Genomic DNA, 144,179 nt, shown 5'->3' on the forward strand with positions numbered 1-144,179 from the left:
TCATACAAATTGTCAAATTTTATTGTATCGGAAAAAACCGCTGCCAATTCTTTGGCACGTAGCTTCCTTTAACATTATGTACCGCTTTAATATCTGAATTGTTTTACTTCATATATAATTCTATAAAGTTTTTGTAATTCTTCGTTTGATAGATAAAATTATTCCGAATCAATTATATATACATAATCAACAAACAGTGCAGTTTTCAATTATGCAAAGTATAAAGGGTGAGAAAAAAAATAACTTGATTATTGCCTTTTTACTCCAGTTATCGCGACACATAGAAAAACGACTTTTTTCAGTTTTTGGTGGTTTTCTCAGGATCTGCCCCATGAAATGGCTCAAAATTAAAGTGGAGTATAGTCCTAATAACTTTCAAAGGTCATTTTTTTTTTAGAAAGATTCAACTTTTAGTTATCGAGTTAATACAATTTCAAAAAATTGCGGTTTATGGTGTATAATAAAAAAACGAGGAACGAAAATATAAATTTTTCGCCGTAAAAAGATAGGTAATTTTATTCTCTTTCAGGTATATATTAAGAAATTTACTTTTCTCAACATTTCCAATAACTTTATTAGAAAAAACTAAAAACTCACAACTAAAAAATCGCTTTAAAAAAATGTGTCCACAAAAAGTAAAAACAGACTTTTTTCTACTATCTACTAGTCAAAACAAAGAAAATGAGACTTGGTAGGTTAAAATCCACTGAGTAGAAGCTGAGATGCAGGCGTACACGAACGAACGCACACACACACACATCCATCTGTACGGACATTTTCCAAAAACACCATTTTTCGACTAAAGATGTATCAAATACACTTCCACATGTTTTTACACAAACTCTAAAAATTACTATTACTAATTAATACTTCAAATTTTTACCTCATTTTTTCCCTTGCAGAAATATTTTTGGCTTCTATAAATATAATGAAATTTTATAAAACAATAAAAAAGAGTAAAAACATATGATCATGCATAAACTTCTTTTAATTGTATATGCCCTATAAATTGTTTGAATTTTTTATTTACATAATTCGTAATATATAAGCATTAAAATTATTTATTTTTTAAAAAGTTTTTTACTCTTAGTTGCATGATCCAAAAATAAACTGAAGGAAGCAAAACTCGTAATAAAATAGCAATTTTTTGTGTAAAAGTAGCTATTGTGATTTCTTTATCTTCTCTTAGCATGGCTTTTAATACTTTAATTGCTATGTACTTAGGCGAGTAACCATTTTTTGTTGTTTTATCCATTACTAAAAATGATTAATAAATGAAAACACTTATCAATTAATAAAAAAAAATTGAATACACAATACTAACTTCCATATTGTTGTCCATTACTTGTTAATGCATTCAGCGATAAAGCTGTATGAATGTAACCAGGGTTCACAATAGTCATTTTAATATTTTTCGTAGAAAGTTCAGCTCTTGCTGAATCACACCAAGCTTGTAAAGCATGTTTTGAAGCTGCATATGCTGATCGAAACGGAATAGCTACCTTGCCTTGGATACTACTGGTATACACAATATAACCAAAATTTTGTTTAACCATCCATGGTAAAACAGCTATAAAAAAATGTTTTTTGTACATTTATAAGAACAATTTATATTTTTGTCATAGTATACAACCATAAGAAATAATTAAAATAGTATATTGTATTCGCAATATTATGTAAATAGCACTCTCAACAGGCAAAGTTAGAACCTTTGAAACATTTTAGCTAGTCGGCGCGAGTGCAGGGTAGTGCGTCGTTGGCTCAGTGGTTAGAGCACGCACCTTGAGATCTCGGGGACGTGGGGTCGAATCCTCCTCGTAGCTTTACTTTTGTGCGAATTATTTCCCGGAAACCCCGTTACATGGCGCCCAACGTGGGGCACCAGTTGTAACGGAGCGATTCAGCAGATTCCCGTGCGGCATCTACGCGGCCGCACGAGAATCTGCTAAATCGCCCCGTTACATACTATTAATGTTTTTTACAAATAAAGCAAAGCTGGTTTGACTTGTGTCACAATATTACATACATCATAATTGGTAGTTTGAATCTTTGTGTTAGATCTAAACTACTTAAGCTTTTATTTATAGTTGTTTTTTTTTTAATTTATAGTTTTGTGTGTATTTAAGTGATTTTAATGATAAATTGCTGATTTGTGCAAAACCCACGAGAACTGGGAATAACCAGAACCAAAAGGAAAACCTTGTTATTTCGAGGAACATACTGACTACAAAAAGTTTTTTCAGTTTTTTTAATATTATTTGGATACTAAAAAACCTTGCATTAACACAGACTCAGATAACAACTCACTTTAGTGGCCAAAATAGAAAATATTCCTAGATCAAAGTACTGACGTTTGATTTCGAGTTTAAAGTTGCCATATGACATTTGTAGCTGCTAGAGTAGGGTTTTAATACTTTCAAAGCAATTCCTTTACTAAATTTAGATAATAATAGAAATCTACTAAAATATTTGTCTGCGGTGCCATGGTCTGTTACTCCAAAATGCAGAAACATATTTCCTCAAGTCCCAGATAAAGAAATTATATAAACGCAATGAATAGCTTCGAAAATTTAACCGGGTTGGTCACACAATAACGATTTCAGTCATTGCTGGCTTTTGCTGATTTTACACACAAGAGCTAACGCGTACGCACATGTTTCCGAAAGCTATTGGCTGTCCTGTCAGATCGCATACTTGCGCAAGAGGCCCCGAATTTTATTTCGCATTTCTAATCATTTTTTGCGTTATTACAACTCTCTCTTAGAATCGAACAATCGTCTCAAGTTTGATTGCGTACTTAACGTCAAAATAAGTCAAAATGCGACGTAAACTGCTTGTATGGCCTAGTTGTTTTTCTGAGACACCTTTCTTTGCTCTTAACTGCAGAGACATGCAGCTCGCATCGTTATCTGAAAGACTGCCTCCTTGATAGACCTTCTTTGCCATCCTTTGGCTACGTAATTGCATTGAAACATTAGCGAAGTGATCTTGGGTGCTGCATAACTCTGTTTTCTTACAGCGATGAGACGCTGGCATCCGCTTTTTAACAATAATATATTTACTATTTACCCATCAAAGCATATAAAGTGGATTGTGAATATCTTTGGATCAAAATTAAAAAATTTTCGTTTTTTACTAAATTTTCTTTTAATTAGTCTCTTAAGGAGTGGTGGTCTATTAGAGTGGTCCACCATTAGAGTGGTGGTCTATTAGGGGAGCTAAAGCTTCCCAAATTCGGCACGAGGTACTTTGTATTTCGAATGCAAAAAAAAAATGAAAAGTCAAGTGGCGCAGTGGCGCCACGAAGGCGAGTTTGAGAAGCAGACGAAGCCGCGGTGCCTGTGACACTATTTACTTCTATATTGGTGTTCGGATTGTTCATGATACAGAAAAAAATGCTTATCGTTACTGGTCGTGAGTTTTTGGCTTGTCAGTGTGTTTTTTGAGTTACAGCTGCCGCACTGTCACTGCACAAACTTTCTGTAAATTCGGGGTCACTGATGACGGGGCCCAGGAAGTGGATTTCGTGACTTTTTGTGCATACACGCAAATATCGTTTCACGGTAGCCAGTCGCGCTCGGTGTCTAGGTGCCAAGAGTCTTCGATGACGAGACTGTCGAAATATATTGCACACTGTAGATTTTTGTATTAACGTGTCAATATCGGTCATAAATGCGGTCTAGGGTGACCGATGACGAAGTCAGGTAGTGCGCACCGTACTTCTTGGTGCAAAAATGTTCAAATCAGTTATATTTACTGTCCAGGTACAAGCGGTTGAGAATGACGCGATCGAGGTAGTGCGTTCCATAGCTTTCATTGTCTAAGTGTAAAAACTGATTTTAGACATCAAAAGCTATGGAGCGTATCACAACAAGACCCTGTCATCGGCGACCTCATGCACCTGGATACCATACACGATAAAGCTTTGTGATACGCATGAATAAATAAGCATTTGTTATTTTATATTCACAAATACATAGCTTTAAAGAAAAAACATATCTGTACAAATAGTTTTTTGCAGCATCCTTTTTATGTCGACCAAAACTGCATATTACATCTTTTGATATGTTTTTTGAAAATGTTTTATAATAGGAATGTATATTTCTATCATTTGTCTCTGTACAAATAGTTATTCGCAGCATCCCTTTCATCTGGACCAAATCTGCAGATTAAATCTTGTGATATACATGAATACATATAGCATTCGTCTTCTCATATTCACAAATAGACGGCTTTAGAAAAAAACAGCATATTAACACAAAAAATTATTTGCAGCATCCCTTACATCTGGACCAAATCTGCAGATTACATCTTGAAATATGCATGGATACATACGTATGATAGTTATTAGTTGCACAAATAGTTATTTGCCTAATGCGCCCTTCAAACATCACCCTCGCTAGAAAAAGCCAATCTCCACCCCCCCCCCCCTGGTTGTACAATATACTATTAACACGTGCTAACTCACTTCGCTCGGGCAGTAAACTTTCACCCGCGGAAATAATCATCGACTTTACTCCCTTGTTACATCATGTACTATTATTGAAGCTAAGATAGAAATCATGCAGTTTTCAGCTAAACAGAGTATACAGGGTGAAAAACCAAATTTTTGAACTTTAATATCTTCGAAATTAACTAGCTTTGTAAACAGCACAAAGAAAGAGATTATGGTGCGGTATAATGCTAACTAAATCTAAAATTTGAATTTGATTATTGTATTTTTACTCCAGTTATCGCGTTTCATAAAAAACGACGTTTTTCAGTTTTTGGTGTTTTTCTACGGATCTACGTCATGAAATGACTCAAAATTGAAGTAGTGCATATTTCTAATGATCTTCAATAATTATGTAAACTAGCAGTAGATGCCTCGCTCGCTGACGCTCGCTCAGTTGTATTTTGATGATGATCGTATATGTATGTATACATTTTAAATATGTATATTTCATAAATACATTATGTAGGATTAAAATTTTTAATTACAGATTAATTTAATACTTTCAAAATATTGAAAAATTTTATTCTTGAACTTATTGAGGGGATAAATATATCTTTAATTCTCAAAATAGTATCTAGATTTTTAAACTATAATTGTTTTGCATTATTTTACGCAGAGAAAAATTTGACAGTAAAAATTACTATCTCGGATAATAATTTGGTAACAGACTCGGATGCTAGTAATTTTTACTATCTTTTATAGTAACTAGCTAAAAACTCGCTCGCTAACGCTCGCTCGTTCTATTTAAACATTGATTCAAGTTTTAAATATATATATATATATATATATATATATATATATAGATAGATAGATAGATATATATTCCACAAATTAATGATAATAGAAATATGAAACAAAAACAATAATAAAATAATATATCAATATTTAAATATAATTTTATTTTAAAATCAAAAGTAATTGCATTATAACATTTACATTAACATTAAAAATACTTATTATTTAAATTTATGCGATGTGATGTATTAAATATACTACCAAAGGGATTGAATTTTATTTAACAACCTTGACGAGAAAAATCACGAGATTTATCACACAGTCAATTGCGTGATAGACTGCTTGAATTGTTACGTATTGAATTACGTAACTACATAGTGTGAATTTTTACGTGAAAAATCATGTCAGAAATCATTTATAAAACTATTCACAAATCTCAAGTCATCCTCTTCTTCTATTTATATTAAAATGTGTCTGGTAGTCTCCGGCTATAACTTCACTTCATCGGGTGTCTAATTACTATAAGATAGCGAGTAGAAGAGTGCAAGCTCGGGGTCCGTCACTTTTTCATTGCACTCTTCACTCGTAACATTCTTATAAATAAATAAATAAATAAATATATATATATATATATACGCACACTCACATACATGTATACATATTTTAGTGTCGAAATATTTAAAATTATGCACAATTCTAAATGTGTCTAATACTAAAAATTACACCAATATAATTAATTTTAAAAAATGTACATTCAAATAAATATTTAATACAGTATACCGTTGAATACATTTCAATGTTAATGTGACAGTCGAATTTGAATAATAAGTATGGGCTATATGAAAAAACAAATCAATTATCTATTGATCTATTATCAAGGTGTTATAAAATATTATACTATTTTAATCAAATTTTCGTTTTGATGAAGTTTTTTTGCTATTTTGATTTGATAAATATACAATGTCATATGTGAAATGCTCACTTTCTTTCACATTATTATTATATTAAAAACAAGTAAGATTAAATATTATAAAGGAAATCAATCGATACCTTTCCTACTAGAATGTAGTGTATAATAAGTTATAGCAAATTTAACAAATTCAATAATTAATTGAATTAATAAGAATAAGGAACGACAACGTAAGGCGACGTAAACAGGAAAAAATAGTTAAACTCGAAGTAAAATCAATTAAGAAAATCAATAATAGTAGATTCGCGTAAAACAATAAGGATAAAATAGAACACCGATATGTACACACACAGTACGACACTACGGCAAGAAGCTAAGCGAGACACACCGATACGCACACATACATTGCAGTTCTACAGCGGAGGCTCAAAGCTAAGCGAGGCACACCAATATGCACGCACACCTTACGACTCCACGGCGAGAGATCAAGCGAAGCACACCGATATGCACGCACACATTGCAGTCCTACAGCGGAGGCACAAAGCTAAGCGAAGCACATCAATATGCACGCACACATCTCGGCTCCACGGTGGGAACACAGCAGACGTAAGTAGAGAGAAAAAACAAGAGGCCTACTGTACATCATGAACCGCGCATACCCGAAAGCGATGTTCGTGCAATGAAGCGAGGCCGCGAAACGTGCAACGCTATCGGCAAGTGACACATAAGTCACGCGCGCTGGAAGCTCGAGGAGCCGCCAAAGAGGACACCGCGCAAGTCGGCTCTAAATGCACAGAGGAAGCTTGTATGAGCCTGCAGATAAAGAAGGTAAATCAGAGGCGAGTTTGACAGGAGAAGAGCACGAGGGGACTCGATGTACTAGAGGAGAGGATTTTTACTCTGGTTTTCTGATTAGCCCTCTCTGCAACGTCACATGCATAAAAAGCTCCAAATTAGGCAAGAAGCTGCATCTAGGCCTCCTAATTGGCCAAACACCCACCCCGCCGAGGAGACGAAAAATCGGAGATCGCCTCTACTACGAGGGCATAAAAGAGCCCAGCAACAGGTCCTCACGTTCTCAGTCCGCTCGAAAAATCATCACCACGCGCAAGCTCTGCCGAGTTCGGTCCGGTGTATCGATATTTAGAATTATTTCGGTGTACTTGAAATCATACAACTAGAACATTTATGTTGTGGTTCTTTATTTTCGATAATTTGAAATAATTCGAAAGTTTTAGATAGTTGCGAGCGAGCGTTATTTAAATTTTGTGGCAAATTTAATAAACTGTATTAACTTTACATCGAGAGTGCACATTTAAATTGAAAGTTCCTGACCCCCGACGCCCCGTTCCAATCGAAACCATCCGCTTCGGAAGCTGAGCCAAAGCCACTAAGAGGACGTGTTGGAAGCAGAGCAGGCCCGTAGCAGAGATAAAGGAAAAGGTAAGTGATTTTAATTAAATAGGCTGCACAACTCTATCGCGCACTTCTCTCTTTCTCTCTCATAATTAGAGACTCAATTAGCCCATCATATTCGCAATAACGATATTACAATTAGAGTAACGTCCTTACCACAAATTTCTCGGAAGTTTACGGAATCAACGTTAAAGAGTTTAACTAAAATCAGTGCGTTTAACGAAAACAGTGCAATTTCGAAAGATTTTCCGGCGGCTACTGGAGGCCGTTCTATTAAACAGATCGCGAAGGTAGTCAAGCACCAACGGCGCTCAGCTTCGCGCTCTGAAGATTTGTCCTCGTCCGTGCTTATGAAAGCAAGATAACTCGTAGAGCTACTGTCCGGTGACAGCTTTCAATAGCTTAGGACATAATACATAGTTATCCACATCCATCAGTATGATTCTTTCAAAATGATTATTACAATTATTAGTTGTTTTTCAGCTAAACTTATTATTTTATTATCTATATTATTTTTTGATTGATTTTTAGCATTTAATTTTTCTTTGTGTTGGCTTGTAAAAGAGTTAATGATTGATGTTTATAATTAATAATATAATATTAATTATATCAATATATAATTTAAATTCAGCAAATTTTATTGCGTGAGTAACGTTTCTTATAATTGAAATTTAAGCAATTGTTTCGAAATAAATTTTATTTTTATAATCTTTTGATATTTGAAAAAATGATAAATTTAATGTATCATACATTCAAATAAAATGATCTCGCATTTTACTAATATTAAGGGGCACACCACCTTTGAAATTAAAATCAAAATTAGTAGTAGGGGCTATGCGGGTTCTGCGCCACTTACCATCCGATCTGGCATTTGTACCATACCGACGCCGGTAACTGTCGGTATGGCAGTTCTGCCTTATCGGCCCGCTTTCCTGTGTCATCTAGCGTCCAGCGGCACCCTGCATTTTCAGCAGCCCGCGTCCCCTGGGTAAAAAAAATCGATGATCTATAACGATTATTCCTGCCATGCCGACGTCTGTAACTCGCAGGCATAGCCAAGTCTCACTACAAACTTGATGTTTATTAAAATATTAATCACTCCGAGTCTCACTACAAACTTGATGTTTATTAAAATATTAATCACTCGAGTCTCACTACAAAACTTGATGTTTATTAAAATATTAATCATTGAATTTTTTTGCGAGGCAAGCTCCCCACTTTCACGATCACTTTTTTTATATTCACTTTATATTAATTATAAAATAACACTGTTTTATATAATATAACGAATAATTCATCAACTGAATTTGGAATGAAGAGGAGTATAGGTTAAATAAATAAAATTTGCAGGTAAGATTAATATTTAAATAAAAATTATAAAATTATTAGTATTCTTTTACAAAATGTCTTAAATTCACTAAGCTGTTTTTTTTATTCTTAAACGTCTATCAAATAAATTCAATTAGACAATTGCCTAGATATTTTAATCTAACTTCTCTTTTTTTAGTATCTTCTTTAAAATTATTGTACGCCTCTTCTTTTTCAACGAGTATAGCGTTAACTCTAGTTGGTAAGAAAACATCAAACAAAGAATCTAGCTGTAATACAATTTTCATTCCAAACCTAGTAGCAATTTTTTTCACGTCTGTAATCAAATACGATTTATTAACTTCCAAGTCTCTTAATTTCTTAGTTGGAAGGTAAATTGGATTTTTTCCAGCCTGATTTAATACATATATGGTTTTGTTGATCTCTAAAAAGAATATATAATCACTATAACTGCACATATAGAATTAAATACTTACACTTTATATAGCACAAAAGAGAATTCACTGAACACACAAAATCGAGTGTGCACACTGGCGGTCTGCAGCCGATTTTATAGGCCGAGATGAAGGTCAATCCCACCGGTTCGCGAATCTTATGCGCGCGCAGTGAAGAACACCTCCCACTCTCGCGCGAGGTTACCCGCCACCTCCTACTCACGCACTCATCCGAGGTAACTCACGGCTCCCCGCTCTCGCGTCATCCGCCACCTCCAGCGTTCGCACACGGCGAAGGCCGCGCGCCACCTCCCCCTCTTTTCGCGTGAATCAAATGCGCGCGCAATTAAGGTCGCGAATCCCTCTTTTATGTGTGCGCTAACCTTGAACTTGCGTATATAAGTTGTACGGAGCACGCCTACGCGCACACGTGATCGTGATTTGTTTATCTCATTGCAATAATTTTTGTGATGTGATTATGTGAATGAGAGTGTAGTGAAAAAATTATAAGTGACAGCATTTTTAATAAATATTATAAGATGTACGATATTGTAAAATTTTTTTAATGATACGTATGATAGAAAAAACGATTGAAAATTAAATTTTAAACTAATTGTGCAAGACATTCTGTAAAAACGGATAGTAGTGATTTTGCTGGAGCATAAATGGAACATTGTGCGCGACTCGAATTCCCTCTAAAACTCTGCGTCCACGTTCTGAACCGAAGGAAGTGTGTAGAAAGCAAGCTGGAACACCGTTAAATTTGCAACGACCATCATTTGCTGCGAATCAGAATCAACAGCAGCAGCAGCAGCTTCTGCAACAGATTCAACAGCTTCAGCAACAGCTTCAGCAGCTACAGCAACAGCAACAGCACCCGGTATTAAGATTAATGTGTATGTGTGAATGTAGTGTATGTATTAATATAATTAATAATTTAATGAATATTTTTGTATAAATTTTCTATTTCAGGTGGATGATGAAGCGGATACGCCGGATTCACCAGAAGCTGCTAATCGTGGCGGTTTTACCTATACTAACGATTCCAGTGATGAAGATAATGGTTATGCAGGGATGATTGAGCCTTTTTTTCTGCAGTAGTGTTACAATAGTTTAAAAAAAACGTTTATTTTTAGTTCATTTTTTCGGTATGTGTCATTTTGCTGCAGTGTGAATAGGGCATTGTGCGCGAGTAGGATTTCCTTAAAAACTCTAGGCAATAAAATTTTCACCCACTTGAGATTGCCGGTGGGCTAGTGTCGTGCAGCAAACGCGTACTGCAGTTGTGTGTCTACAGCGATAGAGGAAGCAGAGGAAAAGTGAAAAAAAAAAATGAGTTACGAAACAAAGAATACGTCTCCAACGATAGTTGTATCGATAGATAATACAACAATCAATCAGGAGGTAAAGAGTGGTGAAGTAATTGTGAGAGAAGTGCGACCAGATCCGAGGCGCACGAAAAAGCCGAAAACACCTTGCGATTTACCATTACCTCCGTTTGCTCGCAACTTAACAGCAAAGTTTGTTCCTTTATACGAAGACCCCGCTGTTCCAAATACAAGTGAAAGACAGGTAAAGTGTTATATTATGATTTTAATTTTAAACAATATGAGTGTATATGTCGCGGTACAAATCGTGTGTGTGAGTGCGTGCGTGCGTCTATGTGTGTGTGTTTATATGTGTGCGTGCCTGCATGTGTATGTGTGTATACGTGTTTTGTGCGTGCGTGCATCTATTTGTGTTTATATATGTGTGCGTGCCTGCGTGCGTATGTGTGTATACATGTTTTGTGCGTGCGTGCGTCTATGTGTGTGTGTATATATGCGTGCGTGCGTGCGGCTATGTGTATGTATGTGTGCGTGCGTGCGTGCCTTCTTGCGTATGTGTGTATACGTGTATATGCGTGTGTGTACATGAATGTGTGTATGTATGCGTGTGTGTATTTGTACGTGTGTATGTATGCGTGTGTGTATTTGTACGTGTGTATGTATGCGTGTGTGTATTTGTACGTGTGTACGAGTACACGCGTGTATGTGGAATTTGATTGACTTATTCATATTTTTTATGTTATAGGTGCAAGTGCTGCAGGAGCCACTTGAAGAGCCGCAGCTCGATGTACAGTCGGAGCAGAAGCTCGATCTATAGTCAGAGCTGCAGCCCGATCTAAAGTCAGAGCCGCAACTCGATGTACAGTCGGAGTAGAAGCTCGATCTACAGTCAGAGCTGCAGCCCCATCTAAAGTCAGAGCCGCAGCTAGATCTACAATCGAAGCTCGATGTACAATCAGAGTTGCAGCTGGAGCCGCGGTCGAACCTGAACTCGGAGTCGCAGCTCGATCTACATTCAGAGACGCAGCTCGATCTACAATCAGAGTTGCGGCTGGAACCGCGGTCGAAGCAGGCCCTTGAACAACATCATCAGGTATTACACATTTTCTCTTTATTATTATGTATTTATATATAGATCTGAGTATTTGGATTATTACGTTATTATTTTCTCTTTATCATCGCAAAGCTTTTCGTTTTTGTTTTTTACAGGAACAGCAGTATTCACCTACAAATGCCACCACCATGCCTTATTCACCGCAGTTTGTTCAAGTAAATAATTATATGAGTATCGATGATGAGATACTTTTCTCAACGTTTGATCTCGAATATTATAATAGAATATCAAAATCAAATCGTCAACAAAATCATCATCATCATCACAAAGGGCAATTGAAGCCATAAAAAATGATATGGCCGAATTCATAAAATTTTAAAAGAAAAGTTTATCTGTGTGTGTGTGCGTGTGTAAAGATTTAATTAAATAATTTTATAATTTTTGAAGTTGTCATTTAAGTTTATATAATTTTTCTACTAAAGTGCCATATTAATTAAATAAGTGATTTAGCATAATTTAAAATTGATATTATATAAACTTCATTATACTTTTTTTATGTTTTTATATATTAAAATTAAAAGAAATTATATATTCAAACAATCTGTTCTTATTTGTTACTATTCATAATTATTTATAATATAAAAAGCTAATCATAAAAAAATCTAATTACTGTGATCTAAAATCTAAAATCTTTGATAATTTCTTGTTGAAAATTATAATTGTTTGAAAAAGTTGATTTATTATAGATTCAAACCGTAGTTGCTAAATACTATAAATGTCTAATTATGAGTTTAAATGATATTAGTTTAGGCGCTGCATTCTTCTGCTTAGTTGGTAGCAGTCATACAGGCATACTCTTTTATGAATTCGTATCAATAACCTTGTAAGAATCCCTTTTACTAACTTCTATAATGACCTTCAATTTATCCCCACTGACTTGTTACAATAACCTTGAATTAATCCCCCACTATCATACTTTGACCTTGAATAACATGGAATATAAGGAGCGCTACAGCTTCGCAGAGTCACTTTCTTTTCTCTCGTGTACACAAAAAAGTAAATCACAACGACATTAGTTGACGAATGTGTTACTTACTTGAAGTTTTTAGAAGAAGCAGCTAATCTTCTAAAGTCTCATAATCCAAAAGAGGTATTTGATCGATGGAAAAAACATTACAAGCTTGCTCTCAAAACTTTGCGAAAAGTCTTGAATAATAGCAGTCTAACAGTGCAGCAAAACCAAAGTGTTTTACACATTACAGCAAGAGTGGAGTGTATTCGCGTGAAACTTCATACTTTAGTAGTTAAAAAAGGTGGAACACTCACACAAAGTTTGAGTCAACGTATAAAATGGATTAATTTAGATAGTGCTTTTAAAAATCGCATGCGTACAAGCGTTATTGCTAATATTGAGCATATCGATATTAGTGCATTTTTAGATGACTCATCTCAGCTTTTCACAAGACGTATAAAGAACATTATGAAAAAGTGTGGAAACGCTTTAAAAATAAATACTGTTTTATCGTGTAAGTTTAAAAAGTTAAGTGCTGCAGGTGATATAATTGAGGTGAAAAATTTTAGTACATCTAATGCAGAAATTTTCTTATCAACTTCATGTAATTTGAACTATCAAGATTCAAGAATAATTCCAGTGGTTTTTCATAATTTAAGTGGGTATGATGCTCATTTTATAATCAAAGATATATCTAATTGTTTTCCAGGCAAAGTTGATCTTCTTCCCTTAACAAAGGAAAAATATATTGCTTTTACTAAGCATATTGAAAATAGTGTGATAAAGCTCCGTTTCATCGACTCATTCCGCTTTATGGCATCATCTCTCGATCAATTAGCATCTTTTCTGAACGAGTTTAAAATACTGAAATCTGTTTTCTCAGATTTGGAGGCTAGGAAATTTCAACTTTTGACAAAAAAAGGTGTTTTTCCCTACGAATACATTAATTGTATGGAAAAACTAAATGAAACAGAGCTGCCTGCTATAGAGAAGTTTTTCAGTTCACTCACAGATTCAACAGTATCGCAAGATGATTATGCTCATGCGCAGAAAGTGTGGACAGAGTTTGAAATAACAACTCTTGGAGAATATTCAGATCTTTACACGAAAACAGACATACTACTATTAGCTGATGTTTTGGAAAATTTTTGTGATCAGTGTTTGACTGTATATGGTCTTGATCCAGCACATTATTATACAACACCTGGGATGCAATGCTTAAAATTACTGGTGTTAAATTGAAACTGATCACGGATATTGATATGTTACTTTTTATTGAGCGTGGTATCAGAGGAGGATTAAGTCAATGTTCTCATAGATATGCTAAAGCTAATCATAAATATATGAAAGAGCATTATAAATGCGATCAAGATAATGTATATCTCATATATTTAGATGCTAATAATCTTTATGGTTATGCAATGACACAATCTCTACCATATGATGCATTTGAATGGATTCAAGATTTTACAAATATAAACGTGCAAACTATAGACGATGATGCACTTGAAGGGTATATCTTGAAAGTAGATCTTAAGTATCCTAAGGACATTCACAGTATACATAATGATTTACCTTTCTGCCCAGAGCATACGAAACCTCCTGGATCCAAGCAAGAAAAACTATTAGCTACTTTGATGAATAAAAACAATTACGTTATTCATTATCGAGCTTTAAAACAGGCTTTAGCAAATGGACTTGAGCTTGTTAAAATTCATTGAGTGTTAAAGTTTAAACAATCTCAATGGTTGAAGCCTTACATAGATTTAAATAGTTCTATGAGAGCTAAAGCAAAAAATGAGTTTAAAAAAAATCTTTTTAAACTAATAAATAATGCTGTTTACGGCAAGACTATGGAGAATGTACGTAAGCATGTTCATGTAAAATTCATGACAAAGTGGGAAGGACGATATGGCGTGGAAGCTCTCATTTCAAAACCAAATTTTCATAGCAGTGCAATATTTAGTGAAAATTTAGTTGCTATAGAAATGAGATAGACTAGTGTATATGTGAATAAACCTTTATATATTGGTTTGTCAGTATTAGATATTTCAAAGACTGTTATGTACGGCGTTCATTATGATTATATGTTAAAAAAGTATGAAAATAATTGTAAGTTGTTGTACACAGACACTGATAGTTTGATTTATGCAGTAACCTGTAATAATTTGTATGAAGATATTAAATCAAATATTGAACGATTTGATACATCATATTATCCTGAAAACAATGTTTTTGGAATGCCACGTATGAATAAGAAAGTTGTAGGACTAATGAAAGATGAATGCAATGGAAATATACTTACTGAATTCATTGGATTGAGAAGTAAAATGTACAGTACACGTGTTGATAATATGGATTTTGTAAAGAAAATCAAAGGTATAAAGTCGTCAGTTGTGAAAAAAAACTATTTGTATTGATGACTATGTAGACTTTTTGCAAAATCAAAGAATTTTGAAAAGAAAGCAATCTGTTATTAGATCAAAATTACACAATGTTGAAACCATACAGCAAGAAAAAATTGCACTAAGTCCTTAGGATGATAAAAGATTCCTGATACCAGACAGCAATGAAACACTGGCTTGGGGACATTATAGAATAAAGTGAGTATAAACCTTTACAAAATCCATAATGATACATCATGTTATTAGAAATATTATGAGAAAATTTAAGTTAGTATAAATTAATTTCAGGTTATCGAGTGCTGATAATAACTCAAGCAAACAAAATAAGAATCTACGTTTTAGTGATAAAGTTTCGATTCATAATATGTGTACATGGACGTTTGCATATCAGAGTGCTCGACGTGGTGAATGGATGCAGGCTGCATGTGATCGTGAACGTTTTAGAATGAGGATTGAAAGAACGGGAGTAATTATTAATCCAGTGCTTTTAAAAAAAATCTCACAGTTTTGTTAATACTAAGCAGAAAAACATATAATGGAAAGTTATGTGTATGTATATAAATAAATAAATAAATTAAAACGAAATTAGTTATAAATGTTGTTTATTAATTTTTTCCTCATTACAAATCATTTTTACTTATCCAACTATTATGTGTATCATCGAATACTAATCATTTTACATAGTAATTATTACAGCGCTTTTTAACAACTTTTTCTATCAAATAGACATCCGGACACTTCGTTTTTTGTAGTTCTTCTTCATGAAATCCTCCAGCTATCGGTCGATTTTGATAGTCTTTCAAGAGATAAGTATATGGACTCGTATGATGTACTCGATCAACAGTAAAAATCTCAGTAGACCAGTTCGGTGTATAACCTTTCTCAAAAATCTGTTTACTTTCACTTACTCGAACTCTATCACCTTCTTTGAATTTAGCACATTTAAATAATGGATTTGGATCAACTGTGACATTTCTACGTTTAATGCCAATTGTTCGATGCTTAGTATCATTATATTGATTTAATACTTGATAAAATTTGCAACCATTTATGATTTCCATTCAAACTAAACAGTTTCCACATTCGAGTTTTAAGTGTACGATTAAAACGTTCACAGATTGAAGCTTTCAGATTGCTGTAGGTAGAGTACAAGTGTATTTTATATCGTTTCATGAGATTTTCAAATTCCTTATTATAGAATTCCTTGCCACGATCAGTTTGTAAATTTTTCGGAACGCGTCCTTGCTTCAAAATAGACAGCATTGCTGCTGCTACATCTTTTCCAGTCTTCTGCTTGATTGGAACTGCCCATGCATATTTGGAAAAAATATCAATTACTGTGAGCATATACTTATAGTTCTTATTGTCTCGAGCGTAAGGTATCATCTCGACAAGATCAGCTTGCCACGTTTCATCAATATCTCGAATATCAACTTTTCTGCGTGTATAATTACGTCGAGCAGGCTTATGCAATTCTTCCAAAACTTGATGCCGTTGATCCATAGTTTTAGAATCTTTTATAACCTTGTTTTTCAGGAAAAGAATTAGTATTAATAGAATATTTCTCAGTACACTTCTTCCAGCTATTAGAAGATTGGCTATCTTTTGTTTTCTGATTTTCAAATGTAATGTTATCAAGCTTTTTATAGCTTTGTTGTCCAGGAAAAGAGTAAGTATTCGTAGAATACTTATGTCGATCCATATTCACTTTTTTTTTATTTCAAGTAGCAGTTTGTGTATTGTCTCAATCTTAACTGTAAGTATTCTTAACTTTTCATCAATTTCGTCTCTATGCAGCTCAACTATTTCATCTAAATTAGTAATTTCACTTTTTAGTTGTGATGTTGTAGCTTGAGTAACAGTGCGTAGAGTATTTAAGTTAACAGCATCACTTAAATCCTTAGGATCTGCTACGTTGCATAATCTTTTATCTTGTAAACTATATTGACCGTCAGCAGTGAGTTTATATCCAATTCCTGGAGGACCTCGAAGGCCCTCTGAGCTATTCAAATGCCGTCCGAACAGGTCAACACTCATAGTTCAAATAGCTTGTTTTCTACTCAACTAGTCTTATTTATACTCTCATCTAAGTTAATTGATTATCAGATGTTTCAATCGATTATATTAGCTTCACGGAGTTCTTCAATTATAGACTGAATTTCATTCACATGGTTTTGATTGCCAGCTGATGTTTCAGCTATTAATAATCTCAATCGATTAACAAGTTTGTTTGGATCATCCCAGTATATACAGGGTGAGTCATTTTAATCTTTAATCTCAATTATCTCGTTGGCAAAGCATGCCAGCGAAAAAAGTTTCGGGTAAAAGTTTTAGGATTTTTCCCTGGCTATCTTATGATGACCTTGACAATGTCATTGAGCGTGACCTTCAAGGTCATTTGAAGGTCAAGTCGATTTTTTCAAATAGAAACCCCTACTTTTGGCACCAGAAATGGAAAGAGCGGGAAATTTTACGTTTGAATATGACCTTGCCTTGACCTTAAATTCAATGGTCAAGGTCATTGGTCATGCCGATAACAGTACAACTGGTTAGCTGAACTCGAATGCATTCAAGGAGAAAATGTTACCCACAAAAGTTTTCAGTTTTCTCCCCGGCTGACGAATTGTCATCTTGACCCTGTCGTTAAACAGGATCTTCAAGGGCATTTCAAGGTCAAGTTGATTTTTTGAAATGGAAACCCCTACTTTTAGCCCCATAAATGAAAAGAGAGTGACATGCGTTCAAAAATGAAAAAATTTTCAATATTTTCTAAAATTTTCGTAATTTTTTCAGTTTTCAAAAATTTTCAGTCATTCCATTATTTTGTATTAGTGTCAATTTTCAAAATTCTTGATGTAGTTAAGTCATTCCATTATTTTGTATTAGTGTCAATTTTTGAGAGTGAACTACTCTTAACAGTTATGTAGATAGCAAATTAGTGCAGAAAAGCTTAATCGTGTTTTTTACTTCTTGTAAATCGATAATTATTATTGAAAAAAATCTGTTTCCCTGTTTACTGGTCTGTGACAAATTATTTTGATTTTGATCATGGCTGATTATGGTCCCAACGAAATCGTATAATCAGTATTTGTATAACGTCTTGCAATTTTGAAGGGAGGGGGTAAACCTGAACCTTCTTTAGACGTACGTTTATTATCCTTAATGACTTACATTTTTGCAATGTAGTCGACGAATTTTTTTGAATTTGAATCACGTATTGATTCCTCTTCCTTATAATATTTCTTATGTGCACTAGTTTGTTTAACAATGTTAGCATAGTCTGATAAATCAGTTTTATTATATTAGTGGATTCGGGTTCTTTTTTAAACAATAATTCAATCAATCCGGGTCTCTTTTTATACTGTTTGATTCCCAGAATAATAAACTCATTATCGTAGGAAAAAGGAGTGTTTCCAATATAAAAATCATCAGATTTTTTACGTACACCATATATTAGATCTAATGCTTTTGTCTCACCTCTTCTTATCATCGTAATATATTTATCTATTACCAAATATTTTTATTACCTCTACTCAGTGTATTAGTATGTTTTACTGTATCTACTTTTAAGCTTTCATCGACATACACTGGTTTTTCTTCTTCTTCGTCCACTACTTCCCTTTCTTCTTGTTTTAATTCATAATCATCAATACTATCATCGCTGTTTTCTTCTTTTTTCACTATACCTTTTTTTCTTGAAACTTTACTCTGCGTTTCTGTGATATCAATCAATTTTTCAAGTGGTTCAACAATAGGTTTAAAAGTAGTATTTGCCACATGTTCAGCATCTAATTTACTTAATTTTAAACTATTATATTTTCGTTTGATAGCTTCTCGAGCTTTTTCCATCTGCTGAAGAATACCAATTTGCTCTTCAAAATTAGCCATGTTGACCTGTTAGTGTCTTACATTCAAATATTTGATCTATTTCAAATTTGTCATATTTATAATGAATTGATCAAAGCCTTTTCTATATTTTCCATTTTCCATATTACAATCTTTATTAATTACAATAAAGCTATGATTATCAGTCCAGCAAAATCCACAGAAATCTTTAAAGCGCTGAAATGACATATCCGTATTAACGTGATCATTATAAATATGCTTTAGATTCATATCATCTTGACGGAATATAATTAAAAGGTTAACATTATCACGTACAAGATGTTTAGGAACTTGAGCATATGACTGACAGAGGTAGAAAGAATCTACACACTTATGTCTACCCATGCAAAAAATGCTTTAACATTATCTTGTTTTTCACAGGCAATATCATCAAATATCATTATCGAATTCACGCTCTATTATTAACTATTCACGCTCACATACTTTTAAAATTTTATAATTTACGCGCTCAGTCCGCATTATTTCTTTTTATATATATTTACGCGCTCAGTCCGCATTATTTCTTTTTATTATATTTTTATGTGCTCAGTTCGCATTATTTTACTTTTTCGAGCACTCAATCTGCTAACCAAATATTTTCTGTAAATTAAAGATTTGTTTGGATCGGAATAAATTTAACTTCAGTGTCAAGTACGAATAATTTACTCGAGCATCTCTCCTAATTTACCCGACGCCATCCTAACTTATATTCGGTCGTCGTCATCGGAACTCTGTGTGAGTTACTACAAGGATCTATTTCTACAGTCGACGGTCTACGGATAAAAAAAAGTAAGTAATTATTTACATAAACCTGTAAAAAAAACTTTCTCTTCTTCCATTCACCACTGTGAATTAGAATCATTTTCTAACCGCTAGAAAGTAGGAGCCAAGTGTCGGTTGCCTAATAAATCAGTTTTATTACTAGTGCTGAGAACTTTAACAAAAATTCTATAGTAGTTATATTTACACTGCCGATCAGGATACTTATCCTGTTAATCACAGTGCTGAATATAAATACTCAAACCGTGAATATTTTTTCCTTTTGCATAAAACTATACTAATCTTACAAGTGACTATTCAGGACTGGTGCCTGCTTAGCAGTCACTCCAAAATTAGTCAAAATCTCTCAAATAAATCATTCAACAAGATCCCTAGTTTAGTCTCGTTTGCATAATCTTTAATAAAAATAAATTTAGCACTTTATCTGCTCTAATAACTACTCCCTGATTACACCACACGCGACAGCTCATCCTTACCTATTTACGGCAACGCAAGGGTAAAAAGGAGCGACACACTTCTTAGCAATTTTCTACCGAGAATATTTTTAAGATTAAAACGAACGGATTTGGTTCGAAAGGACTAAATTCGACGTGACATATTATAAAAATTAATAAATCAAAATATCAATAACCAAGATAATAACAATTTGATTTTGATACAAATATGTGCCTTTAATGGTAGAATTTATTAAGCATTTTAACAGATTTATTAATTGAATAAGCCTTATTAAATTATATTATTTTTAACATTTACTTTTTTATAATAATGTTATTGACCATAAATTATTTATCCTAACTATTTAAACAATATTAAATAAGTAAGCGTACAAAACTTTTTTCCTTAATATACACATATATAGTCAATAATATTAATGCGGGCTTCTTTCGATATGCTATCTAATTATTCAATATATTCTGACATTAAGATTATTATGTATTATAGTATTAACATTTTATGCATATTTCGTTGAATATGAATCACTGCGCGACTGCACAGGACCTACTGAGCCAGTATGTCCGCGAGACAGGAATCGACATAACCATCGTCTGTGAACAATACAGAGACCTGGACAAACCATCGTGGGATATGGACAGTACTGGTAAAGCGGCGATATGGGCATACGGAGACGCCACTTTCCAGTAAAAAATGACAAGACGTAATGAAGGATTCGTACGCGCTCAGGTCGCAGGCGTACACATTTACAGCTGCTATGCTTCACCCAACACGTCAATAGAACAATTCAGACAACTGTTTGACCAAATAGTAAAGAATGCTGTAGGAAGAAAACCAGCACTGATAGCAGGCGATTTCAACGCCTGGGCAGTAGAGTGGGGCAGCTAAAGGACGAACGAAAGAGGACAAGCGCTATTGGAAGCATTCGCCCTCCTTGACTTGGTCTTAGTTAACCAGGGATGTTCTTACACGTATCAAAGAGGAGACACAGGGTCCATCATATATCTCACGTTTGTCAGCAACTGCTTGATTGCCTCAGTTAGATCGTGGATGGTGAGCGATCATTGCACAAACAGTGACCACCAAGCGATAATAATGGAGATAAGAATATCAAAACAGAGATCCAACGGGAGAGCAACGACAAAAAGAGTCGGCTGGAAGACGAAAGATTATGATAAGGAGACATTCCTACTGGCTCTAGAAGAAATACAGCTCCCTATATCTGCGAATGATAAGGTCGAGCAGGTAATGGGAAATATTACCAGAGCCTGCGACGCAACAATTCCAAGGAGAACTCCCAACAATAGACGACCGCCAGTATACTGGTGGGATAAAGAAATCGACGCGGCCCGCAAAGAGTGTCATCGAACCAGAGGACGGGAACAGCGGGCTAGGAAGAAATACTACAAGACTGGTCGTGGTAAAGAAATAGTGGACGCCCTAAATAAAGCCTAATCTAGCCCGAGTTCTTCTGTTGTGGACGATCTATTGAGAAATCTGTTTCTGCATTTGGATATATATGCCGGGCATCTGCTCCGGTATGGAGAAACCATTTGTTTCGAAGAATTGGATCTAGGATGCGCTAACCTTGTTATTATTGCCACTTGGGTTGCCTCGAGGTTCTAGTGGCCATAACTTGGTGAATATTGTCCGCGGCCCATGTCGCCTGGGACAAGTCGGTCTGTCGACTGGCGTGCTTCTAAGGCTTCAGACGATCGCAATCCCGCTCTTTCCATTGAAGTACTCATATAATGTCTGAATTGTGCTTTAATTTCTTGTAAATTTTAATGATTATTTTTTTAAAAGATTATGTATTGAATAGATGCATATGTCACGTTCCGCAGAAGGTTCGCCCTCTTCACCAACGAATACGACGTCGCTTTATTATATCTATGTTTATCATGATTATTGTTTCTTATAAAATACATGCATATGTCACGTTCCGCAGAAGGTTCGCCCTCTTCACCAACGAATACGACGTCGCTTTATTATATCTATGTTTATCTGATTATTGTTTCTTAGAAAATACATTCTTATTTCCTTAGAAATATATCCAACCTCATTTAATCGGTTCAATTGCTCTTCTTCTTCTAATTCGTAAATCATTTTGTACGATTTACCATAAATTTTTACTTTTCTTAACAGACTATCTAATTCTTTAAACAATTAAGAATCACATTGTGTGTTATCTTTTAATATTAATTGTGAAGCAATTTCGTTATCTATAATATAAAGTTGACTATATTTTCGTGCTTTATTTATATTTGGATGCAAAGCATAAATATTATGATGAATTTGGCAGCATATCCTAATTACTTGTGATCCTTTGTCAAATAATTGATCATATTTTGCGCTGAAACTAGCAAATGTAAGAGCGTTATTATATGATCTTATATCCCGTTTAGAAAATTTACATGTATTATTATTAGCAGCGATTAACTGTTTCAACATATCAGGATAGTATGTATCTTCTGACAGTATGACTTTTCCACACAATAATATTGAATTATATGACGAGAATATTGAACATTTTTATCTGAAACATTCCGTTTAAATTCAAAAGCTTTGCATTACAAAATTCACAAATTGCATTCATTTTTCCTAAATAATTCTCAGTAATTGGTATTGCATCTAATAAAACATGATTTGTATCGTGCGAATTTGACATTTTTTTAAAGTTTATTTTTCCCTTTGTTTTTCATTAATTTCAGTTTTTTCTACTGCACTTCTTGTGGTGTTATTATAGGCAGAGTAATCATACACATTTCTTGTACTTTTACTGTGTGACGAGACACAAGTCTCGCACACATAAATACACATGAAGACGACCGTAATAAACATAACATGCGCAGCGAGCGAATACATACGACGCGAAATGGGCGCGCACGCGCAACATTCACAAGGCGAGTCCGCACGAAGCGAAGCGAGCGCGCGCGCGCAACAACCGCAAGGCGAGTCCGCACGAGCGCGGAGCGCGACAGCGGACGAACAGCTTAGCAACGACGCGCCAGGTGGCGCGAGCGGCGTACGCGCTCATACGTATCCGCAACGCGCGCCTTTATAAGGCGGACAGCGCAACACGGTAGGAGAGTTCTACTCGAGCTCCACTCCAGGTAGCATCGTGCGCACACGTTGCTACAGGGAACAGCGAGAGATAGATCTGCGCCGACGAAGTCGTCTCGTGAGCACGCGTGACGATTTTGTAGACGAACCGAAACCCGTATCTCCGAACCCCGAAACTCCGAATTGCCGTCATGAGCAGACGAGGCAACCCGGACCACCCGAGCGACATCGAGCCTCGTCTACGTGAGCACACGTCACGATACCCGGTGCCACCGTAAAAATCCTAACCAACAAAGACAGCCTTACGCCGACATCTCACGACTCGCTTTATCTCTGTGCGCACACAGGATAAAGAGAGAAACGAGACGAGCGACGAAGATTTGTGAAGCCGTGCACACACGACTTCATAAATCCGAGGGATAACCTCAAAATCCCGTTACACTATCCTGGCCGCTACTGTGCGCACACAGGGCGGTCGAGATTGTTGTTACGCAAGTCACCCGGATCGGTGTAGCCGTGCGCACACGACTCCACCGTACCGAATGAAATCCTAACCTTCAAACCCATCACCGATCCGCCATACCGTCACCGTACCGAAACACCGTAGCCGTAACCACCGACTCATTGTTATAGCGAAGTCGCGGAGATATTTTCGTAAATTGTTAACAGCGCTAGTTTAAACAATTCCATTTGTAAAGGCGAAATATTCTTAACCAAGCGCATAATTGATTTATGTTTCAGACGGGATTTAACAACTGATTCCCAATTACTATTATCTAATTAAGGAAATATATTTTGTTAACATTAAAAACATAAGAACAGACTCTTTTATTGCCCCTTTCCCCAAACCAGATCCTGGAACCGACTGATTGTCCAACATCCTGGGGAAAGTTGAACCGTTACAACTGCATCAACCAATAACTCTTATTCAAATGTATTTTGATTACAATAGGAGTTGCACGTGGAGAACTGTATGTTCTCGGCAAGCCATCCGGAACGTTACTGCTCGCTGCTGCGATGAACCAGCTCCGCATACCGCTCTATCCATACATACAAACAAAAACTCTCACACATTGCCGTCGAACACTATACTTCTCTTGTCATAATCTAATATCCTTTTTTAATTTACTGTTTTATTATTTTTGGTCTTACCTGCTTTTGATCATTTTTCACATCTTATTTTGTTTGTTGCAGATTTTTTTTCTGCACTCATTTGTTTATATCGCAATTTTCTGTATAAAGCTAATTTTTTTAATGTGTTTTTCTAAAAATATTTTATCTTTCGAATCATTTAATTTTTCCACATGATAACATTAATTTCTTTATTACAAGTTTGTTTTTTTTAATTAAGAAATAAGTAGTTCAATGTCATTATACATCATATTCTTCCCTGGCGGAAAAAATCACGTGATTAATCACATAATTAATCGCGTGATAAATCACTCGATTTATCACGTGATTATTTGGCGTGATTTATCACGTGATATATCACGTTTAAAATCACGTCAGAAATCACTCGTAAAATTTAAATATTTGTTTATATTGAAATAAATTGTTTATTTTCCATCTAAATGATTATAAAATAGTTGATGATATTGATAATTCATATAAATAAATCGCAATAAAATAGAAAAAAAATTTCCCTGACCAAGACTTCAACCTCTGTCCTCCACTTGACAATTCAATGTCTTACTACCTGAGCTATTTGTGCTGTTGCAAGTTTCAAACACCTAATCTAATTATACACAAAAATATAATTATATTTATCATTTTATATAGATTATATGCATACTGCATATATTAATAATAATAATAAAAACACTTTTGAAATTTCCATTATTTATCTTACTCTCCTCGCTCAGTGGAATTTGGTGATACGCGCTATTGAGATCTATGGTGGATATGTAGCGGGCCTGCTGCAATTTTCGTAATATTGCATTCAGCTGCTGCAACGAGTACGCGTCGCAGCGCATAACTGCGTTGATTTTCCTGAAGTCGACACAGAATCGATACTTCCCGTTCGCCTTCCGTACCATTACCACTGGGCTCGAGAATGGACTATGTGATGATTCTATAATTCCCGTCGCGAGCATAGTTGTCACTTGCTCATACATCTCTTCTTCTAACTTCCTCGAGACCGGAAAATATTTTTGTGTTATCGGTTTCGACGGCTGCATCTCGATCGTATGCTCTATCCCGCTCGTGCAGCCGATTTCTCTGGAGTCAGGACCAATTATCTTATCTAGGAGCGCATTAACCGCCTCTCGATTCTCCTTCGATCGCCGCCAACTCTAAATCTACGTATTTTTGATCTTCTTTAAAATACATTCTTGAAGTCGCCGGGTCTAACACGGTGTTGAAGGTTAACGTAAAGTTTACTCCGACTATGCCGTCCGTAGGAAGATCTGGGACAATTGCAACTCGTACTTCCTTCTTCAGATTGCCGACTTCGAATGGTAGCCATACGTAACCTACGATGGTAGTGTAGCTGCCGTCGGCGAGCTTCGCGCCGCAGCCGTTATTTGGCACTACTTGCCTCTTCAGTGCGCTCGCTAGCTGCAGGCCTAGTGGACCCATACACACTCGCGATACGTCACTGTCATATAATGCGCGAAATCGGAATTCTCAAACTCTCGCCTGCATCCACCAACGCTTTTCTTGTGGATTGTCTTCGTCGCACAGAGTTGCACTTATTGTTGTGCTACTCTCCCAACTTTCCAGGATTTTCTTTATCGACTCGTCTGGCTTGTCGTCGATCCTGCTAGGCTCTTCGTGCTGAGCTCCGCACTTGCCTGCGTCATCACCTTTTTCGTCGGCAGACGCTGCCAACAGGGATGAGAGCGCAGCGGACTTCTGCGCGCTCGAGTCCGTTTTCTGCGCTGCCGTCTCTTTACTGAGACCCGCTGCTGTTGCGGCGCCAAGCTTTTCTCCCGTTTTGCGCGGGGTTACGCTTGTCGTGTGCCTTTCGGCACACGCTTTTCCGGAGACCTTACTCGCGGGGCGGCTTCCGCCCCCCGCCTTCTTGCTGTTCTTGGAGGTCGTGCCGGAGTTCTGCGAGCGTGCACCGGCCTCCTCTACGCGCTCGCTTCCTCGTTTCACTCCGGGCAATTTCTTCTTATGTGGCCCTTCTCGCTGCTGTTCTGCTGCTTGTCTGGCTGGTGTTTCCCGTGGTGCAGTTTTCCTCCGCCTTTCAGTTCTTTCTTGAAGGCCCCTAACCGCTCGTCCAGCATTTTGCTGAACATCGTCGCCAGCTGTTCGTTGGAGTTGCTGGGCATCTCTACTGCCACTGCTTCGCTGTCGCTGGCTATGCTGCTGTTGGCGATCTATACGCCAGGTTGGAATATAGCGTATCTGCGGGGGCTGAAGGTGCTCTGTAGTCCTCTCCGCTAGCTGCTACCGTTTCTGCTTTCTTGTGTTTCTGTGTTGATGTAATTCAGGTCGCAGATTCTTGTGTAGAATGTCTAGCGCCTTGTCGACGGTTGGCGGCGGTTTAATCTCCTTCCTCATCCCCAAGAGGCAAGTCACATAGTCGCGCACGGGTTCGTACGCGCCCTGATATCTTTTTTCTACGTCGGCGGCTAGGCGTTGTTGTAGATGCCTGTTAGTTCCGTACCAGCGCAGTACTGCGCTACGAAAATCAACCCATCTCTGCCATTCGTGTTTATTGTTATGATACCACTCGGCTGCTAGATCCGTAAACACACAAGGCAGTGCAGCTAGTTTTTCTTTCTCTGACATCTGCGCGCTCGTCATGTTCTGCTCCAGCTGGCTCAAAAATCTCTCTATCCTTTCTGCGCTCGTGCCTGCGAATCGCATGTCCCATTTGTGCACCGTTCCGACGATATCTCTTGGTTTATTTTCTGAGGTCGCCGGGGCCTTTCTTAGCCCTCTCGCGAGAACTCCTCTGATGTTGCTATCTGACCAGACGTTTTTCGGAGTTGCAGGCGTGCTTGTCGTCGTGTCTTCGGCAAAAGTAACTCTTGCCGGCGTGTGGCTTGCTGCGCTGTTTACCTGGGTGCTGGAGGCTCTCGTGTCCCCTGCGATGCTTGTACCTGTTCGCGCAGCTCGTTCATTGAGCGTTGTAGATTTTCCAGATGCTGCATCATGCCTGGTGGCTTTGCCATCATTCTTTGCCGTCTATCCCTGTGATTGTTTCAGCCTTTTTGTTTGACTGCCTCTACTGGTATTGCTTGTTTCGGGGGTTCTACTCTCTCTTCCTCTCCAACTTCTGGTCTGTTCAACGTTCTCTGTAGTCGATCGCAACATGATGTAATCCTCGAGCACGCCTTTCAACGGGTGCGGGGCGGCCGCTCGTAGTTTGTCGATATTGCTCGCAGACTGAGCATATAAAAGTCCTGCGCATCGATACCCGTTCGGCCTTTATATCTACCGGATCCAGGTACAGTGACGGTTCGAAGTTATTCGGGCTGTATTCGCCCGTCAACCACCTCTGGACTCGTTCGACTTTGACACCTGCGTCTCCATCTCGACGCAGGTCTAAATTAACCAGTGCGGTGTGCACTCCTTCCTTCCCCAAATCTAATAGCCAGTCAGCAACCTCTCCTTCTTTATGTTCGAGCATCTTGTCGTCTTTATTCTGATGTTATCAACTGTTATAATCTATCTTCTTTAATCTGATTTTTCTTTAATTCTTGCGCGCGCTCTTACAATGCTATTTACGTCCGTCGTACACGCGCGTATTCGCAATCCCTTATTTGCGAGACTCGATTCTGCTTTCGCTCAGTTTTATATTTCGTTCGATTTTGTGCCACCGGTTACTCTTTATCCAGTTATTTCGCATAAAAAAATGAATAAAAATAAATGTACAGGTGTAGTCCCTGCAACCTTGTTCCGTTTCAGGCGATTTTGCTATAAAAAAATTTTTAATTTTAATTTTAATTTTTTTTCCGGCGGCACTGACACTCCTATTCTCATGTACAGAGATTTTTCCTATTGCTAGAATGGTAGAAAAATTCGCGAAAGCCTATCTATACGCTGCACGCACGACGGTTATATTCGTGCGAGTGTGAGGGGCCTGTTGACATTCGTTTACGGAGCGGTATCAATCCGCTTTCCGCGCGACTCCGAGCGCCGGTGCGCACGAAGTATTAGTTGCGAACCCCGCGGCGAGTATATCTATATAGTGTGGCTCGCGCGACGAGCACACCTATATAGTGTGTTCTTTAGCGGCGCGTTTCTTCGCGCGCGAGCTTGTCTCTCTCCGCGCGCTCAGCTCCCGTTCCGCGCTCGCCTTAGACCTGACTCCGGTGCGGCGCGACTCGGCTATCTCGTACTGCGTGCGCTGTACTCCGCACTCCTGTGAGCTATATACCACTCGGCTCACGCAAATCTAATGGAGAGCCGCTCTCCTACCCAAAGTCTCTCTCTCTCTCTCTCTCTCTCGCACTCACACTGTACACAATGTTCGAGCTCTGCGCTGCTCGACGACAGTTCGTACAGTGTAAACACGCTTTGTTTACGCCTGCGCCGCTTGCTTGCTGCGTCCTCTCGCCCACTATGATGTTTGCGAGCTGTTACTAGCCGCGCTTCAGATTCAAATTTTATGCCGGTGATTTTACGTTATTTTATTTAACAGTTTTTCGCGATTTCCCCGACGCCGCTGTACGCAGTTGGGCACTAGTTGTAACGGGGCCATTCGATAGCTTATCGTGCGGCCGCGAAGATGCCGCACGTTACCTCCAGGAGGTTAATTTCCCGGTCGGTGATCCTTCGGTGATGGCCAGGCGATAGCGAGCGGACATAAGTCGATGATGCAGCGCTATCACTCGTGCGTTGGCCTGTCGAATGCTCGCTACAAATGCGTGGTGCGCCCGGAGCACCACGCTTTCCTCCGCGTATCCGTGGGTAACTAGACGGCTGGGGTAATCGGGAATTGCACAAAAAAGAAACACTCGCGTATAAAGTTAATAGCAAGAAAATATATTGTCTGAATCTGAGTGAAATACAATACATGCGCGCGATTGCGAGGAGGACGCGCGCGGTTTCTCAGGCGAAGCCAGGCCGACGATTCGGTGACGGCACCGGGAATAGTTGTGGGCTGGGGTGGATCTGGAGACATCCTTCCAGGAACTCAAAGCTCAGGAACAAACTTGTACGCCGGTACGGAAAAACGGCTCGCGGAATATTGACGTTATCGGTAGCGTAGCTGTTGACACGGCCGAAGCGAAAACGAGTCTGAGCGCGCTCGCTCCTCGCGGAATATCTCCTGTCAGCGTCGCCGCTGACGTCGTCTGCTATCCTCGAAATCCTAATCGCGCGACATACGAGCGCGCGAGATCTAAAATTTTAGCGCTCGTTACAATGTACAATGTCATTGTTATCAGCATTCATTGGTATGATTCTTTCAAAACGATGAATACAATCACGTTGCTTATAGAATATTAATGAGACATCATATTTTGATTTTCATGATAATCAGTGATTGAATAATCAATTTAACTTGTCGGTAAAAATTAAAAAAATTGAAATTAGAAAGAATTAAAGCATGAAAGGCAAAAATTAAAAAACTGAAATTATTAAATTAAACAATTTCTAAAACGAAAATGTTGAATTTAAATATTAGGAAATAGAAAATAACAAGAGTTTAGAGTATTTTTGTTTTAAATTTTAAATTGAAAATTTATTCGTTTAACTATCATAGTTTTTTAATATTTTCAGTTTTAAAATTATACCTTTCATTATAAATAGATGCGTAATTTTCGAGTTTTTAATCTTTATTATTCAAAATTTGTACCCCCACCCCCTATAAGGAATTGACATTATAAAAAAAGATTTTAACATAACAATATATATTTTAACCGAGCGACGTTAGAAGCGAGGTGAATCACAATTGTTTATATTAACTTAAAGCTTACATGGATTAAACAACGATAGCCTAGACGACACACTTCTAATCAGAATAAAAATGTTAATAAACATACAATATATTAAATAATTCAGAAATCTTAAGTGGTCAAACGCCGATCACAGCTTTTATTGTGGGAAGCTCAAAGAAAAGGACCTAATAAACTGTAATACTAAACATGTTCGAACGTATAAATACGCGAACTCGTATTCTAGCATACGTTACAACATATGTATACAAAATGTATTGTGCTGATCACATCACTCCGACATAATCGGTTAAACTCATAGTTCAGCACAGTAGTGCTTAGCTGATTAAAGATTAGTCAATGATCTTAAGCAATTATTTGCTTATTAAATAATTCGAAGGCAGCAGTAATACACTTAGGTGCACTCGCCAGTAAAATTTCAGATCGGTCGCATGGTAGGCTCCAGTACACATAGACCAAACCAACAGCGAAGGAAGACAGCTCACAGTTCCATAACTTGCTGGTTCCCAAAATGATCATCAAAAAGAAAAAAAAAAGAAAATAATCAAATAATGAAACTCGTTTAGCTGTAGAAACAGCGTCATCTCGACCGTCGTTAGAAATATACTAGTCGAACTTTTTCAGTAAGAGCAGGTATTTTTAAATAAGAAACTTCTTGGTGCAGCTCGCATTATTTAAAAAAAAAAAAAGAAAATTTTGTAGAATTCAGGATCCTACATTTTAACATAAGCAAATTATACCAACAGTAAAATATGTTAAAAAAAATACATTTGATTAAGAATACATTAAAATGTATTCTTAATCAAACTAGAAGTTATGTACTAAATGAGGGAGAGAGAGAAGTAATTCATGTATACACACTTAAGGGGACAAAACACTTTTAAATTTTGAAAAAATCGATTTTTTATTGCTTATTTTGATAGGAAATTTTTCGTAGAACACGCTCCTAAAACACGTTTATGAAAAAAACGAATTTCCTGCAAAATTATAAGCAAAATACTAATACAACATTTTTATAATTTTCTCGTAAAGGCTATAGCCGGGTTACTATGGTGAAATGGCCCCCTTGGAAAATGTATATATGTTATATACCATTCGATGGGGGATAAAAAAAAACTCCCATAGCCAAATTTTTAGCTCTCTGCCTAGTGCGCATGCGCAGTAACGTCGATAAACGTGTTTTTTTGATTTTATTTTTTTCTGAAGTCCCTATAGGATAAAAATTTTTTTAAAAATTCACATTGGTGTATTTTTATGTCATGAATAACTGCAATTTTTTTGGGATTACATAACCTCAAATATCGGATCTAAAAAAATTATTAAAGTTTTCAATCGATATTTTGACCCCCTTGTTTTTGAGGTGCAACTTTTTAAGTAGACTTTTTTTGTGTACTTTTTCCCGTTCTTTACGATGGCACTAACGTTTTTTCCTTAAAAATGGTGGCACAACTCGATTTGAGCCAAAAACTGATTTTTGCCATTTTTTCACGTTTTTAGCTGGTTATGTTACAATTTAGTTACTAAAGTGACTCCTTTTGAGTAGTTTTGCATATCTTCCCATGAAAACATAATCAAATGAAATATTTTGTTCGCTCCAAGCCGTATTTTTTATATTATCTTACGTTTTCAATGATGGTCTTATCAGAATTTGAGGTAATAAAGGGTTTCTCTCTATATATAAAAAGAATATCGCCGCTGTCAGTGTCTGCTTTTCTCTTTAACCTAAAAATGCCCTCATTTGAGTGATTTAACGCCGAAAAAGGCCATTTTTGGTACCATGTAACCCAAAACTAACCTAAAAATGTCATAATGCGAGGGTTTTCACGCAAAAAAGCCTGTTTTTAGCTAAACATAGCCTTGAAATCGATCGTTTGAGGGTACTTTTGGCGTCTTGTGGTCTTAAAAAGGCCATATTTGGCTTATCTGCCTCTACTTAATTGATTATTCAAAATCTATTGACAGTAATAATTATCAGGTAAAAAGGAATTGAAGTTAAGTATGTTCAATTCGTACAAAGTATAATTTATTATCTTCATAGGCTATTTAAAATAAATTATGGAACGTATACAAGTAGCTTTTTAAAAATAACGAATGTTCACAATAGAAAAAATGATTCACTCATCATTGTCACTATCTTCATCAATACACACTTCAATTTGATCATTAAGAAACATTTTAGACAGAATTTCAGCTGGTCGTATGATTTTTGATAAATATCTTCCATGTGAATGGCAGCAATATGCGCACAACATCCTATAAGTACGGTTACCGTTAGCACAATCACAACAGTGTCTTAAGATGCTAGAATAACCAATACCATTTGGTTTATACTCAACGAAACATTTGTATTGTTTTCTGTTAATATGCCTGGATTGAACTTCAAGTTTGAGAATATTGTTAGTCTCTTTTGAATATCCAATCTTCAAATTATTATCTGCGTCAAGCATTTCCGCTAAGTAAGATATTGTCTGTTTAAGCTGATATGTTCCTGTAAACAGAATTTTCAAATCTTTTATTGTTAATTCAGGAAAGTCTGGTAAATCATCCGAAGTTATTATTTTAAATGGTAGTTTCCGACGACTCCATCTTTTGTCTGCTACTAAAACTGCTAATGTATTTTCAACATTTTTTCTAGATTGCATAGCACTAAATATTTCATCTTGCATGTCTTCATCAGAATCTAGGCGTTTGCCAAACAAGTTATTTAAGTAGCAAGAAATTTTACAATAAGATCCAGTATTTTTCACCATTTTATTATCAAGTTTGTGATCTAATAACCTATATTTTTTCTTTTGAACTCCGTGCACTGCTTCAACAACCCATCGCAGTTTTGTCGTGAATCTTGTTTCATTTGATTCTTGCGTAGAAAGTTGAGATTTTGAACCTTTGAGTGCAGGCATCAAAACAATATAACCCATATTTTCTAATTTTTGTTTAATGTCCCTGAAACCTCTATCCAGTATAAAAATGTCCCCTTGGCGAAGAAGTTTCTGTAAAATATTCTGCTTCTCTTCCAATATTTCAATCAGTATTGTAGCATCATTTTTATTTGCAAGATATGGACCTAACTGGTCAACAACATAACCATTAGTAGTACATATAGTAAATGGTTTAGTCAGAGGAACTTTTTTTTGGCCTGAATAAGATTTTCTTTGGTACTCGTTATTAGAGCTTTTTTCATGCCTTATATAAGTACCATCAGCAATCAAAATAAGTTGTTTACCAGGATGTAATTTCTTTGCCATATTAGAAGTTTGATTTTCAATCAATTCATTTCTGTCTACATTTTCTAATCCAAAGTGTTTTGGTAGTAAATCTTTTTCGAAAGATAATAATACTGATTGACAAAAACGAGATACTTGTTGTTCGCTTTCAATGTCAAATATTGTAGAGATGAGCGAGTTAGAATTCCCAGAGCGCATTTTGAATAAAAATACGACAATGGCTTGTGTCGCTGTCCTTACACAGGAATTCTTCAGAGAAGTGAGTTGATCTTTAAGATAATTAATATTTTCCCACGTTAATCCCGTAAAAACTTTCAATTTTTTTTCAGGCATGGAAAATTCAGCTACTGTATCTAATAAAGTTTCGTCTGCTTTCATTGATAATTGACTCAAAAATTGTAGTAATTCATCAATATATACCGTACTTGTAGTGGAAAAAATATTAATTTTATTTAGTTCATCTTCATAAAATCTTTTTTTAATTAAATGTGTGCAACAGCATCTATTGCCATGTGGAATAAAACACTTCATTTTACTTATTAGTCTGTTTTTGGTACCCACAAACAAAGCAATATTTATGTGCCGCAATCGTCCTTTGAATAAGTAATTCCGTGGTTGCTCGTACTTTTTGTTCCTTTATTGTGTATACAGATGATTGTGTACTTTCCTGAGATGATGAAGTGACAGTTAGCTGAGAAAATGATTCAGAAACATTTGAATCTTGAGACGAAGCAGTTGCTGGAACATTAACCTTTTTAGGTTTAGAGCTTGATATGTATTTGGCTAATCGCTTTCTACATGAATCACAAATTACATCATGGATGTAAATATCTTTATTTGATAATTGTTTAGCATATTCGATTTCAACTTCAGATTCGATTTCCTTTTCTCGACCAATTGATTTTCTAATATAAATATTACACATGGCACATCTTCGATCATCGCGTTTCCTGATGTTATCTGACTCTTCATTACTATTAGATGCCATATTTATTTAACCATTAGACAAGAAGATCACTTCTGAAATAATAAAATATAAATATTTTACAATACATTTAAAAATGCTGTTAGTTAGTTTTTAAAAATCTAAAAAAATTGTTTGCCTTTTTTTAAATTAAAAACTAGAATGAATAATAAATATTACAAAAATATTATAATCTAAGTTCTTGTATAATCCAGTTTTCTCAGTAGCTTTACATGAAAAGTAAAAAAATAATATTGCCTAGTAAAAGTGAAATAAGTTGTATTTCATTTATAAGTTTTTTAAGCAAATAATTTTTTTTTGTCATAAAAACTGTATTGAAGTGCTTGCACCTAGTGATTTTATAAAATCAACAAACCTATGAAATTATTATATTCAATTTGTTTTTTTGTAAAAATATGTTCTTGTATCTAGACATGAATAATAGTGTATTTTAAAATAAATAAATAATGTTGTTTTTAATGATGTTTCATATACGTATGTGTTTAAAGCATAGGTTAGCTTGTGTTTACTTTATTCATTTTACATTTTTTTAACTTAAAAGTTAATTGACAATTAATAAGTTCGCATCCTATTAGTTCTATTTTTCATTTTTATTATTTCTCATGTATTGTTTTTATGTAAAACCAAATATTTTTTCTCATCTCATAATAATTAACTATAGTAAAAATCACATCATATATAGTCATATGCAGATATTTATGTGCATTTTTTATTAATTTGACAGTATTTTATACATAAACAAATTAATTATTGTTCAAGACTTTCTATATTTTATCAATTTAATCATACTTGTATAATTAATATACCGCATTACATCAAAACATGCAACTCATCAATCGTCAAATCCGTTTCTAGCAAAAGTTTATTGTCATATTTTATTCAAATGTTTTTCCTTCTTAATTTTATTTAGTTAATAGTTTCAACAACTTTATGTTTAACTAATTTCTCATTTTACTTTATGTGATTAGCCTAAATTGGTTAAGTTAAATAGATAAAGACTCGTTCCCCTTACATGCATTGTACGTATATCTATATCTATAGGATTGAAAATTCATTTTTATTAATTACTTTTTTGTTAGCTTATTGATTTAAAATCTGATTGCTATTTTTGTTTTAGGATAAGATCGGATCTTTATGCGAGTACTAAAACAGTTTATAATTTAATGTTGGTTTAAACTTTTGATTTTATGCAAGAATTTAATAACGTACACAACATGTTTTTCTTATTTAGCGTATAAAAAGGTCTAATAATTATATGTTATTATTATTACATTATTATATTATTATATTATATTATTATATTATTATATCATATTATTATATTATTATATCATATTATTATATTACTATATTATCTGTCATTATTTTTGATACAATTACTCTTAATACTACAGAATTTATAATAAAAATTTTATTTTTCTACCCATTAATAAGTCTTACTCTGCATATACCGGTAAAATACAAGTGTATTTATTATAAATACATGGGAGATTTTTTATTTATCAGTAGGTTGGTTACAGTATTTTTTTCAAAACTCAAAGTGTCGGCATAAAAATAACATTTTAGATATTAATAATAGGTTTTGATTTTAAAGAAGTTATTTAACAAAATATTAATTTATTGTGTAATATGTATTAGAAATACATATAACCCTAATATCAAAGCATATAATCTGTGATGTCAAAACTTTTGAAAAACTTTGTTAAATCTTCATTTTTTTAAAAGATATGTAAAATATATAGTACTCACTTTAAATATACAAGATTGTTAGTTTTGAAGTAAACAGCAGAAAGATTTAAAGTAGCCGCGTCAGCCTTCGGTTCCAACTAACTCCAATGTATTTGAAAATAAATACTTAACTACTTTATTATTTTTTCTAGTATTGCTATCAATTATCAGTCAAAAGCCGAAATAGTAAAAAGAAAAATCGAAACAATTTTTATTTGCTAGATTTTAATTTACTTTAAAAGTTATAAACTTATACTAACAGCGTTTTCACCATTCACTTGTATTAGTATATTATGGAGAAAGTACAATTGAGTCCGTCGTCCCGTACCGACCTCGGGACATACCGTCTGAAATAAGCTGTTTTTACGGGATTGACTAATTCTGTACCGTCGATTGGGTTATCGAACAGAATTAGCCAATAATATAAAAGTGACTTATTTCAGACGGTATGTCCCGGGGTCGGTACGGGACGGGACGGGACGTATTGTACTTTCTCCCTTATATAGACAATTGTAAGAAAAAAAAAAATTAGTTTTGAAAAAAACAATGTTGGCCATTGGTTTGCGCATCGTTTAATTAATTAAGAAATCAAAATACTTTATTTGTTTATGCTCCTGATAATTCTTAATTTTATGATTGACCATTCACTACGCAGATCGTCTGCATTGCAGCCGCCGCGTCAACCGCGCGGCCAAGCATAACCTTTTATTATAAATAAAAATAAACAATAAACAAAAAAGTGCGACAGAGACAATACTTTCGACCAATCACAGAACGTTTAAAAAGAACATAACATTAGCCATCAGTTTTATAATAAGGTGATATCACAATTCTGATAAGACCATCATTGAAAACGTAAGATAATATAAAAAATACGGCTTGGAGCGAACAAAATATTTCATTTGATTATGTTTTCATGGGAAGATATGCAAAACTACTCAAAAGGAGTCACTTTAGTAACTAAATTGTAACATAACCAGCTAAAAACGTGAAAAAATGGCAAAAAAATCAGTTTTTGGCTCAAATCGAGTTGTGCCACCATTTTTAAGGAAAAAACGTTAGTGCCATCGTAAAGAACGGGAAAAAGTACACAAAAAAAGTCTACTTAAAAAGTTGCACCTCAAAAACAAGGGGGTCAAAATATCGATTGAAAACTTTAATAATTTTTTTAGATCCGATATTTGAGGTTATGTAATCCCAAAAAAATTGCAGTTATTCATGACATAAAAATACACCAATGTGAATTTTTAAAAAAATTTTTATCCTATAGGGACTTCAGAAAAAAATAAAATCAAAAAAACACGTTTATCGACGTTACTGCGCATGCGCACTAGGCAGAGAGCTAAAAATTTGGCTATGGGAGTTTTTTTTTATCCCCCATCGAATGGTATATAACATATATACATTTTCCAAGGGGGCCATTTCACCATAGTAACCCGGCTATAGCCTTTGCATAATTTTTATTTTTTGTCTAATACGACTTATAACGTAAACGTGAAAAATACAAATTACAACAGAAAGTGCAACTTGTCAAGTCAGGAGTTCGAGGATTGTATTGAACGTATTGTATGACGTACTGATATTGAACATGGTCAGTTAGATGCTGTAATCTCATGCAAAACAGTTAGCGCTAAAAATCATGTATGAGAAAATAGTAGAAGAACAGTATTAGCATTTCACGCTCTTAGCCTTGAACTCGCAGTAGCCAAAAAATCAACAAAAGTTGCAGTGAAGAAAGAAAATGCAGTTACAGAGACTGGTATTCTTCGACTGAACAATTTTAGTGGACCGCTTGATGACATTTGGAGGTTACATTGATCATTTACTTCAAAATTCAAGTTGCAAGATTCAACACAATGACAAAAAGGTAAGTACACAATTTCATCATCAGCCAGAATAAAATAACCTTTTTTACGTTTCTAAAATAAATACATGAGATATCTTTTTTGTTTACAACTGAGAAAAGCCGTACTGAGCACAGAGGTATAAGTGAATATACCACATAAATGCAGAAAATCAATGCATGCAGGTCTATGCGTGCGGAATACTGAATACTTGGTCCCAAAGGATTTGGCAAGTATTAATTTATGTTATGCTTTCAACTATAATCATAAACTTTAATGTTCATTTTCTCAAAATGTGCTTTTTACTGATTTCAGTTCACTGTTCGTAGCATTCCAAGTGAATAGGTGGTTCTTTAGAGCTGAAATTTTAGGAGCATACTTTGTACACCTGTAGTTTTAGAATTAATTATAGGGATTTTAATTTAAAAGTTTAGAAAATGTTTTATACGCAAAAAGGTGGCATAATAAGCGAAAAAAAGGGAAAAAATCCAGTGTTTTATCGTCAAATAATTTCTAAGCATTCAAATCAAAATCCATCCATTCAAACCAAAACTACAGGTGTACGAAGTATGCTCCTAAAATTTTAGTCCAAAAGAATTACTAGTTCACTTGGAATTCTACGGATAATAAGAAAATTCACAAAATATTGCACCGAGTGCTACAATGGGCAACCAGGTGGTAATTAATGTTTTAGCACGGTGAAGTTAAAGGTTTTATTACTAAATATCAGTAAAACAATTGAAATGATTTACTTTAATTTTGTAATTTTTACTCATTAATCTTTTGTTCAGGATTTAAAAGTATTGTGTCCCCTTCAGAAAATTTACGAACAACAGCACACATACATACACGCAAATTAGGAAAGTGTTTCCTTATCGGGACGATAACCTCGCGGCCATTGGGCGTGTCACGTACGCACACTAGCGTGCATACATGTATCGTAGCATTGTAACATCCAAAGTACATCACGGGATCCGAAGAACCGATCGGATGACACCTTACGCCCGCCCTATCACTGCATACCGATGTGCTATCGCGAGACTTATTGTCCTATCGCGGGCAGTTCACGACAGTCGTGTCCGGCGTGTCCGAGCCGACGAAGTGACGGTTGTATACATCTGGAGAATCGAGCAGCATGCAGTCTGTCTTAAAGAGAGCCAGAGAGAGAGAGAGAGAGAGAGAGAGAGAGAGAGATTTAAGATTTAAGATTTAAGATTTAATTGTTTTTTATTGTTGTACATTGTGTTGTACATATACAATTATAGTGTATTATAAAAAGAATAAAAATGTTGTATAAGGGTGCCAGTGCGTGTGAAGAGTGTGAAATGGAATGAAGTGAAATGAGATGAATGAGAATGTGTGTATGTTTGTGTGATGTTTATGTGTTTTCCAGATTGAAGAAGTAATTTTTAGCTGCTTGTTTAAAGTGTGATATGGATAGTGTGTTGCGAAGATGAGATGGAAGGCTATTCCAGAGGTAGGAGGCGCTGATGAAAAATGAATTCTTCAGCGTCTCCGTCTTGAAGGACGGGATGTCCAGTGGAGTCACCTTACCCCTCACAGGCTTGAGCACGACGTGGAAATCAAAATAGGCTAATAGATAAGTAGGTATTGAGGTGTTGAACATTTTTCTTAGAAAACAGGTCATGAAGTATTTCCTACGTCCAGCGGTGTTAAGCCATTGCAGCTCACGTCTGTAAGGGGAGATCGCTTCCCCTGGCCTGGGTATTGAAGTGTGATACTGCAGCCAGAGAGAGAGAGAGAGAGAGAGAGAGAGAGAGAGAGAGAGAGAAGAGAGAAGAAGAGAGAGAGAGAGAGAGAGGAGAGAGAGAGAGAGAGAGAGAGAGAGAGAGAGAGAGAGAGAGAGAAGAGAGAGAGAGAGAGAGAGAGAGAGAGAGAGAGAGAGAGAGAGAGAGAGAGAGAGAGAGAGGAGAGAGAGAGAGAGAGAGAGAGAGAGAGAGAGAGAGAGAGAGAGAGAGAGAGAGAGAGAGAGAGAGAGAGAGAGAGAGAGAGAGAGAGAGAGAGAGAGAGAGAGAGAGAGAGAGAGAGAGAGAGAGAGAGAGAGAGAGAGAGAGAGAGGAGAGAGAGAGGAGAGAGAGAGAGAAGAGAGAGAGAGAGAGAGAGAGAGAGAGAGAGTGAGAGGAGAGAGAGAGAGAGAGAGAGAGAGAGAGAGAGAGAGAGAGAGAGAGAGAGAGAGAGAGAGAAGAGAGAGAGAGAGATGAGAAGAGAGAGAGAGAGAGAGAGAGAGAGAGAGAGAGAGAGAGAGAAGAGAGAGAGAGAGAGAGAGAGAGAGAGAGAGAGAGAGAGAGAGAGAGAGAGAGAGAGAGAGAGAGAGATTAGATTAGATTAGATTAGATTTATTTGCTGTACAATGTGTTGTACAATACTTGTATATATCGATACATAATTTAAAGTTTAATTGGATTGAGGATATGTGTGTAGGTGTGCTTGAAGGTGTGTGTGTGTGTGTGTGTGTGTGTGTTTGTAGTTTTGTTTAATGATGGTGATGTATGAGACTGTATGAGAGGTAAGTGCTTGGTTTGCTATGAGGATGATTACGAATTACGAATTTTCAAGGCTAAAAAAGTATTTTTTAGCCTCGCTTTTGAAATGATTGATGGGTATGATGTCTCGTAATCGTGAGGGTAATGAATTCCAAACGTATGCGGCGATTATGTGAAATGAATTCCTCAGCGCCTCCGACGAGAAAGGAGGTATGTCTAGCGGTATCGCTTCACCCCTCACAGGACGGAGCGCGACGTGGAAGTCAAAGTAGGCAATTAAATAAGATGGTTTAGCATTGTTAAAGAGCTTTCGCAAGAAGCAGGCCGCAAAGTACTTCCTACGTCCGGCAGTGGTGAGCCATTGCAGCTCGCGCCTGTAAGGCGAGATGTGCTCGCCCTCTTAAGACCATAGATGTAACGTATACCTGTGTTAACCAGTCTTAGTAGTTTAATGTCGAGTTCTTGTGTCAAGTTGCAGTAAACCAGTGAGCAGTAGTCTATGATCGGGAATAGTAGGGCCTGGACGAGGTGTTTACGCAGACCGAGGTTCGTGCTTTTCCTGAAAAAGTATAGCCTATACATAAGAGAGTGAGCACGCCTACACATTTGTGTTACGTGTTCTTTCCAGGTTAGTTTGGAGTCAAGCACGACCCCCAGGCTGCGCACAGAAGATTCAAAATCAACCCGGGCTCCCCCTATATTGATGTACGTGTTAGCCATTGTAGGTAGAGCATTGATATAGTAGGGCGAGCCCAGGACGATCGCCTTAGTTTTGAGGACATTGAGTTTTAGGTTGTTATGCCCAGCCCAGCACCTTATCCTCTCGGCATTAGCTCTCATTCTGTCGGAACAGGAGTCAAGATCCTCGAGGTGGCACTGGGTGTAGATCTGCAGGTCATCCGCATAGATCAGATGTGCAATATCCACGTCCAGGCAGAGGCTTATGTCATTGACGTACAGTGCAAAAAGTAGAGGGCCCAGTACGGATCCTTGTGGGACTCCCGTATTGAGCGGAAGGTAAGAGGATAGTTGATTGTCGTCACCAATGACGGCCTGCCGTCTGCCCGTGAGATAAGATGCAATCCATCGGATGACCTGCTTAGAAAAGCCGAAAGAGGTTAGCTTTCTAAGGAGCTTGGCGTGACACACAGTGTCAAACGCCTTGCTAAAATCAAAAAGAAGAAGAAGTGTGACCTTCTTTTTGTCTATTCCAAGCCTGACATCATCAGTCAGCTTTATTAAGCCGGACTGTGTGCTGTGACCGGTACGAAAACCTGTCTGTAGGTCATCAAGGAAGAGCCTAGTTTCCAGGTAATGAGAAAGCTGCCTATGTACCAGCCACTCCAGCGCCTTGGATAGAAAACATAAGAGTGAGATCGGACGATAGTCAGTAGTGGATTTTGGAGAACTGACTTTGTTGAGTGCACGTACCAGTGACCTTTTCCAGTCCGAGGGGAAGCATGACTCGCTCAAGGACAGGTTAAAGATACGACATAATATGGGCGCCAGTACTGGCATGGCCTTGGAGACAACAACCTGTGGGATGCCATCAGTTCCCCTGGCCTGAGAGGTGAAATGCTGAACTGCGGCCAACACGTCCGATTCCGTAATCTCACTGCAGCTGAAGTGGACAGGATATTCCAGACTATCAAGTGATTGCAGTTGTTCGTCGACAGAAGGGGCGAGTGGATCATTGGATATCCCGCTGAAGTATCTGTTAAGATCATCTGTTGAGAAGCGAGATGGAGTGGTTTCCTTGGAGGTGGTGATTCCAAGTTTCTCGAGTTCTCTCCAGATTTCTCCTACATCTGTTATGTTTGATAGTCGTGAGTGATAGTAGTTCAGTTTGGCTTCCTCGACCTGCTTATGTGCGTTATTTACTGCTTGTGTATAAAGAAGTTGATCTCGAGGATGACGTGTCCTGCGAAATATCATGTATAGTCTGTCCCGCTCAGTCACAAGGTCTCGAAGAGCCGAGGTGAACCACGGGTGTCGTGTGGGTCCTGGCGTTACAGTCCGTAATGGGGCGAGCTGATTGATGGCGTTTGTTAGGTTGGTGTTGAGAGTGTTGATGCATGCGTCAAGGGATGATGTGTCGATTGTAGACCAGTCACATGTGTTGAGGTAGTTGTTTAGTTTTTCAGCACTGATGCCTTTGTAATTTCTATAGGAGTATGTTCTAGGTGCTTGTCGTGGAATTTGCACGTCGAGTGTAGCCGTAATGAGGTCATGTCCGTTTATGAATGGTGAGTCAGTCTTCCAGTGTGAAATTAGGCAATCCTGTTCGTCGACCAGGCAGAGGTCGAGCCATGTGTCAGAGTTTTGCTTGTGGTGCGTAGCACCATAGGGCACCGGTTTGAGGGAGTTCTCTTCTATGAGGGCCTTGATGAACTTGGCATCTTCTGAGGAGGAGAGTTGATCTGCGTTAAAATCTCCCATTATAACTTTCGTGGAGTAGTTGTGCATGTGACTATTCAGCTGTTCAATGAAATTGTTTCCTTGTAAGAAGGGCGCGTGTGGTGGCCGATACACAACCGCCACGAAAATAGGTGGGACTCCCTTCGCAGTGATCTCACAGAAGAGATACTCCGGGTAGCCTGGCTTTCCCGTCCAGATCCCGTCGGATGAAGATATTATTGTAGCAGTCAGCGTGTTGTGGATGTAGAGGGCCACTCCTCCACCGTTTCTGTTTCTGTCTCGTCTGTGTAGCGTATAGTTAGTCAGTGTGGGAATCGAGGTTACTTTATCATTGAGCCAGGTTTCTGTTACAGCTATTACGTGAAAAGTGGGACGAGCAGACAAAAAGAGTCTTATCATTTCAATGTGCCCCGTGAGAGAGTTCGCATTGAAGTGACAGACCCGCAGTCCTTCTGACAGAGTTACCTTGGAGTGTGAAGATTTCGCGATCGATGAAGTTGATGATGGTGGTTTGGGTGGAATGAGGTGTATGTATTTTAGTTGATGTTGTTGTTGTTGCTGTTGTTTGGTGGTGTCCGAGATAAAAAATTATCTAGGTGTTCCTCGGTTTCGATGACGACGGCGCGGTTGTCGTTGAGGCGGATGTAGAGCTTGCCATTCCTCACGTATGTACGACATCCTTCCCTCCTCTTGACCTCCATCCGCGCTCTGACCCTCAGCTTGTGCACCTCTGGGGGAAGGAGCGGATTGATGTTGATTAGCCACTGGTGGTCTGGAGCTGGGGCTCGCGCTTCCTCCAGTAGGTCTGCATCCAGCTCCGCTGTGTGGAGCTTGCGCTTTCTGGCCTTCGCAGCTATTATTGAGCAGGCGAGGGCATGTGACGCCAGAGTGACAGCAAGAGGTGGCATTCTGGCTGAGTTGTCAGCGGCTGTGTCCAGTCTTCCCATAACCCTCGCTCTTACTACGTCTCGTTGGAGAACTGTGGGGTCCAGCGCAGTGAGCACCGCATAAGCCAGCAGCCGCAATGAGGATTCCTCAGTGTATCGGAGCCCCGTAATCACAACGACATTGTCGTTGTTGGTGTGCTCCTGCTGCCTTTTGATGACGGATATTTCCCTGCGGAGGTGAGCCAGTTCGTTGTAGTTGCCGTCGTGAGGTGTGCCGTTACTGCTGTTGGTTGGCTGCGGGATAGCAAGATTCCTCGATGCCAGGTCTTCTAGCTTTGCCTGCAGCTCACTGATGTTTTTCTCAGCATCATTAATGCGAGAAGTAAGCTGCGGTAGGTCATCAAGGGCCTTGAGCCTCTGCTCTAGGGGAGCCAGCCTTTGCTCAATCTCGGTCATCCTCTTCGCCATCTCGTTTTGAGTCTTCAGGGATGCCTCCTGTTTCTTGCGGATGTCAGCTAGAGCCTCTAGGATATTTTTAAGGGAGCTCTCGATCGTCGATGGTGTTGTTTGACGAGCAGGAGATCCATTTCGAGATGGGGCGCGAGATTGTGGTGCAGAGCTGTAGGGCTTGGTCGTTGCCTGCTTAGATGTAGATTTAGGCCCTGCCAGCGATAGATTGAGCTGCGAGGAGTTAAGCCTTTTCTTGGCCTGCTCCCTCTCCACTTCCTCCATACAAATCGCGCCGTCGCAGGTCAGGACCGCCCTACCTCTGACCTTTGAAGATGTGAATGTAACACACTTGGAGTGGTAATGTGTGTTACATATATCACATTTCTTAGGGGCCTTGTTCTTAATGATGTTATTGCATTTTCCGCAGGTCTCGTATCCCGCATCGTCGTTTCCCGCATTCATTGTGCTCATCTCGTTGTTTCTCACCGTAGTTGGTGATCTGTCCTCTAGGTGGAGCAATGGTGAGAGAAGAGAGAGCGTTTACCGACCTTAAACTGAGTGGCGCCGCGATGGTGTTCAGTCTGCTCACTAGATGGCAACAGGTGGTCGAAACGTTGAGCGAAAGCCGTGCGGGAAAAGAGCCAAACCGTGCGAGGTGTTTTGAGGTTAGAAAATTACGGCAGATGTTCTCGGAAAAAGCAGGCAAGAGTAGAATGCAGCCTCCAGCAATTTATTAATTGGCCTGAAGGTTGCAATTAGTAGCGTGCAACACTCTATAAAAGAAGACGCCCGGAGGCAGCGTGCGGCAGTAAAAGAACGTGAAAACAGGAAATAGCAGGCAAAGCAGTTGTACTCACGTGATCGCAGCGCCAGAGCGCTGAGAGAGAGAGAGAGAGAGAGAGAGAGAGAGAGAGAGAGAGAGAGAGAGAGAGAGAGAGAGAGAGAGAGAGAGAGAGAGAGAGAGAGAGAGAGAGAGAGAGAGAGAGAGAGAGAGAGAAGAGAGAGAGAGAGAGAGAGAGAGAGAGAGAGAGAGAGAGAGAGAGAGAGAGAGAGAGAGAGAGAGAGAGAGAGAGAGAGAGAGAGAGAGAGAGAGAGAGAGAGAGGGAGAGAGAGATTAGGGCTTTGGCGGTATAAAGAGAATAGAAAACAAAAGTGAAAGATTTGACAAAGAAACGTAGAGTTTTCCTTGTGAGTACTTTCGTATCCTCGCTCGGTCCCACGCGCTGACGATCGCGGAACCTCCGCGGTAAAGAATAAATGTAGTTGTTTCTGAGAATTAGTGTTGCGCATCCAGCCGAAAGTGGGAGCTGATCGACTGGCGACTTTGTCGCAATGCATACATATATTTGTGGCTACTGTGTCTGAAAACGGTCACATTTGCCTCGCCTCGATTTTTTACATCAAGTATTGCAATATTTACACAATACTATTATTATTATCTCATCAATGGGATACGCAGATGACTTTAAATTTTGCTTTAGTTTTTCATTTATATCTACGCGTATGTATTTGTTGTCTGAATCTGTTTGTTATTTCTAAATCAGATAAGCTTCCTTAAGGGGACATGCTACAAACGCCACAGCCTGAGCACTGCGAGTAGCATCTTGATATCCTCTTTTTTGTTATTAATATCTTATGATTAATAATCGAATCAGCTTTGAATCAGAGGTTTGTAGGTATAGATTAATATGATACTCGTGACTTAAGTGATCTATAACACAACATGAATATCACCCTCACTACGGTCAGGCAATATTAGTCACGTGTATCATAATATACTACTTTTGGATAATTGCGTGTTTAATTGTGTGATTTCATAGATGATTTATGGTATGTCTAAGAATGTCAGAAAAAGTTCAATAAAATCTTGCAATCGATCGTGTGATTTTGTAATAATCGCCTAAATAATTTCATAAATAAACGAATTCTTTAGTAGAGAAATTAAACCTTATTTTAAATCTTATTAGGTAAAGAAGGTCTGTTCTGCATTCGAGATTAAGGTGGCTCAAGCGTTGGGTTGAGTATCGTATCAAGCAGAGGCATTCGTCGAATTTTAAGCTTAAACTTTATAAATTTAATATTTTTATTGCATTTAATCACTTTTGAATGATAAGTGATACATAAACATTAATTTAAAGCACAGAAAACAATTTTTATTTTTTTCCCTCTTTGGGGCAAAGTATACATTTTTTCTAGTTTACTGCTGCGAGGGAGTTGGTAACGTCGCAACTATACGACCGAATGTAAATACGCGTGGCTTCTGCAGTTCCGCGTCATGAGCGTACGTGGGTATGTAATATTCCAAGATCAAATCTGCCAAAAATGCCGTGCAACGTCAAAAAAAAACTTGTGAAACTGTTAGTATAGCCTTGACTATTTTTCTAAGTGGAAATGTCGATTGCAAACCACGTGTTACCAAAAATTAAAAAGTCATTAAAAATTTATTTGAAGAAGTAAGCAAATAAATATAACTATAAGTGACAGTTTTTGTACTAAGATTGTATGACTGCATCAAATGTTACTAAAGTAATGTTAATTTCTTGATTTATGCATCATGTTAATTTCTTAATTCATGCGTTATGTTAACTTCTTATTTTATACGTTACATTTATTGTTCCGAATAAACAAATGTTTCTGCACCTCGAAATAATTATTTACACTACTCCTTAGAATTCCTGAATGGTATTGGTAATACGTAATCTATTATACTCCGACCAACAAGGCATCTATTCAAAATTTCCACCATGTCTGTAATGCGACGTTGCCACCCTTCTCAAGCATGCACAGAAAGCGCTTTTGAACATGTTTTTACCCGGGTGAACAAACTTTTGTTCTTATTTTAACGTTTATTTGGTCAGTAACGCATATTTTTGGTGATGTCATCGCAAAGTACACTAATAGAACTACAATCTTATAGTTTATTTCGGGATCTCAATTTTCGGAGTTGAGTAATATATGCTAGATCAAGAATAGCTATCGCTCCTTACTACAAATGTTGATTTGTATAATTTTTTTCACAATATTTAAGTCAGCGACCCTAATATTTATTTTTGGATCTGAATAGAGGGACACTTCAAGAATACTTTACAATTTTTCTAGGTGTTACTTAAATTATTGAAAGTCGCTGGAGCTACCTTAATCTCTTCTAATCATCTATTATTTAATACAGCCTGAATGTAATCATTTGTTTCTGTCGTTTAGCTTCTTTTAACTATACATTTTTTACTGGAAAATTATTTACAAAGCAAATAGTATATACCTTTAGTTAAAGCAACTTGGCTAAAGTAGTTAATTAACATTACTTTAATATCAACATCAACTTTGGTGTCAATAACTTCTCCTCTATACGATATGCCAGCATTGTTTATTAATATATCTATACGACCATACATTTTTAAAACTTTAGCAACTTCCACAGGCAAAGAGTTGATTTCTGTTAAATCTAAAGGAAGAATAACAGGCACTTGGGTTGGAACAGTCTAAAATTTTATCATTTTTTTTAATATATATAGTTGGTGTTTGATAGTTATGGAATTACTTACATGATGAGTGTTTAACAATGCATCTTTTACTCTTTGCAATTCCTGTTTTCTTCTAGATATTAAAATTAACCTACAACCACAGCTATAAAACACATGGGCTAATGCTTCTCCCAATCCAGAACTTGCACCAGTTATCATAACAATCTATAATATATCGAATTTAATTGAAATATCTTTTAGAATATTATTAATTAAACGAAAAAAGTCATACCTTGCCACGAAGAATAGCTTTTCTACGTTTGTACATGATGATATCATGTAAATTATATATTAACCACGGCAGGGTAATTGGAATACCAAGAATGGTAAATAACCACCAGATAATCTGCCATCCAATAAAATTTTCGTTTTGCTTCATTTTATCTATGAAGTATGATTAGCTGAAGAAAAAAAGAATTTTACTCATTCCATTGTATAAACATATAATAATAACTAAGGATTTATAAGATTAGGAATGTGCGAGTTCTCGAAAAACTCCATCAATCAAGTCAAGAAGGAATGTTGTTTCCAAAATTTTTGAGTACCAAAAATTGCCGTTGACTATGAAAAAAACTACTTGAATTTTTCGCACTTTCAGAATCTTTGACCTACTTGAATTTTTTTAAACTAGACAAGAACGACGATTTCTTAAATGTTGCCTTTCAATATTAGTCAAGTCATTATAGCTATTTTTATGTGTGTTTGTAAATAAAAAAATATTACTGCGAGAGCAATAATTAATAAAAGTGGGAAAATTTATTTAAAGAAGCCTCAAAATCGTAAAAAAGGTTATTTTGCTCGCTTAAAGAAACCCACACATGTACAAGTTCACACACGTATGTACACACGTATGTACAGAGATTAGAGGATTGATTGCCGATGCCGTGTTAAATATGCGTGGCGAATTCGATCATGACGCCACTTGCGGCCTGCGATCGAACTATACGCATCTAGAAAAGGAGCGTAGGGGAAGTATACGCATCCAGCGGCAGTGGAGGAGAAGGGAGAGGCGCTATATATTCTTAGGTCCACCGCGTCTGACGCGGCGGAGGGAAAGTGACAAACGGCGACTGTCGAATTTGCGCATCCACACCTCGCGGTAGTTTCAACCAACGCCAAATAACTATTCGGGCATATTATTGGAGTAAAAAGGATGTTTAAACAACAACATAAGTGTAAAAAATTAGAATCTAAAACTTTTGAAAACTCATGATTGAAAACTTTAATTTTTTAGAGGGATTATGGTTAAACCGACACAAACAAGTTAAGCTTAAGCTTAAACAAAGCTAAATTAAACTAATAAGCCACCCCAGCCTCCCGATAAACATATGCTACTTTCAGTTTTCATATGCCAACGACGATCGTGGCGGCACGGTCTACGTTGTTGCTTGGTATTCTTATGCACTCGGGTTCGATTCCAAAGGCTCAGCAAATTTTTTTTTCTACTTACTGATAAAATACATAATATACAATAATAACGCAATATGCCATTCTACTTCTGCAATTATATTTCAATTTAGGTAAGTATACGGTACAGAGGGGACCTGCAATGTATAACTACCATTATTTATAGTTTTTTACGTAAAGTAAAAATACAATCTTAAATAAATTTAAATTATCTTATTAGTACGATAACCATTTATTAATTACATTGATATTAAAAAAAAAATATTAATTTGTATTCCTAAAATTCAAGAAGTTTCATTGTATACTTTTTTTTCATAAACCATTAAGAAGTAAATTATACCTATATTTATTGCAGGCCCACCGTATACTTACCTAAATTGAAATATAATTGCAGAAGCAAAATGACATATTGCATTATTATTGTATACTGTATGTTTTATCAGCAAGTAGAAAAAAAAAAGATTTGCTGGGACTCGGACTCGAACCCGAGTGCATAAGAATACCAAGCAACAACGTAGACCGCGCCGCCACAATCATCATTGATGGAAAAAAACTGAAAGTAGCATATGTTTATCGGGAGGCTGGGGTGGCTTTTTAGTTTAATTTAATTTTGTTTAAGCTTCAGCTTAATTTTTTCGTTTTAATGTAATTGTGAAAACGTTATCGTACTAATAAATAATGTAAATTTATTTAAAATTGTATTTTTTCGTTACCCATAAAACTATAAATAATTGTAGTTACACATTGCACGTCCCCTACGTACTAAAAGAATAATAATATATATTTCTTATTGTTTTTACGCATTATAAACATTTTATAAGCAAATAAAAAAAAGAAAAAAATTTGCCGCACCTCGGACTCGAACTCGAGTGCATATAAATCCTCATTGGCTCCTAAAGAAGACTAGCACGCGTTTCAGCACAACCGCAAACGTCAGCACCGAAAGCTATTTTGTAATGAAAACAAGAACGAAACGAAGGCTTTAATGAAGGATCGCACGTAAACCGAGATCGCCGCTATGACTAGCTCGGTAAGAAACGAAAACTCTCTGTCTTTCATGCGGCGAAAAGTTACTCCAAAACCGAGTTTCAAACGAAGAGAAAAACGCACAACTTTAAAGAAATGTTTAAAGAATAATTCAATTTGAATTACAGCATACCATAGTTAAAAGTTTAGGTTTGATTTTTGCAAAATCTACTATACCTGTACTAAAATGCTTTAAATAATATTTTATGCACTTTGTCTTCAACAAGTTTCAATAACTTTATTTGTAATAAGAGCAGTCGTTTTTGAGTTATTTATGAAAAACTACATTTTGACCATTATTATTTTTAATAATGAACAAAAAAAGTATTAGACAGTTGAAAAACCAAATTATTTGTAATAAGCTGCTCGATTACTACAATATACAGTTAATAAATTTTAGGGACACGATGCTGGGAGTTACATTTTTGCAAAAACTGCTTCTACACAAAAATACTGCAGATGTAATTTATGCATTTCAATATTTCAAGCAACTTCCAATCACGATGATTTTTTTGTAGGTGCAGTATTTTTTGAGATATTTTTAAAAAAGCATGAATTCGTCAAAAAAACTATTTTTTTTATCCTGATCCTCTACGTCGTTTTGAAATGCGGACACAAATCGTTCAATTTTTACGCGTATTTTTGAATAAAAATTTTCGTGTTACTCGATTATCTCTGAGAGACTTCAATCAATCGGGCTAAAAATTTGTGTGCGAACTCCCCTCAAAACAGTAAGGTGCCAAATTTATTTTAGGCTTGATCCAGCACGTATGCGCAGAATGCGGTCACCTCCAAAAAACGCTAAGAACGTTTTTTTGTAAATAAAATTCTAAGCCTACAAAAAAAGTTAAATTGAAAAGTTGTAGATATTTAAAAAATACAACTTTTTCCCATCAACATCAAATCATGAAAATGCTTATAATTCGAGTTTACAGCCTAAAATCGATTTTTTACAGCTAAAAAACCAATTATTTACCATAAAACTTTGCGGATTTACATGAAAATGTTAAATGTAAAAGTAATAAACATTTTAAAAATACAACTTTTTACCGTAGCAAACATTTTTTCAAACACTTTTTGGGATACAACATCCCTAGAAGCGATTTTTGCATACATAAATTCAATAATAACTTCGCTGCAACATGCCCCATCGGACCCAAATATTTTCATCAATTTTCCCATATTTTTAAAAGCTAAAAGTTATATTTTCGCCTTTATATACATCTATATAAAATTTAACCACTTTTTAGGCACTACCACGACGCCTAAGTGATCTCAATTATCTCTGTATAAAAATTTGAAAAGAGGCAATTTTTAAGTATTAATACCGTCAAACAACATGTTTCAGTCAGATAGTTCACATTTACAAACAAAAGATTATCATCACGAACACTGAAAAGGTATCCGCAAGCCATAAGAAATTGTTTATAGAAATTGAATCTGTTTACTAAGAGAGTGAGAGAGAGAGAATCTAGCCCAGGGTGATCTTGAGAGGCATCATCTACGTTTTTTTCAAATGCGGGTACAATTTGTTCATTTTTTGCGTGTTTTTTGAATAAAAATTTTGGTGTTACACAATTATCTCCAAGAGATTTTTATCAATCGGGCTAAAGATTTGTGTGCGAACTCCCCTCGTAATAGTATGGTGCCAAATTTATTTTGGGCTTGATCCTGCATGTATACGCAGAATGCGGTTACATCCAAAAATCGCTAAAAACGGTTATTCGGCTCTAACTCTGATTCTATGCATTCTACAGAAAAAGTTATATAGAAAAGTTGTAGATATCGAAGAAATACAACTTTTTTCTATTTACACTTAAGCGTGAAAATGCTATTAATTCGAGTTAACAGGCCAAAATCGATTTTTTTATAGCAAGAAACCAGTATTCATTATAAAACTTTGAGGCTATACATTATAGATAAAAACCTTAAGTGTAAAAGTTGTAGATATTCTAAAAACATAACTTTTTACCGTGACAAACATTTTTTCAAAAAGCTTATACATAAACAACAACCCTAGAAACGATTTTTGGTACATATAATAGAAAAACAATTTCCGTGTGACACGCACTATCTGGCCCAAAGGCTTTAATTGATTGCCTGACGCTCGTGCGAAGCGCAAGTTTCAGGCAATATCGAGGCGAGTGCGAAGCGCAAGCGTCGGTAGATCGGGCGAGTGCGCAGCGCAAAATACGAGGCGGCAAGCCACCGTAGCCGTAAAGCCGCGCGTGGCGCGCTAGTTGTTCATTCATTGTTCGTTTCATTCTTATCCTGAAAAGGAAATAGTTGTTTTCTATTAAGTAATTTTGATTGTTATTTTTAATTAAACGATATCATACTTTAATCAAAAATATTTCAGATCCCAATATTAGATCTTCTTATTCCATTTTTGTGCGCGGAGAAAGTGCGGCGAGCTTCACTCGCCGTGCATTTTGTAGTGACTTAGCTGCATTGCACGAAGTCGTCATTGCACCGACGGCTAACTTCCGTGGGCGACTCCAGCGTCATCGAGGGATAGCTGTGGCGTAATAATTTAACAGATAGAGAAACTGCTCGGTGACTCTGTGGCATCTTCGTGGCCACCGTGCACAAGCCCAGTTGCCCCGTTACATACTTGCGCCTTAACGTTGCAGGTAACGAGCAAGAGCATCCGAGTAGGTGGGCATCAAAATAAATTCGCGTAGCGAGAAGGAAGAATTAGCTCGTCTCGCGGAAGATCGAAATTTAACCCTAGCGCAAATGACTGAAGCAGAGAGGATGGCGGCTCTGCCATTCGTATTTACAGGCATAGCCGCAGAATAATGCGAGAACAACAAAGATGAGTGGCCAAGCTGGGAAGAGTTCTATACGGCGGCGACAAGATGGTACGGCACGAACAGGCGATTCCAACAACGGACGCAGAGAGAAGATACCTGTGCGCGATTTTGTGACATGCTTGGGAGGCATGATGAAAGAAATGAAGCCACAACCAAGCCTGAAAAAACAACTAGACCTCTTACATAAAAATCTTATTCCAGAACTGCAAAGGTTGACCCCTCGTATGAAATGCCACGACTGGGACAGTTCCCAAAGAAGCCGAAACAGTACTGGCTTGCGGGCAAGAGTACCGCGCGCCACCACCACTGGAGCAAACTCTACTAGCATCGCTTGCGTACGTCTTACTGACGGTACGCAAACAGCCTGGCGCCGCAGCTGCAAAGTGGTATAGACAATTACCGGCCCTGTCTAGCAAGTCGCAAGATCGCCAGGCGGCATTTTTCGATGCCCGCCGACTAGTGCCAACTTTCAAGGTTGGCGACGTTTCCAATAGGAGACACGTATTGTTGTCTGCGGCGGAAGGCATCACGGCAAAATTGGCTTTTCCGTACATAGACTTATATACGATTATGGCCCAAGTCGATTCGAATACATTCGAGATGACGGATAAAAATGAAAAAGTGCAAAAGCTAGTGTCGGCCAAAGAAATGAACATCTTTTATGGCAAAGACGACGAAGAGGGGGACGACGATGAGTCTTAATCACCGGGGGATACTTGAGAGGTAAAGGCGATGAGCAACCCACCAGAAGCGTGCGAACTCGAGTCTGAGCTCAAGCCAACGGACGTAGTGGCGGGAGAGAAGCGCGAGCGCAAGCAACGGCCTGGTAAATATGGGTCGACATCCGCGGTGGCGGAGAGAAGTGGGGGACCCGTAAACGGAGCTACCCTGAAACCCTCTCGCCGCCCGCGCGGGCGACCTCGGAAAATTGTAACGGCAAGCGCGCCCAGGACGAATTAGCAGGATGGAAAGCGTAAGCCCGGCCCATCTAAGGGCTCGACTAAAGCAAATCGGCCGAAACAGCTAAAGCCGACGGCATTATCATCCCGAAAGACGTGAGCAAGATGCCGCAACGGGCGATTATTGACATCTTCAGAATATATCACATTGACACGGGCTCGCCACGAGGAAGAATGCGCGCGGATAAAGGAGCAGTAGCGCGCCGAGTATCACCGGAAGAAGAGGGAGAAAGAGCCGAGATGCTACATCTGTGGCCACCCGGGCGTGCAGCAGTCGCATCAATGCTCGGAGCGAGTCGCACGCAAGAAGATCTTGGCAGAGATCCTACTCGACCGCAAGAAGAACTAGGGGAAAAAAGAAGATGTAGAAGAAATGATTGCTGAAGGGAATAAAGAGTACCTCGTTTCCGCTATATCCTGTGTGTTCTTAATTGACTACCTGATATCCCATTTCACTGGATCCTAGCATCTCATTCTTTCGCATGATCGCGCGATGGCGCACAGTGTACCAAATTCCGATTTTTATGGCCAAAATTCGCTCGACTAGCCAAATTGCAATCATTCTTAATGAAAAAATTTGCAAAACACTTCTACGATAATTTCCGTTCATGTAGAACTACTTATATTTGATAACGCGTTACATACCCTATAAGAAACATAGAAAAAGTTACAGCATTGGTGTGATAATCTATAAGGTGTTTAAGATCCTTTCAAGTTTCTAAAATGCCGATTAAGTGATGATGATTTATAAAATGATGATCTAAAATTTATATTTTATCAGTTTAGAGTTCAGAGACCCAAAATCAGTGAGTATATCTTCTTTTTTTTTCTTCTTACAGTTTTAGAGATTTTAGTACATTTCGATTATTACATTATTCAGTCTTATGTGTTTTCCTATTTTTCTTCTATTAAATATAAGCAGTTCTACATGGACGGAAATCATCGTACAAGTATTTTGCAATTTTTTATTGAGAATGATTGCAATTTGGCTTGTCGAGCGAATTTTGGCCACAAAAATCTGATTTTGGTACACTGTGTGGCGATACAGAGTTCTTTTCAAATTTTTATGTACTCATATAATTTTAAATAAAAGTCATAAAAGTATTAAATATTTACGAATAGAATACATAATTCAAGCATATTCAAATTTCTATGAGATAATTAATCTAAATTTTAAATTTTAAATAAAGTTAAATAAAACATAACATTATTGTAAACAGAGAAAAAAACGCGCCTTTTTATTTACCTCATGGGTGGTGTGGATAAAATAGATGTATTAATAATATATGTAACGGGGCTCGATTTCTAGGAAAAACTCGGCAATATCCGACCGGATCACAATCCTTTGTGGCGGCGGAGAACTCTCTCAACGCCTGTGATTTACCCGCGTTGCAAGGCAGATCGCTGCGAGAGCTGCTTCGCGAACGTCGTGTTCGCACGTGTGCTATCTCTCCGGACTCTCCTGTGCGGAGCTGGCTTCTCAGTTTTGCGTTGCAACCGCTTGTTGCAAGGCCCGTGGAGGCGGCGGTATTCGCGATGAGGACTTAGAGAACGGGAGAGAACAACTCGGGAAAATGAATCTAGTCCCGATTAAAATAAAATAGCAAAACCATATATTGTGCGGCCAATATTGTCTCTTTACAAATGTGCGCCGAGTCACCTCAATGTCGACTTGGCGTGGAGAGTATCTCGTGAAGCTTACGCGCGCGAACGAGAAGGCCGTTACTTGGTGCCGGTGCTACTGCTGACGCGATGCAGATGAAAGGGCTCAACCCTACTTACTCGCTGTCACCGTTCTCGGTAGGCGTGCACCACACACTCACACATAAACTCTGCGCCGATGGTGTTGCTAGCTCACTCACAGGAGCCGACGTCCTTTCGTTCAGTCGCTGATCGACAGGCCAGGTCGTCCTTTCTTCTCGTAGCAAGAGTTGGCTTGGACGCGTCTTCTTCTCGCGATCACACACACTCTCGCTCTCTCGCACGCTTTTGGTCGTCGCTCGATGCAGTCAGTCTCACACACGAGAGGACGGACCGCGACTTAAACGCGAGGCCCCGAATCTTGCCTCGCGCTTGCGCAACGTCGCGTTTCAACGATGCGCGAATCTACCCGATTTCGCACCTCGTTACAATATATTTATTAGGCCTCATTAAATTTTGATGATTTTTTTACACATAAGACCTCAAAAATGACCAAAATCTTCAAAATATACTTTTGATTGCAAAGACTTGAAAGTACTTTTCTAAGTTGTTGGCATGCTTAATAAATGTAAAAATTTTAGCCCGAAAAAGCTTTATTAGTTAGAATTTTATTTCGACAGCTCAACTTTGATCGAATGCTAACTTTAAACCTTAAGTGTTGTACTTTCACGGTCATTTATTGTCGATATCACTCTAGCAATTTAATTTGTTTGAAAAAAGCTTTAAAATTTCGCCATCATATTCAATTTATTTACGGTCTATAATTACTATCAAATAAAGTAGCAAGCTTCACAATTAAATTAGTGCAACTTTTGTACGCACTGCGCGCCGAGTCACTCTTTTTGAAACTTGCAGCGCGTGGGGTGGGTGGGTTTTCGTTTTAGAATCATTTCCCACTTTCGATCGCCTTAAATCGTTTTTTTTTTTTCAAAATCATGACACGTAGGGTAGGTTAGTTTAAGAGTTAAAAAAAAAAATATTTCACTAAAAAACTACGTTGGCATATCAAAGAAAGGCAAGCGCAAGCGCGAGGATAAAATCTAAAACCAAAACTCTTAAACTAACCTACTCCACGCGTCGTGAATTTGAAAATAAATCGATTAATCTAATACATCGATACATCGGAGAAAGGTGAGCGGAAGTATGGAGGGCGTATTTTAGGTTTTAGTCTAATAATAAGCCCTAGTAATCGAGACACAGCTTTATTTATGTGCATTGCAATACATATACACGAACTCTCCTTGTTAGTAAGATAATTTTTGCTTAATAAATATAACGGCATATCGGACAAAGGTGAGCGAAGGCGTAGATTGATTCCAAACGAAAGCCACTTAACACACCCACCCCATGAGCCGCTATTTTTAAAAAGAGAATGATTATTAAAAAGTACGCGATGAGGATCTAATTACAAAAAGAAAACACATAAATATGTATACCCCGCGTGCCAAGTATTTAATAAGAAAGTACTTTAACACAATAAAAATTGAGCGTGAAAAGATTGGATTTTATTATACTAGGACACAGAAATGAGATGTTGACTAGTCGAGCCTTTGTTCCACACTGATTTTTCTTCCAGGCTTTCTTTCTTAGCGTGCTACATTGCATCTTAGAAACTAAGAAAAGGATAACGTAAACATAAAAGTACATAAGAGTTTGACGTCACACATATACTATATAGAATTCACACATACATCGACTATTTCTTATAGCGCGTAACCTATACGTAATCATACAGAGATAATAATAATCATATTCATTATTTAAACTAATTTATCAATAATTACAAAACTTTTGATTCTTAACAATCACGTACTATTAATGTTAAGCGACGAAGTTTCTGGGCGCATATAAAATTATCTAAAAAACATGGATAGATAACATAAAAATGGATCCTGTCGATTTTTTAGAACTTAATAGAAAAAGACTCTGTTCAGAAAGAAAAAGTATGTAGCGATATTGATAATTTTAACAAAATAATTAACAAAAACAATGACATGATTATGTACATTAATGTTAGAAGCATGAACGCAAATTCTGACAAAATAAAAATACTAATTGAAAGTTGAACTATTAAACCAGATTGGTAAGAAAAATTGAATCACAGATGCTATAATAAAATCCCGTGAAACAAAACAATTCTTGTATAATTTATGTAAATAATCAACTCAAATCTCAGTACAAAACCTATACTAAAATCTTAGACAAAGTAATAATAGATGCTAAAACTAAATATGACCAGGACCTAGTTAAAAATAATGCAAACAACCTAAACAAATTATGGGAGATAATAAATACTAAAATAGGAAAAAAAAACAAAATCTAATGATACCATAAATTATATAAGGGTTGACAATAGCAAGATAAGCGACAAAACCGACATAGCAAATGATATGAATAAATTTTTCTGTGAAATAGGAGGAAAGCTTAGTGGTCAAATTGTTAAACCTGAAAATTTTAAAATCAAATTACCCAATATGAATGCAAAATCTACTTTTCCCAACACGCGCATGAAATGGGCCTTTTTTCGTGCCTAAAAGTAGTGTAGAAAATCGTCAATTCCAAGCGAGTTAAAAAAAGTTTGAGCTCAAGTGGGGAGAAAAAAATTAACCCACGTTAACCTAGGTTGAGTTAAATTAACCCCAGTTATCTCTGTTAATACCCGTTTTTCAAATCTCTCAATTTTTTAATTTTTTCAAATTTCTTAAATTTTTTGTGAACGACTTGAAATTCACGATCTCCTACCCAACCTTTACGCATAAAAAAGTCCCTTTCATGAGCTTGTTGGAAAAAATACGGTGTGCAACACGGGAATAAAAGCTATGTCAGACTCGGGTGAGGTGTTTGCAGTACTCGTCTACGTCTCGGGCACCTTCGGCACCCTCGACTCCGACTCGTGCTGAACACGTTTGACATATAAATTCAATGAAACTGAAAAATGGTAGGGTTAACAGAATCAATGCTAAAACTTTAAAAGCAATCTACAACTATGTTGCAGATCCTCTGACACATATTTTTAACAATTGTATTAAGAAATCTATATGGCCGGATGCACTAAAAAGTTGTACCAATTTACAAATCAGATGAAAAACATAATATCACAAACTATCGACCTATTTTACTAATATCAAATGTTGCGACATTTGGAAAGAATTATCTATAAAAGAATATACGATTTTGTTGAACAGGAAAAAATAATATCAGAACATCAATTTGGTTTCATGAAAAATATAGGTACAAAGAATGCTTTAAATTTTATAACGAATATACTGTATATCAATATAGATCGGAGTAAACCGACAATTGTAACTTTCCTCGATTTAGCAAAGGCGTTCGATACGGTTGATCATAGAATTTTGTTAGATAAACTATATTGCGTGGGAATTAGGGGACAGGCGTTGGATTTACTTACAAGTTATCTTAATAACAGATATCAAACAGTTAAAATAAATGGCAAAGAAAGTGATGAATTTTTAATAAATACAGGTGTACCGCAAGGTACAATCCTAGGACCACTACTGTTTCTACTGTATATTAACGATGTCTTGAAGGAAATCCCCCTGGAGGCAATAATGTCGTATGCTGACGACACTACAATAATATCATGTGGTGATAATTGGAGTGAAACTCAACAAATTATGAATAAATATTTAATAGTGATATCTAAGTAGTTAGCAGTGAATAAGTTATCGTTAAATATAGATAAGACTGTTTGCATAACTTTCGGTAGCTATAGGGATATATATATATATATATATATATATATATATGTATATAGGGCAAGTTGATATTAGGATTCAGGGTAAAAACATAACTAGAGTTGAAAACGTTAAATATCTAAGAATAGTTTTTGACTATAATCTAAAGTGGGACAAACACGTCAAATTCATAGTTAAGAAAACGAAATATTTAGTATATATTTTTTACAAAATTGCTAAGTCAATGTCAACGGAGACATTAAGGATGATATTATATGCCTTTCTTCACAGTATAATAAGCTATGGTATTGTCGCTTGGGGAGGATCATACCGAAATAACCGAGACCTTGTACAAAAACTGCAGAAAAAAAAGTAAAAATAATCAACAAAAATAATTTTGTCATGCAAGAGAATCCCATGAATCTAGAGTAATTGTTTACCTATGAAGCTTTAAAACTGTAGTATAATGATCTCAAAGAACAATATCGAAGATCAGAAAAAGTCACTAGGAATAAAAGTATTTTTATACCTAAAAACAAAAAGAGAATTAGCGATAAAAATAGTAACATTAAGGCCATACCAACTATCAATCATTTACCAAATGAAATGAAAGTTTTGAATCTTGAGAAAACCTCTCAAAATAAAGCGATAAAAAATTGGATAAAAGCCAACTGTTAAATAGTTTTTAAGATATTTTGTACTAAATAATAAAGGAATCGTTACTTTTTTTTTAGTTTTAAGTTTAGTAATTAAGTAATCTATTTTTGTATAAGTTTTGTTATATGAGCCCAGGCCTGCGAACAGACAACCATGTTTATCTCTGCAGGGTTATGTAGTATTCAAAATACCATGTAAAATTATCTGGTTTAAATAAATAAATAAATAAATAATAAAATTAATAAACAGCAAGTAAAATAAAATGCGCGGTTCAGAAGCTTTGACATTTGCAACCTAACACCCAAGCCGTACTTCTCTCGAAAGAAACCGTGCATGCACTGCAACTCAATAGTGTTTTAAGTAGCGACAGTGAAAATTCAAATATACAGAGGGTCAGGAGTATCCATTAAATAAGATTAATGTCATCAAAGTACCGTTATCATTTATTTTTGCAAACATTTTTTATATTTTACATTAAAAATAATAATCGCACATTAAAAATAATTACAGTAAATAAAATAATCAATCTAAAAGCTGTATTTTGTTCTCTTGCGTAGATTCATCTTCATTTTCTTCATTTTGATTATTAATTAATGCGCTGACGAGTGTGTGAGGGGACACACACATGTAAGTTTCCCTCTCGCGGTATGCGTGTGAGTCACATGACCACAAGCGGTGTCGAGACTATATGATTTTCGCACATCGCTCTCTTGGATTCGAGCCGTCGCTGAGTACATATGGTGTACTCGGCGTATAAGCAGTAGTTGTACATAATTATATAGAATAAATCTACTATTAATTCTTCACCATAAATCCTCTCCGTGTTAAACCTCATTTTCTTATCAGTAACGCACATAATACCACCCATCGAATGAAATATATTTAAACCATCGATAGAATTGGTATTATGATCAGCATTATCAAATACAAACTCGACGTACGAATTTTCGTATTAACAAACTTGTGGATCGTTTAAAATAGAAGCTTCGAATAATAACGTTTCATTGCACGACGAACGCAAGCCTAAATATGACGAAGAGTCAAAAAGATCTTTACTCGCGTATTTTTATGCAGCATTGATGATAATTCTAGCAAAAGCGGTGATATAAAAGAAGCGGCCTAAAAGTTTAAATAATAGCATGACTATAAAAATTGACTTGATTGTTCTATTTCTCATTGTCTGAGTTAGTCACACACTTTTTTTCTTCATAATGACATCTAAAAACAATTGCAAGGTCTTAGTAATATCTTTTTTAATTTTTTCTACAAAATAATTCGGTGCTAGATAATGAGTTGTGTCATAAACTTTAGAACGAATATCAATTAATAAGAGCCGCAGTTTTGATAATTCTTTCGCTTCTTTGTCTTCATCGGATAGTATTTTACCTTCAACATCTCGAAAACTAATAATTGTATCCTTTCTAGAATTATGAATAAGTATATAATTTTCAAAATACTTTTGTATATGTTTAAGTATATATCTTTTCTCCGGAATTTCGCTCTCGTAATAGTTTATATGTCAGAAAGTAAAAATTGACTTTCGCTTCTATGATTAAGTATAAATCTACAACAAATTGCGCAGCATTATATTGTTGGCAATCTACTGGACGTCCCGAAGGACGATAGTGCGTAGAAAAATTCATAAATTTCGTATAACACTCAGTATGAAAAAGAGTGCCTAATTCAACAATATTATCTACACCAATAAGTCACGCATGAAAATCATTACTAAAAGCGTTGCTTCTTGACTCTGCGATTTTGATACGATTACATTGCAAATCAGATTTAATCACATAACTAAGAGACTTTCTATAAACTTCTCTGATGCATCTTTACAGCAAAAGAAACAGAATTGATAAAAATCAAATTCTTTTTGCCTTATAGCCGTCTTGATCTTGAAGTAGATGCAAATGCATTACAGGTTTTATCTATGTTGCTTTTACGATTGTATACAACATAATAACTTTCATGTACTATTATTGAAGTCAAGTCTTTCATTCTTCAATGCTTTCCATCTTTTCTTCGTAAACTTGATTGCATCAAAGCACGTAGAGGTGGACATGATGATTCGACGTAATCTGAAATAATACAAAGAATTACATTGCAATAAAAAATGTAAATGAAAAATTACATGTGTTATTCAACTATATTAACATTAGAAAAATGATGTACTTTAAAATAACTAAAATGATATTCCTTCGATGTGCCGAAGTGTTTTCAAACGAAATTCTTTTACTTGGCACGTGGTATATGTGGGTTTAGGGATTTTGGTTTAAAATTTTATTATCGTTAGGGCCTGCATTTCTTTAATGTGCCGACTCAGTTTTTCAGTACATTTTTTCAGAAACTCGGCGCATGGAGTAGATGGGTTTAGGCATTTTTGTTTTAGATTTGTTGCTCGCTGACCCTCGCCTACCGTTGACATGCCATCGTTTATTATTTTTTAAATAAAATTTCTCTTTTTAAAAATCGTGGCATATAGGGTGATGCATTAAGGTATTTAGTTTTGGATTTTATCTTCGCCTGTGCGCACTTTCCTCGGTATTATGTGACAACTTTCTTGTGATTATATTTGAAGGTATACTCGTAGCCTGTGAACCTGAATATCCACCTCATGAGTCTTTGTCCTGGGTCTTTTCTAGTGTGCATCCTGTTTAAAGGTTTATGGTCACCACTACTAGGACAAATTTGCAGCATAATAAGTATGGTCTTAACTAATATAGGGCGTACAGAATGGTTAAACATTCCTTTTCTGTTGTCGAGTAGTTTCTTTCCGTCTTGTTCAATGCTCTGGACAGATACTGTACAAGGTGATCAAACCTGACTTTCTCTTGGATTAATACTGCTCCAATTGCTTAATCTGATGCGTCAGTTGTTAGGTTTCTTTGTTGAAGTCAGGAAACTGTAGAATTGGTTCTTCCACGAGACACTGATTCAATTCCTCGAAACTTTTTTCGCATTCTTGGGTCCATTCAAATTTCACGTTCTTCTTCAATAGATCGTTCAATGGTTTCGCGATCTTAGCAAAGTCCATAATATATTTTCGGTTATAACCAAACATTCCAAGTAGTTCTCTAATATTCTTCGCACTTTTGAGTGTAGCTAATTTACCTATGGCTGCAACTTTCTCTGGATTTGGTTCCACGTCTTATGCGCTAATTATATGTCCTCAAAATCCCACTTCTTTTCTAAAGAATTCAATTTTATCGGGTTGTAGTACCCAACTTCGCTTCTCTCAATTTTTCCTTTAGGTTTCTAATCCTATTTTCATGTTCTTGCAAGACTTTGCTGTATACTGTAATGACGTCTAAATACACCAGCATTTCGATACTTAGAGTCCCCTAAGAACCTTTTCCATAAGCCTTTGGAAAGTTGCTGTGACATTTTTTTAACTTTCCTACATTCTAGTGTACTCATAACGTATTATTTTTTATGAAGTCGGTTCTGTTTCATCAAGTACAGTGAAAGTATTGGGCCGCATGCTCCGATTTTATCTTCATTTGTAGGTTCTACTTTCAATATTTCATTTGCCTGTTTGCATTTGTATCCTTTCTTTAAATTCTTCGGGTTATGCTTTTCTTCTTGTCCCATAAACGGTATGGAGTGCATGACATTTCCGCTTATCATTATAGCATTTTTTTAGTAAGAAATTACTGCTTTTTCTTTCTTTAAGTAGTTGCGTCTTAACTTTTCATCGCATGGGATTAGAAAATCGTCTGCTACTACTTGGAATTTTACTAGGGTGACTTTTATGTCTAATTCCGCCTAATTCTCTCACATCAGCTGCACAGATGGGCATGTTATTATCTAATAGACTTGCTTTAATTAAATTCACTGTTGCTCCATTGTCTATCATGAATTCCACCCATGATTTTTAGATGATGTTGCGTCGACCCAGGGATCATACTGGCACCTGGGCATTGTCTACAGGAAGTCAGGAGTATTTATCGGTATATTTCATGCTTGAATGGTGCTCTTCCTTGTAGACAATGTCGTGTTGACCCGGGGGTCATCTTGACACCTGGACATCATCTACAAGAAGTTAGAAGTATTTTTCAGCATATTTCATGTTTAAGTGGTGCCCTCCCTTCGCGTCGACATGGAGGTCATCCTGGCACCTACACATCGTCTACAAGAAGATACAAGTTTTCTCAAGTAAATTTACAGTATAATATTTACTTCAGACAGATTAAATTAAGGCTTTTTATAGTTATAGAGGATCAATGTGGATAATAATAATAACACAGCTAATATTATAACTATTGTAGGTAATACATTTTTGAATTTATTTTAATCAAGCGGTTATTGTTATGTGTAGGAATAAAAAATGGCTATAATTTAGCTAAACAATCAATATTGTATATTTAAATTTTATAATGCGATAACTCAGCCAAACAATTATTATTTATAATTAGGCCATCTATGTGTATACTTAGAACTGATGATGGCAATTACTAAGTCATAAAATGACCAGTATATATAAGAATTTATTTATTTATTTATTTTTTATTATCTTTCATCGAAATATTTGTAGACATTAGCGATAACTGGCCCAGTTAATCGTGTTTATTATTATAATATTTTAAAGATTGATTATAATTATATTTTTATATTTATTGCATTACAGAGTATAAATGAATCGAATATAATTTATCATGTGAAAAATTAAATTAATTTAACAAGATTTCCGAATATACTACGTTTTTTGTATATATTTTCGTATTAGTGTTCGGTTTTCTTCGTTCCTTTTATCTTTTTATAAATTCTCATCTTGCTCGCAAATAGACTCCTTAATTAAAAATAACTTTGAGCTATTTCTGGATGTTTCTTGAAAAAGTGACATATAATTGACCATGGCTAAAAACTGAAATTCAGATCTGTTTATAGTCATAGCAAAACTTAATCTCATCTAACGATGGTCTTACAAGGAAAGGTACCCAACCCGAACTCACCGATTTTGATGATTTTCATATATGTTGTAGAACATAAAAAAATAAGAGACACGTATTTTTTTTATCGGCTAATTTTCACTTTTAAGGGGTAAAAACCTCCCCTAAAGTTAACCCCCAAAAAGCGTTTTTTTTTAAATATCTCGGCTTAAAATTAATATTTTTCAATGAAACAAATTGGAGGTTATTTCTTACAAAAAGAGCAAGTATTTCATGGTGATTTGAAGAGTAAGGGTAGCATCCCCTATTTTTTAGGGGTTGAAAACATATATTTTTTGGCATAATTTTATAATAAAAATGTTTAAAACGACTAAAAAAAATTGGAAAAAATGTTTAAACATCCTTAATAACAAAATTTAGTTGACGTCTTTCGGTGTTTTCATAAATATTATCCCTAAGGGGGTAAACCACCCCTAATACAAAATAACTGTAAATATGTAATTCAATACATAATATTTCGTAGAAAGTTTGTATATAGAGGTTTTCGAGGTCGCTGATTACAAATCTGTTATCAGATTTTGAAAATTCAAAATGGCGGATCCAATATGGCGGACGGAAATATCGAAAAAAAAGTTTATATAATAAAAAAGTTTTAAACGACTAAAAAATTTGGAAAAAATTTGTAAACATCTATAATAAACAAATTAAGTTTTTCGGTTTTTTCATAGATACTTCCCCTTAGGGGGGTAAACCACCCCTAACACAAAATAACTATAAGTATACTTCAATCCATAATATTTTGTAGAAGGTTTGTATATAGGGGTTTTCGAGATCGCTCTTTACAAATCTGATATCACATTTTAAAAATACAAAATGGCGAAACCAATGTGGTGGACGAAAATGTCGAAAAAAAATTTTAACTTTCAAAAAAACTTGTTTACAAATGTGTGATCTTTGTAGCCTGTACATGTGAACTAAAGAGCCTTAAACCCTAAACCCCTAAAGAACAAATAGGCTAAATGGTTGTGCTTTTTAACCAAACCACCTCAAATTCCTAAATTTGTAAACAAGAAAATTCTGTGTGTGAAGCAGTTTTATAATTTCCGTAGAAATTGTTATCAGAATGTTATTGAAATTCCTTTATTGTAAATTCAACTTATAATGTATTTTTGTTTATAATATTAGAGTATAATAATAATCTACAATCTTTTATCTTTTGCCATAGTGCATTTTTTGTATTGAGCATAAAATATATTATTTTACGATGTTTTTACAATAATGGTAGTCCTCATAAAAGTGTTTAAAGCACAATGCTTTTTTGCACCAACCACATCGTACAATTGCAATGTTTGTGCACCCTTCTATTTCACAATGTGTTGCACAAGACTTTCCAAAACTGAAATCTATAGGATTATCAAATTTATCTGGTTTTTCATTGACGTAACCGCTTTTATACCAGGAATAACAAATCTATATATCTCGGTGAAGACAGTTGGTTGTGAACCAATGATTGAAGTTTAATTATATTATTTCTCACATGTAAATTCATATCATGATCCATTAACATTACATTATCAGAAAATGTTCGGACAAAGTTTTTCCAAATACGGAATCCATAGACATCAAGTGGTTGTATTTTTCCTGTGGTTCCAGTTGAAATTTTTTTTATGTTAATAATTTTATTTTGTGGCATTGTTTCTTCTATAACTTTGTCACAATGACCACTCCAAGAATCAAGTAATAGTATTGAGTGATGGCCTACATAGGGATAAAATATTTTTTCCAACCAGATTTTGAAGTGATCTGCAATTAAACGACTTACTAATTAACTGATCAACGATATTACAATGTAAAAATTGTTATTAGTTCCCTTACTTGTTGTTAATTTTCCAGATTTGGATGCTTCCACGTACACGTTTTCTGGTATAAATATGTTTTGTTCTACAATAGGGCCAAACTTGCCACTTGGTTCCTTTAAAACAAGAAATAGCGGTGACAACAGTTGTCCAGTAGCTGATATTAGTGGCTGTATAGTATAACTATCCGTTGTTGCTGAAATTGACTGTACCAGACATTGCACTTGCTTTTCTCCTTCTACTGCTAATGTTCTTCCAGAATGCATTTCTAGCTGAAATCCGCTCTGATCTGTATTATACAAATTTTCGAGTCCAATCCTTGGTATACACGATTTAACGTCATCGATAAATGCTTCAGCTTTAGCCGTAAGTTCTGCACTACTTTCTAGTGTTTTTCTTGTTATGAACTTATTTATTTTCCTAGAAACTATTCGGTGTGCTTGCTTAAATTTGAGTAACCAATGTTTAGAAGCTTTGAATCTAATATCATCAAAACCAATTTCTTTTTTAGCTTGTAAGGCCCATCCAATTATATCTTCATCATGGATAATTGAACCACTGTCGAGAGCTGCTTGAAAATTATCCAGGGTATACTGACAAATTTGTGCTACTTTTTCTCTATACGTGCCACCTTTATTAATTGAATCAGCCCAACGACGTAGCTGACTAATAGATGATACTTTTTTGAATCTGTTTTGCACTGTTTTGAGACTTAAATTTTGCTTCGTTTTGCTACTTCTCCAAAATTCTACAGCTCTTTTTTTGTATTCAAAATCTAGTTCTTCATTATCTGCTGTACATTGATTTGTTGGTGCTATATCCGGATCAGGAAAATGATGTTGCACTTCATCTTCAATTATTTCCGCATTATGGTCTTTATACTCTTCTTGAAAATCCAAAGAGTCATCAGTAATCATTTCTACATCGTTGAAATCATGTGTTGCATCTATTAAAATTTCTTTTATTTTTTCGGCCAACTCTGTTTCGTGATAATTCGTGACACTATCTGGTATGTTTAACGCTTGAAAGTATGCTAATAATAAGTTTAGAACGTTTAACGGATTAATTTTCATTTTTCAATCTAAAATGAAAACAAGCGGTAAAATTTATACAAGCTGTGTTTTTGCATGTAAGGCACGACTGCTACATTTCTACCAGAATAAAACGAGTGAATGTAAATTGAATCAAATCATTAATTTATGCATTGGAGAAGAATTCTCGTTCCACTTTGTGATGTTCGGAAAACTCTATTTTTGGTTTTATTCAACTTTTATTCACTTTGAAATTGAATAATGTAAATCTATATAAAATCACTAAAGAAAATTTTCTACAACTGTATGATACCACTGACAAACAAAAAGACGTACTATTCGTACTTTCCGGCATCGAATTAGAATACCCACAAAACTCACTCACTGCCTAAAAAATAACACAGGCAGCTGAGGTAAACACTCGATGAAAACAATCTAAAAAAAGAACATACTGATTCGCACATATTGTCAACAACTTTTATGAGTGAAAGACATTTATCTGTGGAATTATCATTGAATGTACGATAACATTCATTAAACTAATGAATGCATATAAAATTCCCATTCAATAACAACGTGTTCTTTAATTGCAAATGAAGTTCGAGTATTAATATTCTTTTATGTATTTTTACCAATAACAAAAATTATCATAGTAATATAATAATAATAATAATAAGAAGAAGAATAAGCATAATTGCAATAGCAATAATAACAGTAATACTGATAATAGCAATGATAATGAAAAATAATAATAATAATTAGAATAATATTTATTATTAAATTTAGATTTTTTGATAAATTCATTAAATCGTAGCAAATAGTATTATTATGGAATTCCAGACTGTAAATATTTTACTATAGATACAATAATCATTACCTCGAGAATTCATCTAAAAAACTTTCGGCTTACGAAATAATTGTAACAATGAAAAACTCCCAAGTTTGACAACATTAAATTTTATTACAAAACGCAAAAGAGTTTGATAAACTAATTTTATTAACCTATGTTTTTTCATTTGCAAAAAAGTGTGGACTTTTTGAATTTATAAAATTATGCAATTTATGAAATACTTTATAATTTATGAAATTACTTTTGAAATTATGCTAATTTATAAAAGCAGAAAAATAAATAATCTTTGATTGAAACATAAAACGAGACGTTATTTGTTACATACAAAATGATAGAATAAAATATCGGTAATATGTCTATACTCGTGTCTACGGTAAAGCATAGGCCTTCGGCTTGTCTGGAGGTTAGGGGTTTGGAGTCGTTTGGTTAAAAAGCACAACCATTTAGCCTATTTGTTCTTTAGGGGTTTAGGGTTTAAGGCTCTTTAGTTCACATGTACAGGCTACAAAGATCACACATTTGTAAACAAGTTTTTTTGAAAGTTAAAATTTTTTTTCGACATTTTCGTCCACCACATTGGTTTCGCCATTTTGTATTTTTAAAATCTGATATCAGATTTGTAAAGAGCGATCTCGAAAACCCCTATATACAAACCTTCTACAAAATATTATGGATTGAAGTATATTTATAGTTATTTTGTGTTAGGGGTGGTTTACCCCCCTAAGGGGAAGTATCTATGAAAAAACCGAAAAACTTAATTTGTTTATTATAGATGTTTACAAATTTTTTCCAAATTTTTTAGTCGTTTAAAACTTTTTTATTATATAAAATTTTTTTTCGATATTTCCGTCCGCCATATTGGATCCGCCATTTTGAATTTTCAAAATCTGATAGATTTGTAATCAGCGACCTCGAAAACCTCTATATACAAACTTTCTACAAAATATTATGTATTGAATTACATATTTACAGTTATTTTGTGTTAGGGGTGGTTTACCCCCTTAGGGATAATATTTATGAAAACTCCGAAAGACGTCAACTAAATTTTGTTATTAAGGATGTTTAAACATTTTTTCCAATTTTTTTTAGTCGGTGTAAACATTTTTATTATAAAATTATGCCAAAAAATATATGTTTTCAACCCCTAAAAAATAGGGGATGCTACCCTTACTCTTCAAATCACCATGAAATACTTGCTCTTTTTGTAAGAAATAACCTCCAATTTGTTTCATTGAAAAATATTAATTTTAAGCCGAGATATTTAAAAAAAACGCTTTTTGGGGGTTAACTTTAGGGGAGGTTTTTACCCCTTAAAAGTGAAAATTAGCCGATAAAAAAAAATACGTGTCTCTTATTTTTTTATGTTCTACAACATATATGAAAATCATCAAAATCGGTGAGTTCGGGTTGGGTACCTTTCCTTGTTAGATCAAGTCGTGGCAATAAGACGATTTTACCAGTATATTTACCAATAATGATTTGTCCAACTAATATAAGTTTCTTTATATCCTACTTAATAATCATTCTTTTTTCATTCCAAAAGTCACGATCGATATCCAAATTTCTTATACAACTTACTATCGTACCTCTTTTTAATATTAATTCATGTGGTCGTAATCCATTCGGTGTCAACGAATTTAGAAATTCAGTTGGTATTGAGTCTATCAAATTGCTATCATTATCACTTTCAATTTTATCATACTATAAAATACAAAACTCTTACCATCAATTTTTTCAACTATATTTTCATTAATTTTGTTTCTTCCTAGAGGAAGCTTTGTAATAGTAAAATTTTGAGTTCCGTCAAAACTTCTAGAAAATACTTTTTGGTGTGTTAGAAGTTCACGAATCAAGTGTTTGTAGAAAATGTCCGTATGGATGTGTGTGTGTGTGTGTGCGTGCGTACATGCATGGGTGTAGGTTTTTGTAGATGTGGTCATGTGTGTGTGTAGGTGTGCGTGTGTGTATGCGTATATCTGTATGTGTGTGTATGTATACTGTAATATTTCTGGAACTACCCTGTCAATATCAATAATATTTGACATGCATATCTATTTTTGTATTCTGAATTAAGGAAAAACAGTTATTTTTTTATGGCCATTTTTTGATTTTGAAAAACACTTTTTTGTGTTTTTCTCAATCATCCCATTGTTACAAACAATTCAGCTATAATGCATTTGAAAGATAATTAAATTAACTACTTTTCCTCGTTTGGTGCTCGGGACCGACCGCTTTGTTTAATATTCAAAGTTAGCAAAGTTTCTGAGATTTATATCGTCCTCAATACCTTTCATGGCCATATTAGAAGCATTTGCTATCCCAACAATTTTGATTTTCGGATTATTCAGTTGCTCCAGCTTGACTTCACAAATGTCTTCAAAATTCGTTTTCAGTAGTTTTTCCGTCTTGATTACACTAGATTTATCTAGGCATTTAACCATAATTTCATTTCGATTTTTTATGCAATTTACATCTTTTGTTTTAATATTTTTATCGTTTATAAAATACTTTGTGATATTGTCCCTTATCTCACTTTTAGAACTTTCACCGATAGGTTTAATTATAATTTTCGGAATACGTTTAAATAGTTGTTTGGAGCTTCTAGTTATCTCTGCATAAGACTTGCAACTCTCTTGATTATTCACCTGTTTTACAGAAGATTGACTAAGCGATTCACGTAGCATAGCGTTTTTCTCGTCCAGTTCTTTGTTTAGCTGTCTCAAGAGTAGATTTTCTTGGTGTATGTGATCACATTCAGCTTCAAAATCTCTGATAGTGGAGTTTAGTTCAAATGATTAATTGGATAATTCCTCGAGAATTTCCTTTCTCACTTCCTTTCTTATTTCTTCAGATTGTTTTTGTTTGATAGCTGCAATCAGAGTCCTAGCTGAGTCACTGAGAACATTTTCGTCGACTTTTGAGGTTAGATTTGAATGATCCTGGCAGATGACTAGTCTCTCACTAATAAAAACCAGGTTTCTTTGTCTGGCACAACTCTGGTGGAAAGCACTATCACAGACTATTATAAGAGATACTATATCTCTTATAGCTTAAAAATTATTCGTTTGAGTCTTATTTATTGACCTTTCTACTTCACGTTATTCCTGAACAGGGCTATTGGGATGATGATGCTTCGTTGCAAGAACATTTTTAAAAGCACATAAACGTATGATTTTAGTACGTCAGTTATTATGTAGATGGAGAATCCTAATCCACAAGTGAAGTAATTCTCTGATCTTACGATTTGGTCCAGATAGAATGGATGCTGCAAATAAGCAGTTGTGCAGGTAACCTATTTTATTAAAGCTATGTGTCTGTGAATATGAAATGACGAATGCTGTATGTATTCATTCATATCATAAAACGTAATCTGTAGATTCGGTCCAGGTAATAGGGATGCTGCAAATAGCTATTTAATCAGGTATGCTCTTTTTATAAAGCTATGTATTTGTTAATTTGAAATGAGGAATAATGTATGTATTTATCCATATCATAAGATGTAATTTTCAGTTTTGGTCGAGATTGAAGTGATGCTGCGAATAATTATTTGTGCAGATAAATCTTTTTTTTTAAAGCTATGTGTTTGTGAACATGAAATGACGAATACTGTATGTATTCATGCACATTACAAGGTGTAATCTGCAGTTTTGGTCGAGAGAATAGAAATGCTGCAAATAATTATTTGTGCGGATATGATCTTTTTTTTAAAGCTATGTCTTTCTGAATATGAAATGACAATTTTTATGTAATCGTTTTCTTTATGTAAAGAGCACTCACATGAGTTTTTTTAGTAGGGAAAGATAAATCAATATTAAATATAAATTTCTTTAAATAAAACATAATTTATAAACAAATAGATGTTTTAAGCAAACATTACAATGTATTATATACTTTAAATAATGTATTATATATTTCTTTTATAATATCGAAATAAATGTTATAAATATTTATAGTTATATATATTCCCGCGAGCCATGCGACTGCACACTTCAAGCTGATGTAATATTTTAATATTTTAACATTCTCATAAATTATCTATAGCCATCCTCAAATGAGATCTCTAATATTAGGTATATTGCTCTAATAGGTTTACTTTTAAAATACTCTTTATAAGTTTGTTATAATTGAAATTCATTTTTTAAATAGTAAAATCTTATTCAAAAATATATACATTGCATCATTTTGAGCAATATTTGGATTTTAAAATATCAGACATGAAAATTTCAGTTGAGAAAATCATACTGATTTTCCCAGTCAGCCAACCTCTCAAAAATTTTCAAAAATTTTATTCAATTTGAGTGTTTTTGAGTAGCGGGAGGGAATAGCCATTCCCGCACGCTCGAAATTAACAACTTGCCATTCACTTTAGATGCATGGAAACGGGTCTTTTTCATGCACGTATTAAGAAAAAGTTGATTCTACACTCGTGTGTGCTTGAACGCACGTAGGCGTGCGTAATAGTGCATTTTAGGCACACTGTATCGAAAAATATTTTAAATACTAACTTATTCAACAATTTAGATAAGTAATAAATAAAATTATGATTAAATTAATCTTTATGTAAGGATATAAAATATGATTCTATATATAATTACCTAATTTTTCATTAATTAGATTGATCCTTAATGGAACAAAAATTCTACACATAACTGTTTTTATCTTAAGATTTCTGACTAAAACAGAAGATAACTGAACAGAACAGAAATTTTCAGCAGAAAAATGTCGGAATTAAGACGAAGACGACCGTTATTTACAGGTATTATTAGTTTTTTTGTTAAGTTTTCTTTAGTTTACTGCAGATGGTACCAGATTTCAACAGTTCTCAACAGTTACGTTAATTTTATTATATTACTTTATTAAAGGCATGTTTTTAAAAAGTTAGGAAAAATCAGTAGAAATCCGAAGATAATTGTTTTGAATGGGAAAAAACTAGTGAATGTAGAAGAAATTATAAAATGAAGAAAACTGTGAAAACTATGAAACTATGAAAAAACTACCTTATTCATTTACAAAATCGTAAAATTTCATACCTGAAAAATACTTAATCCAACTATAGGATACTCTAGCAAACTGAATAAAACCGAAGACAACAGAAGATTACTGTTGTCTGTGTCTTAAGGTAGTATGGGACCCCCAGTCGTTCTCAACTGCGAGAAGTAGTCTGTGACGAATACGCCACCGCGTATATCGCACAGCGCGCCAATAGTTTGCCACCCGACCACTAGGTGGATACGAGAAACTCACAAGACGACTGGACTCCGAGAGAGTACTAATAGGGGCGAACCGCTCGAGATCGGCGCGCATCGATCACGGCTTTTGTTGTCTTGACTTACACTCGTAAGTCTTAAGTGATCCTTCGCCTTCGACTGGGAGGGTGCAACCTCCTGTCTCGGGTTAAGGGGTGCGACCCTTAACTCCTAGGGACCTACTTGAGTTGGCCGTCGGCTAAGTAACTTCTTGCTTAACCGATTACCGATACCATACCGTCTTTCGACCCGAAAGGGGTATTAACCGACGACGGCCAGCTCCGGTAGAAGAATCGCGATCCGTACATAATAAACATTTGTATTATTATATTCTAACATTAGTAATAATTAAATAACGGTATCTAAGTAGCAATCCTCTTTCAGAGATCCGATCAATCACGCCGAGACCGACATTACCTGCTGAACACGTCACCTGTGTATTTGTATTACTTATCTTTACAACATATTCAAACCTTTAATTATTATTAAACTGAATTGTGTTTCTCACTCAAACCCCTATATCATCCTACCGGGAAACGGTATAGTGGTCCGAGTGCTTCACAGCTGTGGGGTGCAACTCGCGTGTGGAGTACGCCGCACTACCGGCCACCTTTTAGTACGGCTTACCCACACCGTTACAAGTCCGCCATTGACATTGGTATACAGACGTTTCAAAAATAAGTTGAGAAATGCTAGAGTATATATAGGTATACTCGCATTACCCTACTGAAAAAAATCAGATGACAATCAACTGATAATCAGCTGATAATCAGCTGACGTTTTGGCATGATTATCAGATGATTATCAGCTGATTATCAGTTGATTGTCATCTGATTTTTTTCAGTAGGGTACTCCAGTAGGGAGCGCGACGATCTGGCAACGTCGCTTTTTCTGTAAAGAACGCCATAGTGCATGCTTGTATAGTATTGATGGTGTATTTTGACAGTAGCTACAAATCATGGATCAGTACAAATATAAAGGGAAATTTGCGAAAGAGAAAAAGATTAACGGAAGAAAGAAAGCAGTTTTAGCAATGCAAATGGTTAAAACACAAGCGCATAAGCCTTTAGAAGAAGTTGAACTAAACGGGACGAGGTTCGTTAACCTCAAATCTTTCGCGAAAAATCTGAAGTGCAAAAAATGTTCAGATTTATTAGATTTGGAAAAATCACGAAGTGAGATAAGATCCGGACTTGAAAGTATATTTTTAATACCATGCAACTGTGGAGAATTTAATAGAGTGTCAACAAGTAGCTGCAACAAAGTTGAAGGAAACGACAGTAACTCAAAAGTCAATACAGCTTTTGTACTTGGTAAGCAATAAATTTGGTTCTTATATAAAGCTAAAGAGATATAGAGAGTATGAGAAATTAATAAAACCTTGTGCCTTCAAAGATAATTATTGTCAGTTTCAAGATCTTCTTATACGCATGAAGCATTTGAATCAGATTCACTTGTTCAATGAACTGAGACTTCAAATCATGATTTTGGAGTACACGGAGAAAAAAATACTGAGATTTTGTCAATTTTAAGATTTTCTTATACGCATGAAGCATTTTGAATCAGATTCACTTGTACAATGAACTGATACTTCAAATCATGATTTTGGAGTATACGGAGAGAAAAATACTGAGATTTTGTCAATTTCAAGATTTTCTTATACGTATGAAGCATTTCCAGTCAGATTCACTTGTTCAATGAACTGAGACTTCAAATCATGATTTTGGAGTATACGGAGAAGAAAATACTGAGATTTTGTCAATTTCAAGATTTTCTTATACGCATGAAGTATTTTGAATTAGATTCACTTGTTCAATGAACTGAGACTTCAAATCATGATTTTGGAATTCTTTTCTCAATAAAATATATTCTTTTGAAGAAATTTTGGCATCAACTTATCTTGAGCATATTGATCAATTAAAAATCAAAATTTACTTTTACAGGTGCTGTTCCTTCAGGATCAAGTTACGCAGGCTTACAAAAACTTTTGGCTTGCATGGACGTACCAATGATAAGTTGGAAAACTTACAAGAAATACGAAACTGAAGTTGGGCAATGTATTGAAATGGAGGCCAAAGAAAGCTGTCGACGTTCTATTGAAGAAGAAAAGAAGTTGGTATTGGAATCGACTGAGAAAATTTTGAAGGAATTGTAAGAAGATAAGACTATATGACTGATTGATGATCTTTAGGTTTATACTATGATGCATGTAATCGCATCTCACTAAAATATATTAAGAAGTTATTCGACGAGTAAAAAGATTACACGTTATATCAATTATAACTCTACATTTTAAAACGTTGCACAATTGTATATACACAATTATTTGTAAGGATGAATTGATGAATGATGATGAATTATAAAAAATAATTATATGACCTTTTAAAAGGTATTTATATGAATCTATGATGTTCTACATTGAAAGTATTCTAATGTTATGTATACAATTGTATGTAAATGTTTTAAAATATTTTAAGCATGAAATGTATTCTAGAATATAATTTTTAATTTTGTATCGTACAAACTAACAGTAATGAACTTATTATACACTGATTTTTATATACTAGTATTAATAAATAAATGCTATTAAGAATAGAATAATAAAAATTATTATTTTCTATCCTTTAGGCTTCCTGACATTGTCGACGATATCTATCCTCATCTACAATCGCTCCGCTCCTCATCACAACCTACTTCAAATTCACTTAACCAAAATAATATGACTGATAATAATAATAACGAGTTCGACGCAGCTTTAGGAAACATAATGAACATTATAGTATCATATGATATGGGTTGGAGTAAAAGGGGCAATGGCAGAAATTACGATAGCCTCAACGGATATGGAACAATCATAGGTTTTCTAAGTGGAAAAATACTCGATTACGCCACGCGGAATCGTAAATGCCGACGTTGCGACTTAGGACAGGACGAAAATAGTCATATCTGCCGCAAAAATTTTATTGGCAGCGCAAAAGCTATGGAAGCTGATGCGGGATCAGCTTTAATCAACAATAGTTCTATTCTAAAAGAAGCTAATGTAAAAGTCCGCGTACTTATTGGTGATAATGATAGTAGTACCATCGCTGCCATCAGAAAGAATAATAGCGATTCAATTTACAAAAAAAACTGTTTTCATACGCGATATCTCAAAACAAGGGGAATAGTGAAGAGCTTGCGAAAGCTTTATGCAACATCCCTGATCATTTGTTTCAACGGCATGAAAATTGCGGTACTTGGTGCCAAAGAAAAATAAATGATGAAAATCAAACCATAAAACTCAGTGGAGAAGAACTTTACAAAAGTTTACAAGAAGTTTTTACAAAGTACGCTAGGAATTCAAAAAAATTTTCAGTCGCCGCATTGAGTCAATCGAATGAGTCAGTCAATAACATAATTGCTCATAAAGCACCGAAAAATATATGTTACAGTAGAACTGCGTCTGCTGATTTTCGTGTTGCTAGTGCCATTTGCAGTAAAAATGATGGAGAGCAGACTATTTTAAATATTAAGAAAAAATTACTGTTATCTCCGGGCAAACATACACAAAATTATATCTCAACTACTGAGAAACATAGGCGACGACGTTCGTCGCAAGCAAAGATAAAAAACACAAAATTACGTCGTATTCAATTGGCTAAAGACCGACAAAATTTACGAATATCTAAAGAAAAATCTGAAGGTGTAACTTATAAATCTAATTGCGGAATCAATGATAATTATAACTTAGAGTCACTTGATTTCAATTCAACTTATGCCAATTATTGTCCGGTATATTTTGATTTAGAAACCTCGGGATTAGCTAGAAGTGACGAAATTTTACAAATTGGTGCAAAATATAATGATTCTAGTTTTAGTGTTTACGTAACTCCTACTCAAAGAATCTCTGAAACAGCAAGTAAAATTACTGGATTAACAAGTAGATCTTGAGAGTTATATTTTCATAATAAACTCGTAAATAAGTTCATTCACATTGCAAGATGCATTAGTTTCTTTCAAGCAGTTTTTAGATAAGACACACAAACCAGTGTTACTAGTGGCCCATAATGCTAATTTTGATGCCACAAAACTAGTCAAAGGCATTGTCCGTTGCAATTTACAAAATGAATTCAATATAATTGGCTTTATGGGCAGTCAAGTTTTTAAACGTACATTTCCAGAACGTAAAGGTCCTGGAATGTTTAAGTTATCAAATTTAGCTTCAAATATTTTAGGACTTCATGATGATGAAGGTTTTCATGATGCTGAGTACGATGTGAACATTTTGCTAAAATTAATCTTAATCGTTGAAAAAGAGAATGATCTGATTAAATATAAAAAAGATTATAACCATTATGTTACCGAAGAATTAGGATATGATAACGTATTATTAAATTTAGAAAAGTTAAATAATTTTAAAAATGTTGTTTCAAAAACAATGTTAACGAGAATGGCCAAAGCTAATTTAAATAGTGAAAACTTAATGAAAATATTCAAACAATAAGGTGAAAAAGCAATTGTAAGTGCCTTTACAGAAAAAGTTGATAATAAGCCGAAAGTAACAAAATCTAAAAAAGTTATCGAAAAAGTTATTAATTATTTAAAAAGTAGGTTGTGAATTTTATTATAAGAGAGTTTGTTATAATATTCTGATGGAGAAGGTTTACGAGGAGGTCGACGCAATAAAAGTACACTTTGTTTCACTGAGATTACTAAAGCTTTATTTAAGAAACGTGTCCACGGGAGAACCTCTCTCTATGAGAGCTGACAGTCAAGTGCCGACCGGCGGCGCGAGAGACTGAGTCCCGCTGTGCGCATAGGCATGCCAACGTCGAGTGTTGAGCGAAAGTGTTCCTCAACTCCAACATATTCGAATTAGATTTATAAGAAAAAGTTAAAAAATGTTAATATGTTAGTATGTTCAAAAGTTTTTAATTAATTATTTATAATAAACATTATCTTATTATTTATTTATGAGAAAAGATCGTAGTATGGAAAGCAAACAAATGCGCGTTAAAGAATGGTTTCGTAGCTTCGTATTTCCCGCCGAACGCTATAGTATGTTGTATAGATGCGATGTTGCCACGCGTTCCCTTCTCGAGTCACTCATGATAGAAAATATCAAAGTTTAAGTAACTCTTATTTAATAATAAAACAGACGATTCAGTTCATCTTAGCTTTATTTTAATTGTAATACCTTCTTTTCTCAAATATCAGTTTTTGAAGATAATTTATGAAACAGTTTTTTTGAAAATCAATGAAACGTGAATTTTTCTTCACCTTTTCCTATCTAACCCATGTTAAAAACGACTCAATATCTTTTTTCAGAACGGACGATCTTTCTAAAAATTTAACCACACATGTAATGTGCATAAATGAATCTGTCTGCAAATTTTCAGGACGTTCTATAGAAAGTGGATTTTGTCCCATACTACCTTAATTCCGACATTTTTCTGCTGTCATCTCCAGTTCATAACTGTTTTCGTCAGTATTTTTTATAAGATATAAGATATCGTTATCGTTTAATATAAAAGTAAATTTTGTACTATGTATTACATTTTACCCCGGTAGAAAATTGGCTGGATGATCTAGCCGCAAATATAACTTTTGGGCGATTTTGAAAACATTTTCTGCGCAGAATATGGCCGGGAAGTTAATTTTAAAAAGAGCCCCTAACCTTAAATTCAGAAAGTGTTCATCCTACAATAAATAAAAATTTCGTAAATATTGATGGAAATGAGTCCAGTTTTGCTACTATGGGGTTTTTGCGGTCGCAGATCACGGATATCGTGACGTCAACGCTTCCCGAGGTTCGTGGTGCCCAGGGTGGACAGTATCAATGTCGTCTCCAAGTGTTTGTAGGAATTTGAAACATAATAAGACAAAACTAGTGACTTAGGGGTTTTTCTGGTCCCGGAATACGAATATCGTGACGGCAACGCTCCTCAAGGTACTTGGTGCCCAGGGTGGACAGTATAACGTCGTCTCCTGGAGTTTTGTGGGAATTTAAACATAATCAGACGAAACTTGTTACTCGGGGGTTTTTGCAGTCACAGAACACGAATATTGTGACGGCAACACTCATTGAAGTACCTGGTGCCCAGGGTGGAAAGTATCAACATCGTCTCCTAGAGTTTTGTGGGAATTTGAAACATAATGAGACGAAACTTGTGACTCGGGGGTTTTTGAGGTCGCTGAACCCTTTTAAACAAATACTTTGAATGATTTATACTGCAAGTTGAACAAGATAGCAATACTTTATTTAATGAATTAGGAATTAAGGCGCGTCTCGCGCGCTCTTGATTCTATCTCTGTCTAATAACACTGGTAGAAAATCCACCATGAGCGTTGGGCGGCACACTAACGTCTGCTAATATTTTATAAGCATGTAACATGTTACTAAATCCCTCAAAACTATTTAAATAAATATATATATATATATATATTTATTTAAATAGTTTTGAGGGATTTAGTAACATGTTATATATATATATATATATATTAATAATGCTAAATCTCGTCGTCATTGGTTTAAGTAGTGAATTTGAAGAAAAGTTCAGTATAAGAGTCAGTGGGTTTGTCTATCATTACAATGCCATTTATTTGCATTACAAAAAAGCCATACAACTGAAATTTTACATAGATACTTGCTATGCTACCTAGCAAACATGCAACCTACATGATTATGATTTAACTGTTTTCATTCATATTTTCACATCAAGGCCCATATGAATTTTTTAATTTAGCGTATCAAATTTTGCTTGTAGACAGTTACACAGAAACTACCATCTCTAGCACATTGTATTTCTGGTTTCCAGTGTATTGTTACATGAAGAAAGTGATAAGTATTTTAGCTTTTTTGTCAAGGCATTAATTAGAATTTTGACTTTTAACAGTTGTGAGAGATTTTGAGACCGATACCTGTTTCTCCATTTTTGCATTTTTTCTCATTTGAAAACTAACAGGTCTAGAAAGCTCATATTTTGCATATAGATTTCTTTTGTGATTGTGGAAAGATATTTAAAGTTGAATCAACGTTAACTGAAATAATTTTGTGTTCGACTACAACACTCATGATAATTATTTAGTCGTTAGCATGAGTTTGCATTCACATCAATGTCGGAGTCAAAATCAGAAGTTTGTCAGTTAAAGTCGATTCAACTTTAAATATCTTTTCACAATCACAAAAAAATCTATATGCAAAATATAAGCTCTCTAGACCTGTTAGTTTTTGAATGAGAAAAAATGCAAAAATTGAAAAACAAGTATCGGTCTCAAAATCTCTCACAACTATTAAAAGTCAAAATTCTAATTAATACCTTAACAAAAAAGTCAAAACATTTATCACTTTCTCCATGTAAAAATACTCCGGAAACCAGAAATACAATGTGCTAGAGATAGTAGTTTCTGCGTAACTGGCTATAAGTAAAATTCGACCTGCTCAATTAAAAAATTCGCATGAGCCTTGATGTGAAAATATGAACGAAAACAGTTAAATCAGAATCATCTAGGTTACATATTTCTAGGTAACATAGGAAGTGGCAGTGTCATATTTTAGTTGTCTAGTAGCCTTTTTACAATTCAAAGAGCATTGTATAATGATAGACTTAAACTTACTGACTTGGATACTGAACTTTTCTTTAAATTCACCTCTCAAACCTCACCGAGGGCGACTTTGGGCACAGAGACACAGTATATCTTCAAACTCTTTATTCTTTTAATTGAACTTCTCACTGACATTTAAAAAAAAACTAAATAATATTCACACACTTTATTACTACTTTAAATAGGGTTAGGGTGCCACTTTTCAATACACATGTTGTAATACTACACACTCTTGGTAATGATTAATTTTACTAAAATTTCTTGCTAGTTATATTACATATATTTTATCTGTTATCAAGGTTTCCACATTTCATTTTAAACACCTCAAACATTTCTACTAGGGTTATGAGTTATGACTGTTTTGGGGGTTATGAATTTAAAGCGGTTCTGATCTCGTTGCCTAGGCAACCAACCAGCAACCAATCAGAATCACGTATTAAATGCTTCACAACAAAGGCCATCATTTTTTTAAGAGAGGATAAACTTTCTCACTTATAAATATTGTCAGATACATTTTGAATTTAATTTAAAAACGAACCGATTAATGAGATTGAAAATTAACCGGCATGAAAGTAAACAGCTACCAATTGTCATGACTTTAGGAACTTTTCTTTTGTTTTAAACATATTTCCAAATATGCGATGTAATAGTTTACTTACCGTTAAAATATGGATGTTAATATTTCGTTCTATAATTAACTGCTACAAACGTTTCTCGAAAGTTCCTCTGCATAAAAATGTAACATTTACAAAAATTGATCTGAAGATGTTGGGAACCAAACCAACGAAACGTCGTCAGTTAAATATCTATGTGTTGGAGTTTTTTATTTACAAGGGTTGACTCTCTCACTTTTGTTTTCCTTATATTTTTTGTTAAAATGTGAGTATTTCACGTTTTTATTGGATTATTTTGTTGGTTAAATTCATGAAAACCTTGGAAAAAGACAGACAAACCTCAAAGTTTTAAAAGGTTTCGGAAATTTTAGGTTTCTAAAAAAAGTAAATAATTAAAAAAATTATTGTATTTGTGAAAACAATTTTAAATTCGGTAAAAGTAAATTGTGAATATTTAAAAATGTTCATTAGGGACAGTTTCGCAGAAATCTGGAAATTTTTATAGAATTTGGTTGTTTAAAGTTTGAGTTGTGCTAGTCTTCGCGGAAAATTTTGAGTTGTGCCAGTCTAGCGTGCGTCAAATGAGTTGTGCTACTTATGACGGGATAATTTGAACAGAAGGAATTCGTAAGGAGCGACGATATAAAGTCCCGTCTCTTCTCTGCATTTATGTCACGCCGTGGAATAAGTATTCATTTATTGCACCGTGCATTCCTAACCGTACGATGAAAAAAAGGACTGCTAATGCCACGGATAGGCGTGACAGCGGACTTATGTCAGGCAGATGCTATAAAATAATGTGCGATACACGTGTCATAAATCGTTCTTCATGTCATAAAGTACGACTTATGCCACTAGTATCGTAATGTACTAATACTCGCATAACGTACAGATTCATATATGCGTTATTAAAACATAGCTGTAAGTAAATTCGTGGGCGTTTGATTTCGATGTGATCATTAATAAGGAGGATGATCAATTATAGGAATGATAGGGGAGGATTTTAAGAAAAAGGGGAAAATAGTGGAGGCCGTTTATAAAAGGGGAGAGAGTACGCGCCCTGAATTCTTTCTAATAGCAAGAAATCATTCGACCATCGTATTAAAAAATATTGTGATTATATCCCTACTGAAAAAAGGCAAATAACAATCATAATCTACTGATAATCATGCCAAAACGTCAGCTGATTATCAGGTGACAATCATCAAACAATTTGTAACGTTGAATATTTTTATTCTAAGTTGTTTTAAATTATTCAAATTCATTAAATTCACATAATAACAGTCTAAGTAGGTGTTAACATCTGGATGATAATACCAAAAGTCTGGTTGTGAGCTCCAAAATATTTATTTTTTAATAATTTTATTTAAACAAAAAAAAAACGCTGTCAATTAATTGGCATGTAGCTTCCTCCAACTAAATTTATAGGTCCAATAAATAAAATATTATTTTAATATAACTATATATCTGCTTGCTAATGTATGAGGCGGCTTTTGATACATAATTTAATAAAAGTTTTGGATGGTTCATGGTCCAAAAGTTTGCAGACCCTTCTGTTAGTACATGTACTAACCAACCTAACCATCAAAACAACAGGCTATTCATTAGATAGGTCGCTCGCGCAATTTTCGAGAAAACGATTTTTACATTTTAGCTCTTTAGTTGAAAACCGCTCGACGAAATCGTTTAAAATTTTAGCAGCAGATAGCTTTTTTATGGTGAATCACCAAATTAAATTTTGAAGCATTTGACTACATTGTTTTAGAGATATAAGAAACCAACAATTTTCAAAAAAAAATTTGAAACCTTGATATCTTACGAAACATAGGGGTTTGAAAGCTGTGCAATATACTTAGTCAAAACATATAAAATATCTACTTTATTCCAAAATCTCAAGTGCAATAAAGCCTTTTTACGTCCGTAATCAAGGCACAAAAAACTGAGTTTTTTTAATTTTTCGATTTTTTATTGAAAAAATAAGTAGTCAAATCACTTGAAATTTTAATAGGATATAGTTTGACACGTGACTCATCGACATAATTTTTTTGCGAGGTTATGATGCTTAGTTTCAGAGATATGAATTAAAAAAAAACACCTTTTTCATTTTATCTGCCGAACAAAGCGGTCGATCCCGAGAACCAAACAAGGAAAAGTAGGTAATTTAATTCTCATTTAAATGCATTATAGCTGAATTGTTTGTAACAATGAGATGATTGAAAAAAACGCAAAATAGTGTTTTTCAAAAATCAAAAAATGTCTGTAAAAAATATATTTGAGAAAATAAAAAATAACTGTTTTTCCCGAATTTTAAATACAAAAATAGATATGCATGTCAAATTTTATTTTTATTGACGGAGTACTTCCAGAAATATTACGGTACACACACACACACAAACACGCACACACACACCCGAAGAGTCTTACGAACGCGCTGAGTTGCATTCTCTGCCGGGAAAAGTATGGAGAATCAAAGAGTGACCATGCAGTTGGTAGCGTATACATGCCCAGCCTACCGAGCTGCATTAAAAGTACTGAAGGACTAACGAAAATGAAGATAGTGCAGATAAATCTAAATCACTGTGAGACAGCACAGGACCTACTCAATCGGTATGTCCGCAAGAAAGAGGTAGACGTAGCTATTGCGCGCAAACAATATAAGGATCTAGACGAACCATCGTGGGAAATGGACACTACGGGTAAAGCAGCAATCTGAGCATGTGGAAACCTTGCTTTCTGTGTAAAAATGAAGATTCGTGAAAAAGGATTTATACGGGCTAAGGTAGCAGGTGTCACTGTTTACAGCTGCTACGCTTCACCTAACGCTCCAATCGAGCAGTTCGAACAACTGCTAGATCCGCTCATACAAGACGCAATAGGGAGGAAACAAATACTGATTGCAGGCGACTTTAATGCGTAGGCTGTGGAGTGGGGCAGCATAAAGACTAACCACAGAGGACGAGTACTCCTGGAAGCATTTGCTCTTCTGGATTTGATCCTAGTTAACCAAGGATGCACCCACACATTTAGAAAAAGAGACGCAGGGTCTATTGTCGACCTGACGTTTGTTAGTAGCAGCCTTATTGGCTCAGTTGATTCATGGATGGTAAGTGAACACTACACGCATAGTGATCATCAGGCCATAATAATAAAGGTAGGAATACCAAAAAGAAGACTCAGCGCAAGGCATAGCCCATACGTTAAACAATTGGATTAATGTCTGAAACGGCGAACAGCAAGGCGGAGCAGGTGACGGTAAACATCACCCGAACATGTGACGCTGCAATGCCACGAAGAGTGGCATACAGTAAACGACCACCAGTATACTGGTGGGACAAGGAGATTGCGAATGCACGTAGCAAGTGCCACTAGACCAAAAGAAAAGAACAACAGGCGAGGAATAAATACTATAAAACTGGTAGAGGCCAGGAAATAGCAGATGTCCGCCGAAAAGAAATGAAGGACGCTAAAAGGAGTCTTAAGAAGAAAATTCGCGCTAACAAACGACGGTGCCTTAAGGAATTACAGGATGAGGTCGAACAAGACCCTTGGGGTCGAGCATACAAAATAGTAATGAAGAAGATTAAAGGAAGCTACGTGCCCCCTCCAAAATGCCCGGAGCTATTACACCGGGTAGTGACCACGCTGTTCCCCAGGCAACTGAAAGAGCCAAGTGTCATCAAAAGAGGTTTAAATGAAGAGGCTATCCCACCGATTACGATTGAGGAATTGTTAGCCGCCTGCAGAAGGGTAAGAAACAACAAGGCGCCAGGGCCGGATGACATTCCAAAAATTGCGTTGACTTTTATGCCTTTTATGCTCATCCAGAGGTCTTCGTAGACTTGTACAATACATGTCTAGAAGAGGGAACATTTCCTACAAACTAGAAAAAACAGCGACTAGTGCTTCTGCCAAAAGGAAAGAAACCACCCGAGGAGTGCTCATCATACAGACCACTCTGCATGCTGGATACCCCAGGGAAGATTCTGGAACGCATTATCTGCGTCAGAATGGATCATTTTATAGAAGGAAAAGGTGGATTAGCGGAACACTAATATGGCTTCAGAAAGAACCCTCGTTCAACCCTGGACGCAGTTAGTCTAGTGATTGACACTACACAAACAGCAATAGAGGGGAAATGATGGAAGGGAGAAAAAAGAAGTATTGCACCATAGTTACATTGGATGTCAAAAATGCATTCAATTCAACCAGATGGAGTGAAATACACGAGGCACTCCGAAAGCAGGATGTGCCCTTATATATAAGAAGGATGATGTCCGACTACTTGAAGGACAGAATTCTATTATATGACACTGAGGACGGTACCAAGACATATAAAGTTACAGGAGGTGTCCCCCAAGGGTCGGTACTTGGCCCACCGACTTGGAACATCATGTATGACGGGGTACTAAAGCCACAATTACCTGAAGGAGCAACAGTCGTAGGATTCGCTGACGACATAGCAGTGGTGGTAGTAGCGAAACATAAAGAAGAGTTGACAGACATAGCTAAAGAGTCAACCCGTATAATACACGAATGGCTAACAGAGACGGGACTGAAACTAGCCAGTCACAAAACGAAAGTTATCCTCATTTCCAGTAGGAAGAAGATGGAGGAAATCATACTTACGGTGGATTGACATGAGATCGTTTCTCAACCAACCATCAAATACTTGGGCATCACCATCGATGCAAGACTAAGTTTTAAACAGCATCTGGGAATAGTCAGTGATAAAGCAACAAAAATTGGGACTGCTCTATCACGATTCATGCCAAATGTAGGAGAGCCACCTCAGAAGCGAAGGTTACTCTTAGCCAGTGTAACCACATCGATTATGCTTTACGGAGCCCCAATATGGGCAGATGCGATGCGAGTGAAATCGTATGCACGAAAGTTGACTACCGTGTATAGGCGAAGTGCACTAAGAGTGACGTCCGCTTACTGTACGGTATCAGACGATGCTGTCTGCATTATAGCATATAGAAAGAAAGGACGTATTCGAAGCTAGGAGACGATCGAGTGACAAAAGCCAGAAGGAGATCTGGGATGCCGCAAGAAAGAAGACGATAGTTGAATGGCAAACAAGATAAGACACTAGTGGCAAAGGACGAAGGACTCATCGCCTTATACCAAGGATAGAAAACTGGATTGGAAGACATGGGGTTCAAACTAGACGACCATCCGAACTGCCCAATATGTTCGGATGCAACAGAGGATGTCTTTTGCGAGTGCTCACGATATCATCAGGAGCGAGAGGAACTTGAGAGTTATCTTCAGATCAGAGTAACTTCTGAGTCGACTATGACGGCCATGCTGACGTCAGAGGATGGATGGTGCGCAGTCAGCAATTATGCAGCAGACATTCTCAAGAAAGTCAGGAAAGACGAAGAAGACAGAAGAAGACGCAGAGGCTGAGTACGTACGTGTGTATGTGCGACGCAGAAAATGAAGGATGACTATAGTGATGACGACCACATCAACCAGAAGCGGGTGGAAGCCTTTCGCCCCATCGCGAAGCATTGCTTGACGGTGGTACCGCGGGGTTCAGGGGCATAGAAGATGGAGCTACGCACCTTTACCGAGGGTCGATAAAGGGCGTTCCTTTTAACGGCTGAGTGTTTTTTCACCTGGCTGTAGAGGGGATGGGTTTAGTCGGTGGGAATCCGACACACAGCTGACATTGTGGATGGGGCTGTTTCGACAACCCCATAAACAAGGTCATGCTATGGTTTTTCTAAGATTTTCCTTAATACCTCTTTTTTAGAGAGAGAAAAAAAATACACACACACATCCATACGGACATCTATACTGACATTCATACAGACATGTTCTAAAAACCCTTGATTTGAACTTCTAACACACCAAAAAGTATTTTCTAGAAGTTTTGAGGAAACTCAAAATTTTACTATTACAAAGCTTCCTCTAGGAGGAAGCAATTTTTAATCTTGTAAAATAAAAATTGTTGAGCTCACGGTCAGACTTTTGGTGTTATCATCCAGATGGTAACACCTAATTAGGTCCGCATTATATGAATTTTGTGAATTATAATAATTCTAAATAACTTGGAGTACAAATATTCAACGTCACGAATTGTTTGATAATTTCCACCCAATAATCAGCTGATCATCATTAACATTTTATCTCATATAAATACATATTCATAACTATCAGCTTTTATAAAAATATTAAGCTGATATCACCTGATAATCAGCTGATGTTTTGGCATGATAATCAGTAGATTATCAGGTGATTATGATCTAATAATCAGCTGATTGTCATCTCCCTTTTTCAGTAGAGATCCTATTTGATCCCATATCTCATTATATTTTAAAACATTCATATAATATTATAACCTATTTATTCTAATTAAAATAAATCAGAAAATATCCAATTTATTATTATTAATATTAAATCCTATTATATCAGATTAGGCCGTAATCAGTCTATCTGGTTCATCGAATTGAAATCGACTATATCGTACATAATTTTAATTTAGTATAATCAGATTTGATGAGTTATTTTTACCAGGGCAAGCAGAACATACAAAGACACCTGTGACTTTTTTATTTTTTCACTTTTTTGACACAAGTCATTTTGTGTAACACTCTCATAGCCATTAAGACGATGTCAGTACAACACTAATTGATTCAAGTGTTATCTAACCTCAAAAATTGTTTCAATCATAAATAATATATCATTACACTTACTCGTAGCGTTAAAATGCAGTATTCCATGATCGCTATTAATTATTTAGAATAGCTAGGTCTTACTTTTGTGTAATTATGCATAATTTTTGCAAATAACAAAAACTACGATGCAAAGTGAAGGTGGCAATATCAGTAAGATGACCGTCACTTACATAAACATCATTGAGTAAAATAAAATGTTGCTCGAATTTAATCAACAAAAACTCTGTGTTCCGCGATAACCTACTCAATAACAAACAATTATCAATTTGAGTTTCGATGGTACAAAGAATATTGAAAGTAAACAATGTAAAGTAAAACTCGAGATAAAGGTCACAATTGGTCACATTGGCTCTAACATCCCCTTAAGTAGCTATAATTTATGCTTTGCTTTACACTGAACAAAAATACAGCAGAAACTGCTGTATAACACGGCAACTTTAGCTTATGATTTAAAAGGTTATACATAACCTACATATCCTCAAGATAGAGACAGCTTGCCAACACCTCCCAAAACTACCAGTGGCCACTCGCTGTTTTTACTGAACAGTCACTACAGTGGCAATACAGCTAAAATTGCCGTGTTTTATAGCAGAATTGGCTGGTTTTTTTCAGTTTATTCAATGGAATCTCTTTTCACAATCTTGAAAAGCTTTGTAATACGCCCTATTGTAAAATCTTACATGAGATCTGAGGCGAGTTCACAAATTTTGACGTGAGACCCAAGCGTAAGATCTCACATGAGATGCGGTATAACTTTATTCTTACTCTAATAAATGTGCAAAAAATTTCCGAAAAATGTTTCATGGCTGGTTGCCTATCTTCATTAATACAAGATGTTAATTAGTCTTAAGGTAGTACACTTAGGTAGCTAGTTTATTTTTTATTTGTTTGTGGAATATCTCTAATGACAGAAGTTGCATAAGTCGAGGTATAACAAATCATGATTATGCACTTTCATTAGGCGATTTTGTTTACCATAGTTATTAATAAAAAGTTTTAGACAGAAGCTAATTTGACTCATATTTTGAGGTTAAGTGCAAGTCCTTTTTTAAATCTGTTGTTTAATACTATACTTACAGGTTTTAAAGTCCTGCCTACAAGCACTTAAACTATAAAGTAGTTGATTAATTAATAATCTACAAAATTTTGTAATACAATTACAGCACAAGAGTAATATACGACATTAAAATGTTTATAACTTTTTTTCACGCTTCAAACCTGCACCAAAATTTGACTGAGTAATATTTTTAATAAAACCTACTCATATGCCAAACTAGGTACTTCTGAACCATCAATCACATTAGTGTAGTACTCCTTTAAGCTAATTTTGACTTTTATTAGATCCATACTTTTAATTCAAATTTTTTTCATTTTAGTGATTTTTTAAATCATTGAAGGAGATAGTAAAGGAGACTTAAACCGCTTACTTATTACAAAATTTTATTGCGGTAAATATAACATAAATAAATCTTACTAATGCTAATAGTTTGCTGCAGCTAAGTATGAAATAGGTCCACTTGTGCAAAGTATTTTCAGCTAAATTTTATTTAAAAAAACTTTAAAAATAATTGAATCATTCAATACTGCTGCACTGACAATTTCAGAATAAGATTTATCAAATGTTTATTTTTTTTCACCCTTAGGGCTATCAAGGAACAGAGTCAAGTATTAAGTATTAAAGGCCGTGACAGCTAAAAAGCATAGAGCCCAACCATAAGACACAACCAGACAGGGATGGCAACCGGAAGTGCAGAAAGTTGCACCGAATGGCTAAGTTCAGACCATGGCGCGTAGAAAATAAATTTCTATAGTCCGTAGCGCGAGAGTCGCTCTTCTGCAGTGCGTTCTGCTAGGCGCATGTAAACAGCTGTGCATAAATCCTGGCAGTGTACGCGTACTTGTTGCTCAAACCCCTTTTTTAGTTATAGTCAGGTAGAAAAGTTAATCAGTAGCGATGCAAAAGCTTTCTAGAAAATTTGTTTGTTGATTTCGCATACGCTACAAAAGTTTCACGCACGCTGAATTTTCTTTCGCGTACGCGATGTCGGCCGCGGAGATACACTCGGAAAGAGTGAAAATTTATAACATAATTTTTGATTTATTCTGACAGGTAATCCATATAATGATAATTTCTACATAATCCGCAAATGAGGAGAAATCGATTCGTGTCAAAAATATTAATATTAACGATTTTTTTGTATAGTTATAGGAAAATACAAATTTAGCGTCGCACCTGGATCAGCAATTTTCTTTTCTTGGTAAATGAAAAACGGGAAATCCGCAAGTGAAAATTCTTATGGAGATTATTTCCGCAAGTAAGGAGGGATCGTTTTAGATAGGGTAGGTTCATAAATAATAATATTGATTTATCTCGTGCGCTAAGAATTACTATTCAAGTCGATAAGTGATCTAATCGACTTCAATCGTCCTTTTTCAACAGGGTACGAACATTAATATGTTAATTATAATGAAATTTATTTTTTAGATGCTGCAGGGGAAGTAAAAAGAAACCGTCAACGCTATTACAAGCATTGAGTATACAGTGTATTTTTTATGTTTATTATGTGTAATAATAAATTGTATTCATAATATCTTCTCTAACTGCTGCCATAGCACGTCCCATCTCATGCACAGCACTGCATAATATTAATGAGAGCACGTAGTATCCCATTTCATTGTAAGGAATGTCAACTCCTGGAACCTGGTGACGATTAAATTATTTTTATAACTTTCAAGAACACTAATAATAGAATGGTAATACAAATACAATTAAATTTACCATAAGTTCCAATACTTGTTCTTTCTTTTCATTTGGCGATGCTGAATTGTACAGTCAAATGTTAAGTGTCACTTTTAAAATGACTACTATCGATATTGGAAACAGTAGAATTGTTGAGACCTCTACATTGTACCACAGTGACCAGAATTTTGAACTCATGCCCCATCTCATTAATGAGCGATTTAAGGCAGTGGTGAACCATTTTATGCGTATAATAATTGGATTTCCAGACAAAATTTTTTTAACAGAGTCAGATAGGGTAGGTGCATACATGACTGCAATAAATATTTCATATTAAACAAGCAAAATTTATGTCAAAGTAGAAAAATATCCAGCTATACATGTATCATACGCTTGGCTGATGAATGACTAATCCAACGTTGTTTTTTTCTGGATTCTGGTCTCGCATGAAGTCTCTGTGACACCAGGTATGGCATCAGGTTGCACCAGCGTCTAATGAAACTTTGGCAGTCACAACATAATCGATAAACTCTTCTCAGTCATCACCTCAACCGTTGCAAATATTAAATGCATCCTAACCTAACATCTTGATTTTGGAGCTGTGTGTGAAAGGCAGACTGTTCACTCGCCAGTTTTGTTCAAGTGTGCAATAGCTTCTGTACAAGAGAATAAGTACAGCGATGGTCCAGAACATCTGAAGCAATGAGCTCGACTGCTGCAGCACACATTTTACAACTTGACAATTCACAAAACAGCAGCATCTCCCGTACACCCACAACTGCTGGAATCCCTGCTTTTGTTCGCACATTTTACAACACTACACTATTACAACTATTAGCAGCACGGGAAGGGGTTTGAGCAACAAGTACGCGTACACTGCGAGGATTTATGCACAGCTGTTTACATGCGCCTAGCAGAACGCACTGCAGAAGAGCGACTCTCGCGCTACGGACTATAGAAATTTATTTTCTACGCGCCGTGGTCTAAAGTTAGCCATTCGGTGCAACTTTCTGCACTTCCGGTTGCCATCCCTGCAACCAGAGATTAGAGGAGAGATTGCCGATGAGCATGGGCGAAAGCGTGCCGTGCGATATGCAGTCGTAAGCTAGCGCCGCCCTGCGGTTTTCGCTCCGAACTATACGCATCTAGAAGCAGCGGAGGAGAAGTAGGGGCGGCCGTACGCAACCAGAGATTAGTAGAGAGATTGCCGATGCCGTGTTAAAAAGGCGTGCTGAATTCGATCATGACACCACCATGCGGTGCGTACTCGAATTATACGCATCTAGCAAAAATCTCCCACTCTCGCGCACTCACCAGCTGCAGTCTCGCGCGCTGTTCAAAAAGAGATGAGGGGAAGAGCTTTTCGGGAGCCGATAATGCGCAAAGCTAGGGTTCAAATCTTGTGCAGGGATTTTGTTTTATTCATAATATTATTTTACATTAAGTATAATAAAGTACATGTAGCCTCAATATAGATATTGTTTAATGATTTTTATTCTTATTATGAAACACTCTAAAACACAAAGCTGAAAATCTGTAAGTGGAAAGTTAAAAACGTACATTTTAAACTTTATAAAAGATTGAAGTACACCTATATTAATCTTTAAAAACTGCCCGATGTTCGGAAAAGATTAAAATGATTATTTAACATTGTTGTGCGTTGCGTCAAACGATTAAATTTATCAAATTACATTTTTGTGTGTATAAGTCTTATTTCGACCTCATATATTATTATGGGTTGAAAAGAATTAAGTAATAAATCAGGCTGAAAAGGATTAGGTAATAAACCAGGCTGAGTATATATTATTCAGGCATATTATTATGCTAATAAGAATGTTAAAAAAACGAAATAAACGAATGTAAAAAAATTTTAATTATTTGAAGTAGTCTTGATTAAAATGAAACGAACAAGTTAAGCTTAAGCTTAAACAAAAATAAATCAAACTAACGAGCCACCCCACCCTCTCGATAAACATATGCTACTTTCGATTAATTGACTCCAACGACGTTCGTGGCGGCGCGGTCAACGTCGTGGATCGGTATTCTTATGCACTCGAGTTCAAGCCCGATGCCCGGCAATCTTTTTCTCTTTTTTCTACTTAATTATAACATTCATATTATATGTAATAATAAGTAATATCTTATTATTTTATTCATTTTAATTATCTTTTTATATTTTCATAGCTTACACATAAAGCCACTTATTTTTTCAATCTACTTTTGTCAGAGCTTCAACATTAATAATCAAAATAGATGCATAATTAATATCAAAACAGAAAATTCTTTAACAGGTTGAGTGCTAAGCCACTAATTATGATGTGTAATCGTTTTGAAAATAGGGGTTATCGACTTCTTTTGGTCAAAGCAGCATTTAACAATTACACAATAGCAATCGACAATTTGCATTGATATGTAGGGGTCATGTAGCGCTCAACCTCTTAATGAATATGAAATCAACTTCACTTACCTGAATTTTCAATCCATAATCGTTGTCTTTCTGGATCCATTGGAAAACGAAACAAGCGATGACCTGTGAGCTTTCCATTGTTGCAGCGGATGTATTTACAAAAGTCGTACACTGTTAACTGCTTGGCCATTTGGCACTACTATTGCACTTAACGAGACAAAAAACATGAAAAAAACACACGATTATGCTCAAAAAACGCAACTACACGTGTTCGATTTCGATGCTGGCGACGGCGATGTAAACATTAACTGACAGATCAAAATAAATGCACATCGCCTCGCACGCGACGTCGCTAGATTCCGCGAATTAGCTCGCCCCGTGAAGTATTGTGTTTTTCTTAAAATATCGATTGAAAATTTTTTCTCAAACATTTTACAGAATATGATTGTTCGCTAATACGCTCATTACGATCCGATTATATCATTATATAAAAATTATTAATGAATAGAACAATCATACATACCTGCATATTTACAAATATTAATTGATGAAATCTTAATCATATAAAATCAATTAAATAAATTTTTATTCATAATTTTATACTTGTTTATAATTGTTTTTTATTCATCACGTTTAACAAATATAGAAGTATTTTAGTTTCTAAAATACTTCTACATAAATTGTTCATAAATTTAAACATTTTGAAATATTTTATAAGGAACCTACAAGAATTAATTTTGAATAGTCAATGATCAACATTTTAAATTTTATTTAATTGTAATTGTTGTAGCAGTAAAGGACAAAAAGGAGGACTGGATATAAAAGTATTAGTCAAATTTACAATTTAATAAATAATTTTATTTATTATAATGTGTCTGCTTTGATGCATGAGATCGCAAAAGCTCGAGTTGCCGCCAGTCGCCGTTTCTCATTTCCCCTCCATCGCGACATGCGTACTATTGCCCCTACTACTCTCCTCCGCTCGAGCTAGATGCGTATAGTTCGAGCGAAACTCCGCGAGGCGGCAGCAGCTTACGACTGAATGTTGCATGACACGCTTCGCCCCATGCTCATCGGCAATCTCTCTACTAATCTCTGACGCAACTAGCTTCCCCATCAGCAGCAGCGGCGAAGAGGGAAGTAGAGAGTACACAATCACATCGCGGCGCGGCAGAGCATAGAGGAGAAATAACATAAGCAGCGGTAACTGTTAAGGATTCGGACTTACGCGGTGAATATGATTCATAAACAATGATATATTTATAAACAATCACCGATAAACTCTATTACAGACTAAACTCTAAGCCCTCAATGTCAGTGGCCATGATCGTCTTTATGAAATCAACCCTCATAATTAAAAACTTTAATTTTTTAGACGGATTATGGTTAAACCGACACAAACACGTTAAGCTTAAGCTTAAACAAAGTTAAATTAAACTAACAAGCCACCCCAGCCTCCCGATAAACATATGCTACTTTCAGTTTTCCTCCATCAACGATGATTGTGGCGGCGCGATCTACGTTGTTGCTTGGTATTCTTATGCACTCGGGTTCGAGTCCGAGTATTTTTTTTTTTACTTGCTGATAAAATATACAGTATACAATAATAATGAAATATGTCATTTTGCTTCTGCAATTATATTTCAATTTAAGTATACGGTGGGCCTGCAATAAATATAGGTATAATTTACTTCTTAATCGTTTATGAAAAAAAAGTATACAATGAAACTTCTTGAATTTTAGGAATACAAATTAATATATATTTTTTTTAATATCAATGTAATTAATAAAACGTTATCGTACTAATAAGATAATTTAAATTTATTTAAAATTGTATTTTTTCTTTACGTAAAAAACTATAAATAATGGTAGTTATACATTGCAGGTCCCCTCTGTGCCGTATACTTACCTAAATTGAAATATAATTGCAGAAGTAGAATGGCATATTGCGTTATTATTGTATAGTATATATTTTATCAGCAAGTAGAAAAAAAAATTTGCTGATACTTGGAATCGAACCCGAGTGCATAAGAATACCAAGCATCAATGTAGACCGTGCCGCCACCATCGTCGTTGGCATATGAAAACTGAAAGTAGCATATGTTTATCGGGAGGCTGGGGTGGCTTATTAGTTTAATTTAGCTTTGTTTAAGCTTAAGCTTAACTTGTTTGTGTCGGTTTAATCATAATCCCTCTAAAAATTAAAGTTTTCAATCATGAGTTTTCAAAAGTTTTAGATTCTAATTTTTTTTTCACTTATGTTGTTGTTTAAACATTCTTTTTAGTCCAATAATATGCCCAAATAGCTATTTGGTGTTGGTTGAACTACCGCGAGGTGTGGATGCGCAAATTCGACAGTCGCCGTTTGTCACTTTCCTCCGGCGCGTCAGGCGCGGTGGACCTAAGAATATATAGCGCCTCTCCCTTCTCCTCCACTGCCGCTGGATGCGTATACTTCTCCAACGCTCCTTTTCTAGATGCTTATAGTTCGATCGCAGGCCGCAAGTGGCGTCATGATCGAATTCGCCACGCATTTTTAACACGGCATCGGCAATCTCTCCTCTAATCTCTGACACAACGGACTTGTGTGGCGCTGTGCATCGTTGTGTGTTCTATGCCTCTCGTAGTCGTCCTAACCTATTGTAATCCAAGATCAAAATTAGAAGAAAAATAATTACATTTTAACACAAATAATTAAAATAAAAAAAACACATGAAAACAAATCGATATGTTTAATCTAAGATAAGTAAATAGTTGTGTTGTAATATGTGAATTTATACAGTCGTAATACATAAAACGGTACTCGTCGCTCCATCTACTGGTTGACGACGATTTCGTGCAACGAGACAAGCTCGAGCGAACGCAAGCATAATGCGCATGCCTAGCGTATAATATACTTTAAGCGCATACTATACTGTATACTCAGCTCCGTGGAGTCAGACTATGCGACACTGTACTATACTCTCTCTCTTGCCTGTAAGACTCCGACCCGAGCGGACGTACTGCCGACTATGGCTATTGCCATATATAAATAAATTACTATTATTCATTTAACATTAACCTCAGTGTTCTCAATTTACCCACGGATTCCAATAAGTTGAATAAATTAATTAGTACGAGCCATAGAACACACAACGATGCACAGCGCCACACAAGTCCGTTGTGCCTTATGGTTGTGCTCTATGTTTTTTTAGCTGTCACGGCCTTTTTTTTCTCATTGAGGGTTATCTCAGGTTTGCGCAGAGCAGATGCCCGTATGTACCCAGTCCCAAGTTGCGTACGAAGAAACGCCAGCGTCCTGGGCTGTCACGGCCTTGAGTATCAAGTATTAAGTATCAACAGTGCAGAGCTTCGAGGATTTAAAAGTGGCACTCCTCGGCCAACTTCATAGTGACAAAATAAATTGTGGATAGTGCGGCTATGTTCATGCTGTATAGCGTAGCCAAAATTGGCAGAACAGAAAGCGGTAAATTTGAATAGTTTAAAAATCGAAAAAAAATGCTGTAATTAAATTTCGAATATCGGGCAATGAATAAGGTACTAAAATGAATGAAAGTTACTGTAAAAAAATTTTTTTACTTTAAAAACAGTTATAAACATTCATTGAAATTTGTACGTACTTCTACCCGAATCGCATTATTCAAATCGTAAAAAATTTTAATTTCGGCATTACGGGCGGTTGAAAACGGTTGAATAATTAACTATATGAAAAGTATGAATAATTTAAACATTTTAGAATAATCACAACGTTTAAACAACAATATAAATGCAATAAAACTATAAAGCCCCTTTTACACTATGTACTGAAATTCTAATAAATGTATCAAAAATGTATTAAAATGTAATTAAAAAATGTATTAAAAATGTAGTAAAATATTTTAATTACGCTTTAAAATATGTACTCTAAGGAATTTTTGAGGTCGCTGATTACGAATCTGATATCAGATTTGCAAAATGATTTGTTTAAACAACTTTGTTTATGCAAATTACTGCATAATTTGAGTTTTGAGAGAAACTAATGTACTATAAGGAGTTTTTGCGGTCGCTGATTACGAATCTAATATCAGATTTGCACCTTGAACCTCAAGATTATGAAGCAAGCGTTTTACCACCGAGCCATCGTGATCTTTTATATTATCGATTACTTAAGTGGAATCAAATAGTCATTATAACTTACGCGCCATTGTATGTTTTATTTATTATTACACAATTACTATTAGTGTGTTTTAATAAAATAAACTCGATATAATTAATTACTAATAAATAAAGCATACAAGGATGTGTTAGATAATATAATAACTATTTGATTCTACTAAAGTGATCGACATCACGCTTCTTTTGACGTGCCGTCATATTATTAAAATGATTTTTCTTCTGAAAACTAGCGGCACGTGGGCTAGGTGGGTTAAAGCATTTTTGTTTTAGCAAGAAAGTTTTAGCAAGGTGGGTTAAAGCATTTTTGTTCTTGCTTTAATATCCGCCTACGCTCGCCTCCCTTCGAAGTGCCGTCGTGCTATTTAAATGAATCATTATTTTAAAACCTCCGGCACGTGGGGAAGGTAGGTTAAAGCGTTTTTGTTTTTGCTTGAATACTCGCCTACGCTCGCGTTTCTTCGATGTGCCGAGGTATTATTTAAATATAGCTTTTTTTATAAATACTTGCTGCGGTTAGAATAGGTGGGTTTAAGTATTTTTGTTTTACCTAAAATGCTTGCTTCCCTCGCCTTCTTTTAACGTGCCGTCATATTATTAAAATGATTTTTCTTCTGAAAACTAGCGGCACGTGGGTAGGTGGGTTAAAGGATTTTTGTTCTTGCTTTATTATCCGCCTACGCTCGCCTCCCTTCGATGTGCCGTCGTGCTATTTAAATGAATCTTTATTTTAAAACCTCTGGCACGTGGGGAAGATAGGTTAAAGCATTTTTGTTTGAGCAAGAATGCTCGCTTTCGCTTGCCTCCCTCCGTTGTGCCGTCGTACTATTTAAATGAATCTTTTTTTGAAAAATTCTGGCCCGTGGGGTAGGTAGGTTAAAGCATTTTTGTTTGAGCAAGAATGTTTGCCTACGAGTAGATAGGCTATAGGCATACCAAATCATAGGTATACTAAAACACCCCCTCTCCTCTCAGAGTGTTTTAGTACCCGATGAGAGAGTGGGAGAGTATCCCCAGTCTACCCCCGAATGTATTTTTTTGAAAGCCTATAGCGTTCTTTCAATCGCTTCCCTTGCATGAGCGATTTAAAGTTTTCTCGCCGCCTACAAATGCTATTGGCTGCTTGTGGGATCACCCTTAATTTTAAGTCCCAATTAGCTTTCCCAGAAAAGCTAGGCAGTTTTCCTTCGAGAGATCCGCTTTTAGCGATTGACAAGTGGCGTAAAGACAATGGTCATAAAAATGCACTCAGACCGATAGGCCTGCAGAGAGCCCGAAGATGAACATGAGCTGATAGGACTAGCGAACGACAAACTATACTTATAGTGATTGACGAGTAATCTAGAGGCATGCACCAATACCGATGGGTCTCGTGATAGTCATTTTTGGCAGGAGATCCCTTATTTTGTTGCTCTACCAGCAGAGAGCGCGGAGATTAACACGTTGTACTGACTTTGACGAGTTTCCTAGAGGCCTGCAGGAAATCCCCAGAAAGATGCAGATGCACCGATAAGTTTTATGAAGATACCCCTCTCTTTTTTTTCGTTTCGCTAGTAGCGGACAAAAATGCGTGAGTGTCGAAGATACCTGCAGAGATGAAGGTTGTAAAGGCTTTTAAGCTTTTGACGAGTGACCGAAGAGGGCCGCAGGAATCTAGAAACTATACCCGCTGGCAAGACCTTTCTTTTTGTTTCGCTACCCACGGTGAAAATCAATTATTTTTCGGAAAAGGTCTGCAAAAGTACCCATAAATTGTATCACGAAGGCAAGTGAAATTTTTATTTGACGGGGAGGAGCATGGTCAAGGGAGGTGTTTTTGAAATTAAGGGAGGAACATTTTTCTCCAATTAGAGGACTTTTCAGGAAAGTAGTGGGAAAAGAAGCTCAGCAAATCCGAGGATTTTCGGCAAAATAATGAAAAGTGTGCTCCTGTTTTCGAATATAAATAACCCCTCAAGATATACCGGAGTCAGTCACAGGTTTTCTTGCAAGCTGTCAAGAAAATGTCTTCGAAGAAAAGTTCATCAATGCAGCCTTCTCGGAGCTGACGAAGTCTACAGGATGCTCAGGAGCGTATACGTTGGCTGATCGCCAACGCACCGACTCTCCTGACGATGCTAGACTACGTGTCCTGGGACATGGACATAGTAGAAACATGTAAGTTAATTTTCTTATTACTCCACTTTAAAGTCACGAATTTTTTAAGTTTTTAATTAATTTATTTGAATTGTTTTAAGGTTGCAGTGCCGCAACCACCGAATGCTGCTTTGCAACAATTGGCGCCGCGACGATCGCCGGCGGCTGACCCACCGCGGCGATCCCCGGCTGCTGACCCGCCGCGGCGATCGCCGGCAGCTGACCCGCCTCGACGATCCCCAGTGACTGACCTGCCGCATCGATCGCCGACAGCTGTCCCGCCTCGTCGATCTCCGGCGGCTGACCTGCCTCAACGATCCCCGGCGGCTGACCCGCCGCAGCGATCCCCAGCTGCAAACTCGTCTGAACGATCCCCAATGACTGAGCAGCCTCGTCGATCACCGACGGCTGAGCAGCCTCGGCAATCCTCGGCGACCCGAAGAAGACGGTCTTGCTCGAGCTCGAGCTCCAGCTCGAGTTCGAGTTCAAGCTCGAGCTCTAGTTCGAGCTCCAGTTGCGCATCGTGCAAATCCGTTAAAAGTATACGCGATCTCAAGCGGATTCCTAAAATTACATCCTCGAATATGAAGAGAAAAGCAAATCGTAAAAATATTAAATTTATTCTAAAAATGATATAACTTTATTTTAATTAAAATAATAATACCAATTTGATTTCTTATTTTTACAGAACAAGAAGACAACGAGCAGAAGAAGAAGAAGGCAGGAGAGAGAGAGACGTCACCAAAACCAGGAACATCTACAATGACTTCAGGTAAAAATGCTTTAACAATAAATTAGTTTTATTTTGTATTATATTTTATACAATAAATTTATTTTTTTGTTCGTTTAATTTTTTCAGAGGTTACGAGACCAGTACCGAGACGTGGTATTTTACAATTGAAAAGGACAGACAGTCAACAGCAGCAGCAACAGCAGTAACAGCAACAACAGCAGCTGCAACCACAGCCGCAGCAACAACAGCAACAACAACGCAATTTACCGAGGATTATAGATGATGAGATAATAATAGATCATGTAAACGTAAATAAAATTTACAAAAATTATAAAAAAAAATAAATTTAGCTCCGGTTAACCTACGACGGACAATGGCGGGAGTTTTCCCAAATTCAAAGTTTTATTTAACGATAGGTGTACGAAATTTTTAGAAAAGTTGAAAGAATTGTAAAATATTTAAGAAAATTTAGGTATGATTTTTAAATTGAATTACTCTGCTCTTTGTCTTCGTTTTAGTCTAAGGAAATAAATAAACTAATTTAATAAATTGACTACGTGTGAATAAGAGGTGATGACAAATTTCAATCCCTTTTCAAATTAATAATAAAAGTTTTCATATTTTTTTATAATAAAAAATAACAACTGTGTACAAAATTTTAATTTTTCTAAAAAAAAATCATTTTATTCAATAATTTTTTTCATAGTACATTTTAATAATTATCAACTTCATCTTGACTAAATTTTTCAGACAAATAATTTAATAACCATGCTCTTATTGAAAGATCATTATGGACGGCACATGATGGTTTTCTTCTAATAGAAAGATGATGGTGCAAGCAAAAGTAATTTTTATTACTTTTTATGTTCTCGAGCGGAGGGCATCCAAGATCTTCGACATTACATATTAGACTGAAAAAAAATAATGTGGATAAATTATTAAAAGCAAGGAAAGAAAAAGAACTGAAGGAATGTATAAATACTTACGTATTCGGCAAATAATTTTTCAACCACAGTGCTTTCTGTTCTCCCTTAACGAATATCTTTTTAACATCTCGTGTAAAGATTTGTAAGACATGTTGAAGTCGATGATATGGAATGTCACCAGAATTCCATTCAATTCCATGGTGACTTTTTTCTAGCCAATGTATCATACATTTTTCTTCCTCGGTAAATTCTTCCCACGGCATTGGAGACTTGAAGAGGTAAGCAGTTGGTAAAGCTGTTTTTCTTATGTTGAGAAAACTAATTTCTTTGAAAATGAAAGTATCCGCAGCAATTCTTTGAAATCCTTGTGTCAACAATATAAACATTTTCTTCCGGATATTTCAGTATGGTATTTTGAAACATCTTTTTGTATTCACACATTGCAGTCATCTTGCAGCTTCGTAGAGATAGTTCTATAAGGCGAATTTATTGTAAATGAACAGATGAATTTTGTCATCCTGCTTATATAAGAAGAAACTCCACCTTGGTTGTCACACAATTGGTTGTCAAAAAGAAGCATAGACCTCATTGGTCTAAAAATAGAAAATTTATCCCCTCCCAAGAAAATATCCCTTCTCCTCGTCATGACTTACTCCTCAGCTTTTCAATGTCGAAGATGACCACTTCTCATTGGAGCAAAGATAGAAAATCCATCCCTTCCCAAGAAAATATCCCTTCTTCTTGTCAAACTTCCTATTCATTGGTAGTTTCTAAAATTTTCCTCCTTTTCTTTCGTGGTCTCGTCTATATATAGCAAGAAATTTTACTGTGAGGAGCAGACTTCGTCTGCAACAGTACACGAAACTAGTTCTTTATACAATTCTGTTTTGTGAGTATTAAGTGAAAAAGTAAATATGGCTTCATTTCAACTTTTTGAACGCCTTGTTGAAGTAGTGCGTGATACTTTGCGAAATATACATGAAATGAGCAATAATGATATTCATTATTGGCTGGACATGTGCAATTCCACAATAAAGGAATTGAATGAAAAAATCGACAAAGTTAATCTTGCAAGAGGAGAAAAGCAGAAATATCAAACTTGTATGACACATCTTTCATGTGTGCAATTTCAACTCCAACAACATCTTCAGCAAGGAGGTGGTCTACAATCGGAAGAAACTGAAGCTAGAGTTGAGTGGCGAGATGTAGAATCGGCGTTTCAAAATCGAATTAGAACAGGTGTAGTTGTAAACATAAAGCATGTAGACATTCTAAGTTTTTTTAACGATGCGCAAAAGCTCTTCAAGGTTAAAGTAGAAGATTGCTTGAAGGAATATAACGCTGTAAAAATAAATTCTGACTTTATCGCAGAATTTTCTATGCAAAAAAAATGGTGAGGAAACGACAGGCATTAAATATTTTACAAGTGAAAGTGTTACAGCATTCATGTCAACGAATTTGGAAGAATGGTTCAAGGATCATATCAAAGAACCTATTCTCACCCAGCTTGAAGAATTCCAGGAGAAAGATTCTGGCTGGACCCTGACGAGTATTATCAGTTTGTGTATCAATATGAAAAAATATTCTCCAATCAAGGGGAGTTCCTTCATTCCACTTCCAAAGTTTATAGAAAAGAAAAAGGCATGTGTTAATGTTCGTAATAATGATAATCATTGTTTCAAGTATGCTATACTTTCAGCATTGCATCCTAGTGAAACTAATCCCAATAGAGTTAATCAATATCGTTTGTATGAGAACGAGCTGAACTTTGGTGATATAGAATTTCCAGTGAAACTCAAAGATGTTCCGAAATTCGAAAAATTAAATGATATTTCAATAAATGTATACATATTAAAAAAGTACAATGCAAAGTTCGAAGTATCGCCATGCCATATTACAAAAGAAAAGAAAGAAAAACATGTTAATCTACTCCTCATTCAAGATTTTTACATAGATGAAAATGAAGAAAATAATCATGATGATGGCGGAAGCTTGCCTAAATACCACTACGTTTGGATTAAATATCTGTCTCGACTTTTAAGCACTCAATTAAGTAAATCTCATGTAAAATCATACCACTGCGAAAGGTGTTTACAAATATTTTACTGTGAAGAAAGACTGGAAATGCATGAAAATGATTGCAAAAATTTAAATAAATGTCGAATTAATTTGCCCGACTTTAAGAATAACATTCTTAAATTTGAAGATTACAATAAGAGTGGAAAAGTTCCTTTTGTTATTTATGCAGATTTTGAATGTTTGTTAAAGCCTACTGAAAATGAAAATGCTTTTCAGCTTCATGAAGCATATAGCATAGGCTATTATATAAAGTACAGCTTCGATGACAGTTTATCTGTTTATAAATCATACAGACAAGAAAATGAAGATGAAGAGAAACCGGCAAAATGGTTTGTTCGAGAACTGAAAGGAATTAGTGAAAAGATTGGTCTACTCTACAAAAATCTAAAACCAATGAGACTTACAGATCTAGAAGAATTATCTTTTCGGACGTCATCTGTTTGCCATATATGCCGAAAGCCTATCAAAAGTGAAGAACTCGCAGTACGAGACCATTGTCATCTAACAGGACGGTACGTTAGTTTTTAATGTATACAAATATTTAACTTAAATGCTATACAACATGTAAGACTTTTTTTTCTATTTAGTTTCAGAGGTGCAGCTCACAATTCATGCAATTTAAATTACAAGGATTCAAGGTTTGTGCCGGTTATCTTTCATAACCTCAATTATGATACACACTTCATTTTGAAAGAGATTGCTACTTCTACAATAATGAATGGACGAGTATCTCTGATACCTCACAACAAAGAAAAATATATTTCATTTTCGAAGTATATAGATGACTGTGACATCAGTTTTAGATTTATAGATTCATGGCGTTTTTTACCATCATCGTTGGAAAAGCTTGCATCATATTTTGAAACCGTGCCGATAGCAGTAAATGAGTTTAAAAATGATGGATTTACAGATGAACAAATCAATCTTCTTAGACGAAAAGGTATATTTCCATATGATTTCGTAGATGGATTGGACAAGTTGATGACTGCAAAACTGCCAGAGAAGAATGAGTTTTACAATAAACTAACAGATTCTCATATTATTGACGAAGACTATCACCATGCTGTTACAGTATGGAATATGTTTACTATAAAAACTTTGGGTGAATATTCAGATTTGTACTTGAAAACAGATGTTTTATTATTAGCTGACGTCTTCGAAAGTTTTCGAGAGACATCTCTGAAAGCGTATAGTTTATGTCCTGCAGACTTTTACACGACTCCAGGTCTCACATTTTCAGCAGCTCTAAAAATGACAAAAGTGGAATTGGAGCTTCTTACAGATATAGATATGCTGATGTTTATTGAAGCAGGCATTCGAGGAGGAATAAGTCAATGTTGCAATCGGTATGCTAAGGCGAACAATCCGTACATGGGACCATCATACGATAAGAATCAGAAAACGAAGGCACTCTTATATTTTGATATTAATAATCTTTATGGATGGGCTATGGTGCAGTATTTACCAGTGGGAAAATTCAAATGGATCGAATATGAAACGAATTCAAATTTTTTCAATGCACCACCAGACTCTGATACCGGCTACTTTGCTGAAGTAGATTTAGAGTATACTGAAGAAATACATGATGATCATCAAGATTTGCCTTTTTGTGCAGAGCATCGTACACCCCCTGGCTCAAAGCAAAAGAAACTGTTGACTACTTTGAACGATAAGAAAAGGTATGCCATTCATTATCTTGCGTTAAAACAGGTATTAGATAATGGACTTCGACTAAAAAAAGTGCATAGGATTCTGAGTTTTGAGCAGAAGCCTTGGCTCAAACCATATGTTGAATTTAATACAGAGAAGAGAAAGCAGGCCAAGAATGAGTTTGAAAAGCTTTTCTACAAGTTATTAATTAATGCAGTATATGGTAAGTGCATCGAGCGAGAACGATCTCGCGTTGATGTGCGATTAGTGAATAAATTTACAGGTCGATATGGAGCAGAAGCACGTATAGCTCAACCAAATTTTCATAGTTGTGCTATCTTTGATAAAAATTTGGTTGCTATACAGCTAAAGAGAACAAGTATTACAATTAAAAAACCAATATACGTTGGTCTCAGCATTCTCGATTTGTCTAAAATATTGTTATACGATTTTCATTATTCATATATGAAGCGTCGACTTGGGGACAGATGTAAACTCCTTTACACCGACACAGATAGTCTAATATATGAAGTCGTTGACGTGGATATGTATAAAATAATGAAAGAAGACTTGCACAAATTTGATACTTCTGATTACAAAGAGAACAATCAATTTGGAATCCCGCGTGTCAATAAAAAAGTGCCTGGATTAATGAAAGATGAATGCTGTGGCAAGATTATGACGGAATTTATTGGTTTACGTAGCAAAATGTATAGTATTTTGATAGATGGATCTGAGACTGTGAAAAAAGCCAAGGGCATAAAATCGAGTGTTGTGAAGAAAACAATCACGTTCGAAGATTATCGAAAATGTCTTGAAGAACAAATTATTGTTAAACGTGTGCAGTGCAACATTCGCTCTAAATTGCATGTAGTGCATACTGAAAAACAGAATAAAATAGCAATAAGTCCGCATGATGATAAAAGATACTTATTACCTCATAGCACAGACACTTTGTTTTTGAGGAACTATTGAGGAACAGATGGCGCTGGCTGTAATTCAAATGGAGGGGGATGAAAAAATGGCTGATACAAGAGAAGAAAGAGTGGGGAGATGGAAGTGGAGAAGGGGTATGAAGCGACCAATACTGAAGAAGAAAGCGAGAGAGCAATGGAGAGAGGGAACGAAGTGACCAATGAAAACAGTGCAGCACGAGTGGGGGTGACACTTTATAGCGATACAGGTGAACAAATCATTATCGAATACGATGTTTGTGAGGAGCTAATGCACGAATGGAATCCATCGATGGAGGGGGCATCTTCCGATAGAAGGGATATTCTACAAGAGGCGATGGAAGGGGCAGACATCATGGTGGGGAATGGGCTATATCAACCGACGCAGCACGGTGAAGAGCACATTCGAGCAGTCGAGCTTGAAAATTACCTGCCTTTGGAGAAGAAACCAAGACTCACTTAACATTTCCAAGTAAGTTCATAGCTGATTCTCACTATTTTTCTTCCCAAAGAAAGTATTTTCTCTAATACAAATTCTTATATTTTTACTTTTCAGAATGGATCTATCTGCACTTAACAAAATTGCTGAGCGCGAGTTCTTGCCCAAGAAGAAAGCCACGGACTTAGAAAAAGATCATGCATACATGGTGACTGCGCTCAAGGAAGTAAAGACGAGATTCGGCACGAAGATCGTGGCCGAGATCGATGACAGCTTTCAAATATTTCTTCCAGAAAAGATCTCATCAGCAATCTTGAAAGATCAAGAACTTTTCAATAATCTCTCTAACACAGCAAATAAACTTAGTTTATTTATAACATATTAGGGTGGAACTTCTTTTAAGTTCACCACATACTAAAATAATGAAAGACAAAGACTGATAATTGTTAAATACTATTTATTTATTTGTTCAAACTTGTGTGCAATTTACATGAATAAATACATTATTAAATATAATAACAATTGCTTTTTTATTTATTTGAACCTTGAATAATAATTCATACAATCTCATTTTTATCTATCCAACTATTATGCTTGTCACTAAATCCTAACCATTTAACATATATGCGTTTACCACTTTTCTTTAAAACTTTTTCTACTAAATAAATTCCCGGATACATAGTTTTATGAATTTCCGTTTCATAAAAGCCGCCAGAGACGGGTTTATCATAATAATCTTTGAGGTGGTAAGTTACTGGATCTGTTTTTACAACTCGCGTTATTGTGAAAATTTCCGTTGACCAGTTTGGCGTGTAACCTTTTTCAAAAACATTTTTTATCCTACTTATTCGTACTTTATCTCCTACTGTAAATTTTGGTTTTTTCACTGGCGACTTTTCATTTGGAAAACGTCTCTTGACTTCTCGCTCATTTGCCTGTGTAACATTTTCAGGCTCGATTCCTGTTGTCCGATTTTTTTTCGAATTATATGCTTTGAGCAAGTTAGGTAGAATATTCAACCATTTATAGCTTCCTTGTTTGCTGAATTCTGTCCACATTGCATTTTTTAACGTTCTATTGAATCGTTCGCATATACTTGCATGAAGATTACTATGTGAAGAGTATATGTGTATATTGTGCTTCTTCATAAGTTTTTGAAAAATTGAATTGTAAAATTCTTTTCCTTGGTCAGTTTGTAGATTCTTCGGTACTCGTCCTTCTTTCAGTATTGACTTCATAGCTGTAGTAACATCATTACCACTCTTTGACTTGACTGGCACGGCCCATGCATACTTTGAAAATATATCTATGACAGTGAGTAAGTAATGAAAACCTTTGTTTTCTTTAGAATATGGTATCATTTCTACAAGATCAGCTTCCCAAGTCTCGTCTATTCCACGTATGTCATATTTTCTTCTCTTGTATCGCCGACGTGCTGGCTTGTGTAGCTCTTCAGCTACTCTATGACGTTACATCTTCCTTTACAGTAGATGAAAATCCATCTGGAAATTCGTCTATACGAACTTTTAATTGTTCATTCGCTTCTTCAATGATATAATCAACACCAGAGTAATTGCGAAGAGTTGTACTATAAAGATAACGCAATTTTGCATTCACTTCCAATTGATGTTTTTCAACTTGTTGCTTACATTCTTCTATAACTTCACCAATTCCAGCAATTTTAGCAGCTATATAATTTATTTCAGTTTGTAGAATAACTTTCAGTGAATTCAATGTGATTGCATCGTTTGGATGATTGGGCGGTCCTAGGTTGCAAAGTCGCTTGGTTTCTAGATCAAAATCACCGTCTGGTGTAAAATTGAAACCAATGCCTGGAGGACCACGACTCACTTGCGAGCCCTCAAGTTTTCTTCCAAACACATCGAGACTCATGGTAGTACTGATGCAAAGAAGAAAGTTGCGTATCAATATATATGCCCAGCTTCACGTAATTCCTCAATAATCGACTGGATTTCATTGTTGTGATTATTATTTCCAGCTGATCGTTCGGCAATCAATAGTCGAAGTCTCTCAGTAAGCTCGTTTGGATCATCCCAGTAGACGAGATCAATGGAAGAATTTTTCTTAGCTATTTTATATTTAGGTATGAGTCCTCCTCCGCTGCTACTGTTCTTTTTACGTGGAGTGCTGCGGAACATTGGTGCTAAAATATTCTTATATTTATTACTTCTCGACATTCGTATAGATTCATCTTTGCTGAATTTTTTCCGATGAGCATTTGTTGCTTCCAGAATCTTGCGATAATTTGCACGATCTGATGAGCTCAGAAGAAGATCATCCGGATATTTTTTAAATAGCAATTCCATCAGTCCACTCGTTTTAGGATAACTTTCATTTCTGACTTTGACATATTTATCATCAAATTCAATTTCTGAATCACCAATCATATACACTTCATCAACCTTTCGCACTCCGTATATATTATCAATCGTTCCACGGCTTTTATCTAGCAATGATAGTCTAGCAAGTCTTCAGCTGATTCATTTTTTCCACTCGCGGATCTAAATGTAGAATTGGTTATTGTGTCATAAACATCATTATCATCATCATCATCATCATCATCATTATCATCATAATCATAAACAGTATAATCCAATAAACTTGATTTATTGTTCTTATTTTGATCGTTGAGCAAACTCGATCGATCGATTCTCATTCGTTTTTTCATTTTTTTACTGCTGTTTTGATCCAAAATGTGATTGGATGGTTGCTGTAGTGGGCTTTCACTTTTCATCTCAACAAGTTTCTCAAGTGGTGTGATGACTGGTTTTAGAGTATCACCGATGACTTTTTCAAAATCATCTTTCTCCTGTTTTAATAAAGTGTATTTTTTTTTAATAGCCTCACGAGCTCGCAAGAGCTCACTAAGAACATTCTTCTCTTTCTCGAAGTCTGACATGCTGACGTGGCGATGTCTACAACTGAACTGTAAGTTTGAAACTCATAATTCCTTTTTTATTGCAAAACAGTCAAATCCTTTTCTGTATCTACCCTCATTCATCGGCCTATCTTTATCAATAACGATGAATCCATATCTATCATTCTTCCAACATTCAGAACAAAGATTCCGAAATTCGTTGAAAGTTAAATCGGTATTCACATGATCTTCATAGATATGTTTAAGATTTACATCATCTTGTTGATAAATTACTAACAAATTGACATTATCTCTAATGAGATGTTTTCTTATATGAGCATAAGATTGACATAGATAGAAGCTATCTACACTCTTATGTCTCCCCATACAGAAGAATGCTCTGACGTTATCCTGCTTCTCACATGCCACATCATCAAAAATCATTATTGAATTTGGAAGGGCTTCATCTGGAGATACTACAGATTCATGCTCATTGAACGGAAGATATGATACTCCTTCAATCGGATCCAATACATTTTTGAGAAATTGATACTTTGGCTGATTCAAGGATTTAGAGTATACATACAAATTCTCAAACCTAAGACCATTGGGGTGTGTAATTAAAGCCAATAAACTATTTGTTTTTCCACAGTTTGATGAACCACAGAATACTGCTCGTATACTATCTGGTAGTAATTCCCCATGACGCTTCTTTTTCTTCTCTTTTCCAAAATCAAAATTCGTGACAGGGAGTTTGACGCTCTGCTCAGTAAAATCCATGTTCACTCAACAGAGTCAAATATAACATTGAGCTCTCGAAATATAAACGCTCGTTTTATACCATGAACGTCAGTTGTGAATCAACACTCGAAGAGAGATGATCATACACAAATCTCAGAAACAGCCGAAAGGCTATGGATTGCTTGATAAAGTTATCAATAACTTACCTGTTGAAATGCATCTTCCTGGATATCAATACTGCGGTCCCGGAACTAAATTGAAAAAGCGAATGAAAAGAGGAGATCCTGGTATTAATCCGCTTGATCAGGCTTGTAAAAAACACGACATAGCTTACTCCGATAAAAACGGAGATCGTAAAGCTGCTGATAAGATGCTTGCTGAGGAAGCTATGCAACGTGTCAGAGCTAAGGATGCTAGTCTTGGCGAAAAAGCTTTTGCTTTTGCTGTTAGCAATGCTATGAAATTAAAAGGAAAAACTGGAATGGGACTAAAATTTAATAAGTTAGTGACTGCGGCTAAAAAATCAATGTCAACAAGTAAAAGTTCTCGCAAGGTTATTCAATCAGCCTCGAAGGGTGCACGTCAAGCTGTTAAAAGTGTAGGTGGAAAGAAAAAAGTTATCATTCCACGTGTTCTGCCGCTTCCATCAAAAATTGGTGGAGTTCTTCCTTTTCTGATTCCATTGTTCGCAGGACTAAGTGCAACCGGTGCTCTCAGGAAACTCATCGTCTTAGAAGCGCAATATTTTCCTTCGATTGAACTACCGAAGCATTGCAGATTTAAATGCAGTTTATTATTTGAATAGTCAACATTGGTAATAGAGTTAAATGATAAAAGTTCAAATAAACCCAAGACAAAATTTTTATCATTTAACTCTATTCCCAATGTTGACTATTCAAATAATAAACTGCATTTAAACGGAGATATTATTATTAATATTCCTACTGGCAGTTATGAGATTGATGCTATTAATCAATTTTTACAAGCAAATTTTAAATCCAAAGGAATCGAATTCTCGTTGAAAGCTAACAACAATACTCTTAGAAGTGAAATTCTCTGCAGTCATCCGATAGATCTCACACCTCACGATTCCATAGGCCGTCTCCTTGGCTTTGCTCCTCGCACTCTCGAAGAAAACATTCAACACAGCTCAGATTTACCAGTGAAAATATTGAGAATCAATGCACTCAGAGTTGAGTTCAATATTACTGGAGGTGCTTATATCAATAATAAGAAAGTTCATACACTCCATGAGTTCTTTCCCAGAGTGCCTCCGCGATATAAAATCATAGAAGTTCCGTCACACGTCATATATCTACCGGTCAGTGTCAAGTGCATAGATCATCTACAAATTCAAATTGTTGATCAGGATGGAAATTTAGTGAATTTTCGAGGAGAGGAAATAACTATTAGACTTCACATCAAATCTGTATAATGGGCATCGTTTACAATTCTGGATCATATATAAATCAGTCATCATGGCAACCAGTCCATTAACACGCAAGAGCATGCAGTTTCTGAAAAGTCTAGGACTAAAAGTTCGTGGAAAAAATTCACGTGTATAATTCTTTGCTGTTTCCAGAAAAATGTACGAAATTCTAAGCATTCGATCAGGTGTCGTATTCGATGAGTCTATTGCTCATTACGAAGTACACGCACATCAACCATACTCATCATTAAGCTTTGACAACAGTGATGAAATTCGTATTTCTATCCAACATCAAGATCTATGTTTCTTACCATCGCGCAGCTCTATCCATATATGTGGAAAGTTGCAAGTAAAAGGTGGATCAGCAGCACTTGTTAAAACCAAATTTGCCAACAATGGCATTTGTCATGTGTTTGATGAAATTCGTTATGAGATTAATGCTGTGGAGATAGATAAAAGTAAAAATGTTGGTCTGAGCAGTGTTATGAAAGGATTGATTTCATTTAATTTGAATCAGAATGATATACTGGAGAATGCAGGCTGGTTTGGTATTCAAGACAATATCAAATCGGTCGTAGATGACAAGGGAAATTTTGACGTTGCGATTCCACTGAGTATGATCTTGGGTTTTGCAGAAGACTATAAAAAGATTATAGTTAATATGAAGCATGAGCACATTCTCACAAGATCGAGAAGCGACTTGAACGTAATAATCCAGGAAGGTACTGTAGCATCTGGTGTAACTACTTATGAAGATTACGAAGTAAAAGCATCAAAGATAGAGTGGTTGATATGTTGTTGCATCTGATAAACAAAAAATGCAGCTATTGAATTTCATTGGTAAAGATAATCCTATCTCCATGTGTTTCCGTTCTTGGGAATTATTTGAATATCCTCTTCTCCCAAGCACTACTAAACACGTCTGGACGGTGAAAACATCAAATCAATTGGAAAAACCTCGTTTTGTGATTCTTGGATTGCAAACAAAGAGAAAATCATTGAGAACTGCAAACGCCAGTCGATTTGACCATTGTGAGTTGAGTAATGTGAAACTTTTCTTGAATTCACAATATTATCCATACAACAATATGAACCTCGACATAGCTAAAAATCAGTTTGCCATTCTCTATGATATGTACGATAATTTTCAAAAATCCTACTATGGAAGAGATCCGCAACCGCTGCTGACAAAGTCTTCGTTTCTCAACTTTGCACCACTCGTAGTTATTGACTGTTCACGACAAAACGAATCTCTCAAGAGCGCTCCTGTCGATGTACGTCTGGAGTTTGAGGCTAAAAAAGATTTTCCTGCTAACACTTCAGCCTACTGTCTGATCGTACACGATCGCATCGTTCAGTACAATCCTATTAGTGGAGATGTCAAGAAGCTCGTCTAAGCTGCACCGGAAAATGGAGTATACAGTAGACACGACTGGTTTCAAGCAAACCGAAGATTATATTCTAAAGGAATTAGCAATCATACCTCTCAAGGAAAATAGTGCAGATCCTATTGTTCTAACATTAAAAATCCCTTCTCATGGAAAAAACTCTCAGACAAAATGCAAAAGGAAAACCAATGGCTCAAACATAATTATCATGGCATCAGGTGGAAAACGGATGGACATGACTACTCTCAAATCGGAAACTTGCTTCGTGACGCTTTACATGATGCATCAAAAATTGGTAGGTTAAACCGTTTTTGTTTTTGCTTGAATACTCGCCTACGCTCGCCTTTCTTCGATGTGCATAGGTATTATTTAAATAAAGCTTTTTTTATAAATCCTTGCTGCGGGTAGAATAGGTGGGTTTAAGTATTTTTGTTTTAGCTAAAATGCTTGCTTCGCACGCCTGCTTTTGACGTGTCGTCGTACTATTTAAATGAATCTTTATTTTAAAAGTTCTGGCACATGGGGAAGGTAGGTTAAAGCATTTTTGTTTGAGCAAAAATCTTCGCTTTTGCTTGCCTCCCTCCGATGTACCGTCGTACCATTTAAATGAATCTTTTTTTGAAAACTTCTGGCAAGTGGGGTAGGTAGGTTAAAGCTTTTTTGTTTGAGCAAGAATGCTCGCCCACGCACACCTACCTCAGATAAGACGACTTATTATATAAAGTAAGCTTCTTTTATAAAACCTTGCTTCGGGTACGGTAGGTGGGTCAAAGCAATTTGTTCTTGCTTTAATATCCGCCAACGCTCGCCTCCCTCCGATGTGCCGTCATATAATTTAAATGAATCTTTTCTTGAAAACTTCTGGCACGTGGGATAGGTAGGATAAAGCGATTTTGTTGTTGCTTTAATACTCGCTCACTATCGCCTACCTCTGATAAGACGAGATATTATACAAAGTAAGCTTCTTTTATAAAACCTTGCTGCGGGTAGGGTAGGTGGGTTAAAGCAATATGTTCTTGCTTTATTATCCGCCTATACTCGCCTTCCTTCGAAGTGCCGAGGTATTATTTAAATAAAGCTTTTTTTATAAATACTTGTTGCGGGTAGAATAGGTAGGTTAAAGCTTTTTTGTTTGAGCAAGAATGCTCGCCCACGCTCGCCTACCTCTGATAAGACGACTTATTATATAAAGTAAGCTTCTCTTATAAAACCTTGCTGCGGGTACGGTAGGTGGGTCAAAGCAATTTGTTCTTGCTTTAATATCCGCCAACGCTCGCCTCCCTCCGATGTGCCGTCATACTATTTAAATGAATCTTTTTTTGAAAACTTCTGGCACGTTGGGTAGGTAGGTTAAATCGTTTTTGTTTTTGCTTGAATACTCGCCCACACTCGCCTACCTCTGATAAGACGAGTTGATATATAAAGTAAGCTTCTTTTATAAAACCTTGCTGCGGGTAGGGTAGGTGGGTTAAAGCATTTTTGTTTTGAGCAAGAATGTTCGCTATTGCTTGCCTCCCTCCGATGTACCGTCGTACCATTTAAATGAATCTTTTCTTGAAAACTTCTGGCACGTGGGGTAGGTAGTTTAAAGCTTTTTTGTTTGAGCAAGAATGTTCGCCCACGCTCGCCTACCACTGATAAGACGACTTATCATATAAAGAAAGCTTCTTTTATAAAACCTTGCTGCGGGTACGGTAGGTGGGTCAAAGCAATTTGTTCTTGCTTTATTATCCGCCTACGCTCGCCTTCCTTCGAGGTGCCGAGGTATTATTTAAATAAAGCTTTTTTTATAAATCCTTGTTGCGGGTAGAATAGGTGGGTTAAAGCTTTTTTGTTTGAGCAAGAATGTTCGCTTTTGCTTGCCTCCCTCCGTTGTACCGTCGTACAATTTAAATGACTCTTTTTTTGAAAACTTCTGGCACGTGGGGTAGGTAGGTTAAAGCGATTTTCTTTTTGCTTTAATACTCGCTCACGATCGCCTACCTCTAATAAGCCGAGGTATTATTTAAAGAAAGCTTCATTTATAACACCTTGCTGCGGGTAGGGTCGGTGGATTAAAGCATTTTTGTTCTTGCTTTAATATCCGCCTACGCTCGTCTCCCACCGATGTGCCGTCATACTATTTAAATGAATCTTTTTTTGAAAACTTCTGGCACGTTGGGTAGGTAGGTTAAATCGTTTTTGTTTTTGCTTGAATACTCGCCTACTCTCGCCTTTCTTCGATGTGCAGAGGTATTATTTAAATGAAGCTTTTTTTATAAATCCATGCTGCGGGTAGAATAGGTGGGTTTAAGTATTTTTGTTGTTGCTTTAATATCCGCCAACGCTCGTCTCCCTCCGATGTGCCGTCATACTATTTAAATGAATCTTTTTTTGAAAACTTCTGGCAAGTGGGGTAGGTAGGTTAAAGCTTTTTTGTTTGAGCAAGAATGCTCGCCCACGCTCGCCTACCTCCGATAAGACGACTTATTATATAAAGTAAGCTTCTTTTATAAAACCTTGCTGCGGGTACGGTAGGTGGGTCAAAGCAATTTGTTCTTGCTTTATTATCCGCCTACGCTCGCCTTCCTTCGAAGTGCCGAGGTATTATTTAAATAAAGCTTTTTTTATAAATCGTTGTTGCGGGTAGAATAGGTGGGTTAAAGCTTTTTTGTTTGAGCAAGAATGTTCGCTTTTGCTTGCCTCCCTCCGTTGTACGGTCGTACAATTTAAATGACTCTTTTTTTGAAAACTTCTGGCACGTGGGGTAGGTAGGTTAAAGCGATTTTGTTTTTGCTTTAACACTCGCTCACGATCGCCTACCTCTAATAAGCCGAGGTATTATTTAAAGAAAGCTTCATTTATAACACCTTGCTGCGGGTAGGGTCGGTGGATTAAAGCATTTTTGTTCTTGCTTTAATATCCGCCTACGCTCGTCTCCCTCCGATGTGCCGTCATACTATTTAAATGAATCTTTTTTTGAAAACTTCTGGCACGTTGGGTAGGTAGGTTAAATCGTTTTTGTTTTTGCTTGAATACTCGCCTACTCTCGCCTTTCTTCGATGTGCCGAGGTATTATTTAAATGAAGCTTTTTTTTTAAATCCTTGCTGCGGGTAGGGTAGGTGGGTTAAAGCATTTTTGTTTTGAGCAAGAATGTTCGCTTTTCATTGCCTCCCTCCGATGTACCGTCGTACCATTTAAATGAATCTTTTTTTGAAAACTTCTGGCACGTGGGGTAGGTAGGTCAAAGCTTTTTTGTTTGAGCAAGAATGCTCGCCCACGCTCGCCTACTTCTGATAAGATGAGTTATTATATAAAGTAAGCTTCATTTATAAAACCTTGCTGCGGGTAAGGTAGGTGGGTTAAAGCATTTTTGTTTGAGCAAGAATGTTCGCTATTGCTTGCCTCCCTCCGTTGTACCGTCGTACCATTTAAATGAATCTTTTTTTGAAAACTTCTGGCACGTGGGATAGGTAGGTTAATGCGATTTTGTTTTTGCTTTAATACTCGCTCACGATCGCCTACCTCTAATAAGCCGAGGTATTATTTAAAGAAAGCTTCATTTATAACACCTTGCTGCGGGTAGGGTCGGTGGATTAAAGCATTTTTGTTCTTGCTTTAATATCCGCCTACGCTCGTCTTCCTCCGATGTGCCGTCATACTATTTAAATGAATCTTTTTTTGAAAACTTCTGGCACGTTGGGTAGGTAGGTTAAATCGTTTTTGTTTTTGCTTGAATACTCGCCTACTCTCGCCTTTCTTCGATGTGCAGAGGTATTATTTAAATGAAGCTTTTTTTATAAATCCTTGCTGCGGGTAGAATAGGTGGGTTTAAGTATTTTTATTGTTGCTTTAATATCCGCCAACGCTCGTCTCCCTCCGATGTGCCGTCATACTATTTAAATGAATCTTTTTTTGAAAACTTCTGGCAAGTGGGGTAGGTAGGTTAAAGCTTTTTTGTTTGAGCAAGAATGCTCGCCCACGCTCGCCTACCTCTGATAAGACGACTTATTATATAAAGTAAGCTTCTTTTATAAAACCTTGCTGCGGGTACGGTAGGTGGGTCAAAGCAATTTGTTCTTGCTTTAATATCCGCCAACGCTCGCCTCCCTCCGATGTGCCGTCGTACCATTTAAATGAATCTTTTCTTGAAAACTTCTGGCACGTGGGGTAGGTAGTTTAAAGCTTTTTTGTTTGAGCAAGAATGCTCGCCCACGCTCGCCTACCACTGATAAGACGACTTATCATATAATGAAAGCTTCTTTTATAAAACCTTGCTGCGGGTACGGTAGGTGGGTCAAAGCAATTTGTTCTTGCTTTATTATCCGCCTACGCTCGCCTTCCTTCGAAGTGCCGAGGTATTATTTAAATAAAGCTTTTTTTATAAATCCTTGTTGCGGGTAGAATAGGTGGGTTAAAGCTTTTTTGTTTGAGCAAGAATGTTCGCTTTTGCTTGCCTCCCTCCGTTGTACCGTCGTACAATTTAATTGACTCTTTTTTTGAAAACTTCTGGCACGTGGGGTAGGTAGGTTAAAGCGATTTTGTTTTTGCTTTAATACTCGCTCACGATCGCCTACCTCTAATAAGCCGAGGTATTATTTAAAGAAAGCTTCATTTATAACACCTTGCTGCGGGTAGGGTCGGTGGATTAAAGCATTTTTGTTCTTGTTTTAATATCCGCCTACGCTCGTCTCCCTCCGATGTGCCGTCATACTATTTAAATGAATCTTTTTTTGAAAACTTCTGGCACGTTGGGTAGGTAGGTTAAATCGTTTTTGTTTTTGCTTGAATACTCGCCTACTCTCCCCTTTCTTCGATGTGCCGAGGTATTATTTAAATGAAGCTTTTTTTTTAAATCCTTGCTGCGGGTAGGGTAGGTGGGTTAAAGCATTTTTGTTTTGAGCAAGAATGTTCGCTTTTCATTGCCTCCCTCCGATGTACCGTCGTACCATTTAAATGAATCTTTTTTTGAAAACTTCTGGCACGTGGGGTAGGTAGGTTAAAGCTTTTTTGTTTGAGCAAGAATGCTCGCCCACGCTCGCCTACTTCTGATAAGATGAGTTATTATATAAAGTAAGCTTCATTTATAAAACCTTGCTGCGGGTAGGGTAGGTGGGTTAAAGCTTTTTTGTTTGAGCAAGAATGTTCGCTTTTGCTTGCCTCCCTCCGTTGTACCGTCGTACCATTTAAATGAATCTTTTTTTGAAAACTTCTGGCACGTGGGATAGGTAGGTTAATGCGATTTTGTTTTTGCTTTAATACTCGCTCACGATCGCCTACCTCTAATAAGCCGAGGTATTATTTAAAGAAAGCTTCATTTATAACACCTTGCTGCGGGTAGGGTCGGTGGATTAAAGCATTTTTGTTCTTGCTTTAATATCCGCCTACGCTCGTCTTCCTCCGATGTGCCGTCATACTATTTAAATGAATCTTTTTTTGAAAACTTCTGGCACGTTGGGTAGGTAGGTTAAATCGTTTTTGTTTTTGCTTGAATACTCGCCTACTCTCGCCTTTCTTCGATGTGCAGAGGTATTATTTAAATGAAGCTTTTTTTATAAATCCTTGCTGCGGGTAGAATAGGTGGGTTTAAGTATTTTTGTTGTTGCTTTAATATCCGCCAACGCTCGTCTCCCTCCGATGTGCCGTCATACTATTTAAATGAATCTTTTTTTGAAAACTTCTGGCAAGTGGGGTAGGTAGGTTAAAGCTTTTTTGTTTGAGCAAGAATGCTCGCCCTCGCTCGCCTACCTCTGATAAGACGACTTATTATATAAAGTAAGCTTCTTTTATAAAACCTTGCTGCGGGTACGGTAGGTGGGTCAAAGCAATTTGTTCTTGCTTTAATATCCGCCAACGCTCGCCTCCCTCCGATGTGCCGTCGTACCATTTAAATGAATCTTTTCTTGAAAACTTCTGGCACGTGGGGTAGGTAGGTTAAAGCGATTTTGTTTTTGCTTTAATACTCGCTCACGATCGCCTACCTCTAATAAGCCGAGGTATTATTTAAAGAAAGCTTCATTTATAACACCTTGCTGCGGGTAGGGTCGGTGGATTAAAGCATTTTTGTTCTTGTTTTAATATCCGCCTACGCTCGTCTCCCTCCGATGTGCCGTCATACTATTTAAATGAATCTTTTTTTGAAAACTTCTGGCACGTTGGGTAGGTAGGTTAAATCGTTTTTGTTTTTGCTTGAATACTCGCCTACTCTCCCCTTTCTTCGATGTGCCGAGGTATTATTTAAATGAAGCTTTTTTTTTAAATCCTTGCTGCGGGTAGGGTAGGTGGGTTAAAGCATTTTTGTTTTGAGCAAGAATGTTCGCTTTTCATTGCCTCCCTCCGATGTACCGTCGTACCATTTAAATGAATCTTTTTTTGAAAACTTCTGGCACGTGGGGTAGGTAGGTTAAAGCTTTTTTGTTTGAGCAAGAATGCTCGCCCACGCTCGCCTACTTCTGATAAGATGAGTTATTATATAAAGTAAGCTTCATTTATAAAACCTTGCTGCGGGTAGGGTAGGTGGGTTAAAGCTTTTTTGTTTGAGCAAGAATGTTCGCTTTTGCTTGCCTCCCTCCGTTGTACCGTCGTACCATTTAAATGAATCTTTTTTTGAAAACTTCTGGCACGTGGGATAGGTAGGTTAATGCGATTTTGTTTTTGCTTTAATACTCGCTCACGATCGCCTACCTCTAATAAGCCGAGGTATTATTTAAAGAAAGCTTCATTTATAACACCTTGCTGCGGGTAGGGTCGGTGGATTAAAGCATTTTTGTTCTTGCTTTAATATCCGCCTACGCTCGTCTTCCTCCGATGTGCCGTCATACTATTTAAATGAATCTTTTTTTGAAAACTTCTGGCACGTTGGGTAGGTAGGTTAAATCGTTTTTGTTTTTGCTTGAATACTCGCCTACTCTCGCCTTTCTTCGATGTGCAGAGGTATTATTTAAATGAAGCTTTTTTTATAAATCCTTGCTGCGGGTAGAATAGGTGGGTTTAAGTATTTTTGTTGTTGCTTTAATATCCGCCAACGCTCGTCTCCCTCCGATGTGCCGTCATACTATTTAAATGAATCTTTTTTTGAAAACTTCTGGCAAGTGGGGTAGGTAGGTTAAAGCTTTTTTGTTTGAGCAAGAATGCTCGCCCACGCTCGCCTACCACTGATAAGACGACTTATCATATAAAGAAAGCTTCTTTTATAAAACCTTGCTGCGGGTACGGTAGGTGGGTCAAAGCAATTTGTTCTTGCTTTATTATCCGCCTACGCTCGCCTTCCTTCGAAGTGCCGAGGTATTATTTAAATAAAGCTTTTTTTATAAATCCTTGTTGCGGGTAGAATAGGTGGGTTAAAGCATTTTTGTTTGAGCAAGAATGTTCGCTTTTGCTTGCCTCCCTCCGTTGTACCGTCGTACCATTTAAATGAATCTTTTTTTGAAAACTTCTGGCACGTGGGATAGGTAGGATAAAGCGATTTTGTTTTTGCTTTAATACTCGCTCACGATCGCCTACCTCTGATAAGACGAGATATTATATAAAGTAAGCTTCTTTTATAAAACCTTGCTGCGGGTAGGGTAGGTGGGTTAAAGCAATATGTTCTTGCTTTATTATCCGCCTATGCTCGCCTTCCTTCGAAGTGCCGAGGTATTATTTAAATAAAGCTTTTTTTATAAATACTTGTTGCGGGTAGAATAGGTAGGTTAAAGCTTTTTTGTTTGAGCAAGAATGCTCGCCCACGCTCGCCTACCTCTGATAAGATGAGTTATTATATAAAGTAAGCTTCATTTATAAAACCTTGCTGCGGGTAGGGTAGGTGGGTTAAAGCATTTTTGTTTGAGCAAGAATGTTCGCTTTTGCTTGCCTCCCTCCGTTGTACCGTCGTACCATTTAAATGAATCTTTTTTTGAAAACTTCTGGCACGTGGGATAGGTAGGTTAATGCGATTTTGTTTTTGCTTTAATACTCGCTCACGATCGCCTACCTCTAATAAGCCGAGGTAATATTTAAAGAAAGCTTCATTTATAACACCTTGCTGCGGGTAGGGTCGGTGGATTAAAGCATTTTTGTTCTTGCTTTAATATCCGCCAACGCTCGCCTCCCTCCGATGTGCCGTCATATAATTTAAATGAATCTTTTCTTGAAAACTTCTGGCACGTGGGATAGGTAGGATAAAGCGATTTTGTTGTTGCTTTAATACTCGCTCACGATCGCCTACCTCTGATAAGACGAGATATTATACAAAGTAAGCTTCTTTTATAAAACCTTGCTGCGGGTAGGGTAGGTGGGTTAAAGCAATATGTTCTTGCTTTATTATCCGCCTATACTCGCCTTCCTTCGAAGTGCCGAGGTATTATTTAAATAAAGCTTTTTTTATAAATACATGTTGCGGGTAGAATAGGTAGGTTAAAGCTTTTTTGTTTGAGCAAGAATGCTCGCCCACGCTCGCCTACCTCTGATAAGACGACTTATTATATAAAGTAAGCTTCTTTTATAAAACCTTGCTGCGGGTACGGTAGGTGGGTCAAAGCAATTTGTTCTTGCTTTAATATCCGCCAACGCTCGCCTCCCTCCGATGTGCCGTCATACTATTTAAATGAATCTTTTTTTGAAAACTTCTGGCACGTTGGGTAGGTAGGTTAAATCGTTTTTGTTTTTGCTTGAATACTCGCCCACACTCGCCTACCTCTGATAAGACGAGTTGATATATAAAGTAAGCTTCTTTTATAAAACCTTGCTGCGGGTAGGGTAGGTGGGTTAAAGCATTTTTGTTTTGAGCAAGAATGTTCGCTATTGCTTGCCTCCCTCCGATGTACCGTCGTACCATTTAAATGAATCTTTTCTTGAAAACTTCTGGCACGTGGGGTAGGTAGTTTAAAGCTTTTTTGTTTGAGCAAGAATGTTCGCCCACGCTCGCCTACCACTGATAAGACGACTTATCATATAAAGTAAGCTTCTTTTATAAAACCTTGCTGCGGGTACGGTAGGTGGGTCAAAGCAATTTGTTCTTGCTTTAATATCCGCCAACGCTCGCCTCCCTCCGATGTGCCGTCGTACCATTTAAATGAATCTTTTCTTGAAAACTTCTGGCACGTGGGGTAGGTAGTTTAAAGCTTTTTTGTTTGAGCAAGAATGCTCGCCCACGCTCGCCTACCACTGATAAGACGACTTATCATATAAAGAAAGCTTCTTTTATAAAACCTTGCTGCGGCTACGGTAGGTGGGTCAAAGCAATTTGTTCTTGCTTTATTATCCGCCTACGCTCGCCTTCCTTCGAAGTGCCGAGGTATTATTTAAATAAAGCTTTTTTTATAAATCATTGTTGCGGGTAGAATAGGTGGGTTAAAGCATTTTTGTTTGAGCAAGAATGTTCGCTTTTGCTTGCCTCCCTCCGTTGTACCGTCGTACCATTTAAATGAATCTTTTTTTGAAAACTTCTGGCACGTGGGATAGGTAGGATAAAGCGATTTTGTTTTTGCTTTAATACTCGCTCACGATCGCCTACCTCTGATAAGACGAGATATTATATAAAGTAAGCTTCTTTTATAAAACCTTGCTGCGGGTAGGGTAGGTGGGTTAAAGCAATATGTTCTTGCTTTATTATCCGCCTATGCTCGCCTTCCTTCGAAGTGCCGAGGTATTATTTAAATAAAGCTTTTTTTATAAATACTTGTTGCGGGTAGAATAGGTAGGTTAAAGCTTTTTTGTTTGAGCAAGAATGCTCGCCCACGCTCGCCTACCTCTGATAAGATGAGTTATTATATAAAGTAAGCTTCATTTATAAAACCTTGCTGCGGGTAGGGTAGGTGGGTTAAAGCATTTTTGTTTGAGCAAGAATGTTCGCTTTTGCTTGCCTCCCTCCGTTGTACCGTCGTACCATTTAAATGAATCTTTTTTTGAAAACTTCTGGCACGTGGGATAGGTAGGTTAATGCGATTTTGGTTTTGCTTTAATACTCGCTCACGATCGCCTACCTCTAATAAGCCGAGGTATTATTTAAAGAAAGCTTCATTTATAACACCTTGCTGCGGGTAGGGTCGGTGGATTAAAGCATTTTTGTTCTTGCTTTAATATCCGCCTACGCTCGTCTTCCTCCGATGTGCCGTCATACTATTTAAATGAATCTTTTTTTGAAAACTTCTGGCACGTTGGGTAGGTAGGTTAAATCGTTTTTGTTTTTGCTTGAATACTCGCCTACTCTCGCCTTTCTTCGATGTGCAGAGGTATTATTTAAATGAAGCTTTTTTTATAAATCCTTGCTGCGGGTAGAATAGGTGGGTTTAAGTATTTTTGTTGTTGCTTTAATATCCGCCAACGCTCGTCTCCCTCCGATGTGCCGTCATACTATTTAAATGAATCTTTTTTTGAAAACTTCTGGCAAGTGGGGTAGGTAGGTTAAAGCTTTTTTGTTTGAGCAAGAATGCTCGCCCACGCTCGCCTACCTCTGATAAGACGACTTATTATATAAAGTAAGCTTCTTTTATAAAACCTTGCTGCGGGTACGGTAGGTGGGTCAAAGCAATTTGTTCTTGCTTTAATATCCGCCAACGCTCGCCTCCCTCCGATGTGCCGTCGTACCATTTAAATGAATCTTTTCTTGAAAACTTCTGGCACGTGGGGTAGGTAGTTTAAAGCTTTTTTGTTTGAGCAAGAATGCTCGCCCACGATCGCCTACCACTGATAAGACGACTTATCATATAAAGAAAGCTTCTTTTATAAAACCTTGCTGCGGGTACGGTAGGTGGGTCAAAGCAATTTGTTCTTGCTTTATTATCCGCCTACGCTCGCCTTCCTTCGAAGTGCCGAGGTATTATTTAAATAAAGCTTTTTTTATAAATCCTTGTTGCGGGTAGAATAGGTGGGTTAAAGCATTTTTGTTTGAGCAAGAATGTTCGCCCACGCTCGCCTACCACTGATAAGACGACTTATCATATAAAGTAAGCTTCTTTTATAAAACCTTGCTGCGGGTACGGTAGGTGGGTCAAAGCAATTTGTTCTTGCTTTAATATCCGCCAACGCTCGCCTCCCTCCGATGTGCCGTCGTACCATTTAAATGAATCTTTTCTTGAAAACTTCTGGCACGTGGGGTAGGTAGTTTAAAGCTTTTTTGTTTGAGCAAGAATGCTCGCCCACGCTCGCCTACCACTGATAAGACGACTTATCATATAAAGAAAGCTTCTTTTATAAAACCTTGCTGCGGGTACGGTAGGTGGGTCAAAGCAATTTGTTCTTGCTTTATTATCCGCCTACGCTCGCCTTCCTTCGAAGTGCCGAGGTATTATTTAAATAAAGCTTTTTTTATAAATCATTGTTGCGGGTAGAATAGGTGGGTTAAAGCATTTTTGTTTGAGCAAGAATGTTCGCTTTTGCTTGCCTCCCTCCGTTGTACCGTCGTACCATTTAAATGAATCTTTTTTTGAAAACTTCTGGCACGTGGGATAGGTAGGATAAAGCGATTTTGTTTTTGCTTTAATACTCGCTCACGATCGCCTACCTCTGATAAGACGAGATATTATATAAAGTAAGCTTCTTTTATAAAACCTTGCTGCGGGTAGGGTAGGTGGGTTAAAGCAATATGTTCTTGCTTTATTATCCGCCTATGCTCGCCTTCCTTCGAAGTGCCGAGGTATTATTTAAATAAAGCTTTTTTTATAAATACTTGTTGCGGGTAGAATAGGTAGGTTAAAGCTTTTTTGTTTGAGCAAGAATGCTCGCCCACGCTCGCCTACCTCTGATAAGATGAGTTATTATATAAAGTAAGCTTCATTTATAAAACCTTGCTGCGGGTAGGGTAGGTGGGTTAAAGCATTTTTGTTTGAGCAAGAATGTTCGCTTTTGCTTGCCTCCCTCCGTTGTACCGTCGTACCATTTAAATGAATCTTTTTTTGAAAACTTCTGGCACGTGGGATAGGTAGGTTAATGCGATTTTGGTTTTGCTTTAATACTCGCTCACGATCGCCTACCTCTAATAAGCCGAGGTATTATTTAAAGAAAGCTTCATTTATAACACCTTGCTGCGGGTAGGGTCGGTGGATTAAAGCATTTTTGTTCTTGCTTTAATATCCGCCTACGCTCGTCTTCCTCCGATGTGCCGTCATACTATTTAAATGAATCTTTTTTTGAAAACTTCTGGCACGTTGGGTAGGTAGGTTAAATCGTTTTTGTTTTTGCTTGAATACTCGCCTACTCTCGCCTTTCTTCGATGTGCAGAGGTATTATTTAAATGAAGCTTTTTTTATAAATCCTTGCTGCGGGTAGAATAGGTGGGTTTAAGTATTTTTGTTGTTGCTTTAATATCCGCCAACGCTCGTCTCCCTCCGATGTGCCGTCATACTATTTAAATGAATCTTTTTTTGAAAACTTCTGGCAAGTGGGGTAGGTAGGTTAAAGCTTTTTTGTTTGAGCAAGAATGCTCGCCCACGCTCGCCTACCTCTGATAAGACGACTTATTATATAAAGTAAGCTTCTTTTATAAAACCTTGCTGCGGGTACGGTAGGTGGGTCAAAGCAATTTGTTCTTGCTTTAATATCCGCCAACGCTCGCCTCCCTCCGATGTGCCGTCGTACCATTTAAATGAATCTTTTCTTGAAAACTTCTGGCACGTGGGGTAGGTAGTTTAAAGCTTTTTTGTTTGAGCAAGAATGCTCGCCCACGATCGCCTACCACTGATAAGACGACTTATCATATAAAGAAAGCTTCTTTTATAAAACCTTGCTGCGGGTACGGTAGGTGGGTCAAAGCAATTTGTTCTTGCTTTATTATCCGCCTACGCTCGCCTTCCTTCGAAGTGCCGAGGTATTATTTAAATAAAGCTTTTTTTATAAATCCTTGTTGCGGGTAGAATAGGTGGGTTAAAGCATTTTTGTTTGAGCAAGAATGTTCGCTTTTGCTTGCCTCCCTCCGTTGTACCGTCGTACCATTTAAATGAATCTTTTTTTGAAAATTTCTGGCACGTGGGATAGGTAGGTTAAAGCGATTTTGTTTTTGCTTTAATACTCGCTCACGATCGCCTACCTCTAATAAGCCGAGGTATTATTTAAAGAAAGCTTGATTTATAACACCTTGCTGCGGGTAGAGTCAGTGGATTAAAGCATTTTTGTTCTTGCTTTAATATCCGCCTACGCTCGTCTCCCACCGATGTGCCGTCATACTATTTAAATGAATCTTTTTTTGAAAACTTCTGGCACGTTGGGTAGGTAGGTTAAATCGTTTTTGTTTTTGCTTGAATACTCGCCTACTCTCGCCTTTCTTCGATGTGCCGAGGTATTATTTAAATGAAGCTTTTTTTATAAATCCTTGCTGCGGGTAGAATAGGTGGGTTTAAGTCTTTTTGTTTTAGCTAAAATGCTTGCTTCGCACGCCTGCTTTTGACGTGTCGTCGTACTATTTAAATGAATCTTTATTTTAAAAGTTCTGGCACATGGGGAAGGTAGGTTAAAGCATTTTTGTTTGAGCAAGAATGTTCGCTTTTCATTGCCTCCCTCCGATGTACCGTCGTACCATTTAAATGAATCTTTTTTTGAAAACTTCTGGCACGTGGGGTAGGTAGGTTAAAGCTTTTTTGTTTGAGCAAGAATGCTCGCCCACGCTCGCCTACTTCTGATAAGATGAGTTATTATATAAAGTAAGCTTCATTTATAAAACCTTGCTGCGGGTATGGTAGGTGGGTTAAAGCATTTTTGTTTGAGCAAGAATGTTCGCTTTTGCTTGCCTCCCTCCGTTGTACCGTCGTACCATTTAAATGAATCTTTTTTTGAAAACTTCTGGCACGTGGGGTAGGTAGGTTAAAGCTTTTTTGTTTGAGCAAGAATGCTCGCCTACGCTCGCCTACCTCTGATAAGACGACTTATTATATAAAGTAAGCTTCTTTTATAAAACCCTGCTGCGGGTACGGTAGGTGGGTCAAAGCAATTTGTTCTTGCTTTAATATCCGCCAACGCTCGCCTCCCTCCGATGTGCAGTCATATTATTTAAATGAATCTTTTTTTGAAAACTTCTGGCACGTGGGATAGGTAGGATAAAGCGATTTTGTTTTTGCTTTAATACGCGCTCACGATCGCCTACCTCTGATAAGACGAGATATTATACAAAGTAAGCTTCTTTTATAAAACCTTGATGCGGGTAGAGTCAGTGGATTAAAGCATTTTTGTTCTTGCTTTAATATCCGCCGACGCTCGTCTCCCACCGATGTGCCGTCATACTATTTAAATGAATCTTTTTTTGAAAACTTCTGGCACGTTGGGTAGGTAGGTTAAATCATTTTTTTTTTGCTTGAATACTCGCCTACTCTCGCCTTTCTTCGATGTGCCCAGGTATTATTTAAATGAAGCTTTTTTTATAAATCCTTGCTGCGGGTAGAATAGGTGGGTTTAATTATTTTTGTTATTGCTTTAATATCCGCCAACGCTCGCCTCCCTCCGATTTACCGTCGTACCATTTAAATGAATCATTATTTTAAAAGCTCTGGCACGTGGGGAAGGTAGGTTAAAGCATTTTTGTTTGAGCAAGAATGCTCGCCCACGCTCGCCTACCTCTGATAAGATGAGTTATTATATGAAATAAGCTTCTTTTATAAAACCTTGTTGCGGGTAGAATAGATGGGTTAAAGCATTTTTGTTTGAGCAAGAATGTTCACATTTGCTTGCCTCCCTCCGATGTACCGTCATACCATTTCAATGAATCTTTATTTTAAAAGTTCTAGCACATGGGGAAGGTAGGTTAAAGCATTTTTGTTTGAGCAAGAATGCTCGCTTTCGCTTGCCTCCCTCCGATGTGCCGAGGTATTATTAAAATAAAGCTTTTTTTATAAAACCTTTCTGCGGGTAGGCTAGGTAGGTTAAAGCATTTTTGGTTTAGCTAAAATGCTTGCTTCGCTCGCCTTGTTTTGACGTGCCGTCATATTATTAAAATGATTTTTCTTCTGAATTCTAGCGGCACGTGGGGTAGGTAGGTTACAGCGTTTTTGTTTTTGCTTTAATATCCGCCTACACTCGCCTCCCTTCAATGTACCGTCGTGCTATTTAAATGAATCTTTTTTTGAAAACTTCTGGCTCGTGGGGTAGATAGGTTAAAGCTTTTTTGTTTTTGCTTGAATACTCGCCTACGCTCGCCTTTCTTCGATGTGCCGAGGTATTATTTAAATAAACCTTTTTTTATAAATCCTTTCTGCGGGTTGAATAGGTGGGTTTAAGTATTTTTGTTTTAGCTAAAATGGTTGCTTCGCTTGCCTGCTTTTGACGTGCCGTCGTACTATTTAAATGAATTTTTTTTTAAACCTCTGGCACGTGGGGTAGGTAGGTTAGAGCCATTTTGTTTTTGCTTGAATACTCGCCTACGCTCGCCTTTCTTCGATGTGCATAGGTATTATTTAAATAAAGCTTTTTTTATAAATCCTTGCTGCGGGTAGAATAGGTGGGTTTAAGTATTTTTGTTTTAGCTAAAATGCTTGCTTCGCACGCCTGCTTTTGACGTGTCGTCGTACTATTTAAATGAATCTTTATTTTAAAAGTTCTAGCACATGGGGAAGGTAGGTTAAAGCATTTTTGTTTGAGCAAGAATGTTCGCATTTGCTTGCCTCCCTCCGATGTACCTTCGTACCATTTAAATGAATCTTTTTTTGAAAACTTCTGGCACGTGGGGTAGGTCGGTTAAAGCTTTTTTGTTTGAGCAAGAATGCTCGCCCACACTCGCCTACCTCTGATAAGCCGAGGTATTATTTAAAGTAAGCTTCTTTTATAAAACCTTGCTGCGGGTAGGGTAGGTGGGTTAAAGCAAATTGTTCTTACTTTATTATCCGCCTACGCTCGCCTTCCTTCGAAGTGCCGAGGTATTATTTAAATAAAGCTTTTTTTATAAATCCTTGTTGCGGGTAGAATAGGTGGGTTAAAGCATTTTTGTTTGAGCAAGAATCTTCGCTTTTGCTTGCCTCCCTCCGATGTACCGTCGTACCATTTAAATGAATCTATTTTTGAAAACTTCTGGCACGTGGGGTAGGTAGGTTAAAGCTTTTTTGTTTGAGCAAGAATGCTCGCCCACACTCGCCTACCTCTGATAAGACGACTTATTATATAAAGTAAGCTTCTTTTATAAAACCTTGCTGCGGGTTGGGTAGGTGGGTTAAAGCAATTTGTTCTTGCTTTAATATCCGCCAACGCTCGCCTCCCTTCGATGTGCCGTCGTGCTATTTAAATGAATCTTTATTTTAAAAGCTCTGGCACGTGGGGTAGGTAGGTTAAAGCTTTTTTGTTTGAGCAAGAATCCTCGCCCACGATCGCCTACCTCTGATAAGACGACTTATTATATAAAGTAAGCTTCTTTTATAAAACCTTGCTGCGGGTACGGTAGGTGGGTCAAAGCGATTTGTTCTTGCTTTATTATCCGCCTACGCTCGCCTTCCTTCGAAGTGCCGAGGTATTATTTAAATAAAGCTTTTTTTATAAATCCTTGTTGCGGGTAGAATAGGTGGGTTAAAGCATTTTTGTTTGAGCAAGAATGTTCGCTTTTGCGTGCCTCCCTCCGATGTACCGTGGTACCATTTAAATGAATCTATTTTTGAAAACTTCTTGCACGTGGGGTAGGTAGTTTATAGCTTTTTTGTTTTAGCAAGAATGCTCGCCCACGCTCGCCTACCTCTGATAAGACGACTTATTATTTAAAGTAAGCTTCTTTTATAAAATCTTGCTGCGGGTAGGGTAGGTGGGTTAAAGCAATTTGTTCTTGCTTTAATATCCGCCTACGCTCGCCTCCCTTCGATGTGCTGTCATACTATTTAAATGAATCTTTTTTTAAAAACTTCTGGCACGTTGGGTAGGTAGGTTAAATCATTTTTTTTTGCTTGAATACTCGCCTACTCTCGCCATTCTTCGATGTGCCCAGTTATTATTTAAATGAAGCTTTTTTTATAAATCCTTGCTGCGGGTAGAATAGGTGGGTTTAATTATTTTTGTTATTGCTTTAATATCCACCAACGCTCGCCTCCCTCCGATTTACCGTCGTACCATTTAAATGAATCTTTATTTTAAAAGCTCTGGCACGTGGGAAGGTAGGTTAAAGCATTTTTGTTTGAGCAAGAATGCCTGCTTTTGCTTGCCTCCCTCCTATTGAGTTTTATACATAATAGCGTAATATCTACTTAATACCATTTGAATATCGCGCGCCTTTTCTCGACTGTATATACATGTAAAGCAGAAGTGTCACTGCGAAAACTCCGCGATAGCGTCGACTAGGCCTGTTAGACGCTATCGTCTCTCTCGCCAACTGGACTCCGTAGAGTACACACGATTCCGCTCCGCTTTGGCCTATCCCTCTAGTAGAGACGCCGCACACGTTAAGCTCCTTTTTTTATATGAATAAATGGTGACTGTTCTGATGGTAAACCGACTTGTTTTATTTGCTCCCTGACCTATTATTCAAAAGGTTATGGGCCCAGAGCACCCTTAGTCGTCGGTGAGTGTTTTTCGTTTTTATACCGCGCAACGATTTTTCTCCTGATATACCACGTGATTCGTGAAGTGCGCAGAGAATTTCTTGAGAAGAGAAACACGTTTTTTTGGAGCAAGGATGACGACGAATTTTTCGGGAAACCATTTGAACAAGTTTGATGGAACAAATTTCCAAGCATGTAAATTCCAAGTACGAACCATTCTGGTAGCCAACGATATCTACGACGTAGTGACTGGAAAGAAGGAAAAACCCGCAAGTCTAACGAGCGAAGACGGGAAGAAATGGACAAAGGAAAACGCAAAAAGTATGTATATATTATCATCATCAATGCTACCGGCACAGTTGGAAAACTACCTCACGTGCGAAACAGCGAAGGAGATGTGGGATAAGATGGCTTTGATTTTCGAGCAAAAGTCGGCAACGAACAAAGCGACATTGCTCCAGAAGTTTTATACGTGCCAAATGACGACGAGTGAGAAGGTCGTCCAGTATATTACAAAGGTGTCGAACATGGCACACGCTCTGCGAGACTTGAACGAGCCAATCTCAGACGAGGGTGTTATTGCGAAAATTTTGGGAAGTCTGCCCGAAAAGTACAATGCGTTTGTCACCGCGTGGGATAGCGTCGATCCGGCGAAACAAACCATTGTCACGCTTCAAGAACGTTTAATCAAGGAGGAACAAAAGCTTTCGGAGCAAGAAGATAAAGCTAGCGCATTTTTAGCCTCAAATAATTTTCGCAATAATAAGACCGAAGAAAGGACCGCAGGCCCGTCAAGGTCGAGTGAAGGAACAAAGCCATCAACAAAGTTTACATGTCACGCATGCGGTAAGCCGAGACTCATCGCGAGACGGTGTACAAGGAAGAAATTCGGGCGAAGCAAGCCGTTCAACAACAATAACAAAGATAGAGAGGCGAGAGGGAATCAACCATCAGTGGCGTTTATATCCACGACAACAAGCATACGAGAGAAAATTAATCCCGAAGCGCGCCAGAGCGAAATCGTTGTTATGCCTCACCTCAGTACAGACGATGTTTGGATCACCGACAGCGGTGCGTCCAGACACCTCACCTATCGTCGAGACTGGCTTCGTAATTTTACACCATGCCACGGCGAAAGTGTGATGCTCGGAGATAACGAGACTTGCAATATCGAAGGCAAGGGGACCGTTGCGATTGAGTCTCTCGTAAATAATACATGGAAACGAGTCGACATGGAGAATGTATACTTCGTACCACGCCTAAGAAAAAATCTATTCTCGGTCGGAGTATGTACGTCGCGCGGTTACAAGGTCATTTTTAAGAGCGATTTGGTCAAGATAACACGGGGAGAAGAAACCTTTGCAGTCGGAAAGAAGCAGTCAAATGAAATTTTTCGCATGTTGTTCCGGGTGGCTCCGAGCAGCGAGGCGAATGTAACTGATTTGCAGACTTGGCATGAACGAGCGGGACATGTGAACAAGAGAACGCTTCTCCACATGGTCAAGAATAAGCTGGTCGAAGGAGCCGATGTAGAAGGCGATCCATCTTTGGCGTGCGAGACGTGTCATCTTGGAAAGGCCCATCGACTGCCGTTCGTTAAGAAGTGCGAGCCGCATCCACGGAAACCAGGCGAATATTTCCATAGCGACATTTGTGGCCCCATGTCGACTGAATCGCTCGGAGGATCAAGGTATTTCTTATTATTTAAGGATGATGCGTCGGGATATAGACATATATATTGCGTGAAGCATAAGTCGGACACATACGAGAAGTTTAAAGAATTCGAAAGACTGGTTTTTAATAAATTTAATCGCTCCATGAAAGTACTGCGTACCGACAACGGCGGCGAATTTTGCAATCAGAATATGCAAAATTATATGCGAACGAAGGGGATCAAGCACGAGACGACGGCACCGTACACTCCGGAGCAAAATGGGCGATCGGAACGAGACAACAGAACCATTGTTGAGAGCGCTCGCACGATGCTGCTGCAGAAGGATCTGCCGAAATTCCTCTGGGCCGAGGCAATGCACACCGCCGTCTATCTAATGAACATGACGCCCACGAGTAGGAACCCCAACAAGTCACCTTACGAAGTATGGACAGACAAGAAACCGAGTATCAAGCATTTGAGAGTGTTTGGGTCGGCGGCTGTCGAACACATACCCAAACTGCACAGAACAAAGCTCGACGCTACAGGAAGAAGAGTAATCATCGTTGGGTACCAAGGCGATTCGACAAATTACCGTGTGTATGACCCATCAACGAGAAAGATTTCTACATCGAGAAATGTGACTTTCCTAGAAAAGGAGAATGTGAGTTTACTCAATCGAACTGATGCCACTTTTCCTATTTGTTTTGATTCGCAGGATGAGACGGAAGCATCCGAAGAGCGTGAGAGTGATGACTCGCGCGATGAGTGGCAGGACGCAACGAATAGCACCGAAGAGCCCGTAGAGCAGCAGCAGCAAAAAGAGCCTGATGTGTCGAAGCCCACTGAGAACGATGAGAGGACTCCCGTGAACAACGCTGTTGAAGAGAACGGTGAGAAAAATCCCGTGAACAATACCAGCGCAGGCCGAATACTTCGAGACCGCAGTACCCTGAAGAAGCCCTCCTGGCTACGAGTATTGTCGGCAGAGATCCCGGAGCCGGCCACTTTTCAAGAGGCCATTACAGGTCCAGATGCTCGATGGTGGCAGGAAGCCATAGACGAAGAACTGCAAGCGCATCGCATCAACGGTACCTGGGAAATCGTCGATAGACCTGAAGGATGTGCCGTGATAGACTCGAAGTGGGTATTCAAAAGGCAAGAAGCGAAAGCTGGCAAACCATCGAAGTACAAGGCCAGGCTATGCGCACGTGGTTTTAGTCAGCAGTACGGAGTAGACTACGACGAGACGTTTGCACCTGTAGTAAGATACGAGGCCATCAGGACCATGCTAGCACTGGCAGTACAGGAGGATCTTCATATAGTCCAATTCGACGTCAAAACCGCATTCTTGCACGGAATTTTGAAAGAAGACGTATATATGGCGGTGCCGGAAGGCGTATATGTAAGTGACGCGAAAAATAAGGTATGTAAACTCGTAAAAGCTTTGTACGGTCTCAAACAAAGTTCGCGCTGTTGGAACGATACGATTAAATGTGTTTTGTCGGAAATAAATTTGTTAACTTCAAATGCTGAGCGATCGATATTTTGTGGAATGATTGAGAATGACAGGGCGTATGTTTTATTATTCGTAGATGATGGACTGATTATGGCGAGAGAAAGTAAAACCGTAAATTACATTACTGCCGTGTTAAAAGAAAAATTCAATGTAACAACGTGCGAACCGGATGTATTTGTTGGAGTGAAAATCGAGCGTGATAGAGAGAATGGCAAAATGTTCCTGCATCAAGCGGACTATGCTAGGAAAATTCTAGCACGGTTTAATATGGAGGACGCCAACCCCATTTCAACCCCTTTAGAAAAAGGATAAGATCTGTCCTTGATGAAGGAACATTGTGCGAGTGATATAAATTTTCCATACAGGGAGATTGTCGGTTCGTTGATGTATTTGTCGGTAGTGAGTCGTCCGGCCATCACATACGCGGTTAATGTTTTAAGTCGGTATCTCGACAAATACACTATCGTTCATTGTAAAGCGTCGAAGCGAGTATTGAGATATGTAAAGGCTACGATAGATTTTGGCATCACGTACGCGAGAGTTAAAGAAAATTTTGATTTAGAGGGTTTTTGCGATTCTGATTTTGCTGGTGAGACTCAGACTAGAAGATCTACGTCTGGTTATATTTTTAAAATTTGCAAAGGGCCTATCTCGTGGTGTGCACAGAGACAATCCATGGTAGCCTCAAGTAGTACGGAAGCAGAGTATTTGGCTGCGAATTTAGCATGTAAAGAAGCCATGTGGTTGCGTCAATTAATGGCCGGTATTGGATATCCCTGTGCGAATCCGACGGTTCTGCAGATAGATAATCAGAGCGCAATGCAGCTCATCAAAAATCCCGTGTATCATAAAAGGACAAAGCACATAGATATCCAATTCCATTATGTAAGAGAGAGGTACGAGAATGGCGACATAAATGTAAAATATGTTTCAACTTTAGTACAACTGGCGGATATTTTAACCAAAGCCTTGCCTCGAAGTCGGCATGAAGAGTTATGCGGTCTAATTGGCCTGCATCATATGTAATTTAAACTTTGTGAAATGAGTGTATGGAAATATGCGAACGTATAGTATATAATGTGTAGTAACGTGCATAATAATAAATGTAGTAACGTGGAATGTAATTCCGTTCGTGTTAAAAATGTAAAAGGGCGAATGAGATATTACTCATTAAGGGGGAGTATTGAGTTTTATACATAATAGCGTAATATCTACTTAATACCATTTGAATATCGCGCGCCTTTTCTCGACTGTATATACATGTAAAGCAGAAGTGTCACTGCGAAAACTCCGCGATAGCCTCGACTAGGCCCGTTAGACGCTATCGTCTCTCTCGCCAACTGGACTCCGTAGAGTACACACGATTCCGCTCCGCTTTGGCCTATCCCTCTAGTAGAGACGCCGCACACACTAAGCTCATTTTTTTATATGAATAAATGGTGACTGTTCTGATGGTAAACCGACTTGTTTTATTTGCTCCCTGACCTATTATTCAAAACCTCCGATGTGCCGTCATACTATTTAAATGAATCTTTTTTTGAAAACTTCTGGCACGTGGGGTAGGTAGGTTAAAGCGTTTTTGTTTTTGCTTTAATACTCGACCACGATCGCCTACCTCTGAAAGCCGAGGTATTATTTAAAGATAGCTTCTTTTATAAAACCTTGCTGCGGGTAGGGTAGGTGGGTTTAAGCAATTTGTTCTTGCTTTATTATCCGCCTACGCTGGCCTTCCTTCGAAGTGCCGAGGTATTATTTAAATAAAGCTTTTTTTATAAATCCTTGTTGCGGGTAGAATAGGTGGGATTAAGTATTTTTGTTTTAGCTAAAATGCTTGCTTCGCACGCCGGCTTTTGACGTGTCGTCGTACTATTTAAATGAATCTTTATTTTAAAAGTTCTGGCACATGGGGTAGGTAGGTTAAAGCTTTTTTGTTTGAGCAAGAATGCTCGCCCACGCTCGCCTACCTCTGATAAGATGAGTTATTATATGAAATAAGCTTCTTTTATAAAACCTTGTTGCAGGTAGAATAGATGGGTTAGAGCATTTTTGTTTGAGCAAGAATGTTCGCATTTGCTTGCCTCCCTCCGATGTACCGTCGTACCATTTCAATGACTCTTTTTTTGAAAACTTCTGGCACGTGGGGTAGGTAGTTTAAAGCTTTTTTGTTTGAGCAAGAATGCTCGCCCACGCTCGCCTACCTCTGATAAGACGAATTATTATTTAAAGAAAGCTTCTTTTATAAAACCTTGCTGCGGGTAGGGTAGGTGGATTAAAGCAATTTGTTCTTGCTTTAATATCCGCCTACGGTCGCCTTTCTTCGATGTGCCGTCATACTATTTAAATGAATCTTTTTTTGAAAACTTCTGGCACGTTGGGTAGGTAGGTTAAAGCGTTTTCTTTTTTGCTTGAATAATCGCCTAAGCTCGCCTTTCTTCGATGTGCCGTCGTGCTATTTAAATGAATCTTTATTTTAAAACCTCTGGCATGAGGGAAAGGTAGGTTAAAGCATTTTTGTTTGAGCAAGAATGCTCGCTTTCGCTTGCCTCCCTTTGATGTGCCGTCGTACTATTTAAATGAACCTTTTTTTTTAATCCTCTGGCACGTGGGGTCTGTGAGTTAAATCATTTGTTTGAACAAGAATGCTCGCTTTCGCTTGCCTCCCTCCGATGTGCCGAGGTATTATTTAAATAAAGCTTTTTTTATAAAACCTTTCTGCGGGTAGGCTAGGTAGGTTAAAGCATTTTTGTTTTAGCTAAAATGCTTGCTTCGCTCGCCTTCTTTTGACGTGCCGTCATATTATTAAAATGATTTTTCTTCTGAAATCTAGCGGCACGTGGGGTAGGTAGGTTACAGCGTTTTTGTTTTTGCTTTGATATCCGCCTACACTCGCCTCCCTTCAATGTACCGTCGTGCTATTTAAATGAATCTTTTTTTGAAAACTTCTGGCACGTGGGGTAGATAGGTTAAAGCTTTTTTGTTTTTGCTTGAATACTCGCCTACGCTCGCCTTTCTTCGATGTGCCGAGGTATTATTTAAATAAAGCTTTTTTTATAAATCCTTGCTGCGGGTTGAATAGGTGGGTTTAAGTATTTTTGTTTTAGCTAAAATGCTTGCTTCGCACGCCTGCTTTTGACGTGTCGTCGTACTATTTAAATGAATCTTTATTATAAAAGTTCTAGCACATGGGGAAGGTAGGTTAAAGCATTTTTGTTTGAGCAAGAATGTTCGCATTTACTTGCCTCCCTCCGATGTACCGTCGTACCATTTAAATGAATCTTTTTTTGAAAACTTCTGGCACGTGGGGTAGGTCGGTTAAAGCTTTTTTGTTTGAGCAAGAATGCTCGCCCACACTCGCCAACCTCTGATAAGCCGAGGTATTATTTAAAGTAAGCTTCTTTTATAAAACCTTGCTGCGGGTAGGGTAGGTGGGTTAAAGCAAATTGTTCTTGCTTTATTATCCGCCTACGCTAGCCTTCCTTCGAAGTGCCGAGGTATTATTTAAATAAAGCTTTTTTTATAAATCCTTGTTGCGGGTAGAATAGGTGGGTTAAAGCATTTTTGTTTGAGCAAGAATCTTCGCTTTTGCTTGCCTCCCTCCGATGTACCGTCGTACCATTTAAATGAATCTATTTTTGAAAACTTCTGGCACGTGGGGTAGGTAGGTTAAAGCTTTTTTGTTTGAGCAAGAATGCTCGCCCACACTCGCCTACCTCTGATAAGACGAGTTATTATATAAAGTAAGCTTCTTTTATAAAACCTTGCTGAGGGTAGGGTAGGTGGGTTAAAGCAATTTGTTCTTGCTTTAATATCGCCAAACGCTTGCCTCCCTCCGATGTACCGTCATACTATTTAAATGAATCTTTTTTGAATACTTCTGGCACGGGGGTAGGTTGGTTAAAGCTTTTTTGTTTGAGCAAGAATGCTCGCCCACGCTCGCCTACCTCTGATAAGACGACTTATTATATAAAGTAAGCTTCTTTTATAAAACCTTGCTGCGGGTAGGTGGGTTAAAGCAATTTGTTCTTGCTTTATTATCCGCCTACGCTCGCCTCCCTTCGAAGTGCCTTCGTGCTATTTCAATGAACCTTTATTGTAAAACCTCTGTCACGTTGGGAAGGTAGGTTAAAGCGTTTTCGTTTTTGCTTGAATACTCGCCTACTCTCGCCTTTCTTCGATGTGCCGAGGTATTATTTAAATGAAGCTTTCTTTATAAATCCTTGCTGCGGGTAGAATAGGTGGGTTTAAGTATTTTTGTTTTAGTTAAAATGCTTGCTTCGCACGCCTGCTTTGGACGTGTCGTCGTACTATCTAAATGAATCTTTATTTTAAAAGTTCTGGCACATGGGGAAGGTAGGTTAAAGCATTTTTGTTTGAGCAAGAATGTTCGCTTTTCATTGCCTCCCTCCGATGTACCGTCGTACCATTTAAATGAATCTTTTTTGAAAACTTCTGGCACGTGGGGTAGGTAGGTTAAATCGTTTTTGTTTTCGCTTGAATACTCGCCTACGCTCGCCTACCTCTGATAAGATGAGTTATTATATAAAGTAAGCTTCATTTATAAAACCTTGCTGCGGGTAGAATAGGTGGGTTACAGCATTTTTGTCTGAGCAAAAATGTTCGCTATTGCTTGCCTCCCTCCGCTGTACCGTCGTACCATTTGAATGAATCTTTTTTTGAAAACTTCTGGCACGTGGGGTAGGTAGTTTAAAGCTTTTTTGTTTGAGCAAGAATGCTCGCCCACGCTCGCCTACCTCTGATAAGACGACTTATTATATAAAGTAAGCTTCTTTTATAAAACCTTGCTGCGGGTACGGTAGGTGGGTCAAAGCAATTTGTTCTTGCTTTATTATCCGCCTACGCTCGCCTTCCTTCGAAGTGCCGAGGTATTATATAAAGTAAGCTTCATTTATAAAACCTTGCTGCGGGTAGAATAGGTGGGTTAAAGTATTTTTGTTTGAGCAAGAATGTTCGCTTTTCATTGCCTCCCTCCGATGTACCGTCGTACCATTTAAATGAATCTTTTTTTGAAAACTTCTGGCACGTGGGGTAGGTAGGTTATAGCTTTTTTATTTGAGCAAGAATGCTCGCCCACGCTCGCCTACCTCTGATAAGATGAGTTATTATATAAAGTAAGCTTCATTTATAAATCCTTGTTGCGGGTAGAATAGGTGGGTTAAAGCATTTTTGTTTGAGCAAGAATGTTCGATTTTGCTTGCTTCCCTCCGATGTACCGTCGTACCATTTAAATGAATCTTTTATTGAAAACTTGTGGCACGTGGGGTAGGTAGTTTAAAGCTTTTTTGTTTGGGCAATAATGCTCGCCCACGCTCGCCTACCTCTGATAAGACGACTTATTATATAAAGTAAGCTTCTTTTATATAACCTTGCTGAGGGGTGGGGTAGGTGGGTTAAAGCAAATTGTTCTTGCTTTATTATCCGCCTACGCTCGCCTTCCGTCGAAGTGCCGAGGTATTATTTAAATAAAGCTTTTTTTATAAATCCTTGTTGCGGGTAGAATAGGTGGGTTAAAGCATTTTTGTTTGAGCAAGAATGTTCGCTTTTGCTTGCCTCCCTCCGATGTACCGTCGTACCATTTAAATGAATCTTTTTTTGAAAACTTGTGGCACGTGGGGTAGGTAGTTGAAAGCTTTTTTGTTTGGGCAATAATGCTCGCCCACGCTCGCCTACCTCTGATAAGACGACTTATTATATAAAGTAAGCTTCTTTTATATAACCTTGCTGAGGGGAGGGGTAGGTGGGTTAAAGCAAATTGTTCTTGCTTTATTATACGCCTACGCTCGCCTTCCTTCGAAGTGCCGAGGTATTATTTAAATAAAGCTTTTTTATAAATCCTTGTTGCGGGTAGAATAGGTGGGTTAAAGCATTTTTGTTTGAGCAAGAATGTTCGCTTTTGCTTGCCTCCCTCCGATGTACCGTCGTACCATTTAAATGAATCTTTTTTTGTAAACTTGTGGCACGTGGGGTAGGTAGTTTAAAGCTTTTTTGTTTGGGCAATAATGCTCGCCCACGCTCGCCTACCTCTGATAAGACGACTTATTATATAAAGTAAGCTTCTTTTATATAACCTTGCTGAGGGGTGGGGTAGGTGGGTTAAAGCAAATTGTTCTTGCTTTATTATACGCCTACGCTCGCCTTCCTTCGAAGTGCCGAGGTATTATTTAAATAAAGCTTTTTATAAATCCTTGCTGCGGGTAGAATAGGTGGGTTTAAGTATTTTTGTTTTATCTAAAATGCTTGCTTCGCACGCCTGCTTTTGACGTGTCGTCGTACTATTTAAATGAATCTTTATTTTAAAACTTCTGGCACGTGGGGTAGGTAGGTTATAGCTTTTTTGTTTGAGCAAGAATGCTCGCCCACGCTCGCCTACCTCTGATAAGATGAGTTATTATATAAAGTAAGCTTCATTTATAAAACCTTGCTGCGGGTAGAATAGGTGGGTTACAGCATTTTTGTTTGAGCAAAAATGTTCGCTATTGCTTGCCTCCCTCCGCTGTACCGTCGTACCATTTGAATGAATCTTTTTTTGAAAACTTCTGGCATGTGGGGTAGGTAGTTTAAAGCTTTTTTGTTTGAGCAAGAATGCTCGCCCACGCTCGCCTACCTCTGATAAGACGACTTATTATATAAAGTAAGCTTCTTTTATAAAACCTTGCTGCGGGTACGGTAGGTGGGTCAAAGCAATTTGTTCTTGCTTTATTATCCGCCTACGCTCGCCTTCCTTCGAAGTGCCGAGGTATTATATAAAGTAAGCTTCATTTATAAAACCTTGCTGCGGGTAGAATAGGTGGGTTAAAGTATTTTTGTTTGAGCAAGAATGCTCGCCCACGCTCGCCTACCTCTGATAAGACGACTTATTATATAAAGTAAGCTTCTTTTATATAACCTTGCTAAGGGGTGGGGTAGGTGGATTAAAGCAAATTGTTCTTGCTTTATTATCCGCCTACGCTCGCCTTCCTTCGAAGTGCCGAGGTATTATTTAAATAAAGCTTTTTTTATAAATCCTTGTTGCGGGTAGAATAGGTGGGTTAAAGCATTTCTGTTTGAGCAAGAATGTTCGATTTTGCTTGCCTCCCTCCGATGTACCGTCGTACCATTTAAATGAATCTTTTTTTGAAAACTTGTGGCACGTGGGGTAGGTAGTTTAAAGCTTTTTTGTTTGGGCAATAATGCTCGCCCACGCTCGCCTACCTCTGATAAGACGACTTATTATATAAAGTAAGCATCTTTTATATAACCTTGCTGAGGGGTGGGGTTAGGTGGGTTAATGCAAATTGTTCTTGCTTTATTATACGCCTACGCTCGCCTTCCTTCGAAGTGCCGAGGTATTATTTAAATAAAGCTTTTTTATAAATCCTTGCTGCGGGTAGAATAGGTGGGTTTAAGTATTTTTGTTTTATCTAAAATGCTTGCTTCGCACGCCTGCTTTTGACGTGTCGTCGTACTATTTAAATGAATCTTTATTTTAAAACTTCTGGCACGTGGGGTAGGTAGGTTATAGCTTTTTTGTTTGAGCAAGAATGCTCGCCCACGCTCGCCTACCTCTGATAAGATGAGTTATTATATAAAGTAAGCTTCATTTATAAAACCTTGCTGCGGGTAGAATAGGTGGGTTACAGCATTTTTGTTTGAGCAAAAATGTTCGCTTTTGCTTGCCTCCCTCCGATGTACCGTCGTACCATTTGAATGAATCTTTTTTTGAAAACTTCTGGCACGTGGGGTAGGTAGTTTAAAGCTTTTTTGTTTGAGCAAGAATGCTCGCCCACGCTCGCCTACCTCTGATAAGACGACTTATTATATAAAGTAAGCTTCTTTTATAAAACCTTGCTGCGGGTACGGTAGGTGGGTCAAAGCAATTTGTTCTTGCTTTATTATCCGCTTACGCTCGCCTTCCTTCGAAGTGCCGAGGTATTATATAAAGTAAGCTTCATTTATAAAACCTTGCTGCGGGTAGAATAGGTGGGTTAAAGTATTTTCGTTTAAGCAAGAATGTTCGCTTTTCATTGCCTCCCTCCGATGTACCGTCGTACCATTTAAATGAATCTTTTTTTGAAAACTTGTGGCACGTGGGGTAGGTAGTTTAAAGCTTTTTTGTTTGGGCAATAATGCTCGCCCACGCTCGCCTACCTCTGATAAGACGACTTATTATATAAAGTAAGCTTCTTTTATATAACCATGCTGAGGGGTGGGGTAGGTGGGTTAAAGCAAATTGTTCTTGCTTTATTATATGCCTACGCTCGCCTTCCTTCGAAGTGCCGAGGTATTATTTAAATAAAGCTTTTTTATAAATCCTTGTTGCGGGTAGAATAGGTGGGTTAAAGCATTTTTGTTTGAGCAAGAATGTTCGCTTTTGCTTGCTTCCCTCCGATGTACCGTCGTACCATTTAAATGAATCTTTTATTGAAAACTTGTGGCACGTGGGGTAGGTAGTTTAAAGCTTTTTTGTTTGGGCAATAATGTTCGCCCACGCTCGCCTACCTCTGATAAGACGACTTATTATATAAAGTAAGCTTCTTTTATATAACCTTGCTGAGGGGTGGGGTAGGTGGGTTAAAGCAAATTGTTCTTGCTTTATTATCCGCCTACGCTCGCCTTCCGTCGAAGTGCCGAGGTATTATTTAAATAAAGCTTTTTTTATAAATCCTTGTTGCGGGTAGAATAGGTGGGTTAAAGCATTTTTGTTTGAGCAAGAATGTTCGCTTTTGCTTGCCTCCCTCCGATGTACCGTCGTACCATTTAAATGATTCTTTTTTTGAAAACTTGTGGCACGTGGGGTAGGTAGTTTAAAGCTTTTTTGTTTGGGCAATAATGCTCGCCCACGCTCGCCTACCTCTGATAAGACGACTTATTATATAAAGTAAGCTTCTTTTATATAACCTTGCTGAGGGGTGGGGTTAGGTGGGTTAATGCAAATTGTTCTTGCTTTATTATACGCCTACGCTCGCCTTCCTTCGAAGTGCCGAGGTATTATTTAAATAAAGCTTTTTTATAAATCCTTGCTGCGGGTAGAATAGGTGGGTTTAAGTATTTTTGTTTTATCTAAAATGCTTGCTTCGCACGCCTGCTTTTGACGTGTCGTCGTACTATTTAAATGAATCTTTATTTTAAAACTTCTGGCACGTGGGGTAGGTAGGTTATAGCTTTTTTGTTTGAGCAAGAATGCTCGCCCACGCTCGCCTACCTCTGATAAGATGAGTTATTATATAAAGTAAGCTTCATTTATAAAACCTTGCTGCGGGTAGAATAGGTGGGTTACAGCATTTTTGTTTGAGCAAAAATGTTCGCTTTTGCTTGCCTCCCTCCGATGTACCGTCGTACCATTTGAATGAATCTTTTTTTGAAAACTTCTGGCACGAGGGGTAGGTAGTTTAAAGCTTTTTTGTTTGAGCAAGAATGCTCGCCCACGCTCGCCTACCTCTGATAAGACGACTTATTATATAAAGTAAGCTTCTTTTATAAAACCTTGCTGCGGGTACGGTAGGTGGGTCAAAGCAATTTGTTCTTGCTTTATTATCCGCTTACGCTCGCCTTCCTTCGAAGTGCCGAGGTATTATATAAAGTAAGCTTCATTTATAAAACCTTGCTGCGGGTAGAATAGGTGGGTTAAAGTATTTTCGTTTGAGCAAGAATGTTCGCTTTTCATTGCCTCCCTCCGATGTACCATCGTACCATTTAAATGAATCTTTTTTTGAAAACTTGTGGCACGTGGGGTAGGTAGTTTAAAGCTTTTTTGTTTGGGCAATAATGCTCGCCCACGCTCGCCTACCTCTGATAAGACGACTTATTATATAAAGTAAGCTTCTTTTATATAACCATGCTGAGGGGTGGGGTAGGTGGGTTAAAGCAAATTGTTCTTGCTTTATTATACGCCTACGCTCGCCTTCCTTCGAAGTGCCGAGGTATTATTTAAATAAAGCTTTTTTATAAATCCTTGTTGCGGGTAGAATAGGTGGGTTAAAGCATTTTTGTTTGAGCAAGAATGTTCGCTTTTGCTTGCTTCCCTCCGATGTACCGTCGTACCATTTAAATGAATCTTTTATTGAAAACTTGTGGCACGTGGGGTAGGTAGTTTAAAGCTTTTTTGTTTGGGCAATAATGTTCGCCCACGCTCGCCTACCTCTGATAAGACGACTTATTATATAAAGTAAGCTTCTTTTATATAACCTTGCTGAGGGGTGGGGTAGGTGGGTTAAAGCAAATTGTTCTTGCTTTATT

The 144,179-nt window shown here is 36.9% G+C and overlaps 3 protein-coding genes and 1 long non-coding RNA gene across 7 annotated transcripts; 1 reads left to right on the top strand and 3 right to left on the bottom strand.

Annotated features, from left to right (window-relative positions):
- Positions 1-965: 965 nt before the first annotated feature.
- On the bottom strand, positions 966-90,441 carry LOC100114305 (dehydrogenase/reductase SDR family protein 7-like). Of its 4 annotated transcripts, none has more exons than XM_001599314.6 (6): positions 90,206-90,441; positions 47,947-48,115; positions 47,736-47,879; positions 47,453-47,672; positions 1,325-1,570; positions 966-1,257 (listed from the first exon to the last, which is right to left on the bottom strand). In XM_001599314.6, the coding sequence occupies exons 2-6, from the start codon at positions 48,091-48,093 to the stop codon at positions 1,058-1,060; spliced, it is 957 nt and encodes a 318-aa protein (XP_001599364.2). In that variant the 5' UTR covers positions 48,094-48,115; positions 90,206-90,441; the 3' UTR covers positions 966-1,057. The 4 variants fall into 4 exon arrangements, with proteins under 4 accessions (XP_001599364.2, XP_016842911.1, XP_016842913.1 ...); XM_016987422.3 differs by having other exon boundaries at positions 89,993-90,402; XM_016987424.3 differs by having other exon boundaries at positions 89,809-90,402.
- An 887-nt stretch (positions 90,442-91,328) lies between these two features.
- Positions 91,329-92,822, bottom strand: LOC116416517. Its single transcript, XR_004226904.1, has 3 exons — positions 91,863-92,822; positions 91,511-91,785; positions 91,329-91,432 (listed from the first exon to the last, which is right to left on the bottom strand). It is a non-coding gene; the product is annotated as an uncharacterized LOC116416517 (long non-coding RNA).
- Positions 92,823-101,611: 8,789 nt separating this feature from the next.
- On the bottom strand, positions 101,612-103,017 carry LOC116416519. Its single transcript, XM_031925303.1, has 2 exons — positions 101,886-103,017; positions 101,612-101,810 (listed from the first exon to the last, which is right to left on the bottom strand). Exons 1-2 carry the CDS (start codon positions 102,209-102,211, stop codon positions 101,612-101,614), a joined length of 525 nt encoding a protein of 174 aa, XP_031781163.1. The 5' UTR covers positions 102,212-103,017.
- Positions 103,018-106,457: 3,440 nt separating this feature from the next.
- On the top strand, positions 106,458-107,331 carry LOC116416520. Its single transcript, XM_031925304.1, has 2 exons — positions 106,458-106,979; positions 107,064-107,331. The coding sequence occupies exons 1-2, from the start codon at positions 106,873-106,875 to the stop codon at positions 107,329-107,331; spliced, it is 375 nt and encodes a 124-aa protein (XP_031781164.1). The 5' UTR covers positions 106,458-106,872.
- Positions 107,332-144,179: the final 36,848 nt, after the last annotated feature.

This window comes from Nasonia vitripennis (assembly GCF_009193385.2).
Source record: "Nasonia vitripennis strain AsymCx chromosome 2 unlocalized genomic scaffold, Nvit_psr_1.1 chr2_random0009, whole genome shotgun sequence".
NCBI lineage: Eukaryota > Metazoa > Arthropoda > Insecta > Hymenoptera > Pteromalidae > Nasonia > Nasonia vitripennis.

Bases quoted from the DNA above. Each gene is read 5' to 3' on its own strand.
- LOC116416519 (XM_031925303.1), bottom strand. From the start codon at position 102,211: ATGTTTATATTGTTGACACAAGGATTTCAAAGAATTGCTGCGGATACT. The intron at 101,811-101,885 runs GTAAGTATTTAT...ATTTTTTTTCAG, and splicing joins AAAAATTATTTGCCGAATAC to TCTAATATGTAATGTCGAAG.
- LOC100114305 (XM_001599314.6), bottom strand. From the start codon at position 48,093: ATGAAGCAAAACGAAAATTTTATTGGATGGCAGATTATCTGGTGGTTA. The intron at 47,880-47,946 runs GTATGACTTTTT...GATATATTATAG, and splicing joins AAGCTATTCTTCGTGGCAAG to ATTGTTATGATAACTGGTGC. The intron at 1,258-1,324 runs GTTAGTATTGTG...AATCATTTTTAG, and splicing joins TAATGGACAACAATATGGAA to TAATGGATAAAACAACAAAA.
- LOC116416520 (XM_031925304.1), top strand. From the start codon at position 106,873: ATGGGCTATATCAACCGACGCAGCACGGTGAAGAGCACATTCGAGCAG. The intron at 106,980-107,063 runs GTAAGTTCATAG...TTTACTTTTCAG, and splicing joins GACTCACTTAACATTTCCAA to AATGGATCTATCTGCACTTA.